General features: G+C 45.8%; 1 protein-coding gene across 2 annotated transcripts; it reads left to right on the plus strand.

Moving 5' to 3' along the window:
* Window positions 1–14,081: 14,081 nt before the first annotated feature.
* On the plus strand, window positions 14,082–119,460 carry LOC126532137 (cell adhesion molecule 3-like). 2 transcript variants are annotated; one of them, XM_072288430.1, is made up of 12 exons: window positions 14,084–14,684; window positions 73,961–74,044; window positions 85,464–85,588; window positions 89,422–89,695; window positions 106,783–107,118; window positions 108,444–108,713; window positions 111,354–111,629; window positions 113,321–113,499; window positions 114,360–114,537; window positions 114,939–115,037; window positions 116,475–116,565; window positions 119,242–119,460. In XM_072288430.1, the coding sequence occupies exons 2-10, from the start codon at window positions 74,038–74,040 to the stop codon at window positions 115,022–115,024; spliced, it is 1,731 nt and encodes a 576-aa protein (XP_072144531.1). In that variant the 5' UTR covers window positions 14,084–14,684; window positions 73,961–74,037; the 3' UTR covers window positions 115,025–115,037; window positions 116,475–116,565; window positions 119,242–119,460. The 2 variants fall into 2 exon arrangements, with proteins under 2 accessions (XP_050035776.3, XP_072144531.1); XM_050179819.3 differs by lacking the exon at window positions 73,961–74,044 and having other exon boundaries at window positions 14,082–14,684.
* The last annotated feature ends 24,719 nt before the right edge of the window (window positions 119,461–144,179 follow it).

The raw sequence follows: 144,179 nt of genomic DNA on the forward strand, positions 1-144,179 counted from the left end.
CTGATGCCTTATGTCTTAGCTCCCTACGCTCGGTGCACAATCTCCATATCAAAGGCTTCACCATACGTTTCCAATGGGTGCCCTCGCACACAGGTATCATAGGCAACGAGATGGCGGACAGCCTCGCCCATAGAGCGCTGTCTGGGAATCCATTGAGAAGAGTGCCTCAAGAGGACAACAGACTCTTCACAGAAGCGGTGTTGTGCCACTTCAGTTCTTTGTGGAGCTCACCTCACAAGCCATGTGTGATCAAGGGCCTCAAAAGAGACCAAGCCACCTTACTGCTCCGCATTCGCATGGGCTCTGCTCGAACCCCTGCGTGGCTGTATAAGACTGGCCTGGCGTTATCACCATTATGTTCAACGTGTGGTGTGTGCGGTGACATAGAACATTACCTAATGTGCTGTACTGTGTATAACGCGGAAAGGAGGGTGTTATTCGGGTCCCTCAAGAAGACAGGAGTTCCTGACAGTTCTCTTCAGGACATTGTTTTCCCGCGCGGGAACCGGTTGTGTAGGAAGGAGGTCTCTCGCCTTCTTTTAAATTACATACAGGACACGGATTTGGCCTCCACATGGTGAACTGAGGAGTGACCATTTGTAATTGTGAGGTCTGTGTCTGATTATGTGATTTATTTATTTTAAGTGTCGCTATGGTGGAGCAATTGCCGGCAGCAACTGCAAGGCTAATCCCACCAGTAGCCTACAACAATTCAACTCAACTCAACTCATCCCGTGAAGGGAGCCGCGACGTTAGTTTTGACCTCTCAGGTGTTCTTACGGTGAAACAAATATGTTTTTTTTTTTCATGAAATAAGTGTTGTCGGAATAACAGAGTAAATAGGGTGCATGCGTGAGAGAGGGAGAAATAAAGAGAGAGCGTGTGTAATGAAAGCTGGAGGTGTCAGCCCCGCTAGATGTATGATCTGCTAATTCAGATACAGTCATACGCCTGTGTGAAAGTATTCATGTGTACTTGAGCGTCTAGAAGAGTGTACACGTGAGATACAGAGTATCTCGTACATATATTTATTTATTTATTTATTTATTTATTTCTTCATTTATTTATTTATTTATTTATTTATTTATTGTTTCTTTGTTTGTTTGTTTGTTTTTCAAAATATTTTTTTTTTCAGCAGATTGAGTCTCAACCTAAGCCATTCAACACTCAGCGGAGCAATAGCTTGTATGAAACTAAAGCGATGGCCAAACGTCAGTGCCTCCATTTGAGACGGCGCTGCACCCATCGGTACGTCAAACACGAAATCCACACTTTCGGAGAGCCCATCACTGTATCTTTCGTTTGTACACTGTAGTACTGTGGCTGTGGTGGTGGTGGTAAACTTTATTCAAATGGGGGAGGGGCAAGGGTGAGGCGGCTGAGGGATCGGGCTGAAGTAAGGCCCTGGGCCTGCTTGGCCTTCTCCGCCCAGTCCACCAGTTCAAGCTGTCGGTCGACGTGCCCGGACCTGAGCCAGGCGGTCCAGTCAGTCTCGCTACTGACCGGGGGATGTGCATTCCCACATTACGTGTGCGAGTGTCCCTGTTCGTGTACTACTGTTATCTATCGATACCTCTGCTCTCGACAGAAAATGCGCGGAATGCAACAAAAGGAAGGAAAAAGTAATGACAAGGTGCGGTACCGCCAGGAGACGATAAGAAAGAGTGTGAACAGGCCTTGACATTGCACGCAGCGAAAGTCAGCAGGATTTTTGTCAACCTATCAGCAGAGCCGTTGAACGGTGTTAAGTCGGTGTCGACCTTTAGAAGCCTTTAAGCGCCTGCCTTGCGTGACGGCTCCGATTTAATTTCTCTTCTCGCGGAGGAAACTTCTCGTGCCTTGAGGTGTCTTGGACAATCGAATATGTTGCGTTCTTAATAACCCTACCTCGAATGATTAGATTCACACGGCTGTCTCTCTTCGTAGCGCGCAACAAATCCAACTTAAGCAACGCGACCAGCTTCACTCCAATTTAAACTTTTTGAAGATGGAAATGCAAAAAAGGCGGGCCTTCGCGAAAGTACTACTCCTCATTAGTTTTACTTTCAGTGTCCCGTACTTCTTCAGCGAACTGTTTTGATTGCGATGGCTGTGAAACTTTTGCTGAAACGTTTATTTTCGCCTGTGTCTTTCCGTGGCACTAATTTGTCACTTTAATGAGCACGACTGGTCCTAAAAAAAAAAAATAAAAGCGGAGCTCTCTTCTTTTTCGTATACGAAACTGGAAAACTGTATAAGCTGATTCACGAAGAAAGCTTAAGCTGCTTAAATGCTATTGCGATAGCCTATAATGAAAACCTCGTGATAGACTTCCACACGATGTACTTCCTACCTCGTACACACTAGGTGTAAGAGCACAAAGGAATACAATATTTCGCTAATGTCTCAAAGAAATAGCATGACCGCCTCGCATTTTTCAGTGAATTCGAAAATAAGGTTGAAACATTTAGCGTCGACGCACTTTGACGTGTCCGTGCGCGAGCTACCACGCGATCATCGCGCAGCAGCGTCGTGAGCAATGTAAACTTACTTTCAACCTTGTCACATTTCAGGCCCAAAGAACGATTTAAATAGTAAGATAAAGTGGTCTATTTGACAGCAGGCCTTGTGGTTTACGTATACTTGATTTCGAGGCGAGAGAGAGAGAAACATCCTTTAATGATATGCTGGAGATGTTAGCCTGGATTTTCGTCTGACATGCTACTCCAGGTGTTGGGTGATGATCACGATTTTGAGGCGCTAAGTGAATGTCGACAGCGTAGTATACTAGTACTCGCGCTTCTGCCCTACCGAATAACGCACCCTATCACAGCCGATTTTGTACATGTTGAATTTGCCGCGCTGGCGCGTCTGGCTTTTCACGTGAGTACAAACATGACATCACACGCATGACAACAAGCGCCGTCTCTGAATCGAAACTAAGATAGCTTACACAAGGGCGGAATCTTGAGCATAGGTGCGAACATAATCTTCGAACAAGTCTTTCTCGGCGCTACGTCCCTCCGTGGCAAAGCTGACGCCCCTTTATTTCACGGTGGATATAAGCCCGTGCTGCCTTTATTTTGTTTTTAGATGCTTGTGCTCCACGTTTCCTTGTGGAAGTGTACGTTGGTCCCGACCAAGCGTGTCGAGGGGACAGTCAAACAACGGCGAACCAGAGACCACCAAAACTATTTTGTTATTCAAATTCCGGACCGCCTTCTATTTTGCAAGTGAATGAAGTGAGAAAAAGATCTGTGAAAGAAGAAGAATATGAGCAAGAAAGAAACTGGAATCAATATCAACATCAACAAAGAAAGCTATGGGAGTCACTTTCTGTTCTCTTTCCTGTGAGCTTCTTTGTTCGGACGCCCTCACGTCTGCTAGCCCTCCCGTCGCACCTTTTCATTTCGACCTGCTTTGGCGTTTACTTCTTGAGGCTCCACTCAAAGTGTCTCCTGGCTTGGTAGTGTTACTTTAGACCACTACGGGCCCGCTGTCACCTGCGTGTTCACATGTCAGCACATCGTCCGCGAGGTCCGACAACCATTCCGAGTTTGCTTGTGAACGAGAACAGTTTCCTCCGGGAAAATAGCGCCACCCTGGGGTCATCACAGGCAGAAGTTCAGGGAAAAAGGAAGGGAGGAGAAGTACGAAACTTCGGCAGGCTGCAGATTGCGTCAGCCTTTCTAAAGGACCCTCGAGGGAACGACAACGCATTTTCCTGTTATACATCGCTGTTCGGTCTCGATCATTTTTGCGGGGCTGCTGTATTGCTCTTTCACTACTTGTGCGAAGTCCTTGTGATTGCTGAAATCAACTTTCCGTTCTGGCGTGAGCCACGTCACTCGCAGCTATAGAAAAACGTTTCGGCAGTTGTGACGAGTCCGGACTCCATGTTCGATTATGTTCCAAGGCACGGCAAGGAATGGAATGGCTGCTGTCCTACAGGCTGAGAAAGCGCTTTGTGAAGGCTATAACGTTGTGCTGACGACGAGAAAGGAGAGCATTGATGACTTCGCTGTAATACTGTCACGCATCCTGCAGGTTAGATGACCGAAGATGCAGAAGACCGCCTGAAAGTGCGGGTTAGACTGTCGTAAAAGTGCACTGTAATGCTTATTCTTTCTTTCTTTCTTTCTTTCTTTCTTTCTTTCTTTTCGGGGGGATGTGGGAGGGGGGGTGCAGTGCTGAAGCCATTAATCCAGGCACGTACCCAGGATTTCTTTTCGGGGGGAGGGCCCAACCCAAGGTAACTTTTCTATGCAAATGTGTGTGTGTGTTTATGGGGGGGTACCGTTACTGGCGCCCACCAGCCGCCATAGAGGCGCGTAAACCTGCAAAAGAGAAATGAAATAAGGTGTATCTCACAGATACACCTGTGCGATACACCTCTCCTTTGCTTGGAAAACAAAGAACCACGTCAAATGGACTCGCGCAGGAAAGAAGCGCAGGAAGAACACTGCCAAGAACAAGTAAACAAGCGAAAGAGTAAAATGAAGATTACTGTAGTAGAATACAACTTAAGAAAAAGAGCAGTTGGCAACCAAGGCACACGGACTGCGCGGAGTTGTGTTACTCCGCCAGCCACTCAGAGAAGCATACAAAATCGTCGTCATGCGGCCTTCTCAAAATTGTGTCGTACTTCATACCTCCGGAGCGTCTGCAGTTCGTGAAGAGTATTTTCATCGGCGGAAGCAGTGAGGTGTGCAACAGACATGGACAAAGTGTATGGAGTCTGAGCATTTCACTTTTATTCAAAAGTATGCGGTACAGTTCATTTCACTGCTGAACCTTTTTTACTCATGAAACTTTAGTGCCAACTGAAGTGAAACTTGACAATAAACAGTTGCACAGAAGCAAGAATCTTATTTCTGTTCAATAATGAATTGGGCTTTCGCTATACCATTATAATTGGCGAGGGAAAACGTACAAAATTACGCGCTAATAATTTTATTTTTGTGGTTGCCGCCTTACTTGGGTAACAGAAAAAGTTTGGAGTACGAATTAGTTAAAGCTTCGTGGAGGCACGGTGGGCGTGGGCGGGACTTCACTGCAGATTTAAGTTTTATCCGACTATAGTAGCGTTTTTTTAATTAGCTCTAGATGAATTGTAAATACATATTTGCGGAACAATCACAGTTCTTTTGGATCCCTCGTTTACTGCTCTACCAAGTGCCAAAACCGACTCGTGTTGTTATTTGGAAAGTTGCGTAACGATGCATGTCCGCCAGTCCCGTACAACGGCGTAGAGCGCAGGACGCTGCGGTTCTAGACGTACTGCGCCCACCGTGGAAAGTTATAAAAACACCTACATAAGCACGGTAGAGAAGTGGATACGTCAGGCGGCTTGGACTGATAACTGTAGAAGCGCCATTCAATACACACGGAATTATTCTCCACTTCCGGCTGTGCTTTCTCTTCTTCCTTTTTAAATAAAAAGATGTTGATCCATAAATATTTTGATGAACAACAGTTAAATTTGTTAATTTTCACTTTTCTTTCCTGTTTGGCTGTTGCCTTGGCTCTCTCCCTTATTAGATCGCTTAATTTCTCAACTCCTACGACTCTTGTTTCCAGTTGCCAATTTTGTACAAAAGTGCTGTACAATTAAGGAAAAACCAGACGCGGTAGCAGGTGACAGTCACATTGCTTATGAGTTGCTTATGAGGTTTAAAGGTTATTGCCGGGTTTTATGATGGACGCTGTCTAGCATTATTTTGTCTTCCACCTTATCTAACCCATATCGCGGGTATATGGTTCCGGGGATCTGCCAGCGCCGTGGCGGGCCGTCACTCGAGGAAATAATGAAACAAAAGGAAACGTTAAACGCAAATGACGTTTTCTCCGGCCGCAACTCCCTCCAAGAGCATGCATACCTGCTGATCACGAACCGAATCCCTTTCCTGGTTCCTGGATCAGTCTAGACGAAGAATGTTGAACTAACGAATCAACAACGATGCGCATGACCGTTTAATAGATGTTGAAAACTGAATCCATCTCGAGTTAATCGCGCGGGCACCGAATAGATGAGAAAACTGGCCTTCACGACCCAGTAGACGCCGATAAATAACTACCGCCATCCAAAAGCAGTGAAAAAGGCAGCAAATCATTGACCGCCGAATAGCTGTCAAGTCTCAACATTGATTTGGCGGCGCTTTAGGAATGTGTGTGAGGAGTAGTGGCGCGGGCGGGGAGGGGGCGTCATGCCGCTTAAATTCCCCCCCCCCCCCCCCTGGGTACGTGCCTGCATTAATCCTCAAGCTCGAAAGTGTTTATCATTATACATGGCTAAATGACAAAGGATAGATGTCTGACTTTAGTTAGGAAATATACGTGGTGCTAGATTGCAGCGTTCGTAGATGTATAAGTCTATGTCAAAGGCGCGATAGAAGAGTGAAGAGTGAGAGGCAAGAGGCACTGCTAGTTTTAGTAAGCACAGCTCGCCTCCAGCTAGAACGAGTGCCCTCTGCTGGAAAGAGCGATTCGGCTGTGCTTTGTTGGAAGAAAGGAAGAAAGGTTGTTTGTGGGTACAGAGGTTTCATCGTTTTGCAAGATGGCGCGCGTTTCGCAACCGAAGTTCATTATCCATACAACATCTTGAACCAGAATGAGACACTCATATTGAAAGATACTTTCAATTGTGTGTCCCATTTGAAGTAGGTCGTAAGCGTCAATTATTTCTTCAAGGCAGTCATGACGTCATACAGCATTGTAGTTGTTTTCTTCATGCCCGCGGTATATCTTATTGCGTCATTTGTCGTCCTTAAGTAAATTGAAGCACGTTTATTTCCCCTTTCTTCTTTCTTATTAAGGCAGTACAATTTCCCATTAATGTTCCTTTTTTTTTCAAATAGGACTAGGTTACAAATGCATGTTACAATAAAAATCTATTTACTTCAACGGTGTCCAAGTATGTTCGGTAATCCTGGCTATGACGGAATATATGGGTAATGGGGAGCAGGCAGCCTGTATTGCAAAATGTGCTTTGAAATGACGCAGTAATCTGTCCCATTCTCTCTCTCTTTTTTTAATTTGGACGTTGGTAGCTTCAGAGCAATGTTTGTGTGTACTGAGGAGCAGCGCATAGACCTGATGCTGTTTAAGGACACCCTTTATAGAATGAAAAAAAAAAGTGTGTAGATATGGATAAAGAAAGCGTGAGAGCGTTTTGGAAAAGAACGTTCTGTTTGGTAACAAGAAAAGAAAAGAAAAGAATGTGGCAGGAAAGGGCGGATATCTTGGACAGTCCAGATACTGTCTGTCCACTGTGACTACACCATTGTTGAAATTTCAGCAAATGTAAGAGTGGTCGTCACCCTTCTGTGGTAACGACCACTTTCTTTCGCTTAAGAATTTGAAAAAAGAAATATTACTACAGGGCCCGGTAGAAGAAGCTTGCACAGGTCTCACGGCGAGAAGATGCAGCAGCGACATTCTGTTATAACTTCGTCAAAAAGGTGTCGTACAGTACGTGCATCCGGCCAGCAGCATCGTATTGGTTAGGGTACTTGGGCAACTAAGCGAGCTGTTGCTATTCTCGCGAACAGTTTTCGGTATCAATGACGCCAAAGTTAAGGAGGCGAAGCGCACGTGTGAGAGCGCTGCACAAAATAGTCGCAAAACCAATTCGTGTTTATTTCAGCTGGCAAACAGAAAGCATAAACGTTTTATTTATTGCATCATCATCATCAGCCTGGTTACGCCCACTGCAGGGCAAAGGCCTCTCCCATAGTTATCCAACAACCCCGGTCATGTACTAATTGTAGCCATGTCGTCCCTGCAAACTTCTTAATCTCATCCGCCCACCTAACTTTCGGCCGCCCCCTGCTGCGCTTCCCTTCCCTTGGAATCCAGTCCGTAACCCTTAATGACCACCGGTTATCTTCCCTCCTCATTACATGTCCTGCCCATGCCTTTTTCTTGATTTGAACAAAGATGTCATTAACTCGCGTTTGTTCCCTCACCCAATCTGCTCTTTTCTTATCCCTTAACGTTACACCCATCATTCTTCTTTCCCTAGCTCGTTGCGTCGTCCTCAATTTGAGTAGAGCCCTTTTCGTAAGCCTCCAGGTACTTGCCCTGTAGGTGAGTACTACTGGTAAGACACAGCTATTATACACTTTTCTCTTGAGGGATAATGGCAACCTGCTGTTCATGATGATTGTTGTGTTCATATAGGAGGTTGTGGCCAAGTACTGCACCAGGGTGGCCAATCCTGCTCTGGTGAGGGAGTGCGTTACCGGTTCTGGTCACCGGGATCAGGCCACACTCCAGGCCTGTTTATGCAATTTTATCAACACGCGTTTTTTTTTTAATCCGGTGGAAAATTGCCGGCACCGGGATTCGAACCACGGACCTCTTGCACGCGAGGCGGGTGTTCTACCTCTACACCACCGCTGCACCTTATTGCAGCACTTATATCAAAATAAGACCTGACGTACCACGCTCAGCGTTAAATCTGAATTTTATTTTTCGCTTTGCTCTTTCGTGTTCTGGCAAATGTGAAACCGTCGCTAGTAGCAAGCTGTGCTAATTCAGCATCTGCTCCTATAAAAAAAAAAAAAAATGTATAACCGGAAGGCGCTGTCTGTCTATGTCTCACTATTTGATGGAGCAACAGATCTGAAGAAGCTTCACCCGTGAAGCTTCCGCTTCACTGCCACTGACAGTCGTCCGCGAGAATATCAGGTACAGGAAAAAACGCGCGGCATAAGAAGCACTACTTGTAGGGCGCCTATCGCAAACAAAGGACGCGGATGCCACTTCTGTGCCCGTTCAAGAGAGTCGGATGTCCTCCACAGTGAATGCTGCCTAGAGTAGGTGGTTTAAACGTGGGAAACAAATAGCACTTCCTTCAAATACTCATATTTTGCCACATAGTCTGGGCATTTACAGAAAGTCCAGAGAGAGTATATAATTAGGCTGTAGCGCGCAAGAGTAGGTCTCCGTATATCCTTATTCCGTGTGCTATCTGTAATGGCGCTATTTTCTCATTCATTGTACAAGAGCTCTTCGTGGAAGCGGCTCTATGCCAGAGGGTTCTCGCCGCCTAGGAGACGTTAATTCGACTGCGCATTCGACCGTGTCAGCTGTACAGGCGACGAGGACTGACCCCGGCACATTGTTTTAGCTTGGATATTCCTGCGGCGGCAATGTCTCCCTTTCGAGAAATCCTCCGCACTATGACAGGTTCCCACTTTCCAAAAAATGACAGCAGGGGCGCGAGTGCTTCAGTAGCAAGCAGCGTAATCCTCTGACGCAACCAAACGAGAACCTCCCCCCCCCCCCCCCCCCGATCTGGGACAACCCTACTATAACATATGCTATTTACTGTGCGTGGGCTGAAAGCGGGCACAGGCGCGCAGTTTCAGCACACGTGGACTAAAGGCACCGACAGCGACGACGGAGGCATTTTCTATATTGCAGTCGGTGCAATAAAGGCGCCCTATTGCGACGTGAGTGGCGCCTGTTTTTCTGGCGTTTCGCGCATGGCTCAACTGTGTTCATTCTGCTGCTGCTACTTTTCGTCTCAAGAAATAACAGCACAAGCTCTAGGATGATCGCAGAGCTCGCTGAAAAAGAAACTTGAAGGAAAAACTAATAGCAGTGGACCACGTAATGTTACTCATAAGCATTTTGAAAAAAAGTTCGAACACATGCACATGGTCAGTACTTCTAGGCTAGGTTGCACAAAACTAGTCATTTCCACACAGAACTCAAGGCCCTCTTAGCAATCTCAGGAGGATTCCCAGCTCCAAGAACAGCCATTAAAGAAATCGCGTTATTCCTCATTGCTTTAAACTTGATGCACCATTCTCGGTTCTCCTGGAAATAAAGCGAACACGATAATAGCACTTGGGAGATGTCCTCATCTGGTTCATGACAAGCACATCCTGATGGTCCGGCGCGTCCTATTTTACGCAAGTAGTGGTTAGCGAAGCCCGAACCTAAGTAAGGTGCCGCGTTTCTCAGTTAGCTAACAAAGTCTAAATTTCAGTTCAGAGTCCACGGCGCACAGCACAGATATTTTCGCTGCATCATCAAACCTTGTTGCGAAAGACCATTATGTGGGAAAGAGAGAGAGAGAGAGAAGGGAAGAAAGAAAGGCAGGGAGGTTAACTAGACTGAGTCCAGTTTGCTACCCTACACGTGGGGAGGGGAACGGTGAGTCAAAGAGGGAGAGAGAGAACTTAGGTATAGGATGTCTACAGTCTGGCAGTCAAGTCTGTTTCCCTCAGGTAGCGAAAAAGCGCTCGAACTGCTTTCTGGGCCAATGAACTATGAGGCCAGGCCCCCAAGATCTTCGCTTCCGTAAATGGCCTGTCATCCAGTCTATTTAAGGCACACTGGAGAGTCTCGCGTTGATTATCGAAGCGAGAACAGTGGCACAGAAGGTGACTGATGGTCTCTTCACACTTGCACTTCGCGCACATTGGTGAATCCGCCATTCCAATACGATAGCTGTAGGAGTTGGTGAATGCTACTCCTACCCACAATAGACACAGCAGTGTTGCGTCACGTCGTGGAAGGTTCGCTGGTAATGTAAGTTTCAGTGATGGGTCGAGGCTGTGTAAACGACACTTAGAGTTCTGAGGTGTATGCCAGCAACCTAACGTGATTGTACGAGCGAGACTGCGAAGCTCTCTTGCAGCGTCGACTCTGGATAAAGGTATAAGGAGTGTCGGTGAGCCAGCCTGGGCACGTCGGGCAGCGTCATCGGCGAGGTGATTACCAACGATGCCACAATGTCCCGGCAGCCACTGAAATATGATATTATGTCCTCTTTCAGAAGCGCAATGGCAGGTTTCGTGGATTTGTGACACCAGCTGTTCATAATTGCCACGTCGTAAACTTCTCAAGCTCTGGAGGGCTGCTTTCGAGTCACAAAATATTGCCCATTTGTTGGGCGGTTCTTTTTCAATGTATTCGACAGCAGCGCGAAGAGCGGCCAGTTCAGAGCCTGTAGATGTCGTTGCGTGTGATGTCTTAAACTTGATGACGACCGATTGAGATGGTAGAACAACGGCGCCCGTAGAATTTTCCGAGACGGAACCATCCGTGTAAACATGAATGCGGTTAGAGTATGAACAATGAAGAAGTTCCAATGTGATCTGCTTGAGAGCCGCGGTGGTCAGGCTAGCTTTCTTCACTATTCCTGGAACAGCAAGGTACACAGGAGGCTTCTTCAAGCACCACATAGGGGATGGCGTTCTTGTTGCGGGTGAGTGCCTCAAAGACAAAGAGTGCCGGTTAGCCGCAATTGATCTGGAGAACGCGGCCCTGGGTCTTTTCTCAGGCAATCGAGCGAGATGGTGGTCAGGGACTCTGGATATATGGCGAACATGCACCCGGAGCGCGTCGATATCTATATAGGTCCTTATTGGGTGGTCTCTCGCGGTGGCAATTGTTGCCACGGTTGAAGCATTTCGAGGTAGCCCCAGACATGTTCGAAGGGCTTGGCCTTGAATGCTCTGTAGGACATGGATGCTAGTTTTGTTAGCATTGGACAGCACTGGTGTGCTGTATCGCAAGTATCCTAGGAAGAGCGTCCTGTATAGTTGAAGCATAGATGCCACGGATGTGCCCCACGTTTTACCGGCGAGAAACCTTAGTATATGGGAGATGGAAGTAAGCCTCTTCTTCAAATATGTGATGTGGGGGCTCCATGAAAGGTCTCTGTCTATAATAACGCCTAGGAATCGGTGAGTTTTTGCGTAGGAAATTGGTTGGTGGTCAATAGAAATGGGGTACCAGGTCATGGGCTTGTGGGTAAAGGCGAAAGTTTTATCACGATGCGTCCTATGTCGTGGTTCAAAGAGAAATAATGCAAATGTCGCCGTGTTTCAAAACGTGCTCACCAGCCCGTTTTGTCATTTTGTCTGTGTGGTCGATTCCGGATAGTACAATAGTACAATGGGCCTGGGCATCCATTGAAATGCAGCATCATGTTGAGAAGACGCTGTACTGTGCACATATTTGACAATTCAGGCAATGATTTCACTGTGTCATGATGCCTAGGCGTGGATGCTACGTAGAAGCTTCGTCTTCGAGCCCGAGTCGACAGGCCAGCTCCAAGGCGCATCACTACCGGCAATAAACTTCAGTGCTTCCAGTTTGGCACATAGCTGTACTGTAGTGGATGATATCGAGAGAGAAATATTAGGTATACGCTGTTCCCTCGAGGTTGGAATGACAATGATTTATGAGTAGCTATTCGTATAGCAAGACCCACATGTATGTATGTATGTATGTATGTATGCATGTATGTATGTATGTATGTATGCATGTATGCATGTATGTATGTATGTATGTATGTATGTATATATATATATATATATATATATATATATATATATATATGGGTTCGGTTCCCACCTGCCGCAAGTTGTTTTTTCATCCACTTTTTTTCCAATAATTTATCGTTTCCTTATTTCATTTATTAAGCCCAAGTAATTGCCCCTATGTTGTCCTTGGTGTCAGTGATTGTTGGCTTCTCATGATATGACTAATAAAATCGGGCCCCCCGGTTAACCCCCTTCTTCTCGTTCATATATATATAAAGCAGAAAAACGCTGGGTTGAACTTCGCATTTCTTCTATCTGTCTTCCACCTTCATCCATATTGCTGACTGCATGTGACTGGACGTACATATTTAGGTACTTTATTCTTAAGGCTCATACTTAACGCTTATAACAGGCTCATGCAGGCAAATTGCATTTTGTGTTGAATACAAGTGTGCGCATATTGTGTGCATATAGTGTGTGCAAGTACATAATGTCATCTACTACCCTTATTTTGACAATATAAGACATATATTGTGGATCACTCATACCCGGGAAGATGACAGAGTGTTGACAAAAGAAAAGCTGCTCGTTTTTCTTTTTCTTCTTTTCTACCCGCTTTCCTCTCTCTCAGTGAAGGGCAGCAAACAAGGTGGAACTTCGGTAACCTCCCTGCCTTTCCAAAGCAAGACGCATTAATACGACTTTTGCATTCTACGGGCCTAAGAAAACAGACCGTCAAGAAGCTGATCACATGCTGAAAGACGTGATCGATTGGTCACAGTCCGTATACCTCGTACAATTCCAGTTCTACATCACACTGAATGGAAAATAGCGGCAGTACTAACAATAAATAACCAAAATCAGACAAGTATGCCCCAGGAATCAGCTCATCTGTGTGTCTCCGTCTTACATAAATAGGGCAAACCTGTAGCCGCTCTTCAAATGTGCGTGAGGGCATGGACAGCGTCGGCTCCGTCGAAAGCTCTCGCGCTTCGTGCCAGGCGTGCGAGCGGAGTCCTCTGCAGACTGCTTCGCAGGCGTTCTCACTCAGCTGTTGGCGGTGCCTTCCCCCTCCATGAGGCGGCGCGCAGGGTTCAGTAATTTACAAGAACAGAATTTTTGAGCAGAGCATCCTAGGCGAGCTCTTAGCTATGCAAGTCAGCTGTGGTTCCTTTTATAACCTATTCTTATTTTTCTGCTCATTTTTCGCGCCCCTTTAAAGGGGTTCGCAAAGCATGACAAACCAATACACGAGGGCCTCTCCTCCTGTAGAGTCAGTGAAATGCGGTGTGCACGACGCTCGAAGCAGAACCCGTCGCTGCTTCAGGCCTTCCGCCGCGCCAAAACGCACGAGAGCTCTTTGGGTCTTGAGGGAGGACAGGAGGCGAGAGAGAGAGAGAGAGAGAGAGAGAGGCGAGTGGCCAGACGCTTTCTCTATGGTTTAGACACGCGAGTCTTGACTGGCCCGCTTGCGCCGACGCGGGGAGTCGGAAACGGAGGAAACGATGGGGAGAAAACGGAGGGGCACCGGAGGTGACGTCACACGGCAGGAAAGGAGAGGCGAAAGCTCCCGGAGAGCGTGCCGCTAGAGGAGGAAACGAGGGCGACACAGGAAGAAAAATGTCAAAGAGAAATTGTGAGGGACACGTCGGTGGTGAGAGAGGAGGCGCCTAGGAAGGGAACACGGGACAGGGTGACGGAAGAGATTAAGACAAAAGAGAATATATTAAACGACTACATAAATACAGACAGTCCCGAAGCAGGGAATGCGATCAGTCTGAGGGACCCACCGCAAGCCGTCGTTGGTGGGGAAGGAGGAGTGCCCAGACGAAGGGCTCCACGGTGCGGCTCGGACGCCGGCTTTCCGCGCGCCCGGGGCATTGGCACACGCGCTGCCACTCGGCGCAGACGCGCGCACCGCACCGACGACGCGCTCCAGCACCCGTGCCGACGACGTGTGGAGGAGAAGCGCTGTGTGCTGCTGCTGCTGCTGCTGCTTGCCTGCTAGGACGGAGTGAAAGTGCGCTGTGTACGGAGGGCTGAGAGGCAAGGAGGGTTCGGCGCTAATCTCTTTGACCGGTCCCCGAGGCAACGAGGGCGCGCGTTCTGCCCATCGAACACCGTTCGCTCCGCTTGTTTGATCGGTGAATTAGCGGACCGCTCGCTACACTCCGCCGGTTTTTGTCTCCGAAGCTTGGGACTCGTTAACGTGCTCGCCAGCACCAGTTCGACATGGGTTAGGCTGCGAGGATAGCAATTTCCGTCAGCGCAAGAATTCTTGAACTGACCACCGCTAGCGTTTGGGCTGTTTGTGTCGTCGCCGTCGCCGTTCTGCTGACCACCACTGCTTCGGCCACGAGAAATTTCGGATGACTCTAACGAAGTGGTCCCGTGTCAATGCGCTCTTTTCAACTTGCGGTAAGCACCTGCAGTTTTTGTTCGTGCTGTCGTACCTTTAGAATACGCAGATATATAAGTGGCTGTCATGATAAATCGGTGTTACTTAAAAGCGACAAATCTAGGATAATATACATCTCAGGAATAAACGTATTTCTCTTCCATAGTCATCCCGTTGATCATTTCATTACGCAGTTTGCATACGCCATAACAAAATACAAGCGGCTAAGGAACTGTGTCCTTCAAGAAAGAATACCCTATTTGTCAGAAAAGAATATTACCGGAACTCGTACAAGAGTCTCCGCACGAAGCTCCACGATACGTCATATTTAATTACGTCGCAAGCACTATAGCAAGAACATGAATAGGTACTTTGAAACTCGTATTCTCGTAAGAAAAAAAAAATGCAGAAAGCGAGTGGGTGGAGCCCCTAGTCCAGGGCCCCACTGGCTTGAGCGGTCCGCCGTGCTTGGTCGAGGAGCGCTAGTTGCATCTCCCGATCCTCGCTGGCGAGCCAAATGAATGCTAATTCCAGGTGAGTAGACACAAGGCTTCCACTCTGCCGATTACACGTTTGTTTTACATTTATTTGTAGGCGGGTCTCTTACAATAAAGCGGTCCTTATCAAGTATGTTGACACCTCTTACGAGATCGGCAACCTATGCTGTTCGTGGGCGTTGAATACCTTAAGCGGCGAAAGGAGTGAAATCCGCGTTCATTAGCCCTCATACATTATAGGTGTCTCTCAGACGCCTACCCGACGTTAGAGGTTCAACAATATGCTGAACACTTTCGAAAGCTTATGCCTGCTTTATTCATGCTAGGTTTTCAGCATTAAGTGTCTATAAGTAATGAACATGAACCGCCAAATTGCTTTCTGAGACTTTTGCTGGCCACAGGCTGCTCGTATACATACGTCATTCGGCTGGAATATATTAAGGTGAAAATGTGACCTGTGATTGTGAAGAAAATGGACAAGTAGCCCAGAGTGACTTTTACTTAGGGTTTAAAAAGAACAGCTCATTCTTAAAATTTATATGTATAAAAAAGTAATTGCACTGTAGAGACGCTGGCAACTCGTTCGCGCTGGCATGCGACAAAAAAGAAAAAAAAAAACCACTTTGCTAAAAATAAAGCTTCGGCAACATATATAAGCACTCAAGGAAGAGTTCTTGTGAAAGTTCTCAAGTCGGGTAGAAAAGAAGGGTAGGCAAAAATGGCTTCGCTTAAAAAAACTGTGCACGGTAATATTCTGAAAGGTGCGATCGTTATTCCATGCGCATTACAAGAGCCATGTTGAAATGAAGTTAGTCTCCCCTCACGAACAAGTGGAAATGACAAGAGCATGAATTCAATAGAGCTTCGCCGAACGGCCCGCACATGTCTAAAAGCGGAAGGCCAGTGATCGATCTTGTCGAGCATCATTAGGAGGCCAAGCGGACACCCATGCATAACGATGTTACGTGAAGATCAATAAACAGTTGGAAAGATAGAGCAGAAAAAGGACGATTTCTTCTCTTTCTAAAAAACAAATCGACAACTTAATTTTTGCTTCGCGTGGTTTCGCAGACTATCAAGCTCGAGCCAGTGACGTAGCCAGAACCTTTTCTCGGGAGGGAGGGGGAGGGTTGGCTCCCACTTGACCTCCGATGGGACGGAGAAAAGGGGGAGGGGCTGGGAAGGCTGCATACTAACACGGAAATTACGGGTAGGGGAGGGGGGAGAGGGGGCATGTGGCCGGTGTTCCACCCACTGGCTATTCCACTGACTCGAAAAAGATTAGAAAGAGTGCGTCATTGTTTTTTCACTGTATCTGAATAGTTGCAGAATCGTCTACTCCAGCTGAGAAATCCGCATCACTGTTTCAGGTTGAGAGAGATAAGAGAGATAAAGCAGAAATGTCAGCGAGAAAGTGTCTGGTAGCCAGCCCTACGCTAAAGGGGGGGGGGGGGGGGAGAAAATAGAAAGACGAGAGAAAGGGAGAGGGGGGAAAGGTGCGCTAAATGCGTGCATTCGTTTTTTTGTTTTTGTTTTTTCGCTATGAGCAACAACACACTTGGGCACTTGCCGTTGGAATGCCCAACTTTACACAGTTGTCACTCTTTGTTACTCAGCAAGTTATAGCAACCTACTTTTGCTCAAACTGCGCTCAACAATATCTTGTTTTCGAAAGGTCGAGCTTCAACTCGGTATGAGGCTCGCAAAGCTGTCCAGGGATACTTGTCGACAACGCGACTATAGATTCACGTCTGTAAAACTCCTGCGTGTGATGCGACGTGTTGTATTGCGCCTTAATTCCTCTTCATTTTATTTTCTTTATCTCCTTCTTCTTTTTCTCTTTATCTGTCTATCTCCTCTTCAAGCGGGTGGGTGTGATGCCCCTTTTAGGAGACAATTGCTGGTCCACTTCTCTTCCTTTTTGGTGCTTATATATGTTTACATCATTAATAATAACGACGATGCTATACACAATGCACACACATGGGTACAAAATAAACATCGGCCAAGAAGCATAGAGCTTCCTGTAACAATTACTAGAGGGAACTCCGCGTTAGTGTCTACGTGAGCTGCAAGTACGGCAGTTTATCAGGCATGGGAAAGAGCATTATGTATAGCTTGGTCTAAACTTCGTTCTTCTTGCTTCAAACGACCTTGCACCTTTGTGAACAGACTGCTTTCAGCAATATGTTGCGTCATAAACGCAACAATTTGCAATGACTATGGATGTGCGCCGAGACATTGCCTTGCCGTGTACAGGAAACTGCGGTTGCTTAGAAATTTAGCATAATAAAACACAAGAAATAACGTCACGAGAGCGAAGCACGAAGATTAGACAACTCTAGGTAATGCACGTCGTTCTCACTGTAGCTGAACGATCGCAGAATTACAGCTCATCGAAGTAATTTTTGTTGTAAATTACAAAAGGTACAGAAGAAAGGAAAATACAAACTGACAGAAGAAGCGCTTCTTCGTGTCAGTTTGTGCATTCCTTCTCTGTCGGTGATCTCGTCCCCTCTTGCGCGGGCTGTACACATAGCAAAGAGCAATGAAAGTACACTGAACCCAGTTCGTCACCCTATCAGACGTGTGCACACGGTCAGGCAGCGCAACACAGTCAAAGGTGTTGGCACAGAACAGTCGTCCTCGATATAAGGACAGCGGGCATGACTCTGCAAGTGCCAAGCTCTAGTAATGAATATCGCCCAGTAGGGATTCATCGAAGTCGTGTTTTTCTTCTTGTTGCTTTATTTTCCAACATGAAAATTACCGAGTTAGAAAGACAAAACCTATCGAGAGCCGACGAAGATATGGAATCGTCCATAACAACACAATGCTCGAGGCTAAGGAAATAAAGAGAACGATGAAGGAAGTTGAATCTTCTTGAATTATCAAAGTTTTTGACACCGTGAAGAATTGGTTCCGACAGTCTGCAGAACGCTTATAACTACCTATTCAGTTTGCCAATGCCATACTTGTTTTGTCGATTATACTGTATAACGACTTCTTGCACACAATTCATTTGACAGCGCTTGAAAAATAATGGGCCAAGGGATCTGAACTTGCTAACGGCTTCCGCAGACTGTCTGTGCACCTTGCATAGAAAAAACCTCAAGTGAACAGCCATAGTTTAGTTGAACTCCAATGACATTTCTCAAGCTTTTAAACTCGTTTTCATAAAGGACGACGAAACTTCCGCTACGAATAAAGAACCGGATAGCGCTGGGATTGGGAGACATCAGCAATAGAACACTTCCTTGTTGGAAGCCTTGCCATTCGCCGCTGCATAAATTTAGTGCGTTTTGCTGTTTGTGACCATTCACAAACAGCATATATCACTCCTTCGCAGCAAATGTCAAGTATATTCGCGTTTGTTTTTATTTGGACTGCATGAGTCATAAAAACACATTTGTAGAATGACACGACAGGAATTTAATTGTGCAGCTATAGCGAAAGAGACTGCAGCTACGCAACATTTTCACAAACAAAGAAGAAAAAAAACGAAGAAGCAAACAACACTAATATTGCTGCAATGTGCTTATCATTATTCACGTTCCCATGTTAGCTTACCGATGACCTTCGACTATTTTAACGCTTTTCTCACGGCAATATACACTTAAGTAGACTATCGCAAAAAACATAACTTCGACATCAAGGAGTTATCCACCTCACCAGACAACCCTTAAACAAGTGTTTGTTAAAACAATGCTGGATGAATAAGCAATCCAGCAATGATCCCCATATTTGTCGCCAAACACTGGCTTTTTATAAAGTGGCATCACTGCTTCGTTTGTCTTGCAGCTAGCACCAGTCGTCGCGCGTATGCAGCAAAAATACCTTGCACGCTACAGACGTAGTGCGCAAAAAAAACATGAAAAGAGTTGTTTCAGGTTTAAAGCTTATTTCACCGGCCTCTGTGACTGCTTATAGTCCTGCGCAACGTCCTACAAGCGCAGTGCTCACTCTCTCCTCGTTTTTCTCTTTCCATCCCCCTTTCTCTTACATTCAGTGAAGGGAAGCAAACCAGTCGCTCCCTACCTTTTCTCTGCTTGCTTTCTCGCTCGCTCTCTCAACATGAAGAAGGTGCAGACATGCTTACAATGCTCCTTGCATTAAGTGTAAATGAAAACATTTCCTTCCACAAGAGTATGAAATCATGATATCATTATGCTGCATTTTCGCACCTAGAGTACACGTCCAAAGGTTTCACAATGTGGCATAATCAGCACCGTAAATGGTCATGCGCGACGCCTACTACGCGTACCCTGCTCTTTCTTCTTCATGTCAGAAATTACTGACAGTTGAGTGACGTAATTATGACCAAAGGGCCGTCGTTGGATTGCTCCGGACAGTACCCCCCTTGAAATTTTCAGCACAGTATACTGTATTGTAGTGGCATGCGTCTATGGAAATTTCTCAGAGCAGCAAATGAACGCATTGGTGGTAGCCGTTTCAAAACAGACTATAGACTTTACAAACAAAATGTTACCACTTCACAAAGCTTTGGCAAAACTCGCTGTTGCTTCACAAATTGTTATCGTAAGCACAGTCTACATTTCACTTACCGATATGCAATACTTGTACCTACGCCTCCTTCTTTTTTATTCACCTAAAGACAAACTCTTGTGTGAAAGCTCCGCGCAAGAGTGATCATGCAATTTCTAATGAGTTCAGAGCTTTGCTTCGTTGATGCGAGCGTTGGTGGAGGGAAAATCTCCTTAGCGGGGTGAACACCGCATTGCGCTGTTAGGCCTTTCAGCATAAAGGTGGGGTCTGGGGATAACGAGCTAGCAGAGAAGCAGCATTCGCCGCGCGCCATCAACGCTCCCGTCGCCGGGGTGATCGTTCAGCGTTCGCACGCATGTCTGGCTCATCGGCCTGGCTCGATCGGCTTAATGAGCACTTCGCGCTGGATTGCAGATCAGGAAAAGTGGCTCTGACGCACCGTCACTTCCATTTCCGCTCCGCAACCGCTGCCACCGCGCGTACTGATGCGCTTCCAGATCACTTTGAACTGAAGTGAAAGGTTAGAAGTGCATCAGGGAAGTGCAAAGTAAAAAAGTTATAGCACGGAAGAGCTCACCTCCCGCCTCCTTTATAATTGGAAGTCTGCGTGCGCTACTGTTGCTTAACTTTGAGAAAAGCAGGACCTGAGATAGCGTATGTCAGCGCTTGCAAAGCTGTGTACAGTACGTGGGCTGTGGCGATAAAGAAAAGCATTGTAGTGGGATCAAGTTTGGATGTCGGCTTACCGTATAAGATAAGGTGTGGATGTCGGCTTACCGTATAAGATAAGGTATGTGCGCTTCTGAAGTTCCGCCTGCACTGCAATTTATTATGCAGCCTGCTAACACTATTGTGCGTTAAGTGCTGCTTTTAGAGCGGCGCAAAGTGTTCGTAATTCGTCCCAAGGATCAGCTGACGGCAGCCGTCACAGTGAGCTCTTGTTCTTTGCTACGGCGGTGTAAAGCTGAAGGTTTCAGATTTTCTTCCCCTGTGGAATGTATTCTCAAAAGAAGTTTAAAAGACTGTTTAACAGATGTGTCGCCTCCCTGCCAGCACGCTATCGGAAGCTCAACGCGCTCGTTAAAAGGAAAGCGAGCAAGTGCGCTACGTTCGGTCGTGATAAATGACTTCCAATTAGTTCCCCAATGTAGGTGCCGTGCACTTTTCGCCGGCCGTGTACGTTTTAGAGACTTGCTCAGACTTCGAAAAGCAAAGTGTGAAAAATAAATGGTGATGGGGGTCGGCTTCTCTCATCCACTTGTATTTATGCATTTTTTTTTGTCTTCCTTTTTTCTTCCTTTTACTTATACGCCACAGTGTTCTTCTTAACATGCTCGGGACCTTGCATAGCATTTGGTGTGCATAGTAAAGGCATCAGCGGCAATCATCAGGAAACAGTGAAGGAAGAATAAACACGCGGCTTGTAAATAGAGCTTCGTTCCTAAATGAATAGGATGCGCCACCTATTTCCTAGTTTCTACGTTTCTTTGTGATTGCCAAGCCGAAGTCCGCATGTTTTATATCTTGACGGGTGTCTTAAGACGTCCAGTGAAATAAGAACCTTATTGTCCAAAAAATATGATAAACGCTTTAGCAGCATAGTTTCCCACACATAATACAAGTTTCTGAGGATTGTAAAGCGTCTAAATGCTTCTGAAAAAAAAAAGAATTATTTCGTTTGGCTGCGCATTAAGTCATGCACCACCTGGTGTACCGTACCTCATTCATCTGATTGAGCTTCTTTCCTCCAGTGCCTGCTTGAGTGGTTAAAAGATTCGATAACCACTCGACGCAACATCCGTAGACAATGAAATGGCAGGTCTTAAATGGCCGCATCTATTGCACAGGTAGCGTGAGGACAAGCAGTATCATGATCAGATGCTGCAACTCGATGTGCTTGACCCAGGCGATGGGCATCTTTCACAGGTTTCACACCAGTCGTGAAATTTCTGATCCATTCATACGCCTTGCTGCTGTGACACACGTGCATTACCATACTTGACTTTCACTCTTCAATGACTTTCAATAGGTTTCCCGTGTCGAAAATTTGATCACAGAAATTATGTCGTCCATGTCGCAAGTGGGACAGCCGTGTTCGCAATCGGAGTGTGATGATGTTTTTGACGCGAAAGCATCAAATGGTTCATTGAGCAAGAAAGCCGGCGTCTATTGTCAGGAGCAGCGACACGACACCTGAATTCCCATTGGCTACGACCCCACGCCTCGAGCGCGCCTCGACGGAGCAGAGAGGGCAAAATGAAACGCCTACTTCCGCGATAGCGCGATAGGTGTTGCGGGAGGGAAGAGTCTCTGCTTGCTAAGTATGGACAGCGGGTCTAGTTGGTTGTGATTGGCATTATGAAACACCGGCGTTCGTGTTGTCCTTCTCTCCTCGTCCATGTTCAATTGTGCGCTCGAACGATGTTTCATAATGCCAGTCTCTGTTTGAATGCATAATGTTGCGTGAGGGGAGAGTCTCTCGTTGCGCAGGACGGCGGTGGCATGCGGCGTTGGCACCGCAGGCTGCTGCTGCTTGCTGGCTCGGGCAGCACGCAGCGCTATGGTACATTACTCGCAGCGCAAATCTCGAAGGACTGCTTAGCGGCGTTCAATTCGACATTAATGCTTTCACATTCACAACTCATAAGAGGGGATAAGGTGCCCTCGGATTTCTTTAAGTGCGCGCTTCTGCCACTTATCAAATATTTTATGCACTAGTGGCAACGATTTTGCCATCTTACAGGTAAGTGGCATGCAAATTTGAAATTTTATAACAAATTTACGGTTTTCATTTACTGGCCCTCGTGAATAAAATTTATTTATTTATTTATTTATTTATAAACACTGCTATCTTATACCAGATCATAGCAACATTGTTCACATGTAAATACACACAACAGCAACGAAAATGGCAGAACTATATGCAGTATAGAACATGTTGTTATGAACTGAATGAGAGGCACCGCACTTGCTACAATTCCAAGTAGAAACAAAGTATAAGAATAAACAATAAGAAGAAAGAAGCTATAAAAGTAGATGAAAGCACGGATTAAAGAAAAGCCAGAATTGAAAAATAATCTCGGCCAAATCAACATTCTTTTCTTTCCATTCCCCACTGAAGATAATTTTTATTTATTAATTTTTGTTTATTTCATACTGCTAGCCAGGGTGCCAAGCCTTAGGCAAGAGTGGGGATTCATAAGTTTTGTCGCTGACAAACGTATTTCAGCATGTAACATCGCAAAGACATAGTGACATAATAGAAAAATAACTGAACACAGAAAAACAAACCGCATGCCCTACAACAAAATGCATCATTATACAATCAACACAATCAGACAGAAAAAAGAAATTACCAAGGTTTCCTCAATGCATTTAAAAATAAATCGCATTCTATAACATCCGCTGGTAGATAATTCTACTCACGGATTGTTCTCAGGAAAAATGAATTTTTGAACATATCAGTGCCACTTATAATAACTACAACGTTCTTAGAGTGTCAAAAGCGCACTGCACATTGAGATGGTGGCTTTATATACAATGCCTGATTAGTTCCAGATGTATTATGAAAAACAAAAGAAAAGAAATTTCAATTTTTCCGTACTTACTTGCACTCTTTCAAGTTGCGCTCTTGGTAAGAGGGGTAAGGGTCTGCCATCTATAACAGTTAAAAAGAAATCGAATAGATTTTTTTTTGAACCCTTGTTACCTTTTTAAATGTTCAACGCAGTAAAAGGATCCCACACTGCAGCTACGTATTCTAACTATAGTCTAATAAATGTCTTGTGCGCGAAAAGTTTAATGCTCGGCGTGGGGCATTTCCACGCCTACCTCTCAAATATGCCGAGATTCTGCATGGCCCTTCTTTCGAGGTACTCGACGTGGTCATACTATATTAGGTCACATGTTAGTATAGAGAGAGAGAGAGAGAGAGAGAGAGAGAGAGAGAGAGGAAAGGGGAAAGGCAGGGAGGTTAACCAGAGAAAAAGATCCGGTTGGCTACCCTACGCTGGGGAGAGAGGGGAGGGGGAGGTGAAGTGGTAACAAAGTAGAGATAAGGAAAGGAAGGAGCATAGACACACAATCACAATCGGTCACTGTCACCGAATACTGTCATCGCACAGCACAGTGACACCTGAAGCACTGTCAACATCTGTTCAGGCTACAGCCGCCTGTCCAATTCTGTCGCCCTCAAAAACCGCAACAGTGTACTCGTCGCCCTCTGCTGCGAAGGCTTATGATGGCGGTATTTTAAAATAAGTTCCTCTGTGAGAGGTTTTTGGTCAAAGCGCGCTATCGCGGTTGCGAGTGATTGTCTCTGTAAATTATATCGAGGACAGTCCCAAAGAAGGTGTTGAAAAGTCTCCTCGTCACCACAGTCCTCACACGAGGCGTCGTCGGCCCATCCAATTCGATGTTAGTATCATTCCTAAGTAATTATATGTAGAGACCTCTGACAGTGCATGACCATCGATGCGCTGAGGAAACAAAAAAGGTTGCTTTTTGCGTGTCACTCTCATTGCGAATGTCTTTTTTTTATTTAGTTATTATCCGCCAATTTGCACACCATATGTGTAGTGTGGCTAATGCTGTGTTTAAATATTCATGACTCATCGGACCGTGAATTTCTTGCTATAATTGCGATTGTCCGCAAAAAGCTTTGTTCTTAGAGATAATTTTTGTACGATGCCATTGATCAATAACAGGATAACCAACGGCTCTAAAATATAACCTTGTGAATCATCTGTTTTCACGCTAGCAGAGTCTGAGCTTACGCCATCGACTGTTACACAGTGGCTTCTGATGGAAAGGTATGCTGCTAACCACGCGAGCATTGCGTCATTTTTCAGAATTGATTTAAGTTTACGCAGTATTTTCTGGCGACTCACATGATCGAAGGTTTTTCCAAGTCTAATAATATAATATTTTACGTTTAATATTATAATATGTTTTCAAAGTTAACAACGAATTCTGGGCTACTGTTATGTCAGTCACCTCGTTACACTGAGCTTCAGTTCTGGGAAAATATGCACATTTAAAACGGTAAACACGTTAGTAAATGGAGTTGTAGGCAATAAGTGTGTGTGTCTGTTACATGGCTTAGCCTGTCGCAGAGGTGACAAGTAGCCATGTATCAATATTATAGTGGCCGTTTAGTAGTTGCCAAAATAATTTTAAACGACATATGCGGTTTCTATTAGTTACAAAAGCTAAGGCACTACGAGAAATAAAGTCGGTCATAGAAGTTTCGCCCATTGATATTGTAGATAAACCTAACTGTCTTTTATCAGATTTTCTAAATTCCTGACTCACTAAGACAAAACGGTTATTTTTGTACGCGGGGTATTAACAGAATTGTTGTTTTACAAACTCAATCTCAAACGGGACACAAGAACTTGTGAAGTCGCAACGGCCCTTTCGTTTTATGGACATGGAGAAAGCAACGGGTCGGAACAAATTCAGACTAACATTACCAACGTTAACGGATTTTATTGCGTTTAGCATTCTTAGGTAATTGACCGCGATGTCTTGCGACTGTCCAAACGTCCTCGTGATCCGTTTCCGCAGATAGCGCACTCTAACGCAGCGATAACAAATCGAACGGTGGAGCGTTACCGCTATGCGGTGGCATGGGCTATCATTCGGCACCGCACAGTGACGCGCCGTGGCAAGGAGAGCGCCTCTCGACAGCTTGCGCTTTGAAGCACTGTCGTTGCGACGTTGCGCCTCTGGTCGGAGTATCTGTGACTCGTAACATAAACGAAACACAGTGCCACTAATAACCGCCTTTTAAAGCGTGCTAAACGCCTTCTCGTGTCGCAACAGAGCTTGGCCCCAGGTAATTTCTTTTTTGTTTAGTTTCTGTTTAGGGGCACAGCCTATACTCCGTTTCGTACAAAGCAGTCAACGCTGTGGAAGCTAGAGAGATCTTGCGGTGGCTTCGATCGCACATGTATGTAGTGTAATGTCTTTTTTTTTATCCGCAATATTGCGCAACTGTATTTTATATAGGCTCGGTATTGAACGAAACAAGCTTTAATCCTTAGAAGCAAATACACTGTGGTATACGGCTGCTAATGCGTTGTTTTAGATCATTTTTTGTTGTTCTTTTCGCTTGCTTTTTTTATTTTGAGCCCGCGAGTGAACGCTGTTGGCGCCCAGCGAAGCATAGACGGAAACCCGCGGAGTGATGACTTTTCTTGATCGAACTTCTTGCGTAGCTTCCACAGCGTTGGCTGCTATGTATGGAGCGGAGTATAGTGAGCTTCGCTATGGTTGTTGCACTGTTAACAAACTGCAACTACGCCACGCACGCTGGCATATCCCTACGGACATATCATCGCGAACATATTCAACAAGTCAGGACAAGTACAGGGTCATCATAATCATCATCATCATCATCATCATCATCATCATCATCATCATCATCCTAGTTACGCCCACTGCATGGCATAGGCCTCTCCCATACTCCTCCAACTACCCCGGTCATGTACTAATTGTGGCCATGTTGCCCCTGCAAACTTCTTAATCTCATCCGCCCACCTAACTTTCTGCCGCCCCTTGCTACGCTTCCCTTCCCATGGAATCCAGTCCGCAACGCTTAATGACCATCGGTTATCTTCCCTCCTCATTACAAGCCCTGCCCATGCTCATTTCTTTTTCTTGATTTCAACTAAGATATCATTAACTCGCGTTTGTTCCCCCACCCAATCTGCTCTTTTCTTATCCCTTAACGTTACTCCCATCATTCTTCTTTCCATAGCTTGTTGTGTCGTCCTCAATTTAAGGAGAACCCTTTTCGTAAGCCTCCAGGTTTCTGCCCGTACGTGAGTACTGGTAAGGCTCAGCTGTTATACACTTTTCTCTTGAGGGATAATGGCAACCTGCTGTTCATGATCTAAGAATACCTGCCAAGCGCGCCCCAGCCCATTCTTGTTCTTCTGATTATTTCAGTCTCATGATCCGGATCCACGGTGACTACCTATCCGTAGTAGATGTATACCTTTACCACTTCCAGTGCCGCGCTACCTATCGTAAACTGCTGTTCTCTTCCTAGACTGTTAAACATTACGTTAGTTTTCTGCAGATTAATTTTTAGACCCACCCTTCTGCTTTGCCTCTCCAGGTCAGTGAGCATGCATTGCAATTGGTCCCCTGAGTTACTAAGCAAGGCAATATCATCAGCGAAACGCAAGTTACTAAGGTATTCTCCATTAACTCTTATCCCCAATTCTTCCCAATCCATGTTAGAATCGCACCGCTGGCACGAGTTGTTGGGGTCTCGGTGCTGACGCCCGTTATTGCCAATGGGTCGCAAGCCCCAAGGGTAGCGTTGGCCTGGCGGCCTGGGGCACTGGAAGCATCCGAAGGTCCCGGCAAAGCAAGAGAAGACTGGTAACAGAACAACTTGTTTATTCTAACATAGCAAAAGAGCGGCCGGTCAGGTCGACCGAAGTGGAGAGACGGGAGAGCACGTAACTCAACAGTACAAATCGGAGCCTCTCCTCTGGCGTCCGGGGGCAGCTGCTCTTATACTCTCGGCGTCGCGGTCCAAAAGGGAAGGTCACGGGATGAAGGTCACGGGATGAAGGTCACGGGACGGCGGAGCATGAGCCCACGACGGCGCGCACGGTCGAGCCGAGAGACCTGCTGAACCGAGTGCAGTGACGCATCGCCAACCCGCCCACACGACGGCGCGAACGGTTGAGCCGAGAGACCTCCAGGCTCCTCATTCGGGGAACTCCGCTCCCCGGCTGCCGCGCTTTGACAAGCGAGGGCACACACACACACACGCACACACGAAGACACGTGGCACTGAAACACGCCTGGACACGCTTGGCGGGGAAGCGTTGCGGCGGCGTCGCACGGGCCAAAATGTCCGCCGCTTTGAACAAAGCCCCGGCGTCCGTTGCATCCGCGCGTTGTAGGCGAAACGTAACAGACCGCCCCGCCGGGGGAAGGAGATCCCGATGGTCAGGGGACTGCATCCGCTGTCCGGAGGGATGTCGCTCGATGATGCTCATAACCGAAGTCGGGCGTCCTTTGGCGTTTCCTGAGCGCAGCGCACAGAGAAGGCCTCGTTCTCACGTTCAGGTGCACACAGGACACTGCAAAGTGACTTCGGGAGAGTTGACATTTTTGTTCTCGTTTCCGGCAAGCGTTAGAACTACGCCGAAAGTCAACCGCTCAGTCAGCAAGCACGGCACAACCCTCACTAAGTCCTGTCAGGCTCTTTCCCCTTTTATACTGCTGCCTAGTTCCTTACAGTAGTTTAGCAGCACTCAGAACGCGTCCACAAATCGGAAAATTGCACAAGAAAGCACATCATCACTTTGAAACACTACACAAAAGCAATAAGTTAAAAAAAATCCTGCCTCAGGAAGAAAAACATCAGTAACAAGCAATTTTGAGGCTGATTCCCACGTTAGGGGCTTCGACTTAAGCCATCGGCGTTACCGTTGAGACTCCCCTTTTTGTAACGCACCTCAAAGGAATATTGTTGCAAAGCGAGGCTCCAGCGCAGGAGGCGGCCATTTTTGGGAGAGATGGTCTGCAGCCATTGGAGAGGGCAGTGATCCGTCTCAATGATAAACCTCGAGCCAGCTAGGTAACATGACAATTTCTGAACGGCCCACACGATACACGCACACTCTTTCTCGGTGGCGCTATACGCCTGCTCACGACTCGTCAGCTTACGACTAGCATACAGGACGGGGTGTTCTACTTCTCCATTTTCCCGTTGGCACAGTACAACGCCCATGCCTCGCTCACTAGCATCACACTGAACAACGAACCCTTTTGTGTAGTCGGGCGATCGTAGCACAGGCTGGCTTGTTAGGGCGCTCTTTAGGGCGCTAAAAGCTCTTTCCTTCGTCTCATCCCAGACGACTGTGTGCGGCTCTGTCTTTCTTAGAGCATCCGTCAAGGGAGCCGCGATATCAGAGTACCTGGGGATGTACCTCTGATAGTAGCCGGCGACACCTAAGAACGACCGAATATCGGTCTTCGTGCGCGGTTGCGGGAAGTCTCGCACAGCGGCCACCTTTATTTCAGAGGGGCGGCGACGACCCCGACCAATCACGTGTCCGAGGTAGACAACCTCGGCCTGTGCTAACTGGCACTTGGGAGCCTTGACTGTCAAGCCCGCATCGCGCAGGCGGGTTAGCACTGCCCGCAAGTGCGCCATATGCTCAGGCCAGGATGCGGAGAATATCGCTGCGTCGTCTAGATACGGTAAAGCGAATTCTTGCTGTCCCCGCAACACTTTATCCATGAGGCTTGAAAAGCAGTATGGCGCGTTCTTCAAACCAAAACTCAAAACTTTAGGACGGAATGTCCCCATTGGTGAAATGAACGCCGCATACCTACTAGCCTCTTCTGTAAGTGGAACCTGCCAATAACCCCTGACAAGATCTAGGGTGGAAATAAACTGAGCGCTACTCACTCTCTCAAGGCGCTCCTCGATGTTAGGGATCGGATAAATTTGATCCTTAGTGATGGAATTAAGCCTGCGGTAGTCGACGCAAGGACAAGGTTCCTTGCCCGGTACCTCAACTAAAATCAAAGGGGAGGTATAATCACTCTCACCCGCTTCAATAACACCGAGCTGTAGCATTTTCTTTACCTCAGCCTCCATAATATCGCTCTGGCGGGGTGACACCCGGTACGCCTTGGATCGTACTGGCTCTGGGGAGGTAAGTTCTATGTCATGAGTAAGGACAGAAGTCCTACCAGGCGTCTCAGAGAACAGACCTTGAAACTCTTGTAAGAGCTGGTGTAGTTCGGTTTTCTGCTCAGGCGACAGCGATGCTTTTCTTATTAAGTCACTAATGACTTGATCGGTGTCTTTCCTGTTTGTCACTGAGCCTAGTCCCGGAAGCTCGACCGGAAGCTCTTCTAACTTTCCCGCATCGGGAATTTCCTCTCCAGTATCTGGTGCCTTTAACGCTACAGGCTCAATTTTATCCCGTTCGGGCGTGCTCTGAATACTAGCTTGCTGCGCCTCTGACCCTTTCTCATCGTTCAACAACGTCGGCCCCGCAACTACCGCCTTTGCAGCGAGTTCCCGAACCTTCGATCTGGTTGAGGCCTGAACGCTAGCCTCACCAAACAAAAGCCCCTTCTCGCGCAGGAGGTGATCGGACCTGTTCGAAAATAGGTACGGGTACTGGGGGGGCAGCATAGATGACACTGCGGCCTCCGTCTCAAGTGCTCCGAAAGGTCCTTCAATAAGCACTTTTGCTACCGGCAGACACACGCTATGAGCTTCCACTGCTTGCTTGATCCATGCGCACTCGCCCGTGAACATATCGGGTTCTACGTAAGAGGGGTGAACTACATCCATTGTAGCTGCGGAATCGCGAAGCACTCGGCACTCTTTCCCGTTCACGAGGAGGTCTCGCATGTAAGGCTCGAGAAGCTTCATGTTCTCGTCAGTGCTGCATAAAGACAAAAACACGACTTGTGTTTTTGTTTCTGGACACTGCGCCGAAAAGTGACCCGGCTTCTGGCACGTATAACAAACGCGCGCTTGCCTCGTCTCGAACCGCTTTCTGCGTTCGGCTTCGGTTGCCGCCGTCTCCTTACGTTCGGTCGGACTGCTTTCACTCGCATCCGCACTACGTGTATCCCCCTTTGCTCTCATGGGTGTGAACTTCGGCCTCTCAAACTTGGAGCCAAATTCACCCTTTTGACCGTCCTTAGCTCCGCGAGCCCGACGCGTCACAAACTCCTCGGCTAACTCAGCGGCTCTAGCCACCGTACTAACGTCTGGCCTATCCAAGACCCAGTACCGCACGTTCTCAGGTAACCGACTATAAAACTGTTCTAGCCCGAAACACTGCAGAACTTTCTCGTGGTCACCAAACGCTTTCTCTTCTTTGAGCCACTCCTGCATGTTTGACATAAGCCTGTAGGCAAACTCTGTATATGACTCACTTTTGCCTTTCTCATTTTCCCGAAACTTCCGACGGAACGCCTCCGCTGACAGCCGGTACTTTTTTAGCAGACTCGATTTCACTTTGTCGAAATCCTCTGCCTCCTCTCTCTCCAAGCGAGCGACTACGTCGGCCGCCTCGCCGGGTAACAAAGTGAGCAAGCGCTGTGGCCACGTTTCCCGAGAGAACCCCTGCTTCTCGCACGTTCGCTCAAAGTTAACCAGGAACAAACCAATGTCCTCTCCAAGCTTAAACGGCCGCATCAGGTCAGTCATTTTGAACAATACTCGTTCTCCTGCACCGTGTGCCTGACTTCCATTACGAGCGCGTTCCATCTCTAACTCGAGACGCTTCATTTCCAAAGCGTGTTGACGGTCGCGCTCTTCTTTTTCTTTCTCTTTTTGCTCTTTAAGTTCGCGCTCCTGTTTCTCTTTTTGTTCTTTAAGTTCGCGCTCCTGTCTTTTTGCCGTCTCCCTCTCCTCAATGGTCTCAAGGCATTCCGACAGCTCGTCATCCTCAGCTTCTAACTCAAGAATAGCCCTTAGCAGTTCTGGTTTTCTGAGTTTGTCTGAGACATCCAGACCCAACTCTCTCGCAAGCTCCAGCAATTTCGGTTTGCGCAACGACTTCAAATCCATGGCTGCTCTGAATGCTGCTTTCTCTACTGCCTACTATTGTCTTGCCGCAAACTAACCCGGCAGCAACGACAACCACAATTACCAGCTCTGTTTCTAACACTAACAAAAGCCTGGCAAAACTCAGAAGAAGAAAGTCCCGCACTCACCAAACCTCGCAGCCAAGACTTCAGCGCAGTCGTTCCGCTGCAGGCAACCAGTCATCACACAGGGCTCGTTGCACTGCTCCCGGATGGTCGTTGTGCTGCTCAGCATACAGTCAACCGCATCTCTTCGCTGCTGGCCTCCGTTGTCGCGATCCCACCGCTGCCACCAGATGTTAGAATCGCACCGCTGGCACGAGTTGTTGGGGTCTCGGTGCTGACGCCCGTTATTGCCAATGGGTCGCAAGCCCCAAGGGTAGCGTTGGCCTGGCGGCCTGGGGCACTGGAAGCATCCGAAGGTCCCGGCAAAGCAAGAGAAGACTGGTAACAGAACAACTTGTTTATTCTAACATAGCAAAAGAGCGGCCGGTCAGGTCGACCGAAGTGGAGAGACGGGAGAGCACGTAACTCAACAGTACAAATCGGAGCCTCTCCTCTGGCGTCCGGGGGCAGCTGCTCTTATACTCTCGGCGTCGCGGTCCAAAAGGGAAGGTCACGGGATGAAGGTCACGGGATGAAGGTCACGGGACGGCGGAGCATGAGCCCACGACGGCGCGCACGGTCGAGCCGAGAGACCTGCTGAACCGAGTGCAGTGACGCATCGCCAACCCGCCCACACGACGGCGCGAACGGTTGAGCGAGAGACCTCCAGGCTCCTCATTCGGGGAACTCCGCTCCCCGGCTGCCGCGCTTTGACAAGCGAGGGCACACACACACACACGCACACACGAAGACACGTGGCACTGAAACACACCTGGACACGCTTGGCGGGGAAGCGTTGCGGCGGCGTCGCACGGGCCAAAATGTCCGCCGCTTTGAACAAAGCCCCGGCGTCCGTTGCATCCGCGCGTTGTAGGCGAAACGTAACATCCAGGTCTCTGAATACCTCCTCTAAACACGCTGTGAATAGCATTGGAGAGATCGTATCTCCCTGCCTGACGACTTTCTTTATCGAGATTTTGTTGCTTTCTTTATGGAGGACTACGGTGGCTGTGGAGCCGCTATATATATCTTTCAGTATTTTTACATACGGCTCGTCTACACCCTGATTCCGTAATGCCTCCATGACTGCTGAGGTTTCGATTGAATCAAACGCTTTCTTGTAATCAATGAAAGCTATATATAAGGGTTGGTTATATTCCGCACATTTCTCTATCATATGATTGATAGTGTGAATATGGTCTATTGTTGAGTAGCCTTTACGGAACCATGCCTGGACCTTTGGTTGACAGAAGTCTAAGGTGTTCCTGATTCTGTTTGCGATTACCTTAGTAAATACTTTGTAGGCAACGGACAGTAAGCTGATCGGTCTATAATTTTTCAAGTCTTTGACGTCCCCTTTCTGATGGATTAGGATTATGTTAGCGTTCTTCCAAGATTCTGGTACGCTCGAAGTCATGAGGCATTGCGTATGTAGGGTGGCCAGTTTCTCTAGAACAATCTGCCCACCATCCTTCAACAAATCTACTGTTACCTTATCCACCCCAGCTGCCTTCCCCCTTTGCATAGCTCCCAAGGCGTTCTTTACTTCTTCCGGCGTTACTTGCGACATTTTAAATTCCTCTAGACTATTCACTCTTCAATTATCGTCGTGGGTGCCACTGGTACTGTATAAATCTCTATAGATCTCCATAGCCACTTTAACTATCTCATCCATATTAGTAATGATATTGCCGGCTTTGTCTCTTAACGCCTACATCTGATTCTTGCCTATTCATAGTTTCTTCTTCACTGCTTTCACCGCTTCACTGCTTTAGTACAGGGTGCTTAGAATAACATCTCGTGAAGTGTGCTGTTCTCACAAACAAGCTCACGGGTTCTGAAAAATTGAAAAATGGCTGAGCGGCCGAGCAGCCATGCAGTCAGTAAAGCAGCAAAACTTACAGTGGCGAGCGAGCACACTAGTGATGGATGGAAGTCTAAATTACACGCTGTGTGCCAAAGACGTGGAAATATCCAATACTTTTCGCACATCCTGCGTACCGTGAATCTTTCAGTGTGACAGTACCCACTTTGCGTACAGGTAGGCACGCGCCCTCGCGCGTACCACATAACTACTGGGCTAATCCGGAACCCGAGCTCGGTCGAATAATAAAAAATGGCCAACGCCGATCCTGTATATAGCATAATTCGTGAGTTCAAGAATTTGCACGGGGCTGTAGGAAAGTTTCAGCCAGCGGCTTGTCATGTGCATATATTGTATAGTTATGCTGTATATATAGTGCTGTATGCTGTATTGTATAGTTAGTATTGTATGCTGAACGTGCTTTTATTTCGTTTCTTAAGAGATCTTCCAGGGATAGTATCTGTATTCAGATAGTTGGTTCTAATGTATCATAGCTTCCCATCAGTGTGCAGTTATTAAACAGTAAACAAGAGAAGAAAACGTTTACGATTTCGTAACAGAAAAGAAGAAAAAGAGGCTGCCGCTGGCGCACTAGGCCAGTATACAATATAACACAGCGCCCTATGTCAGATTTTTGAAGATGACTGGACTATACGAACACCTGTAATTGTTAGTGAACATTCCCTCTTCGAGTGTGTTCACAATGACTGCCTCTTCATTATCTTCAGTATTCTTTCCCCTGAGTAAGGTAGCAAATCGAGCGCACGTTTGGTTAACCCTCCTGGCTTTCATTCTATTTCTTCTCCCTCTTCGTATCTTTCCTTTCTCTTATCTATCTTTCCTCTTCCCCAAATGTGGAATAACCCGTAGAGCACGGCCTTGGTTAACCTCTCTGAGTTTTACTTCTCCTTTGCATAAGCTTCAGAAGTACTACGCTCTTAAGCAAAATTACACCCTTTGGGTCGTATCTTACCACACAGCAATAATCGCCGTCTGTCTTGTCCGCATTTCCTTTCCTTAACGCTGCGAGCCCGCTACTTCCAAGTCACCAACGGCATGCGCGTTATCAGCAAGGCAGAGCATTCTCGACAGGAAAGTAGCGAGCGCAGCGTTTTCAAGAAAGGAAACGCAAGCAAGACAGATGACGATTATCGTTGTGTGGCAAATATACACCCCAAAGGGTGTACATTTGTTTAAGTGCGTACGTTGTGGACTTGACTGGTTCATACTAGTTGGTCGATACTAAAGAAGTAATGCACTGCGCAAAATGCAACAACGGCGGACGGACGAACAGACAGACAGACAGAGAGACAGGTAGCATTTTCCTCTATATATTACATGTTCAAGACAGCGCTATTTGGAGTAAGGGCAAAAGGAAATAAAACTGACTTTAATACCGGCTCGGCGCGCCTTCAGTGTCAAGTTTTTAGCGTTCCAAAACTATCTTGTGTCAAGAATTGGTGCTACGTGCAACCAGAAACTATACAGTTATTGTGCGAGAAGGGAAGCCCCGCCATCAAGACTGCTGTAGCTCAGCTGCACTGGGACCCACACACACTTACCGCACGTGGCCCTGCCAGAGGCCCGAAGCGTACAATCAGGCCTCTCTTTCATCGCTGTGGGAAACGACCGGCCCATCAACCAGCTTCCTATTCAGCTTCCGACTGACACCCAGCACTCTTGCCCTGCCTGTTTCATCTCTATATAGTCGCGCGGGGACGGGATTGAACCACGCCCATCAGTGACCATCCTTACTTTTAATCAGTCACAATACCCAAGACCACGGGGTTTTTACCGCCAGGCCCGGCTCTCATCCTTGCCTCCCACGACCGCCGTGGTGTGCCGTTCTGTGTGGCGCAGTTCCTACTTGGTTGGGTGCATCTAAAGCGACGTGGGGAAACAAGAAGTGGAGCTCAGCGCAGGCTGTAGGCTAGCGGAATAGTCGCGTGTTGGTGGGGTAGAAAGTATCTAGAAACTTGCGCTATGGAGCGTGAGTCAGCAGAATTCAAAAGTGAGCGATGAAACGGGTTCATTACAAACTAAATGAGCATAAGAAAACAGAAATAAGCCTGGGCGTCCATACTTGTTGGTATGCCATACTAAGGAATAGTTAAGCGCATAGATGACGAGGTCGTGAAAGCACTTGTGTGTGTCTTCTTTCACGTTCTCGTAATCTACGCACTTAACATTTCTTAAATACGAAAAATAGTCATAAATGAGAAAATATGTTTGCACTTTGCTTCAGGGCATAGGTATTAAATGAATACGTAAAGTTGGCAGCTCCTTTTAAAACCAAGGAGCCTTGTGTAGACGGAGGAAAGAGTGCTTTGATTGATGATTGAAGTTTATTGGCGCAAGGGCATCTAAGGCCAAAGAGGGCCAATGGAAAGAGTGCTTTAAAAGAGACAGAAAAAGGAACGCGAGCGCAGAGAAGCTAAAATTACGTTCACGCTCTTCTCGATACGTCCAACGAAGCCGTCGAAGTTGCTAAGCTCACGTGACGCTACACTGTACAAGCCGGAATACGGGCTAGGCACAGGAGACGAAATAAGGAGACTGGTCTATACCAAAATTATTATTTTTGTGTATGCAAGGGCATATCACGAGACATGAAACTTAGTGCAGCGTCAGTCACACTTGGAGTTGCCGAAAGGTGATTTTCGGCAAGAATTACAAATCACTTGCATTGTTCTCTAAAATTGGGAACCTTCAAAAACCTCCAGAAGGTAAGCTTACAGCTGCGTAAGAGGCATCCGTGTTCTATGAACTGCACTTCCCCATGCGTCAAAGCCGGCGCACTTATACAGCATGTAACTTTACATCGCTGTATGTGTGATACAAATTTGTGAGCAACACAATTGCAATATTCGAGTCAATGAGGTGATAATAACCCAAATATTGTAATATACTACGCTCTCTTTCACTCGTTCTTCCTATCTTTCTTTTCCCCCTTTTCCACGTGTAGGCTGGTCAACCGGGCCATTCCTTGGTTAATCTTCCGGCCTTTCTTTCTTTTCGTCCCTTTCTTTCTCTTTCTCACCCGCCGTGGTTGCTCAGTGGCTATGGTGTTAGGCTGCTGAGCACGAGGTCGCGGGATCGAATCCCGGCCACGGCGGCCGCATTTCGATGGGGGCGAAATGCGAAAACACCCGTGTACTTAGATTTAGGTGCACGTTAAAGAACCCCAGGTGGTCAAAATTTCCGGAGTCCCCCACTACGGCGTGCCTCATAATCAGAAAGTGGTTTTGGCACGTAAAACCCCATATATTATTATTCTCTTTCTCTCTCAACATAAAGAGTTCAAAGAGGGTGAAACCCTCTTTCAACGCTTTATGTTGTGCCGTTTACATAACATTTACTCATCTTTTTGTGGAGAAGTAACAATCGGTAACTACCTTCTTCGAAATGTTGAAGTTTCGGCGCGTGTATGGCCTCTTTCGTAATAGTGTTGTGGGCCCAATTCAACCCTGTGCCTTTGACAGACCCCCAATCCTGTGTAATTCTTTACAGTCGCTTCAATCTTGGCCAAAAAACAGGTTCAGATATAGTTTGATGAATGAATTTCCTCATTGCGCACGTATCCCCATAGTGAAATCTGGGTCGCTATTTCGTAGTGGTGAATTTTGTCTCTCTTTTTCTCGGCTATTCCTTTTCACACTTTTCGCGCTATGCCAGTTATCAGACCGACACCCAACCCGCGTTAGCAATACAATCAGCCAGCCGTGAACGGGGAATGATGACAGTGGCATAAAATCGAGCTGTAGACATCGCCGCCCTGGTGTGCCCGCTGGCTAAAAACTTCTGTTCATTCTATAGCACCCAGGCTCCATATTTCCATACAGCCTTCTTATAACTTGCTTACAGGGCGCACTTTCCCACGTTCCCGGATGTAATTTCCTTCTGAGACAACTGCAAGCAAGAATAAACGTGTCGTGCGGAGGCGAATGCCCATAGTTTCGAAAGCGCTTACTTTGGCTAGCTTGCCTCCTCCGGGAACTACTCAACTTCGACGACTGACCTTGTTATATACAACGGGACTATTTTCGTATGTGGAGAAGAAAGCCACGTGCAAGCCGTCGCTGCTTAGCGACAGTAATTCGTCGGCACACTGAAGCATAAATTGCGCCGTTCGAAGCAGCACCTACAGACTCGCAGACATCGCCGCAAGAATTCTCCTCCTTCCACTTTCTCGGTTACCCGTTTCTACCAAAACTTAGTTTGTGCTGAGAAATAAACAAATGGCCGAGAAAAGCGAATGTTTGGCACCGGGATCCCTGCAGCCACGTCTGCGCAATTACCCGCGAGCGGGACCGGAATCCCGGCCGGTTATGTTAACTCAATACATTCCCGGTTGGGCTTTGTCGCTGTCAATGAAAGCGACGCCCTCGGGTATAATCGCGGCGACTGGATAGAATGCGAGTACAGAGAGACGGGTCCTATATAGTACGTGGGGCAGCGCCGACTGACGCTGGCACATATATAGAGACCGCGCTGCGCTATCGGTAGAACTGACGCGAAAAACACTTTGGATCGAATCACGAATGCACGTGTTCATCATCGGATGTATATTATTTGGATGTGCACGCGGACATAAGCTTAGCGGTAATTCACTATGTCCAACTGCACTATATGGTGGTTTTTTTTCTATGTGTGGTGTATATAGGCAAAGGAAGCTCGGTTGGTTGATTGTACTGAAAATTCCTTATTATCCACATCGAAACGTAAAGTGCAAATAACTGAAAGAAGACTGCACATAGGGCAAATTTATCTAGTAACATGTAAAAGCAAGAAGGTCAGTTAACTGCATTACACGGAAAGAAAACATACGGCTTAATCGCACTGGAATTGCCCTTGTGTAGATGATGACGACAACCGACATACGAAACAAGCGATCACTGACGTTTCTTCTCGAAAGCTTCGTCTACTGCAGTATCAAGACTTAGTTGCGTGCCGTGGCCGTTAGAAAGAGGGAATTCTCGAAGGGAACTAGATGTAAAGAAAGAACGATTGAGTTTTTGAAGTGATCTGTAAAATATGTGCCCCTAGGTTTCGTGTCTCCACACTCCGCCAGTGCTGCGTGTCTGCGTGTCTATTTTGCCTGTGGCCCGAACAGGACCATCACAATTTAAGGAATGCTCACACGGCAACGTTAATGAGCAGCTGAGGCCGTGTGCTTCGATTCTGGCTCTTGCGCAGCCTTCGTCACACAAGTTTTCCACAGCGAACTATCCTCCGGTAATTGTAGTAATATTACAACTGCTATGCCTAGATATTGCCCAACATTTACCCTGGAGAATTTCGTCCCCTTGCGCAGCTGATGGAGTCGGATTTTTCTCACACTTCAGAGCTACGTCGCGGATTGCGACAGTATGGAATGCCTCGCTATTCTACGTTTCACCTGTTTCCCAATTTATTTCGGACAGTATATGCATATGCGAGTCGGATTCTTCTAGTTAAAGCTTACGTCATGCTATATATTCTAACTAAACGGTACCAAAGAAAGATATACGCGGTTGAAATGCTCCGTTTGCGCACAAACTTCCAAAGTAATTGCTGTCGTGCACGCAACGCATGGTTAAACATGGTGCAGAGGAGATCGTTAATGGAGATGAAGGAATTATTAAGAAAAAGAAAGTATATATATATATATATATATACACTGAATGCTCGCAATGCAATGCATATTGCAGCAGCCGGAGAATTACAAATAGCCATCTCATCTTTATTGTGCAATGCACAAAGCATTATTATTCGGATTATTAGATTTGGAGACATAGTAATATATAGAATAGAGAAAATGGGAAGCAGTAGACTGGCAACGACATCTGGAAGGCACGCACTATATGCTTCCTCATCATGAATAAGGGGATGGAAAGATGGAAAAGGAAGAAAAGGAAAAAGAAAGTCTAGAAGGGAACAAAGAAAAACGTGCCACGCCACAAAGACTAAAGCAAAAAATAAAATGAAAAATACAGAACGGCAGCAGAAGCAAGGAAAAAAATAACCACATACGGTCGCATCAAATGAACAATGTTAAAAACAATTGTGGAGAAACCATCCGCAATGATTGCCAATGTAAGTGAATAGCAGAACGCTTCTTGAAAGCTACTAGCTTTATTCAAGGAATACTGCACTTGGAGGCGTACATTCATTGCAGCGAGGCAGCCTTTGTCGCTTCAAAGCGCAGCTCCGTAGAGAACAGAACCGTTAACCAAGACATCGGCGGCGGCAGAATTGTTGGCTACAACGTGTGAGCCAATTCGTCGCGTGCACGTTTTCTCCAGCGGTGCGAGCGCCGGCATTAAAGGCGACCGCCGTCCTCCTCTCCCCCCGTTGGAGCCCTTGCCCACAGCTCCCGATGAGGAAGAGCGCGTTGTGAGGAGTGCGCTGTCCTTCTCGGGAATTCCAGCGCCGCGCCTACGACGCCCCAAAGCCCTGGCGCTACAGCATGTGCATCTGCGTAGCTGTAACGCATAACCCCAATTCGTGGTTGCGTGAGGGCACGCGCCGTTTGCATCGGCTCCTTCGCATTGTTGGCTGTGAAAGTCGAAACATCGACAAGCAACCACGACAACGGCCGAAAGAGCCAAAGGCCGCTATCTCTTTGAAAGGAGCATTCAAAGGGATCTTAAAACGTTCTCACTCATTTGCACAAGTACTTCAAGCTGAAAAACAACTTGCAATATATCTTGTCCCAGCACTTCCTCTGTCGCTCGCCTAAGTGCACTTCGCCTGCTGGCTATTGTATTGCCATTAAAACGAGTTTTCAAGAGCATGGTGCGAATATTCTTTGCTTAGGCAGGTGCACCAAGTAACAAAAATTATGGTATGCTCATATGAAGTGCGTTGGGTACAGAAACATAGTATGCTAAGGGACGTCTGCTGCTACGGGATAGTGAATGGTAATTGGACGTAGCGTTGTGATGAAGATTTGCTGCACACATTAGTTGGCAGTGAATCTTCAGCAAATATTCGTGCGCCAGGTGACAAGCCGATAATAATTCTGAGAAATTGAGGTTTGAGAAGCTTTGCTCGGAGCTGTAAAAGCAAGTGTCGCTCACCACGAAGAGAGCGAGAAATTAATAATAAAGAAGAGAGAACTAGGCGCAGAAACACAAAACTAACCTTAAAGCCCGAAAGCAAAACATGACATTCACGGAGACACTCGCAGTACTTGTATAGGGGCTACAAACAATTACTTCATTTTTTTTTCATACACAGGAAACAAGCGTTCAAGTGCGAAACATCCGCGGTCGACATACCAGAAAGGTATAGGACGATTGCTCCGCGAGTGGTCCGGACAGCATAGCTTCTACGCGAGCGTCTACACTTTTCCAGGCCGCTGTTATGCACAATTGACGACCGCCGGGGGTAGTGTTCACCCCGCTCTCGTTCTGCATTTCACAATAAGAGCTGGGCGTGTGCAACCGGCTATTTCTCATGTCGTGACGGCTGACTCTTCGAAAGGCCGGAATACCAACGTCGAAGCGAGAGAGACGGAATGAAAATAATAAAGAAAAAAGCAAAGGAGCAGCATCGATTCGAGACCGGCTTTGTTAGCGCGGGAAATGAATAGCGCTGCCGGCAGGGACACGGGGCCGGTTCGGGACTGCTCCCGAGCGTCGATTTACAGCTCCCCTGGGTGCACTCGATGCTACAACGCACAGTTCACACGCGCGTGCCACGGGCCCCAGCTCCGTCCGCAGACCGCTGACGCTCTATCCGGCTGAGCGATGGCGCGTGTCGAGGACCTGCGGGGCCGCAGGCGACGTGGATTCACCGCACTTTCAGCGACGGGAACAAAGCGACCACCCACTTTGGGATACGGCAGGCCGATCCGCCCGCAATACGTGTTCATTTTCAGAGTCGATTATCGAACTCGGGTACTACACTACAGGGAGTTAGAAAAATATTGCTGACCTTGTTTTTGAGATTTTTCTTTATTCTTGTAAAAAGACGAATGCGTGTTCAATTTGCGCTTTGATTATCGAACTCGGGTGTCCTACACGCGTAAGTGAAATAGTGCTCGTTGAGTTTGCCTTTTATGGTCACTTTTTACGGGCAGTAGTCCAGACGATTGCAACAGGCTAGCGACAATTATGAATCGTGCAAACGTAGCCTCTGCGCACCTAAATGTCTCTCTTACAAATATATAGAGCCATTCGCTATGTTTCACTTAAATCCGTGCCAGAGTATCAAGAAAATAGGGGAAAGTGAAAGTTCATTCCTTTTCAACGATAGGACGGTAATTACGTGCCTTGCATTATGGCCGGGACGTGCAGTATTGCCTTTGTGTGACGTCCATTCGATTCTCCCTGCGCTTTTTGAAGTGTAGTTCCCGTCAGTTCAGTGCCAGTTCTTGCTTCTATGGAACCGGCAGGGCACCTCCTGCACAAACGCTGCACTACATCTCTAGCGAGTGCAGGGGAACACTCTGCAGTCGTCCTGCACGAAGCCTGCAACGCGTGAAACTATTAGCGACGTGCATAAGCCGCTATGTTGAACTGGTGAAACAAATAGCCCCACTTAGTAAACTAGTTGAGAAAGTCTATGCGAATCGAATAGACATATGGCTTCACAAGGGGTCGCATTGTGCAGGATGCCGGAACACACAGGGATTTTCTTCTTTTGCTATATTCTCATTTATTTGCTATCCTACTGCGCACTCTTGTAAGCATGGAATTTGTATTCGGCCGAACAGCAACAGCCCATTTACCGCGTAATTCGGAAATATCTCTCGATAGTGCCATACTCGTTTCGAAATTTCTTATTGTATTACGAATTCGATAGTGCGACTTATAGTGAACCGAAAACGAATTCATTAAATTCAATTACGCTCTCTTAGTTCGTCTTTCTCGCTCACACGCCCTGTACGCTAGCGTCTGCACTTGGTTGGTTCGTTCTATTCATTTCAAACCCTGCTCGTACGCACGCTCGCACACAAAGTCGTATTTTGGGAGTCGCATCAGGCTTCTCGGCACCTGCATCGAAGAGGGAACTAATTAGAAGGCATTAGACTTCCCTCTAACCAGCACACAAAGAAGCGAAAACAAATCAATGCCGCGTTGTCGAACATCAGCTCCCACAACAATGCTTGTGTTTTTCGGCCACGCAGAAACAGGAAGCGCCTTTCTGGCTGCATGCGTTGACTGAAAGGAAACATAGAACATAGCGAAATGAACTAAAGCAAAGGTGAAAGGTTTGCTACCTACGTTGCGGAGGGAGGGAGGAAAAGGAGGAGGTGCAAGGTCTAGGCAGAAAGATAAGGAAATAGAGAAAGAGCAAAGCGTAGCACATGACATGCAATTACGGCAGTTAACAGCACAAGATAGGAGTCAACTCTTGTCAGTGATAAAGTTACAAAAAAAAGCGAAGTTGTGACACAAGGACTGAATAAAACATATTTTCAGAATGCAGTGCTGCTAAAGTTGCGTCTCTTCTGACTAGTGTATGCGGCCTTCTTTTTTATAAGGAGTCAAAGCTCAAGTGCCCCACGTGTTTCGCGTTGCGTAGCTTCGCTCGGGGCAAAGAAGAATGTTCCCGTGACATGTTCTGTGAAGAAAAGGCGCAATTGTAATATTCTGTAACTTCTGCAATTGATCTTGCTTTTCTTTTTCAAGGAAAGGCCTGAACAGAAACGGTTCAGTGTCTATGCAAAGCAGCAACGTGGAACTTCTGGCCAGCAAAAATGCCTACAAGAAATGAACGAGTGAATGAAAGGATACAGCCAGTGGAAACTCGTCCACAACTTTGTTTACATGTTGTTCTGGGCATGCAAACTAAGGCAAACCTGCAGGTGTACGCAAGAACATGCTTTCCCCCTCGCTTTTTACGCTCTCATACTTCTGTTTGGTTTGACTATCAGGCGAATAGAAAACAAACGTAATCGAGAGAAACAAAACTGTAGAAGCAAAAAACCAATTGCACCGTCTCCCTGGGACCATGTCTTGCTAGGAAACGGAAAATGGAGCATTGAGTGTGAAGCTTGTTTTGCCCTTGCTTGAAGGATACTGCAAGAGCAAGGCTACGAAGAGCAAACAACAAGGAAAGAATGAAAAAAACAAAGAAACAAAAATAAACAAACAAAGCAAGCTAACGCACGTATACAGAGAAGACCAAGAAAAAAAAAAGAAAGGAAGAGAGAACGACCGGGACCCAGAAGAAAGGAATTGTAGCAAAAGTTGCGTGCGACGAGAACAAATGGACGAGTGCATTTCGCATGTCGCGAGGACCTTGGAACTTGGGCGAAGAAATACGGAGCAGTAAGGAAAAAAAGAAATGATCCCTAACTAGTCGGAGAAAAATAACGACAAAGGGAGGGAAGGACGAAGAAAAGGCGCAAATAAAGGGAATGTAGCAAAGCGCGAAGGAGAAGGCGCTTCGGGCTGTCTTATCTCTTGCACTGCGGACGACTATATTTCATTGCTTCCCAGAAAGGATATTCGCGGCTTGCGCGCGCGTACAGGAGCTGTGGCGCATTGAAGACGCTTCTTTTGATTCCTCCCACGCCGTACATGAAGCCGCTGACATTTTTTTTCTTCAGTACGCCATCGTCACATAGTTCCTCTTTATTTTGTTCTTGAGTGCACCCGCAGTAGCAAGAGTGTCATAAATTCACGCCCCTGTGGTCTGTCATTTATAGCGGCTTGCTGGGTTGTTTTTCGCCCAGAAATCCTGTCGACCTCCTTGTGGACAAACAACTACACTCCCAGTTTTCACTCAGTGCCCTCGTGTTTGTCTACTTCTTGAGGCTCAGTTTAGCGTTTCTACTTTTATTTTTTTTTCTTTGTGTGTGTGTGTTCTGCTGAAGTTTCCTGACAGTTATGCGTTGTCGTGACAGCTTAGAAGTCGACGCTGCAAAAAGACTTTCTACAGGGCGGCTCATCGGTTTCGGTAGTCATGGATCAGCAGAACTTAGGCTATAACTCACCGTCGGCCGCTCTTTAACAGCCTTCACCTAGGTGTCTTCCTTCTGTTGAATATATGACCGAGATATATGTATCTGACTTTCTCTTTCTTCTTTTTTCTACATGTGTAATGTCAGAAAAGCGCGTGTCCGCTAGATCGCTACATGCGATTTTGTCGACGCCATGAATGTACTATATTCTACGTGTCACCTAAATAAAACTTTACCAATTAAGTCGGCTTACCGACAGCTATAGGCAGTGTGCGAGTTTAAGCCGTATCCTTGCTGCTTTCCGCGTCTCGTTGACACTGCGCTACATGCCTAAGGCACTTTACCATTGCGGGCATGAAAAATGTCGCAGTTTCACGCGAAAGGCCAAGCATCTATTGCGATAGCAAATTAGCAGACAGCTATACGAAGTAAGGACAGTAATTTTCTCAGCCGTGTAAACTCGTAAACATTACATAACTAACTGAATTATCAAAGAATGGTGTGACGCGCGCGCAGGCAAACATAAACAGATCTCACTCTACGAGCGTGGTCACTCGCTGTCAAAACGCTGGCGTGAAAAGGAGCGGCAGCAGCAGCGAGCGAATGGACTTTTGTGCTGCCTCTCGCTGCAACGCGAACTAAACGGCGATCACACAGCGCACACGAAGCCATCAGCCTTCGGCGTACCTAGAGTCTATAGTCATCGCAGGTCGCTTTCAAGATATGGCCCAAGCATCTTTCAAAATATGGCCCAAGTGTCCACGCTTAGACGCACTATACATAGCCTCCGCCGGAGTAGGACGCCCCCGGACGCCTTGCGCACATTGGAAGATAGCACGTTCCCCCCCCCCCCCCTACCGCCTTTCGCCCTTGCGCGCGCGAGATCAAGCGACTACCCTCGGCTCCCCCTTGTACGTTTTCGCTCACCCTTACAGCATGCAGCGCGCGGCCACGGTGTTATCGCACTTGGACTTTATATGCAACATCACGGGGACGCTAACGCCTGCGTAAATGCGCTAGGAGTGTCCATAAAAATTGCTATTGCAATAAATTAAACCGCCAATCATCACAAAAATGGGCGAAATGATTTCTTTCACAGAAAGTCCATCAGGGCCATCGGCATGTTTAAACCAATGAATTGGTTACTCGTTCTATTGAAGCTGCTGCAGTGGCCCTCTAGGCTAAGTTTATCGTGATTACATTCAAACTATAGAATATGACGCCACTGACACCCTCAGGCACTGTAGGTCAACGTGCGGCACTCTCTTTGTTCCGACAGATGACTTTCTCCTGTCTGCGGCTTCAAGACAGCTTTTCAAAGGTCACTGCAGTGTGTGCACTACGCCACAGGTCTCGTCTTAAGTTATGGGGTTTAACGTGCCAAAACCACTTTCTGATTATGAGGCACGCCGTAGTGGAGGACTCCGGAAAATTTGGACCACCTGTGGTTCTTTAACGTGCACCTAAATCTAAGTACACGGGTGTTTTCGTATTTCGACCCCATCGAAATGCGGCCGCGGTGGCCGATATATGGGCCTCATCTACAAATCGTTGCGGGTGTAAGGAAAATTCACTACTGGGCAGTATAAAAAGGAAGCAACATCGTCTTTCAGTGACTATCAAGTCACTGCGCTGTATATGTACGAGCACATGCGTCCGCCCGATCTGCCTATGGCATAGCGTCAACTGTCCACTACGTTTTTGACACTTTTCCAGCACGCAGGCTGCGGTCGTCGCGCTTGGGCGCAGGGTTGTGTTAGCTGAATCAAATCGCATTGATTCAGTGAACCAGAGCTCTTGTCCTCTGGATTTCTGCTTACCGCTTCGTCTTACATCCATGCCTTTAGACGGCGTAACCTAAATTTTTTTTTTTTTCATGCCAGGTTTGGATAGAAGTCACATATACAAAGGCATACTCCCTCTCACCCGGATGACCGATAGTCCCGAATGGGAAGCTTGTCCAGGCGAAAAACCCGATTGCACGCATTTCATACGTGCGTTCGCGTTTCACTGCGCTAAGAACAGCGCTCTCCCTCGTCTTTGACGTACTCTGGAAAGTCTCCTAAAGTAAAGCACGCCGCTCGGACCCTCGTCTCAACCGATATCGGCTCGAACGGCTTTAGAAACTCTGCTGCGTTTTTTCTTTTTCTTTTTTTTAAATTCATCTTTTCTAAGCAGCGCCACTGCGTAACTCACTGCGTTTTCAAGCGCCTCACGTAGTTTGTGAAAACAGTTCCGCTTTTTCTTCATTTCTTTTCTTTTTTTCCACAAATGCGTTTCGTTTCTTGTATTGTCTGCCATTTCCCCTTCCTACGGTGAACGGAGCAAACTGGACATTTATTCTGCGCAAACCGCTTTGTCTATGCTCTCCTATTTCTCTCTCTGTCCGTTCCAACTGGAAGATTTATTTAAAGCATGGCATTTTTACGCCTTGTGTGACAAAATGCGCTGGCAAGCAACAAGCGTTGCTTTTGTAACGCTGCCGAGGACGCGAGAAAACGCAACGCAGTGGACAGGGTGCTTAGCTCAGGCTGTTGGATCGCAGGAACAAAAACTAAAAGGCAGCAGTGCGTGCCAGCCAAGGTGCCTGTGTGCAGCGTCGGGGATTTTTCGGCTTGTGATGCACATCTGACTGTTTTGGGATTTTCTTCGCTTTGGCCCGCGATGAGCCTTTGGCCCGAGAACGCGTGGGTTCTCTTAAATCTTCGAAGGAGACTTGACGCAGCTTTCGATATATGTTTACGTTTCGGAGTTTCGTTCAAGGAGGTTTAAAACAAATAGAATCCGTTCCCTTCAACACGAAAGAAGTGTGAAGGGAGCATGAAACGCCAAGTACAATATGTTAGAAAATCAAAATTTTTAAAAAGTGTGTGACATGTTCCTCGCTCTTTCCTTACAGTGATGCTTTCAAATATGCTTGCGAAGCACAGCTACTTTAATTAAATGTTGGCACTAAGGTTCTGAGGGCTCTAACATTTCCGCTTGCTTTGTTGTGATCAAACATTTGAGTTTGTAAACTTGCTAAAGAACGTTTACTGCGACGAAAAACATCTTCGCGGAAATGTGCTCGAAGTATTAATCTGGATACGGCATTCATTCATTCATTCATTCATTCATTCATTCATTCGTTCATTCATTCATTCATTCATTCATTCATTCATTCATTCATTCATTCATTATTTAAAAAAATTAAATTATGGGGTTTTACGTGCCAAAACCACTTTCTGATTATGAGGCACGCCGTAGTGGGGGACTCCGGAAATTTCGACCACCTGGGGTTCTTTAACGTGCACCTAAATCTAAGCACACGGGTGTTTTCGCATTTCGCCCCCATCGAAATGCGGCCGCCGTGGCCGGGATTCGATCCCGCGACCTCGCGCTCAGCAGCCTAACACCATAGCCACTGAGCAACCACGGCGGGTATTCATTCATTATTTATTTATTTATTTATTTATTTATTTTCCGGGAAAGTGAAACTGAATCGTTGCAAGCGTGTTTTTTTTCCAACCTCTACATATAGCACGCCCAGTTAAAGTACCTATACTTAACGACAAAGACGAGAGCATACGTGTGCAGAACTGCATTATAAGTGAATTCTATATTTATTAATGGTATATTGCCATGCGTGTCATCATACATATAACCATGGCTACACACACGCGCGAGACCCGTCAAGTCGCCTTCATGTATTACATCATTAAAGAGAGAGCAGCGGGAACTCAAAGTCGTTTTTGGTACACAAAGCGACAGTACTGGAATGTGGTAAGCGCCGAGCAGTTGCTGAACTGTGTGTAATCGATGCCACTAGTACTGCTCATGTGGAAAATAAGAAACTGCTTACTAAGGTGACGAAGCATACCACTAGGAACGCGGTACCAAAACGCACAGTACACTCATAGAAATCAGTACATAAAACAAACAAAAAAGATATTTTTACGCAGGAAAAAAGTTTATTAACAAATCAGCTATGTATTCCCACAAGTGAGTGCTGGTGCTAAATTATTCTTCAAGTTAAAATCACCATGATTTTTGTACACCATATGCGTTCTCGTATAAAAGAGGCACAAATAGCGGCTTGGAAGGCAGGGGGTATAAAAGTAGCCTACTGTGTCAAGGATGATATCGTCTGAGTCACTTCAGTTCATTTTATCTGTGTTTAAATGTGGTGGAGAATACACTAACCAGCATCGAGACCACTTACGGATGAATTACCGGACATAAACGTGCTCTATAAAAATGTAGTGCCGCAGTTGACTAATATTTTACGTAGTTGGCGGTGCATGCGTTGTGCACAGATCGGAACAGCTGCCATAATTGAAAGACTAAAAATGGTTTCACACTTTCGGTTATTAGATTTGCACAACAAACCGCATAAAGTGCTCCTTGCGGGCCAGGTTCTTGCGGGCCAGACTGTGCATTACGCAGCTGCAAATAGTACAGATCGGAAGTTTATGCTCTCAGAAGGATTTTATGAGCCACAATTAAGAGTGCAAATGAGTGCGTACAGAAACATGTGGGGCATATTAAACACTTATAAAGATATCCATGCCATTATATAGCAAATATGTATTTGTGTTGTTCTTTTATGTTCTTATGAGGTGCGCAGGAATAGTGTAACCACGCCGTATCAATAAAACGATGCATTGACAGGGCGTTAAATCTTTTCGTCTTAATAGGAGCGGCGGGTGACAGCAGCATTGGATAGAAATGGTCCTTACGCGCCACACACACTTTCATGTTGCTTTTCTTTCCTTATCCTGAGCGGTCGCATGTCGCTATAGGCTACTGTTCGATCTTGACACGTTGTTGCGTACGAGCGTTGTTTGAGATGTTATGTTTACATGTCTATTGGCTACTGTGCCAGTCTATATGTACTCCGGAGAAGAGATGGGACGGGAAGGGGAGGCGTAATCTTTCCTTGTTTCTCAAAGTTCATAAAGTTCTACTTTAATGTATCCGTACGGGCTCAAACTAGTGTTCCACGAACTTGCGCCGAGAAGCATAAAAAGCAGTAAAAAGTGCTGGCATAGGCTTAAAGCCTGAATCATTGCCTTACTCAGGTGAGTACGGGTGGCGCAAATGCTATGCATTATCAATGAACTTTCTTCTTTACGGCAGCGTTAGGGGCAACAGCGTCTTAGCTGGCGCGACATCAGCCGATGACCCTCCTTATGGAGTTACTCATTTTAGGTGCGGTTCTTTCCCGTACAAGGTGCCACCCCCCCCCCCCCCCCCCGCCCCCTGATCGCGTGAGACAGTGCATTCTGTTTCCCTCCCCGAATTTATCGCAAAAGCGGCAGCAAGTACGCGCAAGCGAATACACAAAAGCACGCTCACGGGTTCTTTTCTTTCGCCTCCACTGTCTCCCCTTCTCGCTCTCTCTCGTTTGCTGTCGACACCAAGCCTCGCAGGGAATGGGCGCTTACAGCACGCGAGATCTGATCCAGCAGCGTCCGCGGGCAGAGAAGCACGTCCGACGTGTAACCTTAGACGTGCTTCGTTAGCCCTGGTCATGGGCGCGCGTGTCCCGGCAGCCCCGGCCGTGGTCGTATACGTGCTCCAACAAATGTGCGCCCCGGGACGCGGCCATCAGCGAGCGTTCTCGTACCCATTGATAAAACATGCGGCTCTGCGCAAACGCGATGGGCGGGGGCAAAAGAACAGAAAAAAAAATGCAGCGAAAGCGGAGATCTCCCGCTACACTTTCTTAACCTCCCTTTCCTCCCCCTCACCCTCTGTGACTGGCCAGCCAAACAATGGCGGAGGCGCACCGTAAGAGCGAGGTGATGTTATATAGGGAAAGAAATGAAGTTGAGTAAGGTAGAATAGTTCCTAAAAAATCGGAATAGAAAATGGGGACCGATAGATACGTTCGCGGTAGTGGGGTAACGCCTCGAGCTTCCATAAGTAAATCTTTAGGGGACCCACAAAGAAAGGAAGATTGGTGAACGAGATGAACGAAACAAATCGAAAGGGGAGTTGCGAAGACGGTGGAACGAGGGACAGCACGGGGTGAGTAGTGATACCGCCAGTGGCTAAGCGAAGGGACATAGGAAAGGGGGTGTGGCGGTTCTTTCTGGGCGCAGAAAAACAAAAATGTTACGCACACAAAAAGATTAATGAAAGCGGGCGGGGTTTCTCGGCTCGCTCACTATGCTCGGTCATTTGCCACGAGATAACGCCGCCGACCAGACACGACTGACGTGCCTAAAGAAGATAAAGAGAGCGGGCCGGGTCACTCGCTTCAATTTTTGCATCTCGGTGCTTCGTTGCATGTGTATACCTTGCGTATGCTACCTCCATGCCTACCTCATTTCACTTTTCTTTTCTGCTCGCGAACTTCCCGGCGCAATGACTTATATATATATTTTTTCCTGCGCTGGCCGTGGTTACGCGAAACATTTTTCTTTCGCCTATGTACGGGGGGTGGGGGGGGGGGGGGGGGGGGGGTACGTAGGCGAGCTTGTCGTGATCACTGGAGCAAGAACACAATCGCTTGATGGCTGCCCTGCTGCTACGCGTGCGAGAACATCTGTTAGCTGTACGCTCCGCTTACCTGTTAGCTAGCTTTGCCTACAGTGACTACGTTGTCGCCTGCAGGAAAAACCGGTAGATAAAGCACCCGTTGGTCCAGCGGCTCTTTCTACATCAATGACGGAAAACGGCAAGCAAGTGAACAACTGCAACGTTCGTTCTCGAATGTAAAATATACGTCCTTGTCACATTTTCTCAAGAACGTTGCAGCGCAGTAGTGGAAACAGGAGAAGCCCGTGTCCTCTATCACGCCTGAACGTTATTGTGCATGTTCTACCAACGTGGCCGAAATTGTAAGCTTGTCGGGAAATTTGTCTGTGCAAATCGTGTTATTTCTCTTGATAAAGCTAATGAGTAATGCTTACGAAAAACGCTGTACAGTGTCACACTTCACGATTAACGAATGCCTAAATACGACGAATATATATGTAATGTTTTGCAGCATTACTGAAAAATTTGGCAAAATATGTCTCCCCGCTTTTACATTAAGCAGCCATTCATTGTAAAATATATATATATATATATATATATATATATATATATATATATATATATATATATATATATATATATATATACATCCCTTTGGGTATATATGATGCTATGCGCGTAGTTTATTACTACGGTAATAATCATGGTAGTAATTTTCTGTGGGACTGTGCCAAAACAGGTAGTTTATCAAGGAAACAACATTGTAACTACTGCAATTTCATGGTCATATGAATTATTCATTCAATTTTCATACGATTAGCATTGCTGTTGAGGGAGGGAGGATAGACTAGGACGGAGGAAACTATTTACATAATGTACAATGTGGCAATAAATAAATAAATAAACGAATAAATGCATAAATACATAAATAAATAAATAAATAAATAAATAAATAAATAAATAAATAAATAAATAAATAAATAAATAAATAGATAAATAAATAAATAAATAAATAAATAGCAACTTCTCCAGCTTGAAAAATACGGTTGTAGCACAGGCGTCTGGCCAAACTACAGTGTTCTCTGTGTCTGAAAATGCAAAAAATCTTGTTCCAAACCGGCACACATTTGCGACACGGAAGGAAAACAACCTTGGGGACGAGTGATGAGAGATAGAGAGTGGTCGTTACCTGCGGTAACTACAACATTCTTCAAACACTTGAATCAGGAAAAGTATTTAACTTCACTGATACCTTCTAACACGAACATATTGAGACGATGATCAGGTTCAACATCCATAAAATCGCCCACAATTCATGCGCTCACTCTCCGCAATCCGTCGGACTCGTACAGTACTGCGAGCACTCATTGTGCAACTAAGAAGCGACACAGCTGGAAGCAGATAAGCCACCAGCCCGGTCGTTTTCATCTAGCGATAACGCCTCCCACCGTGGGGCTCACAATGCACTGCTCTTTAGCCATTGGTAAGTGTTCGTGGCGAATGTGGCCAGTCTCCCCGTCGTAATAAGCCCAGCTGGTTCAGAGCGTTGCATCGATTTCCGCTTCTCGGCTCGTGCGGTGCGCTCACTTGCACCCACTTCCAACCCAACCCCATCTGCACCAACTCTACAATGAATGGAATCGATAATTTATCACCCGCCGTGGTTGCTTAGTGGCTATGGCATTGCGCTGCTAAGCACGAGGTCGGGGGATCGAATCCCGGCCATGGTGGGGCCGCATTTCGAAGGGGGTGAAATGCAAAAACGCCCGTACACTTAGATTTAGGTGCACGTTAAAAAGCCCCAATTCGTCAAAATTGATCGGGAGTCCCGCACTACAGCGTGTCTCATAATAATTAATAATAATTTATCGCTAGAATTAAACGACACACATGAAAGAAATTGTTCGGGTGTATAAGTATAAGGCGAGGTCGACCGGAGGTCTATTATTGACGGTTATTGCGCAAACACTGGCGGGCGTTGCAAGGAGCATACATGTACTCCAGCGTACACGAATAAAACTAGAAGAAAGCGGGTTGACCGAGGGGCCCGATTTTTATTTATCATATCATGAGAAGGCAACAAAAAAAGACACCAAGGACAACATAGGGCAAATCACTTGTACTTACTAATCGAATTAAAGAAATTATAAATTAATGGCAATGAAAGTGGATGAAAAAACAACTTGCCGCAGCTGGGGAACGATCCCACGTCTTCGCATTACGCGTACGGTGCCCCAACCAATTGAACTACTGCGGCGCCGTTTCACCATCCACTTTCTTGGGTATTTATGTGTTACTACTAGAACTAATCTTTGGAGCGTTAAGCAAGCACCACCGCTCACAAACCTTGGCAAACCACTTTCATTGCCATTAATTTACCATTTCTTTAATTCAGTTAGTAAGTACAAGTAATTTCGCCTATGTTGTCCGTGGTGTCTTTGTTTGTTAGTGTCTCATGATATGAAGAATAAAACTAGTAGTTTTTACGTTTCCGCCTGATAACTTGGCCATAACGCTGTGTCTTACGTTCTTTTGTGTTTTCTTATTATTGGGGCATCTCATCTTACGCGCAGCGATAACTATTTACGGTCCCCCAGAACAATACTATAAGATGTCCATTCGATGCAAGTTATGACAATTTCAGAACGGAACTATAATACCCGTGTCACACGAGCACGCACGAACTCCTCTAAGGGAGCGCGAGAGTTTATAAGGGAGTTCAACCTCAATGAAGTTGCGGCCGTGTCACGCGGCCAATGACGAGTTATTAATAGAAGCCGCCAGAGGCGCGCTCTGCGGTGTTTGGCTTTTGTAGAAGTGCATTAAATGTGACTTCTACGTTCGTAGCTATTATAATTAACGCCCCTTCCGTGAAACATATTACAGCGAAGCTGTTTATGGCTAGGGCATTTCCGTCGTCCGTCTGAACAACCCCCGATGAAGAACCCCCGAACTAGCTCTTTGGCGCTCGTTCCACTGTTCACGCGTTCGTCGTCGTCGTCTCGTGTGTCCGTTGCCGCTCGTTGCTTAAGGGGGTATGAGCTCTCCATTGGAAAGAGGAAACTATTGTCATCATCATCATCAGCAACAGCAGCAGCAGCCACAGCAATTTCTTCGTTCAAGTCGACGGCTACAGCGGCGCGCCCGTCGTGTCGACTCGTGACGTGAGCTGGCGGAGGTGCCACACACGTGAGGAACGACGTAGCCGCCGCTGTCGGGCCGTACGACGTTTCGTCCACCACCGATTAACTATAGTGCTGTATTTGTCATGCGCCTTGTCTGCCAATACTCGGGGGTGCAGACCTTGTCAAGCCTGATAGATGGCTTTTTGTCTGTACCCACCAAGGGTGCGATCTTGTACGCGTTCCAAAATAGAACGGAGGCGGTCCGTTCTTTACGTCGCGAAATAGGCGGTCCGTTCCATTGCCTTCTTCCGACAGCCGACGACACTGAGTGATTGACAGCAGATATCACGTCACAATTGACGTCATGGCATTCGTCACGGTTCAAATCGACCAATCGTGTGCGGCTCGGTGGGACGAACCGCCTCCGTTCTATTTTGGAACGCGTACAAGATCGCACCTCAAGTGTCATTGATACTGAAATAGATAAAAAAAAAATAATAAAAGCACGCCGTCTTGTGCCGCCGTGTTTGCCGTGAAGACCGTCGACGCTGCCACCGAATACGTTCGATCTGCCTCTTCCAAGCGCGACGTAGGGGACTTTATGAACGACCACATTGGATGGCTACTCGATCCAGCCAATCACGATCAAAGTCCAGTCCACGTTAAAAAAAATTAAATTATGGGGCTTCACGTGCCAAAACCACTTTCTGATTATGAGGCACGCCGTAGTGGAGGACTCCGGAAATTTCGACCTCCTGGGGTCCTTTAACGTGCACCTAAATCTAAGTACACGGGTGTTTTCGCATTTCGCCCCCATCGAAATGCGGCCGCCGTGGCCGGGATTCGATCCCGCGACCTCGTGCTCAGCAGCCTAACACCATAGCCACTTAGCAACCGCGGCGGGTCCAGTCCTCGTTCTTGGCGACTTCAACCTGCAAGTGTCGCGCCCAGATGGCAATTCGCTGCCCTCGTTCATGCTCGTACGGTTTCGGGTATACAGTGCTACACCGATCCAAAGGTGCCAACGACCATCCGGCGCTCGTGTTTAGACAACCTTCGCCAAGAACATGTCCACTGTCGTCACCGAACCATTGGTCGTCTACCATTGCGACCACATAGCTATAGTAACTTGCGTGAAATAATAAACAACACCAAAATATTTATGTATCTCTGTGTTGTACGTTATACATCTACGTATAGATTCGCTGGTCATCACCTTCACAGAGTGGAATAGCTCCTCAGTTTTATTATTGAATATATATTTGACGCAAAAAACAATCAAAGTGCGCTCGCTAAACAGAGCAGTGCTGACAGTGACGTCAGCCATCATGTGACAGCGACACTGGCCACACTTATCTGTGTGTTTCTTGGGGAGAGTAGCCTCTGCGTTTTATGATCCGAACTGCCGCAAACTATACTCAAAACGCAACATTTCGTGCACGGTGACCTCGCGAGCTTTCCTTTTATTTTATGCACTGTGCCGGTGTCAGTCATGAGTGACCACACCGACCACTGAATGACTAGCACGACAAAGGCCACGTTAACATGAACCCGACGCGAGCCGGTCGAGTCAAACATCTGGGTCAGCGAGCCCGACGTGACCGCGCTTACATGAACTCGCTTCTGACGAGTCCGGACAATGACGGTACACAGCCTCGAGCAAAGACGTAAACGCGTTCGAACTGGGCTCCCGGTTCCCGCTGCCGTCTTCCTGGGTCTTATTACTACGATGAGGTTGCACTGCACAGTGCTTGTCTTGGCCTTGTCCCGATACTATTCCCGCTGCTGGCGCCTAAATTGTGACGTCACAGTGGTCCCACGCAAGTCTCGGCGCTGGTGGGACCGATACGTCCGCGTTTACGTGCCAGCTGCAAACGGGTCCGGCTGACTGAGCTCGACGCGACACTTATTCAGCCCAACTGGCTAGCGTTTACATGAACTCGGCAGGCATATTCCAGCCCGACAAGCCGACTCGACCCGCTTCTGTCGGGTTCATGTACATGCCCTCAAAGACAAGAAAAGACAAGCAGCCTAGGTCGAGAGTATTGTGCAGCAGCAAGCATAACTACTGCTGCATTGTGCTGGAAATTTTATTTATTTCAATCAAAAGTGTTCCAAACATACGCAACATTACACGCGTAACAAACGCAACACACGCACCATTAGTTTTAATGCAGATGATAATTAAACTCGCAGCTTTACAACAACCAGTATGAGCACGTGAGTACGCCCTTCAGCCGCTGAGGGAGACCGCCAATCTCCCTTGACCAAAAGCTTCGTGAAAGTGCCTTTGCGGAAGGTGGACCGTGCCACACCAAGTGCATAACCCTCGAGATAAAGGACGACAAAGTTAAAAGAAGTTTTCGGGTGCCCTTGTGACAGGGGTATAAGTTGCTACAATTGGGTATGATAAAGGGCGTTCTATAAATCTAAAAAACTACAAAGGGCATGGAGAACAAAAGCAACACTGCTTTCACAGGCCATTTCTTAGTTCTGTCGGTTGATTTAGAAGTTGATATCACCCATCACAATTTATCGCTTAGCCTGATATTCAGCTTTAGCAAAGTTTAACCTTTGCGCATAGAGTAAATTGTCGTAAACTGCATGCGTGGCTGTCATTAAAAACTGGTCTCACGTGGTAGGCACCTTAATCTGCCCACATTTAAGTTAGTTACCCCCTCCTCCTTCACTCTTTTTTTTTCTTTTGTTGCTTGTGTAATCGTAGTGTATATACGTCTCCGACACCTCACTTAAATATGTAGGCTAACTTCAGTGCACGAAAATAGCAAAAGGGGGAGCAGTACGGAAATAAATGCAATGGCATTACCTACTCCAATAAACGTCCATCTTGTAATAAGGTGATTATTGTACTATAAAGACACAGAGAACAGAAGTAGAAGTGGACCGGACGTGCGAAGAGTCCCAACTGAATTCACAACTGAAATTCAGTTGTGAGACTGTGCCCCCCATCGTGTTCACTTCTACTTCTGCTGCCCGTGTCTTACTAGCGCATTAACTCCCTTATTACAAGATGAACTTCCACCAACTAGCCCAACTTGCTGCTCAACTGCAAGTGAATATCAGCATGCGAAAGAATCGCCGTGTTGATAAAGGTTGCTGCACATGTAGAAAAGCTGTTTTGCCACTGGTTCATCGGATATAAGTAATGTAGCAAGGCTAATTGCTTAGTACAGATAAAATTAAACCGAGTATTTGTTCTGTTTCATTCCGGTTACAGTGATCAATCTTCTAGTGGTGTTGTAGTGGTGTTGCCCGGACAACGAAAAACAAAAACAATAAAGCTCTGGTTTCGTTTTCTGGTTTGCTTTGTACCCATGCAGAACGCAGAAGCTCTGCAATGAAAGTCACTTCATTACCGAGTTCTGCAAGAAGTAACGAAGCTAGGTCAACCCAGATATACGCTTCGCATAGATTGCAGAAAAGCGGACTGCGAAACGACGAAAGTGATCTGGTGGGCAGTGCCATAATTTATGTGGACGCTGACATCCACGTCACCTCCGCTTCCATTTGTCATGGCTGCGATTTCACTGGAGCGGATCGTGTGCGCCACGCTCTACATCCAAACATGATGAATGCGGGAAGGCGACTTATTGATTCCGCTGTTCAGAAAGCACCAGTCTTCAAAACCCGTTCTTGATGCTTTTTCTGTTGTTCCCAGCTCGGCAGAGACCTCTACTGAGTAACATTGCTTAATGCTGTTAACTTTGCAAGTGCAGAAACTGAAAAAAGAAGATGTCATCAATGGAGGAGGCACGGATACATTAACAGTAAGCTCCCTTTTTCTGAAATCAAGACTCAGATGTTTCGAGAACCGATGTATTCACAGAAATGAAAGTGATTAATGATTTTGAATATTGAAAACCCGACAGCTGCATGACATAGCACGGAAGAAAAAGTTAAACTAATGAGGGTGCGAGCAGTTTAATATGAAGCACATAACAATAACAGCAGTCCGTGGCGCCTACATTTCACGTACAGAAATACAGATTACGAAGGCTCTGCTGCTTTTTTCAGTACAAATGCAGGCAGTTTCGAGAGGTGATTGGCAGGATTATTTGAAGGAAACGGAGATGGAGCAGGGTAGGGTAGTGCAGGCGTAAAAAAGGTATCCAACGGTTACGATACTCCGTAATGCGAAATTTTAGCGCAGCTCTACTAGTGGAAGAAGTATGCGAGTTACTATTTTGTATTATGATTATCTAGGTACACAGTGTATCTTAAGAAGAGAACGCTGTGAGTAGCGCGGCTGGCGTGGACAATGTCTCGTGCGGCCCATTGCAAACGGAACGAAGTGTGGCGCGACTGCCTCGCTAATCGGGAGATCGCGAGAGGCAGCGCGTGGGTGACGTGTGGGCGCGATTCACGGCAGCCGCCGCAGACAGACGTCCGCTCATGTAGCACTTTGTTTACATATATCGTATCGGTGGACGCGCTAGCCACATGCCTTATCGATGGCGTCATCTGTGAACAGACGAAGGCGCGCTACTCCGGCGCCATCTCGTAGCGGTCGTCGCCACACAGCCAGTTTTGCGCGGCACTACGCTTTTCCTCTCATGCTTTCGCCTACCTCCCTCCTCCGCTTTCCTGCTCGCTCTCTCTTTGCTATCGCCATCTTTCATCCCCAGCTGCGCTCCGCGTTCGCTCATTCATCCTTCGCTGTGCTCGTTCGCTTGGTTACGCCGAGGACGCCGAGAGACGCCGACGCTCAACACAAGAACGGGCGCCTAAGAGCTGCGCTGTAAATGATTCGGTTCAAAATGTAAATTTAAATAAGACAAGAAAATCGGCTCCAATCCACACTGTAAAGGTCGTTGGCCAACGAAGCTGTGGTATCACCTCATCCGACGGACCACTGTGACGTAACCTTGAACAGGGTACTGCCCAGCCTGAGCACGACGCCGTTGTGCATATTGACATTGCTGTTCCTTTCGTCGCTGATCGTATTTGCGCTGCTCTACAGGCGAGCTAATTGTGCGTGGCTTGCTTCGGACAGGAATCGCTACGTTCTGCCTAGCCTGAGCACGACGCCGTTGTGCATATTGGCGTTGCTGTTCTCGTACCCGCTCATCGTGTTCCCGCTGCTTTTCGGGAATCTTATCTATGCGTGACCTTTCCATAGCGCTATAACTACACAAGTGAAATTAGTTGCTAGGTGGGTTCTTTTTTTACATATGAAACTGTACTGACGTCGCTCCCTACCTGGTAGACTATAGCAGTCGCCTCCCTGCAACTGCAGCATATGCAAACGAAACCTTTAACCGGGAAACGTCTGCGGCGAAGGCTATGTCCGAATGAAATATTTAAGGTTCTTGTTTTTCTTTCTCCCGCACGGCTGGCGCCGCCGCAAGGAACACAGTGGCGCACGCGGCGCATGCCTGCCACTGTGATTGGTTGAGTTTTTGACTACGGAGGCGAAGAAACCCCGGGATCTTAGTCATGTAAAATTTCGCTGTATAAATCTGAGGACACCTAAGCACTTATGAGTTGTGAATGCAAAATGGTTAATGTCCAATTGAACGCCGCTGAGCGGTCTTTCGAGCCATGAACTCCTTGGGAGTAAGCAAGCGCGTGGAGACACTCGGCGTATTTTGATTTGGCCTTACCGAGGCGCAGATAAAACGCAGGCGAGAGCTTGCGCAGGCAAGGAAAGCGCCGATAAGACAGGCATTCGAGAGCGAAAGCGAGGCTGAGGTAGCGTTGCGGCGATGTCCTTTCCAGTCATGCAACACGGGGCGCGCTAGTGTTCCGTTTCGCCCGCTCTGCTCCGTCCAGGGGCGCTCGCGCCATGGCGTCGCAGTCGATGGGAACTGCGTCGAAGCGCGTCGTAGCTACTGACGCTGCTACTGAGGCCGGCTTTTTGCCTCAATGAGCCGTTTGACGCTTTCGCATTATAAGGCTAACCAGGAGAACCGCCCCGTATGCGCCCACGTTAAATACATACTCGCTCGACAATACGTCTTTCCTGAATCGTTCAGGTCAAGAATCCCTTTGTTGGGAGCGAGCGCATGCATGGACTTATGTTTCAAAGTGCGCTCCATACGGGAGTAGATTGATTTTTTTAAAAAAAGCAAAAGCAATTTTGCCTATCGCACAACGGTTTCGCGGGCGTGCGTCCATCCGTCTGTCATTCGCTCACTCGGTCTGTGTCTGGATGAACATATTTATGAATGTATACAAGCCAGCTTATAATTTTTTTCGCTTGGGTTGTCATGCGGCATAGCGCCGTAATGGAGCTAAATATAAGCATACAGGCCCATTTCATAGCTCTATTATAATTATAACACTGCGTGCTGATGAGTACTACCGGTGATAGCGTCTCTGCAATGCGTAACCTTCAAGAAATTTATTCTATTTATTTATTTCACCATAACCCTAAAGGCTCTCAAGGGAGGGTATTATATAGGGTAAAGGTTACATCGATGAGAAAAAGAACAGTGCGTAAATTTATATACAATGCAAAAACAAAACTGGGACAAAATTAATTACAGTGCATCAACGTATAAACACAGAAAGAACCAAAAAATAAAAAAATAAAGATAGTTATCAGTACAGCAACTCTAAATGATTCGCACAAAATAGGACAACGTCGCGGAGGCTTTTGTTATCGGCGCATGAAAGAAAAAAAAATCAGTTTACAAATCAGAGAGTGAAACGTTATATATTAGGTGTGCAAGGTACTGCGTAGAGCATCCGTGAATTTCGAGGCATTTGTTTCCGTGACAATGTGCGATGGCAGATTATTCCACTCTATCGCGGTGCGAAGTATAAATGACTGACCAAATGCGAGGGAACGACACATGATGCATTTGACTTTGCAAGAATGATACCGACGCGGAAAAATGGCTGAGGGTTCACACATGAACTCGTTATGAAGAGAAACGTGATAGTAAAGCTTGTGGAATAGTGTTAAACGAGATATATTACGACGAAGGGACAAGGCTTCAAGTTCGGCGCGATTTTTTAATGCTGTTGCACTAGTTTCTCGTGAATAATGTGAAAAGATTAAGCGTACAGCACGGTTCTGCAGAGCTTTTAAGTCAGGCATTAGGTATGTCTTATGGATATACGGTATCGGCCTACGCGTACTCTATTTTAGGGCGTATTAGTGTCGTGTATGCAAATTTGCCTAAGTGTACGGGAGCATGTTTGAGGTTATGTTTAAGAAAACCAAGCGAACAGTTTGCAGATGCGAGGATGTGGTTAATGTGATTATTCCACGTCAAGTTAGGGGTTAGGTGTACGCCAAGATATTTGTAGCTGAAAACTTGTTCAACAAGGCTGTCGTTTAAGACGTAAGATGTTGAAGTTCGGGGTGCCTGATTAGTAAAAGACCTGAATTTAGCAAGATTTAAAGACATTAGCCAGGTTGAACAACATACGTTTATTGCGTTTAGGTCAGATTGAAGAATGTCATGATCACGGTTAGTGAATATTACGATATATGACGCAGTCATCTGCAAATAGTCTGATATTGGATTCGATGCCGTCTGGTAGATCATTAATATAAATTAGAAAGAGTAGGGGCCCAAAGACATTTCCATGTGGTACACCAGTAAATTGCATCCTGTTAGAAAGAAAGTCCTTTATCCATGTGACAACAGTAGAGTCGGTGTTCAGCTGTGTAAGCTTGTGAATAAGTCGACGATGAGGGACACGGTTGAATGCTTTTGAATTATCGAGGAATAAGACATCTACTTGAATTCCGGTGTCTATTGATGAATGTATCTCGTGAATAAAGCCAGCGAGCTTAGTGTCACACGAATAGCCTCTGCGAAAATCGCGCTGTTGCTTAAATCACTGCATAAACGGGCAAAAAATGTTGGAGTCGTAGGGCACACACGGTCATAGGGAGCACACACACCTCTCGAATTAATGGCACCCAATATTTAATTGACTTATTATCTTTATATTTGACTTGTACACCATGCTTTGGTGCAAAAGATATGCGCGCTATCTTGGACAATCCTGTAGAATTAGTATGTGACACAGTGACGCTACAGGTACAGACGCCTTCAAAGTATTTAGACACGTGCGGTACTCCTCTGTGCCCCCGTACACCTCTCATCACCATTCTTCCCTATGACAAGCCCCATATATCGACAGCGACCTTGTGACCTCGTTGCGTCGACGTTTCATTGTGTGCGTGCGCCTAATTTGGTGTTTTCATTTCCCTATATACAGCTTGTAAATACTGCAGTGCATAAACATGCAATTTACATGAGACAATACGTCGAAAATGATGAAAATAAAGCCAATTTTATGCATATACTTTAGTTCTATAGCACTTCATTAGGCTTTCCTCTGAAGCTTTGCTTTATGTAGCTCCTAACGTGTGCATCGCATCTGCATTTGTATCTTTTATATTTATTTAGCTATATTAAACCTGTTTCTCCCCAAATAACAGATAACCATTCGACCTCTGAAGGCCGCAGTGTTATCTCGATCGGCTCCATTGGTCTATTTGGTTTTCCTCACCCGTCACCGCTCTTAGTCGTATTTACAACCCCTCTATACCCTACCCCAGTGCAGGGTAGCCAAGCGGAAACTCGGCTGTGGCTAACCTCTCTGCCCTCTCTCTCTCTCTCTCTCCCTCTTCACCCGGCAACCGAGGGCCGCTTGCTCACCACGTCCCTGTTGAACTAAATGTAAAGGAGCCAACCACTTTTGATGCTGTCCAACACGGAAAGCGTTTTGTCGTGTGTGGCCCAGCGTCCAAGTCTTGCAATAGGGTGGGTGATTCCTTTCTAATGGCGTTGAAGGCGGCGTAGGCTGCATTTCAGCTAATGGACGAAAGACGAAAGTGCACTTTGTCATTAGTACTGCGTGCACGACGGGAGTATCTCAGATGAAATTGAGAAAATTGCTCGGCTGGCCTTGATACAGTGGCCAGAGTCACGCAACTGTACATTCTATGAAGACAAAAAAGAACGACATTATTACATCACATGTCATCAAGCCCCGACTGCAGACGGCCTACGCAGCTAGAATGGCAGCAGTGGCAACACCATGCCACTACCGCTTGCAGACGCCGAATTTCCCCATAGCTCAGAAGTCGGCACTATTGCCGCTTTTGGCCTATTTTCAAGCTCAGCAAATTTTAGGAGCTTGGGCAACGTTGTAACAGCTGTTTTCTGTACTACGGTACTATACACGCTCCACTTGTGTTTTCTGTAATGCTTCTACGTAAACAGCTGTCTAATTGCATTGTATTTGATGCGCGGTAAATAAAATAATATGAGTGTCTTTAATTTAAGATGTGGCTTCTCTTTTACGTAATCTAGCATTACGGGCCTTAAATAGATAACAATTACGATGATGATAAGGACTTCTAAGAGATGTATTGATCGATTTCTTAAAACGTATACCGAGAGTAGTGAAAGGCGCTTGAATACCGCAAAGGAACACGTTAGTACTAAAACACCGCAATGTTTTTCAAATCTTTTTCAAATAAGCGAGAAAGTCAGAAAACTAAGGGCAAGAATTCACGTGATTTTGCACAAATTGTCGTTGGACACAACGCCACTCAAACTTTGGTTGACATGAAGTGTGTGTTGGTGTCTCGGTCTAGTTTCATACATCAGGTGCAATGCTGTGAAAGCTACGCAAGAAGTTCTGTCACCAAAATGTATCACTCCGTGCGTTCTGCCTATGCTTCACTGCGCGCCAGCAGCGTATGCTCGCGCGAGCACGCACGTGAGGCTGCCGTGACGGGCTGCAAATAAAAAACAATGAACGGCAAACTGATTTAAAACAACATGTTAGCAGCCATAATAGTACATGGTTTGTTTGTTTCTAAGGGTAAATTATTTTTTTTTTCATTCAGAACTGAGCTTATATATAGAACATTTTCGCAAAAGTCGGTCAAAATGCACAGAACTATTTTTAAGTGCGAACGCAGTCACTGCAAAAGTTATCTCTAGCCTTCACAGCATTGCACCAGATGTACGAAGCGGTGTATATATAGGTGTCGGGAAGCACGTTGCCCGGGTGTGGATACGTGGACGAGGCGGGCACACTCCTTACGTGGTTACGGAGCCGAGGTTTCAACGCACAGTGTCGGAAATTCCTAAACATATTTCCGTAACCCTAAAAATATATTTAAGTCGCTATCACTATACATTACCATTTGTTTACCTCCTTTTAACTGCTTTTTATTGACCAACGTGCGCATGTTTCACAGTTGCAATTGCTTCTTTTCATCAGCTGCTGCGTAGCGTAGCGAATATATAATTGAAGCTGGCTATGGAATGTAGGGCCATACAGGCTCACAAACCTGAACATATAACGGATGCGAAGTACTATGTAATTGCTCGCGATAATAGACCTATCGCAGCTAATTTTTTGTATCACTCTTAGTTCTTCCTTTCAGTGTTTTTATCACCCAAGGCCGATTACTCTAAATGAAAACGACCAAACGTTCGTGTTGTTACTTTTTTTTAAATGTGAAAGCGCATGTGGGCTGCAATAACTTCTCAGTTATGAATACAGTTCCGACTGGCGGAAGTCCAGACTAGTACAACGCGCGTGAACTTATGGACGGTTGCTTCCTTCCGTAGGAGAAAACAAAAAGAAATAAAAAAGCATTCGCAGAAAACGATATTTACGTCCCTCTTATTTTTCGATCTATTTATAATAAATGTAGCAAAAGAAGATTGAAAAGAAGACCTAGAGAGAAGCTGATATCATTTTTGCCACTAAGCTTCTATTTCATCCCCTTCTTTCCATCATTGACAGGCCCTGTTTCTTCAAATTTTTTTAATACTTATTTCATGACTCGAGTCGTGCGTGTGGTGAAATACGCTGTTTTCGCGCTTTCTCTTAGAAATTAATAATAATACTATATTTTATACATATATAGACTCTGACCTTTCTTCGAGTACCGAGGGTTATGACTGTGTAACTGTGTTCATTTTTTGCACCGGTTGGTTCCTTTACATCAAATAGTCGGGTACCACAAGGCTCCGTTCTGACACCGTTATTATATATTGCCTTCACACCTCTAGTGTCGAAACTACAGGACGTTGGTAATATAAGATTTCCCATTTTTCGCGACAAGGTCACACTGTGGTTCACTCACAGAGACCATGAGATACAATGCCAACAACTACGCAAAATTTCTTGATGTGTCACACGAACACGTATATCGACACAGAAATTTCGCTACATACACGTTACCAAGAAACCAAGCAGACAGTCAGTTTTCGATAGCGACTTCTATCTCAAGGTTGGCTCATCACTGATTTCTGAGACTGAAGACCTGCATGCTCTTGGCCTGGAAGTTCACCAGTCGGGGCCTAGCGTGAAGTGAATCAAAAAGATAAGCAAAATATCAGCAGAAACAGTTCGCCTGATTCGCTGAATTACGCTACGAAGTGATGGGGCTCGAAGTGACGTGGCTCGATATCTCGTGCGCTCCGTGTTGCAGTCTCGCACTGTATATCAAGCGTAGTTCGTACGACTGCCGGCTCAACGGTGGGACAAACTTGAGGTTATCAACAGAAGTGCCATGAAAGCAATTACGGCCCTCCCTCCCTCGCGTAACACATATACCAAAGCTACATGGGCACGCACAGCTTAACATCATTTCTGAGCTTGTTGAGCAGCGACAGCAAGCAAGGAAGCTTAAAGTATACCAAATGCAGGAAAAGGCCAAGCAGGCCCAGGGCCTTAGTTGAGCCCAAACCCTCAGCCACGTCCCTCTTTACCCTTCCCCCTTTCAATAAAGTTTATCACCACCACCACCACCAGACAGTCGCGGCGCTGCATTCCTACTTCTATTTTGATTGTACCATGACTACGAACTTGGACAGTCTTCCACCGTAGAAATTACATCAATAACCACTAACAAGACGACAAAGCTCTGCCGGCGCGTTCAACCGACTGCAACAAGTGAAACCAACGTACCCAGGGGACAATATAGCCACAATATATGGTCCATGCTCTCCTCACAGCCGCAGACATCGCGTGTAGGACTGTCAGCCATCCCAATTAGTTCTGAATAAGTTGTCATTAAAGCAATTCTCTACCGCAACCGACAAAGAAATGTCTCGCGTCGGGGCAGTACGAGAAAAGCTCCGAGTTGCAGAAAAGGGTTCAGTCTGCGCCGTTTGGTGCGTTTAAATAAGCGACATTGCGCCCAGCAAACGAGAGTGTTCGGGACAAAAGGCCAAGCAGCCTCGCAGAATCTGTCCTATAGAGAGTGGAAACGGGTCGTAGTGGTCTTCTTCGTGCGGCATCCCAGAGGCTTTGTCTGCATCATCATTTCTAGTGAAGAAGGATAATGCAAGGTTGATGAAGAGTACTAGCGAAGAGTCGAACCTTACTATCGGGGTCTGTCTATTAGTACCGGGCCCACCGTGGTCAAAAGTGGTGGGCGTGGATGAACATCCCTATTTTTTGCCGCCTGAATCTCTTCACGTCACTTCTGGACCCTGCGTGTCGAATGCGGGGCACCATAGCCTAGCAACCGTCAAATGTATGCCAAAAATTGCACACTTGTAAGCCATTTATTTCATAAGGACCACAGGTTGGAGTATGATCAATTGTACCTACCGTGGCAGAGTGAGCTCTCTGAAACGCGAACATTCCCGCTCGAAACGACAAACGTACTGACGAGCACGCCACTGTAAAGCGCGCTTTCGATGGAGTCTCTCCCGAGTACTTTTCATTGTGCCCCTACTACCGTGTGTCAAAGTTAATGTTAGCCTAGCTGTTCAACGAGAAAAAAGAAGATTTAGAAGGCGCTTTCTAAGATACAAGGCTACAGCTGTTCGGTCATCTAAGGTCTGACAACCGAGTACCGTAGATCATAAAATTGTACCTTACGCCATCCTTTCTGATATTTTTTTTTTTCCTTGAACAGCTTGGCTAACGTTAGCTGGGACACCCTCTACCTCGTCGCAGGTTGCCAGCGCAACTGTGGCTGTTTATTCCAGCATGTTTGCTTTAATAGCGCAAGTAAAATAGACAAGTAAAAACTACAGGACAAGAATCATTGCTGCGTTCCTTGCGCTATTATGACAGGCATGCTTTCGTAGAAACTCGCCCGAGTTTCAGTTCTTGTCTCTTGCAGGACCCGGGGAAGTGTTCTCGTGTTACAACGCACGCTTTCCACAAGCTTGCAAACGAGTGGAGATCTCTGTTGTTTTGGGACGCGTTACGCTGAAATGGGGCAATGGTGTTCACTTTTTCCGGTCAGTGAGATGGCAGAGAGGGGTGGATGTCGTTAACACGTCACGTTTAACACGTCACGGTTAACACGTCACGGTTAGCACGGCCCCGTGCTCTGACACGCTCCCTTTTGGCACTTCCAGTGCTGCTGTATACGGGAACAGGGCTGTGCACAGCTTATCACCGGGGCCACAGTGCACGGTCGTCGAGCCCCGGATAATAAAACCATTAGCTTTCGATATTCCTCTCCTAGTCCCCACCGCTCTAAGACCGTCTATAGGAGAGCTTCCTACTCGCCGCGCACTCGCCGGCTGTGGTAGCGACAGCAGTCGTTATTTCGGCAACGACCGCCCTACCTTCCTCCCTGTTCGCTACACGACTAGCACACGGGTCTCGTTCGTTACCGCAGAGTGGTGTCCGAGGCAGCGGCCTTTTCTCGTCGAGAGCCCTCCACGGCGCATCTGCGCTGGGCGGCCGTCGTGAGCAGATCTCGAGATATTTGCATCCCCTTCTTCGCCGCGGATCACAAAAGCGTTTCCGCGCACACATAGCCAGCTGTGCATTATCATTTCTTGTTCTTGCGCTTACCCCCGATTCCTGACCGCTTCCTCCTCCCTTGTATATTTCTCCATCTTCTCTTTGCCCTCCACGCTGTTCTAGCTCTGTGCGGTACAACGCCTGCGCATAAGACGGCGCTCCGAGCGAGAACACAACAAAGTGCGTGCGGCGATGAGGGCATATGTATAGGCGAGCACGCGCTATATTTGCGATGCTGATCAGCTGGTGCGTACGATATCGGGACGCACGTCGTTCGTGCTGCTGTGTCTTTTTGTTGTTGCCAGAACTATCTTCGAAGAAATGAGAGCACAGGCGAGTTTCTTAATAATGAAGGAACTTCTGTCTTATGCTTTTCGTTTTCTCTTTCTCACGTCGCTGTCGCTTTCACTCGCACTGCTGTTTCAGCTGCACTTAATGACAAAATCTGCCCAATTCCGTTCCAAGTTTCTTCGTGCGACTGCTGCTGATTAACCTGCGTACAGTATCAACTTGTTTCGTGTTGCGACATGTGCGAGTCGAGGAAACGCAGACAAACTACTTATTTGGTGCTGCGTTCAAGATTTGAAAAAAAAAAAAGGCAACTAGTTTGCCGCCTAAGTGACCCCACCCCGTAGTAAGCAAGCGCACTAGGGCTTCACTTTTTTTTTCTTTTTTTCATCATGCCACTGGTACATCAAACAAAGTGCACATATACCTCTCATAAATATGCTTATTTCGTTGAATAGTATGCTCCAAATATGGGGCCGGCGCACGTGGCAATGAACCACAATGCAGTAAAAAGAGCGCTGTTGGCTAGAAAATTGTGCAAGCGTGCTTTGGCCAAAGAGTGATACTTGGTTCGAAGTACAGGTGCGGAATAGTCAAGAGGCATTGTAGAGCTCTTGCAAGGAATTCGCTAATAGCCGGTTGGTCTGCCTACTTATCTGCACAGTACCGTGTCGCTGCCATTCCTAACTTTCTCTCTATCTCGATGAAATGTCACAATTACGATGAGTAGGAGTGAGGGGCGCTTTTGGGTGGCGTAGAACAGTTGACTGGCCTTGTTATAGCAGCTTCAAGAAAACAACCTTCAGCACGCAACTTTCCTCCAAGTCGGTCTCCTCACTTGCTCTTACAGTCACCGGAAATATACGCGTGACATTGACAAGTATCTAAACGCATGACATGAGAACTATCTAAACTGCACGTGGTCCCGCGGTTCACCTCAGGAAGCGCGAATTTAGCAGTACTCCACAAAGTCACTCGTAGGATAAGTGTGCTTTTCCGCTGAGTTCTCGCTCGTCCAAAGACTACTGCATTCCACATAATGGAATCTCTTTCTTCCGTCAATCTTCTCCACAACGAGCACCAATGTCCTCTTGCTTTTCCCGGATGTAACGCTCACACCACCCTTTAACTAATTTGTCTCGCTCCGTGCTCTGCATTGGCAAACCGTGCATAATATAACGCAACAAAATCTCTGCATAAGATAACGCCAAAAGTAAAGCAGCACCACCCAGCGGAGACGTATTCGCGCCCTAATTCGAGTTTAATAGGCAGTCAGCTTGATTCCTCCGCCGTGCTTTATTCCCCGGAGAGGTGACTGCGCTTTCAAAAGTATCACGCAGCGCGCCTAACCCGCTCTCCTACCCCCCAACCTTATCCTGCACTCGGATGGAGCCCCCGAACTTCCCTATAACGCAGCTCTTCTGGCGCGTCACAGAGAAGCGGGAAAGAGCAAAGAGGAGAGGACCCGAAATGCACTCACTTCGAGCCAATTTGTTAATGCGCGCTCTGCTTAGCGACACGGCAAAGGGCTCGCTCAGCTTCGCCCTCCGAGTCGCGGCAACTCCGTGCTGGCAGCGGGGTCCGCGGCACCGCAGAGCGTCACACACATGCCGACGCTCGAGGCGACGCAGATCCTCGAGCGTATTACAGCCATCGCCTGCATAATTTCCTATAAGCCGCCCCTACTCCCCGCTACCCCGCATGTTCGTTAGTGTCTCCTGTAATGTATTATGCAGAGCACGAGATTCTGTGCAAGCCTCACGCGTGCTGTTCCACGCAGTCAGCGGCGCCGGCAGCTGTCGCCCGTCAGCTCCGACCGGTGCGAGGAGCCACCCCGTGGGCGCTGGCCTTTGTGCCTATTAAATTGCCGCTGTCACGCTGTTTCCTTCCTAATCCAGCCCAGTCTTTCCGCAGCTTCCGTCCCTCTCAAACCTCCTCTCGGTCACTCGCTGCGGTCAGGCGTCCCCTGGTTGCTGTCCCTCGGTGGAAGCACTGCGGCGAGCGAGGAAGGATCGCTGGTGGCGCCAAGCGGAGGCATGCCACAAAATTCTTACAGCATCAGTTGCAATACATAGACAATCGGGTAACTTCTGCGATGTTTATCTCTGGACGTGCGCGAAGTAGGCATTTCTATTTCGTCAAGTCAGACACTACAACAAAAGACAGAAAAAGAACGTTTTGGCATGATGGAGGCGTGGAGCGGCATAGTAGCGCCTGAAACCCAACCATGAACCGCGACATAGATGGTGGTGGCTACACTTATGCCTTGTATGAGTATTACTCTAGGGGCGGATGCTTCATTTTAACAAAGATATGAGCACAATAGATATTATAAGACGCAAAGCTAACGTCCTTTTCTTTAAAGGTAGCGGGAAAGGATGATCATCCGTCAAGTTGTCTTATGCAGAGTACCTGGCATAGAGTTAATCAGCCAACCCATTGTCGATCAAAATAATGAACTTTCAGCACTTTCGCATAGCCTTAGTTGATGCGTTCCTTGTACGAAATGGACTTCTCGTTACGATTGATTAAGGATGAACAAACGCATTCGTCTAACCTGCGGGACATTTCCAGAAACTACGAAAGCAACGCTTTGATCATATTTGTTCACGTTGAATCTGCCGAGATAAATCTTTTATAAATATAGAAAAACGTGGCAAACATATAAGACAAAAAAAAAAGAAAAGGGTTGTTCGCCGAGCGTGGTCGAGAATGGGTGGATTGATAGCATCGGAAAGTAATCACGAACTCGTTAGTGCGGCCGCGCTGTCTGTCGTCTGAGAATTTCGATTTGGTGATGACTATTGCTGAGGTTTTATTTACCCGCCGAAGTTTGGAACTGCGAGTGCTAAGCTCCGAAGCAAACAAACACGCACGCACAAATATACGCCCGTGCTCATCATACACACAATCATCGCGATGGGCATCCGCCCACTTTGTAATGTCGAAATGCATGTTACCGTAATTACACTTGTATGTAATGTACAGATTGGACGTTTTGCGTGCATTTGCGGCGCTACTTCTTGTTGCTTGTGAAATCCTGTATGTGGAAAACTCGTGAAGTCGCATCAGCTTGTTTCAAACTCACTGTATAAGTACGAACAAAAAAATTTTGCGTTATCTTTTTTCTATAAAATAGAGCAATGTCAAGCACGTGCGACAGAACACTAATAAAACGTGATGAACACAAAATCAAAGCGAGACCAAACCCCTTCTGGCATTTTTCACCTGTTCTCTAAGTTCGTGGACTGACATATGATACGAAATAAAAGACGTTGCAAAACAGTGCCGCTAGAACTGGTCTTTTTATATATATACGAGACGAAGAACGTGTTGCTACGCGGTCGCCATTATTCTGCATTAATAACAAATAAAAGCCTGCCATCAAAAAAGAGAAAAAAAAAACGCGAAGAAGAAAGAAAAGAAACAAGGTCAAAGCGAAGTGGTGCATTGTTTCATTTGCCTTTTACTGCTCTTTTATTTGCCGGAATACCTTTATTTTTAGAACGCTCAGCCCATCTATTGACTAATTTGCTTGCACACATGTTCTATTTGTTTATGACTTTCTGTCCGGGAGCTACATTGTGCAATGTAATGGAGCAGATCCCGTGCTACTCGCCGCGGTCACCCAGTGCGTATGGCGTTTTGCTGCTGAGCTTGATGTCATGGTTTCAATCCCGGCCTAGGCGGTCGCATATTGAAGGTGGTGGAATGCAAAAAACTCTCGTGTACTTCGATTTAGATGCTCAAGACGTAGAAGCATAGTCGAGTACTGGGCTAACATTGTATTGTAAAGGGCAAGTCTTTATCGCAATAAAAAAAAAAAAAAAAACGTAAAGCTTCTTTTGTTCACATTTTCGTAGGCCTCATGAAAATACGTCTTATGAATTAAATGTCACGTCAAATGTGGAAACGTAGGCCCCTAGATATTTGTAATATCGAACCCGTTCAAGAAGAAGTCCGTTTAAGTTATAAACTGTTCTCACCGGGACACGTTTACGGATAAATGATACGATTTGGTAATTAGCAGTGTTCAAAGACATGTGTCAATTTGGGCGACAACCATGAATTGTGTTCAAATGACTCTGTAGGCTCATCATGACCATGACCATCATGACAATCATGACATCATGACTATTCGCTTTCTCTAGCTCACTGGATCTTCTCATTCTTGCAAGACACCGCTACAATATCCATGTAACGTTTCGGAGCATTGAATTCATAATAGCTGCACTAACAGCTTCGCTGTAAGAATAAATAAATAAATAAATAAATAAATAAATAAATAAATAAATAAATACGAAGTGTATAGTGACCACGAAGTTGTCGGGTCAGTAAGATGCAACGTCCTTCGTCCAATGTTGCCAACGCTTCACTACGAGCAGCGCTGTGATGTTTGTTGTTGTTGTTGTTGTTGTTGTTTTCTATTCCACTGGCTTGGCGTGACACTACGTGTGTGGCTCTGCGGGAGTTCGCAAGCTTGACGTGCATTTCGGCGAGACGCCTGACGCTGACGTCTCGTTCTGTTCCCGACTCGTCTTCGTCCCTATGCTCCGTGGAGTGCGTTCTGGGTTTGCCTTTATTCTCGCTTGTCAACCCCCCTGTGGGACCCAAGCCTCTAGGGCAAGAAAGAAGAGAGATGACAAAGAAAACGCGGTACCTTATTGTACGCGGGAAATTGACTCTTGCAGTGAATGCGCGGTGTTTCCGAAGCCTTGTGTACAGGAACGGAAGTAAGATGTTTGCTTCTCTCTAACATTGTGGCATAGAGCCGCAAACCTGAGTTTGGAATTTGTGCACTCTCTTGCGGCTTTCATCCTTCTGAATGCGCTTGTTTTGTGACAGTTGCCGCGGCAAAAATGTAGACCATCAGTTGGAAGCAACATTTGCGGTCGCTTTCTGCCTCGTCAATATAAGAAAGAGATCTCCTGACGAAAACGATCTCGCAGGAAAAGTTCTCCTTTTTCTTTTACGAGTAGTAGAAGAGCCAGACATGTCGGAATATTATCTTTATTCTACAAAAGCGTCACCATGGCACGGGTCTCATAAATGCAACAATTCTGGGAGGTTTAACGCAAGTAACATTTAGGCAGGGTTAAATTTTTTTAAACAATCTTAAAATCAGAGTGGCTGTATAGTTAGCTTTAAGGTAGGCATTATTGCTAGCACATGAACGTATGATATTTCATAATTAAAAGAAAGAAAGGCTTGGTTTTTATCGTCGCTTAGAAATACTGCTGTAAGGTCAATATGAGCGAGAAAGGCCGACTAGGGGATTCAATATCACAAGACACGGGGTCGCTCAGGCCTTCTTGCAGGCTACCGACAAAGCTGTGTCGAAAGAAAGCTAAGCATGCAAGGAGACAATAGTTCCTTTTAGTAACACATTAAGAACAGAAAACAGTGTCCCGGGCGCGTGCACATTTAAATTCATGTAGTATCGATATTATTGTACCTTTCACTTATCCGGCTATAGTGCAGGTCCTCGTTATGTGACAAGTGAAGAGTAAAAAATACTTCATGAAACGTGTCACTGGGATAGTTTGTTCCCACTTGCAGGTCTGACAAGCGCACACTTTAAGACACAGGACAGGTGTTTTTCTTTTGTAAGCCTTCCCTTTTCCCGTCTTAAAGTCAGCGTCTGTTAAACCTGCAAGAAATTTTTTTTTCCTTTTTCTCCAGTGTAGGACGGCAAACCGAACTACGTTTTGATTAACCTGCCTACCCTTCTTTTGGTTCACTCCCTCTCTCTGCACGAAATAATGAATTGCGAAGGAATGGGAGGACAATATCTACACGCAACGGCATATAAATTCCGTCTTCAATTTGCAGAGGCAGACATGAGATTAATACTATTGTGCTGAAGACTGGATAGCGTATAAAATACTGGTCTTTTTGTTTTGGGATGAGCACTGTACGCCCAGTCATCATACTGCTACAAGAATATTTACAATGCGCGCCGCATAAAGTTGCAGAACATAGACTCACTGAGAATTGTCAGGCAAATATTTTATTTCAAGAAAATGGGAGAGAGCGAAATAAAACAAAAGACAGGGATCTTACCCGCTGAGAGTCCGGTTAGATGCCCTACGCTGTGGAACGATAAATGTGAATATAAAGAAGCGAGAAAGAGAGAGAGTTCGAATGCGATGAATGTCAAGTGTTGATACTAATCTCCTCCTCCGTATCAGTATGGACGACTAAAACAATTTTTATCCGTTTGTTTCAGGAAATGTGTGAAGCCTGCTGCTCCCCTGCTACGTCGGCAGTAATAACTTGAACGCCTGCAACTTTGATTGGGAGGACATGAAAAGTGAGTTTAAATATAGTTGCTGTGTTTGTTTTTACAACGATACTGAATGCAGTACACTTTTTTTCATTCGCATCAAGGAATCTGGATACCTTGCGCATTGTACACTGTGAGCCGCTCTTAGTTACCGCTCTCAGTATCGCCTGCATTAGTCGTTGCAACGAGGATATCTGGTTAGAGTGTAACCAGGTTCCCGTTAGGTATGTAAAGGAATTCCTAGTTTTCTTTGTACAAATAATGATGTGATAAACGGGGAACAAGTACTTTCTTATGCATATGTTGTCAGTTTAAAGCTTGAGTAAGCTAGTTCTGTATGCAGGCCTAATTACGTTCTCGCAGTCCCGTTATAATGTTTAACTCCGTTCAAATTCCCATCGCGGGTGTAATTTTTTCCGATGCCTTAAAAACAAACTGCAGGTAATCTTTAAAACGAGTTCTTTCATCATCTCGTAGCGAACTTTCGAATTTAGCTTTAGTTATAAAGTTTATCGCTATTTCGTTTCTTCCTTCGCAGCCACATATACAAGTGCAAGTTCGAAAACAGCAGCCCGCCTCTATTGTAACTATGGCTTAGCTACCACAGAGAGACAAGGTGCTTAGGCTGAGTTGCTGCAATGGAATGCGCGCAGTTGGTTCAAGTTGATGACAGGCATTCAATTAGCCGTTCTTCCGCGAAAGTACACCGTTCCGTCGACGAAAACTTTCCGAGCATCTCAACTTACTGCAGTGTAATGTTGCGAAAGCTAAGCAGATTGGGGAAATGCAAGTTCGAGAGTGGTGAGTGCGGGAAGTGGCCGAATTGTCGAGAAGCACAAGCACAGTGGGTGGCTTTTAGTCGAGGTGAGTAGCCTTTGTTCGACAACCATTACCAGAGAGGTTCTGAGAACATGGGCTTACCAAGCGTATTTGCGCATTTACGTTAGTTCTTTCGTTGTAGCGTCGCATATTAAAATGTATCCCTGTCTTTCAAGGTGGATTAATGAACACCTTCGTTCATGCTATTGGACCTCCCACAATAGTGTGCGCGCACCGTTTTACAATAGCACGCCACTGTACACGAGCCTTTGTATTAGTTTGCGTACTTCTCGTCAATTATATTAGGTTTCCTGATTTCTTGACATCTGCTAGTCGCCGTGTAATCAAAGAACCACAGATGCATTTGTCGGGCTAGTATCTGGAGGAGCATTTTTTCAATAAGCCCAAGCAGAGACAACACCTACGATCCCTTGCTACGGCACTGTCGAAGGCAGTAGTACACAGTATCTATTTTTGGGTCGTATCAGTGTAGTCAGAAATATGACAAACAAGGAACATCATTGAACAATCTGGAAGACAGAGAATGAGATAAATCATAAGGTAAAGGTAGGGAGGTTAACCAAGCTGAGCCCGGTAGGCTACCCTGCACTGGGGAAGCGGGAAAGGGGACTGAAAGAGGAGGAGAAAATAAATACACTCCGTATGTCTTTCTTCTGCTTGTTTGTTTGTTCTTAGTTTTTTTTTCTAACGGAGGGGTGGGGGAGGCGGGGTATAGCCGATGTTTATAAGCTGAGCAAAATCTTTGAAACGTATACTTTTCATGGCTGCAGTTGTTTTTTCCGCTATGTCGTACTTCTGAGACGAAGCACGTAAGGAATGCACAAGATCGACGCCCTTGTTATGGTGTAAGGGGACCCGAAATGACATTAGGTAACGACAAAACAGGAAACCAACGTAGCCAGCAACACGCGGGGATACGAGGCATCGATTGATATTTCTGTCGAGCACTAATATTGCGGCATTTGGAGACGGTGTGTACCCTTGCCGGAAAAAGCTTTCTAAGGGCCGCACCACCTAGCCGGTGCCGCACTACTACTCCTAGTGTGCCTCAAGGGGGCAGTGCTTGACAGGAAGCCCTTTCACTTCCCTGATGGATAGCGCTCTCACAACAGCGAGTGTCTTAGAGTGCGCATGATATAGCCAGTAACAACCGGCAACAGCAGCAGAAGCAACAATAAAATCATGTGGCTCTCTGCCATTGTCGGAGAGTGCCTGAAGACGAAAGTTTCTCCTGTCTTGAGGCACTCTCGGTCGCGTACTATAGCAATGCTACGCCAAACCAGGAAAGCGCGGAAAGACACCTGTTTCTCTTAGAAAAAGGAGACTGGAGCTTCGCTTCTGTCTTTCTTTTCTGTAGCGGACAAGACGGAGAGGCCTCTAATTGACATCTGTTACTTCTCTCCATCTAACGCGCCTACCACAAGGGACATAAAGGCAGGGCTGGACAGCCACCTCATACTGTTCTCTTTGTGCTCGACACGTCGGCTATCTTCCGAGAACTGTTCTACTCAGGTGGGAAGGCTTCTGGCACGGCACGTGTCGTTGTGGACTTTTGTCAGAAGTTGTCGCTGCGCGTTCCATTGGCACTCACTGTGGTGCACCTCGTGTACTCTGTAGTGTTGGAAGTACCTGACTCTACAATCGTTTGTACAAAGGAAATTGCGAGGTCTGAGTCAAAGGGCGTGTTCTTGCGCTCTCCCAACAAGGTTGGCTCCAAGCTCGCGGAATAACTGGTGATGAGGCATAACTTCATTGCTATCTGAGCTTTTCCGTTTGCTTGGGGGACAGGTCCCGGTGCATGCCCGGTGCATGCATGCACCGGGCATGTTCCTACCACCGGGCATGCACCGGGCATGCACCGGGCAGGAACAGTGTAACAACCCGCTAGTGATTCCTGAACAATGAAATGCCGAAGTATTGTGCATGCACATTCTAACTGTCAGAAAGAGTTGGTATGGGAGTACTTCTTATGAATGCTCTTATACGAATGCTGGACTTGCAGCTAAGTTCGTGACCTTCGATACTCTCTCGGTAAGGAGAGCCTTATAAATGAGAAAGAACGAAAAGAGAAGTCACGTTATTAAGAAACAAGCTACTGAAATCAGCTGCCCGTAAATGCACTGCATTGACACGTTCACGTGACAGAAATTCCGCTGACACACTTAACCAACATGATGCAACTATAGGGGGAACACGTTGTAACTGTGATTTGAGGAAACTTGGCTGGCTTAACCCACCTGATGCTTACGGGTGCCGGATCAGACATATTTCAGAAATATCGCAGGCTCACAAAAATATTGCTTTCCGAATCAAACTTTCGGTTGAAGGATTTATTCGCAAATGAGATATATTTACGCTAGCAGCACAACTAGGATTATACTGGCCCTTCAAGAATGTCTAGAAACGAGCAATTTTCTCGGTAACTATTGAGTAGTGTGTTTATATGTGATAAGCTCGTGCTATGGGATTTTTCTTAACCTGACTCTGGCCAATTCAATGCCTGTATTAATGTACCTTCACTTGAATGTAATCCGTGCTTTCTAATGTGCCTTGATTTTAGTGAAGTTATGTGACCGGAGTTTGTGTTGCTGCGTTTCTGAGTTGACTTTTAGTTTTAATGCTTCAAGTTAATTATTTTTTTAATCTCTATGTGAAAAGGTGTAGTCGGCGCCAACTAAAGGCGACAACATCTCCTAAGTACTATATAATAAAAAAAAATGTTGCTTTCCGGTTGTTGTGGGCTCGCAGGGTTCCCTCAGCAAACAGGCGTTTCCTGTTTCTGAGAAAATGTCTTGCAGCCCTTGTACGCTCTCTACAACCGTCATCGCGTGCCACGCCAAACCGCAGTTGTTAATTGCGCTGGCTAAAATGTCGTTGAGGGCACGACTGCTCACAATTAGCGCTTCTAATTCTAGGAAGATATACTTTCATTAGCATATTTAGACATACACTTACATATTTCCTTCTCCCTACGCTTCTTTCTTTTTTAAGAGAAGGTTCCGTCTTGACACACCATGTAGTTAGCAAACGAAAGCGCTCCTAGAGCAGAGAGAAATTCCAATTATCACAATTTTGATTTGTTTTGTCCCTCGTCCCAAGAAGCTTTTATTTGAGAAATTACACCATCCTGCTTCGCATCCACTTCATCACTGCCGACTTGAAGCCAAAATACCCAATTATTCTGAAAAGAGCCATTGTTGAATACCCTACATAGTAGAGTTCCCAGCCGCGATTAGCATGGGCACGGGAATCTTCCTCAGCACGCCTAATATTCGCAGATAGTCAAGTTCGCCCGTATATCACCCATGACATGCTCAACATTTTCGTTAAACCTGACGTCGGTAGCGTGAATGGTTCTCCATGTGAATTATTGACGGCTGTTGGAGCGGATGTTTAGAGCTCAGCAGGAGGCGCTCCATTTATGCATACAGTCGCAATTACAGCTCAGCAAAAATTTCTTTTTTGGAGGGATAACTGCAACTCTCATGCACTCGAATGCTATTTCACATAAAATCGGTGAGAAGAGATGCGCACTCCAATAGACTGCCACCGTCTTTTAAAAGTTATATTATATGCTATTTTCTTATTTACCTCTTAAACACAATTTTTTTCCCTCGTTCAAGAAATGGAACATGAATGAACGCAGCATTGGTTCTGTCGTATGCAAGTTTTCACTAAAATGGGATGAACTAACACGTAGAGCTGGTGCAATTAAAATCTTATGTTTCCTAAGCCAAGTGCGTTTTTATCATAAGAAGAACATACTACCGCAATGTAAAACAAAAGTTATCTCTGCCAGTCCAAAGTGGAGCACAGATTACTATTCTCGAAGATTCGGTGTGAAAACACACGAAGCATATTTTAAGCACCTCAGTGCTCCAGGCCTAATTAGGGCCAGAATCCTAGGTCCACAGTAAAGGCCGCCACAACAGCAAGCATCGTGCCAACACAAACGTGTAATTTCTGGGGCACTCGTAATGGGCGGAAATGGTGTTTTGCCAGTCAGAGATTCGAAGGCAAAAGCCTAATATAAACGCGCTAAAACCGGCGGTGCGCTGCGATTGCATTTGTTTTGTTCAGAATACTTTAGCCGCAGGCGTTGTTCTACCGCAATATAGTCGAGAGAACTCATTATGCAGTTACCTTAGCTTCTGCACCGCTTCCCCTGAGCAGTGCTTTCCGCGAGGCGCACATGGGTAGCTTTTAACAATAGCGACTGCTTCATGCTTCGGTTGCATTGCATTTATTACAACACGTAAACGTGTTTATCCTACGTTTTTTGCGATTAGAAACATGCGGGTGGCGGCCAAATTGTGTTCCGGAGCGCCCTGGTTCCGATGTTGTGGGCCACTCTGCTACACCAACCATTCTCCAACAAGCGGCCCAGCTTTGATAGCCGAGTTCCTAATATAACAGTGGCTATATCCTCTAAATTATTATTAAGATGCTTACGCGAACGAAGTCTCCAGATAGACGCGCGCCAACTGCAGATGCTGAGCGAAATTGCTGTTTGCAGCGGGCCTTGTTTTTCTGTCAAGATCAGTGCTAAGTTCCAGCACCATCTAAAAATACTGCAAAAACAACGACAGTCACTTGTGACGAGCCACCGGAAAATAAATCGTGTTTAATGATATCTCTTTCTGCAGGATTCATCATTTATGCCGCAACAAAAGTGAAGCTCCCGTCCGCGTTCCTCAGAGTAGTCGTCGGTATCACTTTACAACTTGCATCCTGCTGTCCCAAAATATAAAAAATAAGAGTAATAAACAGCCGAAAGTCGATAGTTTAATGGACCTATTGACACAACAGAGGTTTCAGTGCTCTGTCCTTGGTTAACCTCCCTAATTTTCCCTATTCATTTCTCTCTCTATGTCTCGGTGGTTTTACTTGACGCTTTCTGGTATTTCTTTGTGTGTAAGGGAAATATTGTGTTAATTTCACCGCAACGGTCATTTCTTATCAGCGTCAGTCTTTAACGGTTGAAATTCAAGCTTACTTTGGCGGGCGTTCGACCTATGCTCTCTTTGTCGGTAGGTGCGCGTACTTCGTCACAAAGAATTACTCTTTGCGTGCTGCCACAAGGTTGCTAATTATAGCTGCCTAGCAATCAGTCTGGGCGAATAGTCCTTTCGGGAGCAGACAGCCAGCTGAGCGATTCTGCTCTTCGCCGAAGGTTTTGTAGCTGCTGCCGCCACTGGTTCAAAGAGCGATTTTGCTTCCCATTCCCCATGTCACCCCACTCCCCCCCCCCCCCCCCCCGCCCACTTTCGCCCGAACGAATGTATATACTCTCCGTTCCGATTTCTCCTCTACGTGTTCGCCTCAAATGAAAGACTGTCTAGCTCTCAAGAAAATTTTAAACGGTGGCAGTCGCCTTTCTCCAGGGGTGTCGCCATTTCTTCAGACAGCATAGGTACACTTCGCTCTTGCTTTATCGACAAACGTCATATTTCGACAAGAATTGCGATATTTTGTTTAAATGTAATTGCGGAGCTATCTATGTTCAATTCCAGTTTCCATTCGCCAAATGCTGCGGTACTCGCTTTCATCCCACATCCTCTCTTTCTTTGTTTTTTTTTTTCTTTCTTTTTTTCACTTCGTGTCCACGTTCGACAATGTCTCCGAATACACTACCAGGCTGATGGATGTCCCGCACTGCGCTATAGCCGGTGGCAAGCTAAAAATTTAGTGCAGAACTCATCTCACGATGATTGTCGACACTCATGCGAATAGTATTCGAGCAATGTAGCGATAGACCTTAGTCTTGAAGCCGCGTTTATTTAACACGCGTAGTGGCAATTCTGAGACATTCGTTGCTTAGGCTACATGCCATATACTTTGCTCTGGCAGTCACTTGCCAAAGTCCCCCATAAGCATGGAGGCATGATGACGACTGTACGAGGCCAACGCATTGACGATGAGTTGAGGAAGGAGGAACGATATGGATCGAACAACAAATGCAGTATAACGACGACGGGAAGATGACAATGAGATGTCAATTATGAAATTATGATTTGGTGTAGCGACAATAGCGACGACTACGACATGACAATGAGCTGACGATGACTGTATGGCGACGGTAACACGACAACCGGACGACGAAATGACAACTATGACTTGGCAATGGATGCACGACAGCATCTGTCTGAATGCGCTGTTTGATTTTGAAGTAATTTAATTTTAAAAAAATCGCAAGCGGAAATGCCGGGCGGATGCTGCTAACTGGGCCATTGAGCAAACTTGAGACATCGAACGCAAGCGACAGCGGAGGACTGCAGGCATACCGTCACTGACGTCGTTCTCTCCGTCACAGCCGAACGTTTGTGTAACCTCATTAGGAACACAAAGACGTCAATCGTCTAACCAATCCACCCAATTGTCAGAACGATGGCAGAGCCCGCATCTCCAGTGGTTGACCTTGCGCCCAATATAGGAAGCTTTGGATTAGTAGTTCCGCACATTCCATCCCAGCTACAACTATGCGAAGACCACGAGTCGCGTACTCCTCAACCAGAAGCTGCCTACCGCGAGCGTGAGCGAGGGTTGACTCATGAACGGGCTCGTCGTCGTAGGGTCTGTCTCACGAGAAAAAAAGGAAAAAACCACTGGGAGAACCGAAAAAAGAAACACTCTTAAAGCACGCTAACCACGCGAAGCACGCAAAAGCGAAAATGACGTGAAAGAGTGGTGAAAAAAAGGACTTGCAATATAGACTGCTTGCGAAGTTTGGCTTGCGCGGTGTACCACATGGTGCAACTAACACAGCTTCGTTCTCCGACCATCTTCACGGACAGGAAGGGGTGGTGATTTGTTTCAATTATTTATTTGTGGATTACGCGCGGCAGGAGCACTGAACGAAACAATAAAATTCGCACGCTGACTGTCGCTGACACTGTGGTTAAGGTTGTGTTGACACCGTCTGGTGATTTGCCCCAATTTTCCTTTCTACCGTGAAAATGGCTGTTTATTTGGAAAATAGGGAAAGATCGACGCCGCTGTCACAATGCCGTGTTGCGAGATACTGATCCGGGCACCAAGGCGGCGCGTGAACACATTGTCCGCTTTTCAAGCCGGAATATCGTCCATGTATTCGAACAAGCAGCTTTCTTTTTTTCATATACGCAGGAACTAATGACTTATCGTTTGTGAACAATGGGAGCCCCTGCGTTCTCAATCTGACTGCATCGAAACAACGCCCGAGCGTGAGAGAAGTGATGGTGGCCTTAATGCATTGGAAGGCACAATTCAGCTTCAATTATTCCCGTATCACCGAGAAATGCAAGAAACCCTCACTCAGCACGAACATGCCCGCCCCAACAAGATTCGTTCAATGTAATAGAAAGTTTGCTGCTTGTTCTTGCCTGCTGAACCAGAGTCTTACTTCGGCACCGAGAACTTTGCGAGCGTAAGGGACAGGGAAATACGTTTTTATTTTCTGTCTTTCTTAGCGCCAAATGCCAAAAGCAGACTCAATTGACTATTTTTGCACCTGAAAATTGTCATTCAAACACGGGAAATTTAACACATACTTTATAGTAGCGCATCTTCATACGCTGCACGGAGGTTTCAGTTGTGCATAGTTCAGCAAATCAATTAAAAATAATTAATTCACGTGTTAAATAAATTGAAACTCGAATAGCCTTTTGCTGCAGAAAGAGCAGCCCTTCAAGACAGGACACAAAGGAGGAACCACAGACACTGCGCTGGCTGTCCCGTCTTGAAGCGCTGGCCTTTCTCTGATAATGAACCAAGTAGCCCGTCAGTCAATGCTTGCAAATGTTTTACTGTTTTTATTTATACAAATTTATCGTCCATGGGAAAACGTAAAGTTGTACAAGTTGTTCAAGCTCTCCTTTATGGGGAATACTGTTTGGGGATCATCAGCGTTATAAGACTGCTATTCTAAAATTGTCACAGCAACAAACACGAGGCAAAGGGCAATGCATCTGTAACGATGCAGGTGTGCGACACATGTCATTACCTGCGCGCAACTGCGAAAACACGCTTTCAGACCCAACGCTGAAGATAAAGATAGCAGCCGGAGCTTCGCGTCAATACAAGTCGGGCACAGCGCACGGCAGAGATATGCAAATCCCGTCGTTAGGGTCACATCACCAGCCACGTTTCCTCCGTCGCCCCCTTTATCCTTTCTTTCTTTGTTCCGCAGCGACGAGACGGCAAGCGTGACTTTCGATCGCGTGCGCGCGCTCTTATCCAGTGCGACACGCTTATCCGATGAGCCCTCGTACGCCGCAAACTGGCGCCACTGCGTGATGATCGTTTGTCCGGCGCAGGAAGGTGGAATATTGATTCGCTTCGCCTTTGCAGGTATGGATCAGACGTGCACCTGGCACGGCAGCAGATGAAGCAAAAGAAAACGAGCCTCCGTTGCACGATAACCACGGTTTCTGCATGCATGCGCATGCCGTCTCTTGCTTTTAAAAGTACATAATATCCGTGGTGACCTCGTTGTCATGCAGTCGACTTCGCAGGGGAGTGCGACAACAAATACTCTCTCTTCATTTTTAGTGGCGCGAGCATCGAGTGGCACTCTTTTTTCTTGCGCAGCACTTTCCGTTCACCTTCCGAGGCGACCGGAGATGAAGTTCAAAATCAATCAGAAAGAAACATAGAAAAAAATAGCACAGTACGAAATTAATAGGTTTCACTATATATATATATATATATATATATATATTTATGATGTCAGAGCACAACTTGAGCTACTGAAGTGTCTGGAATAATTAGAATTAATTAGAAATCACTGATTACCGCGAACCAGAGCACATAATTGTAGACTTTACATATACCCGCCATGTGAGCACGACTTTCGCGAAATTCCTGGAAACACTTAAGTAGAAAGCAGAAGTAATGACGTCACGCACAAGAAGGTGGCGTGATACTTAACCGGCTAATTAATGGAAAACAGTTGCTCGGCATAGACTGAACATGTGTCTAGCAGAGTGGATGTGACGCCACTCCCTCCTCTCTCACTTATTCTCTCCTGGCGCTCCCTGCTCGCTTGCACGCAGCGGCTGCGCGCACGCGCGCGCCCTTTACAGGCACTGACGTCAGCACCAGGGAGGGCGCGTAATGCGCGCTTCGTGAACCGCTCGCTAGGGGACTACGCCCCGCCAGGTGGTGCGCGCTGAGCTTCCTCCTCGCCTTCCCTCTCTCCTCTCCCGTATATCGCTCCATGGGAAAGACGTTCACTCGCTTAACCGAAAGAACACAAACGCCTACGTGCGAGTGCCACTAAGAGACACCTAAGTGAAAGATTAGGGTCGCCTACCATATGTTTTACTGTTATCGGCATTCTGTCGGGATCTCATGGTGGTTTGTGCGCTAGTACATTCAGAAAATTTATAGTAAGGCCCTATCTCGACGGAATCCTCAAACTCCTAAAGAATCCAAAATATTCGCTTAAACAGGCGAATACATTGACGGACACGAATCGATGCACGTAGGCGTGCTCCGACAAAGAGCTGCTGTCTGGACTGCGAGGAAGCGTTTTTCAAGCACAGGGATGGCTGAGAACGTATAAATATTGAATATCAATATAGCTGCGTGCTTTTCTTCACTGGACCATATCTTTATGAGGAAGGAGAAAAATTTTAGAGAGGCAGTTATCGATTACTTTTATTAAGCGCTTGGGCTTAGCTTTAGGAAGGTCAAAGCCGAGCTCACTAATCTGTCCCGTCCTGAAGCCAAGTCTTTGTTTTGTTTTTGTACTTTTACCTCTGGCCCACGTTTTTTTCAGCTGAGCTTTGTAGAAGTAGTAGCCTGTTCTTCCCATACCAAGCGCTGACATACCATTCCCGTGTTATCGTACCTGACTCCCGGCTATGTAGTGCATGTTCTATTGCATATCCAATCCTATGAAGGTATAAGAAGGTGTAGACAAGAGTGCTTTTTCTTCTCCAAGATTTATGGAACTGGATGCAACTGGATGTGCCACGTGGTTGGATGTTAACCTTGGTAGTACGGCCAGCAAGATGCAAAGTTTTGACAACGGGCGTACTTCTCGATTCCTCAAGGTTTTCTAGCACGAGCATGATTATTATACGGGCTAAGGACAACCAACTTGCTCAAAGAAATCTTTAGTGCTTCCTGCAAATTTCGCTCGTTGGTAAGGCAACGATCGCGAGCATGCGTGCGCTGCATTCATGGTGCAAACATTCTTACCTGCTACCACGTGTCTAGCAGCCAAGTAGAAATCAGTCACATGTAGCACGTAAAAGAAAAGTAAACATATATATGCATGAAGCTGGGCAGTCAAGCGGACCATAAATTTAGTCAAAACTAACACGGCACCACAGGCAGGCAAGCGTGGCAGAGACACGGCGGAGACCTGTAGGGGCACCACGTGTTCGCCAAGCCGCTGCGTATATACTCCAGCTATTCTGTTAGCCATTGCCAGGGAAATAAAATTGCATCTCCTGCATGGCTGAGCATTTCTTATACGTAGCAGTAGGGCGCAAGCTTCCTTTCTTCTTCTGATTTCTGTTTGTAATATGCGTTTGACCGAGGCATTATGTCACCCTGCGTTATCAATAGGCAGATTTACGGTTATATTAACATGCTTTTTTATTATTCTTGCTTTCAGCATCAGAACTAGGAGCTACACAAACCCTGCTGAGAGCTGTAATCTGCACCATCCTCTCGGTAGCGGCTGCAGCCGCGCCTGGCTCAGGAGGATCGGCTGCAAACAATGGGGAGCCGCCAGAAAAGGTAGGCGCTTTCGTCTTCGAAAAAAAAAAAATTATGGGGTTTTACGTGCGAAAACCACTTTCTGATTATGAGGCATGCCGTAGTGGAGGACTCCGGAAATTTCGACCGCCTGGGGTTTTTTAACGTGCCCCTAAAGTACACGGGTGTTTTCGCATTTCTCCCCCATCGACATGCGGCCGCCGTGGCCGGGATTCGATCCTGCGACCTCATGCTCAGCAGCCCAACACCATAGCCATTGAGCAACCACCACGGGTGCTTTGAAAAAAGAAGCGAATAAAAGTAAACTGTGCGTGCAGACATTAAAATGTATTATTTACAGATGATAATTATATTTTAACGAATGGGCGCCGCTCATGTGCGTGAAAATTTCTCGCGGGTGTCTACAGGTATTTCAAGATTTCATAACATATTAGAAAAGAACAAAGCGAAGAACAAAGATACAAAATGTTATGCCATAAAAATACATTATGCTTAACATTTTGATAAGGTTTCAACAAAATACACAAGTTGATTTACTACAACGAAGCTGTATTTGGCTAGCCGATTCGTCCGTCTGTCTGTCGCTTGTACGCCGAAAACTCCTCCGGTGCAATCTCATGCATGCGCATGCGCAAAAAATAGAGAAAGACAGGCGCGCGATTGGCTGCGCCAGTAGTGGCGTCGTTGCTCTCCGTAGCAGCCGATCGCGCGAACAGCAGTTCTTCTCCGGCTCCGAAATGGGAGCGCCACGCGTCCGACGTACTCCTGTGGAGCAGGCAGCTTTCGATCAGCAACGCCGCGAGCACAACCGGGAACGAGTTCGTCTACGCCGTCCCGATGCTGCAGCCCGGGCACAAGAACAGGCTCGTGCAGCCGAGCGCAAGCAGCAACTGCGTACCGAGGATCCGGCAGCCTGCCAAGCTGTTGTTTAATGAAATGTCGGGATTCACCCGGTGATAAACACGAGGGCCACACTTTTGAGCTTCGCTTGTTAACCATCTGTACGGAGTGCTTGGGCGGTGATTTCTTTTAATTCAGCTGCCCCAATTTCAAGTATGCTGTGCGAAATAACGGCAAATCCGCATGTGGCTGTGTTATTACACTTGTGAAACATGTAAGATATTTCTCATGTATTACTTGAATGACACGCAGTGAGAACGTTCGATTAGTTGGTTTACAAATCAACGAAACACCACAGGTTAAAAATGCATTATTAAAGCAGCTGAGTGTTCAAAACAAGTCAACTTGCTATTAGTCCTGGTTTTAGCACGAGTTTTGGGATGTTCGCCCACAAAATGTGCTGCGAGATACGCTCGCACCCCGCTGTATCCTCTTTCCTTAAGATCTTTCTCATGTCCTTAGAATCAAGAATATATCAACCGTTAATGTCACTAAAACAACTTCTTATGAAATAGAAGAACACGCATTATTTAGGAAATCTGCAGCTTAGTTACGCAGTGATTACCACCTAAAACATTTAACTCTGAGATAGATAGATAGATAGATAGATAGATAGATAGATAGATAGATAGATAGATAGATAGATAGATAGATAGATAGATAGATAGATAGATAGATAGATAGATAGATAGATAGATAGATAGATAGATAGATAGATAGATAGATAGATAGATAGATAGATAGATAGATAGATAGATAGATAGATAGATAGATAGATAGATAGATAGATAGATAGATAGATAGATAGATAGATAGATAGATAGATAGATAGATAGATAGATAGATAGATAGATAGATAGATAGATAGATAGATAGATAGATAGATAGATAGATAGATAGATAGATAGATAGATAGATAGATAGATAGATAGATAGATAGATAGATAGATAGATAGATAGATAGATAGATAGATAGATAGATAGATAGATAGATAGATAGATAGATAGATAGATAGATAGATAGATAGATAGATAGATAGATAGATAGATAGATAGATAGATAGATAGATAGATAGATAGATAGATAGATAGATAGATAGATAGATAGATAGATAGATAGATAGATAGATAGATAGATAGATAGATAGATAGATAGATAGATAGATAGATAGATAGATAGATAGATAGATAGATAGATAGATAGATAGATAGATAGATAGATAGATAGATAGATAGATAGATAGATAGATAGATAGATAGATAGATAGATAGATAGATAGATAGATAGATAGATAGATAGATAGATAGATAGAGAGAGAGAGAGAGGAAAGGCAGGGAGGTTAACCCGAGGAGAGTTTCCGGTTTGCTACCCTGCACTGGGGGGGGATAGGGGTTGTAAAGAGAACAAAACTGAACCCTGAAATTTCTCATGCATAGTATTGCAATCAAAGGTTGCAGGCGCAGTATTAGATTTATTACGCCTTGCTGCATCCGTATAAGCAAAGTGACTGAAGACTTTTAAGCGTGGTCGAACATTAACGTATACCATACAAGCCTGCTGACAAGAGCCACGCTTCTCAGCGTGCAGTCACAGATAGAGCGTGTCCATAGCAGGGCTTTGTATTTACTAAAGCTTGGAAAGACTGCCAGGCAGAGGTTCCTCGCGACAACATTACACGTTGCATGACCGTTGGGAGTCACATTCAGACCCCGTCTTGAACCTTTGTTTTGAATGGCATTCAAGACATAGTAGTAATCATGCCTAAGAGCCTCTAATACATGATTTTCATTACTCAATTAAGTGATAGTGTGGGTTCGCACTGCAAGCATGTTCTTCAAGGAGTCAGTGATTGAAACTGAATGCGTGTTCGTCTGTTTTAGATAGTTTGTAACCCCACTTGTCAGATAAATGTGATGGTAAATGTATAAAAAAAATTAAAATGAGCACATTTCACTTTTCTTTACGAGATACAGAAGAAAGATATAAAGGAAAGGCACAGAAGTTAACTACGCTTATCCCAGGTGTGTGCCGCGTAGTAGGGAATGGCGAAAGTGTGCTAAACGGTGAGAAAAGGAGAGAAGGGGTTAAACGGGAGGAGATGCACACTGTGACGCACGAGACATCCTAAGACGCTAGCAGAAGTCAGAAACGAAGTCAGAAACTCAGAAGATCCGCTCGGGACGCTTAACCAGAGGAAGAAGGAGGAGGAGGAAACAAAGCGATAAGACCGGGGAGTTAGCCAGAAGAGCTATCCTACGCTGTTGGCTACTTTACGCTGGAGTACGAGAAAAGGGCAGCAGAAAGGTTGCCCAGTGGGAATAGGATATTGGCGCAGTGCGCTATACTTGTACGCAATGCATCTAAAGAACAAGTTACTTGCTGTAACCTTGCTAAATCATCTGCTTGATTTCATTTATTTAATTTCTGACCACACTAATGCATTAGGCAAGTTCAATTTACTCACATCCGTAGCTTTGAGCAACCACCGATCAAGTTACACATTCACTGCGACAAACTGATGCTTGTCACAGCCTATCACTCTGACAGCAATAAGAAAATAGCGCAGTTGTATCAAAACAATGTAGCCGACCGCATAAGCACCAGGAATCACGAAGTAAGAACAAACACTTTTCGGCTCCGGTACGGGAACATAAGTGTCTTTTGGCTATAAATTTCTTATTTGACGTTGTCAACTTGCACTTCCTCCGTGATCAATACCGCCTCCGCACGTTAAAGAACCCCAGGTGGTCCAAATTTCCGGAGTCCCCCACTATGGCGTGCCTCATAATCAGAAAGGGGTCTTGGCACGTAAAAACCCCATAAATTAAAGCCTCCGTAATTCTAATTATGGCAACTGCACTACGTACTAGCAAAATAGTAAATATAATGGCGCAAGGATACGTAAATACGTTGATGTCCAACGTGCACTCTTTTTGCCTTGCGGTGGCTGCAGGTGGTGAACCCCGGCGAGAGTCTTAGCATCCCGTGCTTCCTCGAGACTCCCGGTGGAAGCGTTCAGTGGATGCGCAATGGGCACCCCGTGGTTCTCGATCTGGGCTCGGGCGCTGCCGGCAGCCGTCGCCAGTGGAACATCTCTCGCGACGGCACCGCCGCGCTCACCATCACGCAGGTGACGCGAGCCGACGACGGCCTGTGGGAGTGCCGAGAGTTTGCCGACGACGACTCCGTCAGGAGGGTGACCAAGGTGCTCAAGCTGGTCGTCACCGGTAAGAAACAGGTCGTCACTGAGCGAGTGTGCGCTGACTAGATAAAGAGCCTCCAACTGCTTGCGTCTATAGGCAGAGTGCCATAATGGACCCTCTAGACAACTGATGCGAACGTAGGACCATAGTAGCACGTGGCGCCGTAAAGGTGACAAAATTGCTCTCGGTGAAAGGCATCTGCGGGATCGTCTTGCTATTTTTTACAACTCATTAACTCATATATGCATTAGACAGACTGTCACCGAATTCTGCGATATTATCGGAAACAAGTACCTCGAGTGGAAGTTGTTTATACCTACGCACTTAAAAAAATTGCCTCCTTCGGGGGGTATTTTATCTTAAAACAGCACTCGCCGTATATCTTGGGTGAAGTTACATTCTTTAACAACCTGCGCTCAGCTCAGTGCTTATGGTGTTGCGCAGCTGAGCTCGAGGTCGCGGGTGCGATACCAGCCGCGGCGGCCGCATTCCGAAGGGGGCGGATGCAAAACCACTCGTGTACTGTGCATTAGGTGCCCAATAGGCAGCTCCTGGTGGTCAAAATTATACCGGAGCCTCCAACTATAGCTTGCCTCATAATCAGATCATGGTCATGGCACTTGAAACCCCAAAGTTTAAGTTACATTCTAACACCTTGCGTTCGCAACGCTTCTGTAAAACTACTGCTTGGTTTCATACCCAACATTGCGCTCATGGCGGACGTGTAATACACGTCCTACCTTATGTCTTAAGGCAAGCATTACTCGCAATGAAATAGAAAAAAATGTGTCAAGCTGATATGCACATGCCATTCGTGACCTGGAAGTACCCAGCACACAACGTTAGAGAATTGAAAAGTTCGTAAATAGATAGCGATTATTTCATGGGTCTAAGATAGGTTCGAAATTGTGCAAGCCGCCGTGGTTGCTTAATGGCTATGGTACTGGGCTGCTAAGTACGAGGTCGCGGGATTGAATCACGGCTACGGTGGCCGCATTTTGATGAGGGCGAAATGCGAAAACACTCGTGTATTTAGATTTAGGTGCAAGTTAAGGAACCCCAGGTGGTCGAAATTTTCCAGAATCGCCCACTACGGCGTGCCTCATTATTAAATCGTGGTTCTAGCACGTAAAACCTCAATATTTCATTTTTTTAAGTTGTGCAAGCTTTTCTAAGAATGTACATCTACATGTAGTTCGCCGTTGTGTTTCAAATTCAAATTCTTTATTTCTGCCTTGTACAAATACAGACAGCGGAGGCGCAGAAAGAGCTGTCAGAAACAGCTTGACAAAGCCGCAGCCCCCTTTCGCTTGGCAGAGGCTTCACAGCAAGGCTTTTAAAACAAAGGAAATTGCAGTCTAATAACACTTATACATAATGAACAAATACAAAAGAAAACATAACAAAATTATACAATATTTAGACAATATTCACCACGAAGAAGAACAGAACCTACATGGTAACATACATAGTACGCAAAGCACCGTTTGACGCACTGAAAAGATCAAAATTATTATGTACATAAGCATTTAAGAGGGAAGGAAGAGCGAATTGTAGGCGTTCTCTACCGGAATTTATTCGAGGGGTTGGCACTACCCAATTTTCCGTATGTCTTGTCGTGTAGGTCGCTTCTCGGGTACGTAAATCAGCAAGGTAACGTATGTGGTTTACGTTTCTCCGTGTTTCCAGTTTAAACCGAACACTTAGGCGGTATTTGTACAAGTTGTGGATCTTCAGCACACTACTTTGCAGAAAGAGATCCGCGCTTGGTGAGCCCCAGGGGACATTGTGAACATGACCAAGGAACTTCTTCTGCAAAATGTAGATGCGCTGAAGACAGCTAATTGTGGCTGTGCCCCATACTAAATGGCAATAGTTTAAATAGGAGTAAAAAAGTGAATTGTAGAGGAGTAATTTTACTTGCCTTGGAAGAACGTATCTGAGCCGGCCTACGATCCCAGTTATTTGAGCCAGTTTTGTTGTGATATGGTCCACGTGATTTTCCCAAGACATACAGGAGGAGAAAACTACTCCGAGACATTTAAATTGCTCAACCACATCTATACGTCGTGAATTCAGCTTAATCTCGAGGGGCGAGGGAACTGGCTTATTTTTAGGGCGGAATATGACAGCTTGTGTCTTCTTTTCATTTATACGCATGCACTTGGATTCAGACCATTTTTGTAATTCGTTCATAGTGTCATTGCATTCTCGAACAAGAAGATCTAAATCATTTCCAGCAAGAAAGACGCTAGTGTCGTCAGCGTAGATAACAAATTTAGCAGTGGAGTTAATGTTGGAGATATCATTAAGGTACATATTAAATAGTAACGGTCCCAATATACTGCCCTGTGGGACGCCTGAAGTAACAGATTTTAGTTCAGATTTCATATTGTCTATGCAGACAGCCTGTTTTCTATGGGATAAATATGATTTAAGAAGCGTTTGAGCCTGTCCCCGAAAACCATAGCACTCTAAGTTATTTAGCAGTATGGTGTGGTTCACTAAGTCGAATGCCTTCGAGAAGTCCACGAAGACACCAATAACGAAGGCTTTCTTTTCAAACTGTGTTAGTATGTACTCCTTTTGTTCAAGTAGCGCTAATTCGGCAGATTTATTTTTACAAAACCCAAATTGATTCGATGACAGAAGGTCATGCCTACTTATAAAATTCGACAACCTAGTATATAGAACTTTCTCAAAAGCTTTTGAGAAGATTGGGAGTATAGATACTGGTCTATAATTTCCTAAATCATTGCGGTCTCCTTTCTTATACAGAACCGTTACTTTGGCTATTTGCATTTTATCAGGAAATGTGCTGGTAGCTAAGCATAAGTTAAATATATCTGCAATAACAGGTGCAATGACTCCTACAACATGCTTCACAGGCCTTACTTGAATCCCGTCAATGTCATAGCTACGGCTGTTATTAAGGTTTTGTATTACTGATATAACTTCTGTTGTAACCGGGTTCAGAAATATCGTTTCATTATTGTAAGAAATAATGTATTTATTGGAATCACGTGGCGGGTTGCTAGGAGCTAGGGTTGTAAAAAAGTTGTTAAAGGCATGTGCTAGCTCTTCTCCAGATATATCTTTATTATCTAGTTTTAGCGTACTTGGGGCAGCTTGTCGTTGTTCACGTCTCAGCAGAACATTTAATCTTGACCACAGTAAATCGTGTCGACCATTGCTAACTTCAAGTAATTTAGCGTAGTATTCCGCGCGTGCCTGGCGTAGTTTTTTTGTTAACCTATTCCTGTATTTCCTAAATATCCGCAGGCCATCTGTTGAACGAGAACTTAGAAAGATATTGTAAAGCTTGTTTTTCATTTTAATTTCTTGGCCCAACTCAGAAGTTACCCAAGGTTTGCGAGTTTTACGTTTTGATGCACGATCTTTTAATGGGAAGCAGGAATGATAGAGCTTTTTGAATACTTCGAGAAACTTATTGTAAGCCTCGTTTGCGTCACTAGCAATGCCAATGTTATCCCAATGAACTTGTGCCAGTGAGTTGCGAAAGGAATTCAGGGCATCATTAGTTATACACTGGTACTTTGCTTTTTGCTGTCGATACTTTACTGCTGCAGTCTTATTTATGCTCATGAATACTGGAAGGTGGTCGCTGATTGCGCATGATATTACGCCTGTTTCAGCTATTGGTTGGGAGGAGTTCGTAATCAGCAGATCGAGAAGAGACGCACTTTCTGGTGTGACCCTTGTTGGTACTGTAACAAGGTTAACATAACCGTTCGAAGACAAAACCGTGTTAAAGTCTCTAGTAGTAACACTATCCTTCAACAAGTCAATATTAAAATCCCCTCCAGCTATTAGTGTGTATTTGCCATCTGTTATAAATGAAAGAAAATCATCATAAAATTCCAGAAACCTAACCATATTTCCCTTGGGAGGACGATAGCAAACCGAAAACACGAATCTGCCAGTACAGACTGATACGATTTCAAAATCATCAGTAATTAGGCAGTACGAGTCCAACTTGTCGCACTCAATGCCATTAGACACCAGTAAAGCAACGCCTCCCCCGCGGTGGCTGGAGCGGTTCAAGTAATAAGTTTTATAGTTAGTCATCGTAAAAATATCTGAATCATTGGTGCTCCATGTTTCACTGAGCATTATCAAAGAAAAAGTAAATGAAAATTCGCCAAAAAACTCTTCTAAACACATTGTCTTGTTCTTTACAGAGCGTGCATTTAGGTGAATAGCGTTAAGCAATGTCGGCGCGATACATGAAGTAGTGTGGTTCAGGTCATTCGGCAGATAATAACACATCTGCGGCATTTTGATTATTTTTCAAGAGGAACACAAAAGACAATATCAAACAATGCTACAATCGATTCAAGTCGCTCTTTCCCTTCACATGGATGGCGCTCACGCCCTCACTTTTACGAACGAAAACTTTTCCATTGATATACCAAGTAAACTTGTATCCTTTATCTTTGGCGCGTTCTTTCGTTGCCTGGAGCAATTCTCTATTGCGGCGTGTTAGGTTTTCTTGCACGAAAATGGCTGGCTCGCTCTCCTTAAGGTTCTTTCTATTCTTGATCCATTTATCTCTTATTGCTTGCTTCGTAAAACGAACAATGATGCCTGGCACCTTATCACGTTTAGCGGGTATGCGATGAACAGTTGCAATGTCTGATTCCATCAAGTGAGGCACCCGAAGTTTATCAGCCACGTTATTTAATATAACTAAGATCCTCGTTGGCTACTTCTTTAATCCCGTGCAGTTCCAAGTTCAGCTGCCTGCTTCTAAATTCAAGGTCATGTATTTCGTTTTCAAGCTGAGCTTGGGCGACCTGATTTAGGTCCTCTTTCTTCTCAAGCTCTGATATTTTCTTTTTCATGTCCTTTATATCGGCCTCTTGATGGCAAAACTTTCGCTCAATTTCATCGAACTTCGTTGATATGAAGTTAAGAGACTCTTCGATGCTCTCAATTTTTCCTGTCAGGGGCATCAGCTGTTCTAGTTTTTGGTTAATTGACAGGAGCGCAAGTTTAATATCTGTTTCAGAGCCATTACTCTCTTTACTGCACATGTTGCTACTTCCAGCACTTCTGCATGATGGGCATTGCCACGTTTTCTTTGCAGCCTCGTTCTTTGATTTGAAGGATTTTTCAGTTAAACCAGCACATTTTCCAAAGTGATAGGCGTACTCGCACTTGGAACATTTGACAAGTGGCTCGTCATCGAGGATGAGCAGGCTACATGTTTTACAGGAATCAGACATTGTTCCAAATGTACAAAGGTAATCGCACGATGCAGTTCAACAATACTAACGCAAAACAAATGGCAAAACAAATGGCAGCAGCAGCAGCGATAGTACTATTAAAATAGTATGGAAACACAGTGCCACTAACCTGCAAAAAGAGCAGTTTTTTTTTAGACGTTGTTCACGGCTTGCTGCCGCTGCTGCCAAGTGACCGGCCGCTGCATGTGCTCCGCTTTTCTTTGGTCGAGCTGCCTGGTTGCGCATGTGCAGACAAGACTGGCAGGCAATCCCTCGTCACAAGTCCAGATAAAGGTGGAATTCGCAGCCACGGGCAGGTCCTCGCTAGGGCATTTCCACGTGAAATTTCGCAGCCAGTAGTCGACGCAACACTTCCTTTGCTCCGTCGGTGGGGCCTCGAGGCGAACGGCACTGCAAAAAGAGCAGTTTTTTTTAGACGTTGTTCACGGCTTGCTGCCGCTGCTGCCAAGTGACCGGCCGCTGCATGTGCTCCGCTTTTCTTTGGTCGAGCTGCCTGGTTGCGCATGTGCAGACAAGACTGGCAGGCAATCCCTCGTCACAAGTCCAGATAAAGGTGGAATTCGCAGCCACGGGCAGGTCCTCGCTAGGGCAGATCCACGTGAAATTTCGCAGCCAGTAGTCGACGCAACACTTCCTTTGCTCCGTCGGTGGGGCCTCGAGGCGAACGGCACTGCAAAAAGAGCAGTTTTTTTTTAGACGTTGTTCACGGCTTGCTGCCGCTGCTGCCAAGTGACCGGCCGCTGCATGTGCTCCGCTTTTCTTTGGTCGAGCTGCCTGGTTGCGCATGTGCAGACAAGACTGGCAGGCAATCCCTCGTCACAAGTCCAGATAAAGGTGGAATTCGCAGCCACGGGCAGGTCCTCGCTAGGGCAGATCCACGTGAAATTTCGCAGCCAGTAGTCGACGCAACACTTCCTTTGCTCCGTCGGTGGGGCCTCGAGGCGAACGGCACTGCAAAAAGCGCAGGTTTTTTTTTTTTTTTTTTGTATGCGTAACACCATCCCACAACGTTAGACGAATCTCTCACTCGTGTAAATTTAGTGGACGTGTCTGCGGAGCGGTCTTCAAATTTGCTGAGATTCTGCAGTGATGTTATTTCATCAGATAATATCGGAGAAGGCATCAACGAAATAGCCAGGGAACTAAACTAAATTTCCTGAATTTTTTTCTCTATGTAACTTAATTCAGGCGTGATATAACTAAGGAATCCGGGAAAACTTTGTCCTAGAGTGGACTGTGATTATGGTGCCAGTCAAAGCCTTCGAATAGGTGAGCAAGTATTCCTAATTCGCCAGGGCTATCTCGATACTCCGCGAGCATCTACCCTGTAAGGAAGAGGGGAATCCAAAACGCGCACAAGTCAAGTCATTACGCAAGAAGGTAATATCGGATATTCGCCGTCCGATAAACGCTCAAGGCGAAGAAGTTTCCACATCCCCCGGGACACGTGCATACGAACTTCGACTTCTCCGTGTCACCGCTGTCTCGCGTGCTTGTTTGTACTTCTTCGTATTTCCTGTACTCTTCGGCGCCGGCTCCAATGCAGAACTAAAGTGTACGGGAAGCCTTTTACGTCATCTCCGAGACATCCAGGCAGTGGAGACGGGATGGCACATCGACTTAATTGGATAAAGATAATAAGAAGTATATTTGGCAGAGCTTGGAAGCAAGAAAGACGAGAGTGTGTTTACCTTGTCGGTAATTGAATGGCGCAAATGCGCAGTGTGGCTCAGATTCCAGCCTCGCTGGCGGGGCTGTCCTTAGTTATATTTTTCCGCGCATTTTTTCTTGACTGGCGCATGTGAAGAGACATCGAGCTGCGAAAGTTGCGAGTGTTCGTAAAAATAAAAGGGAAAAAAAACTTTTCCCACTCATATCATTAGGAAGAAGCCTTCCATTGCTTTCCGAAAAGAAACCCTGGAAGTACCGAGCACTCGCTTGAAAGGAGAAATCCAGACGCACACTCCATGTTTTGCGAGAGCAGGAGGGGTATTCTGTAAGTGACCACCTAGTGGACATGTCCATTTCGTCTGCTGCTGATGTTGCGATTGGCTGGCCTGAGTTGCGCGTCAGAAGGAGACAGGCGCCCCCAACCAATGAGCACTTTAGTAGCAGACGAAATGGACATGTCCACTAGGTGGAGACTTAGAGAATATCTCCCAGCAGTGACAGCTGTCTTTTGCCAGACGCAAGGCCACAACTGTGCAGTAGCGCCAAGCTGCCAAAATTGCGGATGTCGATGTCTATGAGGAGCCTGGAGTATTCACTACCAGTTGCTAGATGTAATATTTTGCGGACAGCAGCTGTCACGACTATGAGCCGTCCTCTAGCGCGTGGGAAGATAGGCCAAATTATTGGGATTTCTGGATGCAGGGGCAGGCGCATTCGAGGCTGACTGTCGGGGAGCATTACTTTATTCCAGTTTAAATAGGATACCCGCAACAGCAACCATAATAGAGCTATATTTGCGCTGAAATACTACTACGTTCAAATTTAGTAGTAACGAAAAGCACAACACGACCATCCTTGTCATTTTCGTTCCTGCTCGTGTCTGTGTTACATGACTGCATTCCACTAACGTGACTCGCTACCAACTTGTTCAATTTTCGATCATTATAAATTTCTGTCTTTTTCTTTTAGCCGACTTCGTGCTTTACTCGCTGGTACGGCTGCGTTCTGAATGGCAGAACGCAAGCAAAAATCCAACGTTACACTGCGAGCGATATGTCACTCTTTACATTGGCTCTAACGAGTAGTGAAAGACGGCTGCAGGAATATACAGCGTAAATGCTATGAGCAAAGGGTCCGCCACAGTGTGAGGAGCAGAGCCTTCCAGCTTCGACAAGATAACGTCTACTTTCAACCACAGCAGACGTTTTGAAATATGCGCGGTGGCTGTGCTCTAGTTAGCGTCCACCATTCAGAAGTAATATTAGCCTCCGTTCACTAATGAACTTCAGCGCATTTTACGAGGTTCAGGAGGCACAAAACTACGCCGCTAGTGAATGAGCTCTGTGCACAGTCCCTTAATTAGCAGAACGGAAACAGAATGAGCATGCCCCGAAACTATGCGGCATGCCGACCCCTCCCCCCCTCCCCCTCCCGCGCCACCACTCATACACATTCCTAAAGCGCCGCCAACTCATTCTTGAGACTTGACAGCTATTCGGCGGTCCACATTTTGCTGCCTTTTTCACTCCTTTTGGATGGCGGTAGTTGTCGGCATCTCCTGGGGTGTTAAGGCCATGCAGTTTTCTCATCGATTCGGTGGCCGCGTGATTAACTCGAGATGCATTCAGTTGTGACCATCTATTGCAATAGTCACGCGCATCGCTGTTGCTTCTTTAGTTCAACCTTCTTTGTTTAGACTAATCCAGTTACCAGGAAAGGGATTCAGTCCGTAGTCAGCTGGTCCGTCTGCTCGTGGAACGAGTTGCGTCCTGAGACAATAGACAGTTTTAGTTTATCGTTTGCAACCAAATGTAAACGCATGGCGTACGTAAAGAAATATCGTTGTCATCACTGCGCATGCTCTGAACGTCATTGGATTTCTGCTGTTTACATGCGCTATGATGACGTACGTTACTTGGCGAGTTTAATGTTCGAATGTTTACGTACGCTAAGAAATAGTCTTGTCGAACATGGCTGCACCCATGGCTCCCGCTTCAGCGTGAATTCTCGTGATGGCTGCGCTCTGACTAGCGTTGATCGCCAGTAACTATTGAAATGAGCTTTCGCTTTCTCTAGACTCACCTGAAACGTTAGTGATGAGCGCACAGCGTGTCCAATTTCTGAGATTCTAAGCGATTCCGGCGCCCGTACGCCTAACGACGCGCGTCGACATAGCAACAGCAGGATGATTGGTAATGGATTGTCTTGGCTTGGATACGTTTGGCACGAGACACCAGATGGTGCCCTGTTTTATAACGTATTCCTTACGTTTGCGTTCCCGTACGGTAAACTAAAAGTCTTTAAAGGACGCGCACCACGACGTCCCGCAAAGGTGATTACGTTTAACGTACAAGGCGACAAACGCTATTCTAAGACTGTCTAATGCCAGTTGCGTTTAACTTTTCATTTTGCTTCATTATTTTCTCGAGTGACAGCTCGCCGCGACGCTGGCATATCCTCGGAACCACATACCTGTGATATAGGTTAGATAAGGTGGAAAATAAAATCATACCAAACAGCGTGCATGATAAAACCCTGGAATAATCGTGAAACCGATAAGTAATACGAATGTCCCCCGTTAGTTCGTCTTGGTTTCCCCTGATTGTACAGCACTTTTCATGCTAAATTGGCAACTGGAAAGAAGAGTCGCAAGGAGTTGAGAAATTAAGCGATTTACTAAAGGAGGGAGCCGAGGCAACAGCCAAACAGGAATGAAAAACAAAATTAACAAGTTTAACCATTGTGCGTGGAAATATTTGTGCATCAACACCTTTTTATTTAAAAAGGAAGTAGAGAAAACGCAGCCGGAAATGGAGAAAGATTCTGTGTGTTTTGAATGACGCTTCTACTGTTATCAGATAAAACCGCCTGACGCAGCCACTTCTCTGCTATGCTTATGTGGATGTTTTTCTAACATTCCGTGGTGGGCGGAGTGCGTTTAGAACCGCAGCGTCCTGCGCCCTGCGCGGTTTTACGGGACAGGCAGACACGCATCGTTATGCAACTTCCCAAATAACAATACGAGTCTGGTTTGGCACTTGGTAGAGCAGTAAACGATGGATCCAAAGGAACTGTGATTGTTCCACAAATATATATGTATCTGTATTTCTTCCAGGGCTAATTAGATAAACGCTACTAGAAATCGTTGTTTTACACTTTCGCTTGTTTACTTGTTCTTGGCAGTGTTCTTACTGCTTTTCTTTCTTGCATGAGTCCATTTTCTGTGGTTCCTTGTTTGTCAAGCAAAGGAGAGGTCCCTCTCACAGGCGTATACTTGTGAAATACACCTTACTTCATTTTTCTTTTGCGGCATTACGCGTTTTAATGGCGAATGGTAGGCATTATTCACATTTACACTAGTAAAAGTACCCCCCCTCATTTGCACAGAAAGGTTACCTTGGGTTGCCCTCCCCCCCCTCCCGAAAAAAGAATCCTGGGTCCATGCCTAATATATATACCAGGCGTTTCAGCAAGCACTCTTAAAAATTTTTTAAGGTTGCCTGTGGCAGGATAGCACAACTTTAGTGTTATAATTCATGAGCTGGTCTACTCCAAGAGGCGGACATTACTCGCAAAAAGAATTGAAATTAATAATCGACTAACTAACAAATTTGCACTAATTAACATTTTAACTAATTACGTTATGACCCCCATTGCAATATACAAATTCAAGCCGTGGAGTTCACAAGGCAGATCCACTTGGTACAAATTCTTAGGATGACACCAGTTTCGAGATATTAATTCCCGAACTTTGGGGAGAAATGCATTGGCGTTCCGGTTATTTAAGTGCTTCACTGCATAAAACAACGTTTTCTTACTAAAGTAACGGAACGCCAATGAATTTCTTTGCAAAGTTCGGAAATTAATATCGTGAAACTGGTGTCATCCTGAGAATTTATTCCGAGTGTATTCGCCTTACGAACTAAACGGCTGGAATAGGGAAAGTAATTAGCTAAAAGCTTAATTAGTCATTCTTGTTAATTAGTATATTATGCATTAAATTTTTTTGCAATTAATGTCCATCTCTTCGAGTAGACACTGCAGCTCATGAACAAGAATTGGGCTATCTGCCACAGGCAACCTTTAAAAATTTGGAAAGTGTTCGCTGGAACACTCGGTGTATACAAGGTGTTCCAGCTAACTTCAGCCAGAATTTTAGAATATGCAAATGCCAGTAGCTGGACAGAACAAAGGTAGTTTTGTTTGCCGTCACTCGGACATACTCATACTGTTTCTTTTTCCTTTCGCCTAATTATATAACTAGTCTTAATTAATTATTCAACTTCTCAAATATTATAATTATTTGAAAAGTGCTAATCAGACAATTGTAAAGCGTCATGAAAAACTCCTGATACTGCTTCCTGTTGCTCAATATGTGCTACGTAAGAGGTTTTCCGAGCGTGAAAGAAACCCGCAATTAAACGCAAAGTGCCTCGAGCGAGCAATCACGCGGCAATATTGCGTGCATTTGCGGGCTTCTTTCACGCTGGGAAAAACACTTTTATGTAGCACGTATTGAGCAACACGAAGCTTTATCGGGAGTTTTTCATGTCGCTCTATGATTATCTCATTGACACTTTTCATGTAATTATAATATTTGAGAAGTTGAATTATTAATATTATTTATCTAATTAGGCGGAATGAAAAAGGTAGTTTGAGTATCTCCAAGCGATGGCAAAGAACATTACCTTAGTTATCTCCAGCTACGTGGCCATTCGCATATTTTTAAACTCTAGCTAACGTTAAATGGCCTTACCCTACGGCCTTCACACTGCGCTGTAGGATTATCATTTTCATTATTCATTAAAACACTTCGTCCGATGTCATTCACGGCATATTTACCTCTTCACGATAATTGCCATCTAGTACGGCCTCATGACAGTAATCAGTATGTCAGCTTGACTGTGAAGAAAACACAAACTTGTGTTTACTCTAGCGGGCGCTTACCTTTCTCCATCAAGTAGTTTCACCAGACAGAGACTGAAGGACATTTTAGATACGACTCCTGGTCCATGTATTGTTGTTTGGGACTTTAATGTACATCATTCACTTTCGGGAAGCATCAAGGTGAATTCTAAAGAAAGGAACCTCGTTTCCTTTGCGTGTGACCACGAGCTTTGCTGCCTAAATGATGGCAGTCCCACATTTATGGGCGGCCGAACGCATAGCAGTTGTTTAGACAGCTTTTCTGTCGCATGTCTCACAGCGCCCATTGGTTCGCAGATATAGAAACCTATGGAAGCGACCACATTCCTGCCTATCTGACGATAAAGGACCTAGTAAAAGTGGCTTCATCAAGCCTTCAACAAACAGTAGATTGGTCAATGTTTAAACCACTTACGAAAGAAGCATGCCACGAAGGCTTTTTGTCCACGCTGGAAATTGAGATCACCAAAGCCATGTATGCTATGGTTCACTTCGGCCATTGGAGAAATGCGCGGATATTGAAGCGGAAATACAGATCTTCTGTGCAATCCGCCGGCGAGCAGAGCGATGGTACAAACGGGCTAAAACTGTTTACGACCTTAGACAGGCCAGACGTATTCAAAAGAAAATTCAGAGTCGCATTGCTGTAGTGCAAAATCAATGCTGGAAATATTTTTTGTGGGTCTCTCGATCCGCGTAAAACTATTTCGGTTGTCCGGAGAACAGTCCGTGAACTTCGAACAGCTTCTCAACAGCGCCATTAATTTAAATTTCTAACCCTCCATCAAGGACGCCCACAAGTCGACGTATCAGAAGATGACTGCGCAATAAAGGATCGCGGGCCCAGCGTTCTGAAATTGCCCACATATTCCTAATGTCACCCCTGACTCCCGAGAACCTCGTATGGACCCTCCTTTCTCCATCGAAGAACTGGAGGCCGCACTTGCTGGGTGCAGGCGATCTTCGTCACTGGGATCCGATGGCATCACATACTCTGCGATTAAAAAGCTTGGCCAAGAGGCCAGAGATGCACTTTTTGGCCTATACAGCGCATCATCAGCGCCTGGTCCCTACCACGTGGAAATCCAGTCGCCTTATCCCACTCCTCAAGGCTGGCAAATCTCCATTGGAATTGTCATCTTACAGTCCAACAGCAATGTCCAGCTGCGTCGGCAAGGTAATAGAGAGAAGGATCCTTAAATGGTTATTATGGTATTTAGAATTTTGCAATGTCTATCCAGAGGTAATGGCAAACTTTCGACGCGGACGCCCGTCAATAGATAGCGTTATTGACCTTGTAATATATGTACAGCACCAGAAACATTTTAAACGGATCACTGCGGCCTTATTCCTTGATGTTACAGGTGCGTACGACAACATATATCATCATGAAATCCTGGACGCCTTAGAAGCTGTAGGGATTGGTAGACACGTCTTTCGCTGGATAAGCAGCTAGTTGAATGGAATATCTTTCTTTATTTTGACTGAAGAGGGACTAACGACGTCTAGCTATGCCAGTCGGAGTGTACCGCAAAGCGGAGTACTTAGCCCGACCCTGTTCAACCTGGTGCTCATTGGTCTCACCGATTCGTTACCAGAAACCGTACAGCTCTCCGTATATGCAGACGACATTTGCGTATGGGCTTCAGCAGTGACCCGTGTACAAGTCCGCACATGATTCCAAAAGGCTTCAACGGCCAGGTCAATGTATTTAAGAAGGCAACACCTGGAACTTTCACCTGAGAAGCTTGCACTCGTTGCTCTTACTCGCAATGCTATGACCGCGTATGCTTTGCGGATTAATGACCAAACTATACGACATAGACGAACGCACCGATTTCTTGGCGTCATCATTGATAGAGAATTGTCTTGGAGCCCTCACGTCTCGTACGCGACAAAGCGTTTGGGCGCCATTGTGGATCTCCTCACGTTTCCCGGCGGGAAGTCCTCGGGTGCTCAAGTACCATCAATGTTGCAATTATACAGGGTGCTTCAGCGAACACTTTCGAAAATCTTTAAAAGTTGCCTGTGGCAGATATCACAATTCTACTTCGTCAGCTGCTCTACTCGAAGCGGCGGACAATACATGCACAAAAAATTGAGTTCCAAAATTGTCTAATTCATAAAAATTCATTAATTAAGCTTTAAACTTATTACATTATGGCCCATATTGCAATTTACAAATTCTAGCCGTGAAGTTCGCAAGGCGGATCCACTTGGAACTAATTTTCAAGATGACACCAGCTTCGAGATATAAATTCCCGATCATTGCCGAGAAATGCATTAGCGTTCCAGTTAACTTGTTAACAAAACGTTGTTTTATGCTCGTAAGCACGCAAGTAAATGGAACGCCAATGCATTTCTCCGCAAAGTTCGGGAATTTGTATCTAGAAACTGGTGTCGTCCTGAGAATTCGCCCCAAGTGGGTCCGCCTTGCGAAGACCACTGCTACAATTTGTAAATTGCAATATGGGTCATAAGATAATTAGCTAAGAAGTTAATTAGTGAATTCTTGTTAATTACCCCATTTTGCATTTCAATTTTTTTGCAAATAGTGTCCGCCGCTTCGAGTAGACCGGCTCATAAACTAGAATTGAGCTATCTGCCACAGGCAACCTTTAAAAAATTTCATAGTGTTCGCTGAAACACGTTGTATAAAGCCCTATTTTGGGCTTCCTGCGGTACACCTTACCAGTACTGGGAAATACTCGCACTACAAATATCAGCAGACTTCCGAGTGTGCAAGCCCAAGCACTCAGAACTTGTCTTGGTCTCCCAAAAGCTACGTCATCGAGTGCGACAGGGGCCATTGCCAGATATTCTCCTTTGACAGTCTAGATTGCTACAGATGTCCTGAGAACAGACATCCGACACCTGACCAGGATTCCCTCACGCCATCTTGCTTGCTTGTCATCAATGAGCCCATATTCAACTTTTGCCAAAATTATTGTAAAACATCAGTCCTATATTTGTCAACACACTTCATGCCTGCTACACGATTATCAGCCCCATTGTGGTGTCTGCACCACTCGGAAGTACAAGGGACAATTCCACGCATCAAAAAGAAAGCTAGACTGCCTTTGCAACCTTTGAAGCAAGCAACTTTGAAGTGCGTTGACGACGTCCGCAGATTCAGCCAACATGTCTACACAAATAATTCGGTAAAACTCAACAGCTCTGCTGCTGCAGAGCAGAAATCTGCAGAAATCAAGTTGAAGATTTCATTGCTTACCAGCTCGACTGGCGCAGAACTTGCGGCACTCCGTGCTGCACTTGATTTCATCAATAAGGAACCACCGCAACAATGGACAGCTTTTAGTGATTCGAAGGCAGCCCTTCAGTGCACACAAAGCCCAATGGGCCATGTACCGAATGAACAACTGGCCTCAGAAACTACAGGTATATCGTCGCATTCATGACAAGGGGTACAACATGATATTTCAACGGCTTTCTTTTAGCGTTTTCCTCTCTGTCATCTTTCTAACCCCTATCCCCCATCCCCAGTGTAGGGTAGCAAACCGGAGACTCATATCTGGTTAACCTCCCTGCCTTTCCTCTTCATTCTCTCTCTCTCTTCAACGGCTTCCAGGACATTGCAACATCAGGGGGAACGGACACGCCGACGAAGCCGCTCAATCTGCACATGAAATTGGTCAAAGCGTCTTGATTCCGCTTTCGCGAGCAGACGCTCCGGCTGGGCTGCGATTGATATCACGGAAATATTTTTGTCCCTTTGAGACTCGAACGCTTTCACCATGTGTTGTTCGCCTTCGTTGTCTCCGGACATCCAGATGCATCCATCGCCTGGGTTACCACGAGATGAACGAACCATGCTGTACCGTTGTTGGCTAGGCATTACATTCGCCAACATTTAAGCCATCCTTATTGGAATGGCCAACAGCCCCACGTGCGACACATGCAGCTGTGAAGAGATGTTCACACCTATTATCGGTGTCTACCCGCGCTATATTGCCGAGAGGCAAGTGATGCGCAGAGTAATGGACAAATTGGACAATCGTCCTCTATCAGAACTAAAAGCTCTGGGCCGGTGCTCCCAGAGAACGTCCACCAGAAGGCCTTATTCGCAGTACTGAGATTCCTGTGGTCTACAGGCCTTCACGAGAGACTTTAAGGGTTTTTTCGTGCTCGTCCCTCTTTCTCTCTCTCACCTCCTTTCTCTCTCGTTCTTTTTTTATCCGGGTCCGGGTCACCAATTGTAGAGCACATGACAGAGTGAGAACTAGACGTTGCTCCAGCCTCGGAGATCAAACTCAAGTGATCTCTTTTTTTGTCGGTTCTCAGCCAACTATGCTCCCACGCCGCTCGTGGCATCTCCTGACCTCGTTTTCTTTCCTAGGGCGATCGCGTCGGTTTCGCTGGCGCTATACTCCATACTCCTTCCCCGCGCAGGATAGGCAAGATTTGGTTAACCTCCCTGTCTTTCTATACAACATTTTCCTCTCTTTTGGTTAGATTGGATAGGGAGATTTGGTTAACCTCCCTGTCTTTCTATACAACAGTTTTCTCTCTATTGGTTAGATTGGATAGGGAGATTTGGTTAACCTCCCTGTCTTTCTATACAACAGTTTTCTCTCTTTTGCCAGCTTTGCGAGCAAGGTGTTAAAGTAGGCTGAATATATTGGAGAACCAACAAAAGGAGCAAGTAAAAGAATGCGTCCTTTGAGATAGCTAAACAAAAAAAGTCAAGCCATGCTCATAAAATTTCGTTTACCGATGATTCTGGATGAAATGTATCAACGTTCGTGCCGATCTGCATGTCATTGCCACTGGCGGAAGAGTGAACGCCTCACAAAGGCGCTAAGTGTAGCAGAGACCCAGTGACTTGAATACTGTGCTTCATTCCTTACTTACGCTGAAAGAAAAGGAAAGGTGCATGAGGAATGTTTCGCGTAAGTGCACGAATTCGCACCACTGCTAATCTTTCTGTGGCTGGGTTAGACATACTTTCATGAAACTGCTTTCAAAAGAAACCTGAGGGGTTATTCCTTTATACAAAGCTATATCAGCAAATATTCATTCACAAAAAAATTATATCGGTTATTATATCGTGAGGCTTATAGCGCGTGAAAAGAGCAGGACGAAAGGAAGACGTCACACACAGAGCGCCTGTGTGTGTCACGTCTTCCTTTCGTCCTGCTCTTTTCCCGCGCTATAAGCCTCACGATGTCATACCAACAAGCCCAAATCCGTGCATTACATCAAGGAGGTAATCCCTCTGCGCAGGTGCTCCAGAAGAGCCGTTCCTGACACTGAGTGGCGAGCGGCTGCAAGAAGGCTCCCGCGTCACCGTCCAAGAGCGCGAGGAGGTGGAAGTGGGCTGCGTGGCGCGTCGTGCCGTTCCCGCCGTCCGAAACATGCACTGGATGTTGGGCGAGACAAACATGACGGCAGCCAGTCAGCTGTTCGTGGAGTTCTCTCCCCAAGAGGACTCGTACACCACGCGCAGTGTGCTCAGCCTCAACGCTTCGCGGGACCTGCACGGCCTGCAGCTTTCCTGCCACGTGTACCACGTGTCGTGGCCCACATCCACGGCCGTCGCCGCCTCGCTTGATGTCCTCTGTGAGTTGTCACTGTTATCGCCTTGCCTCGTCGGTTTTTATGAACGTGGAGAAAATATAACCAGCTGTCCGACGAACGCAAGCGCAAAAGTATAGCGCAGCTTGTTGATTAATGGGCATCAAGGATAGCCACTAGTTGTTCTACATGGACTAACACCATGTTCATTCGCTGTCTTGTTACTAGCACGATGACTATACGTGATGTGATGCTTGCGTTTTTGCTGTAGTTTATTTATTACGTTAGAATAAAAAGAAAAGCCTTCAATACTAGTCTTCACTTTAGTAAAGTAATGCTTTCAGCCGGTGTGGTATGCTAAAGCTTTATTGAGGCCCTGTAGATCGTGAGTCATGTGTCTCTGAATAATTACTGCCATAGCACTGGGCAATCATCAGCTCTCTTAAGGGGTTAATCCCAGACTGGGGCTTTCTCGAGCTATTGTCTTGTGCAGAATGTATTTGGTTCGTGCAACCAAGCCTCAAAGCACCGACAATATGCAGGCGTTTGAACTTCTTTTTTAATCGTCGCGCTTAAGTATGGCCCTCCAGCTAAATCTTCCGTCAAAGCTCTCGAATGTAACTGATGTCACTGCTGTCGCACATACGACATGTAGTCCCGCTGGACTTCATGCACACACAAAAATTAGTCCTTGAAAAATGCACGTTTCAGCAAGGTTTACAGTGCAGCCAGTTAATGCGTGAATGGAGCAAGGACGGAAATTCAGAATGACAGCCGCGATGCAAAGTGTCCAGTTTCCTAGGTTAATTCTAAGCACAAAAAATTCGTACGTGTTTCTTGTGCAGGCAAGTGCCTTGTGCACTGCCTGTTTTATTTCTGCTAATTAGAGAACTGGCAAGGCCATGGACAATTCTCCATACCAGCGCGTCGACAGTAAAGAGATATCATTCGTCCTACTTGCCGGTCACTGTGTTAATGGCTAAGTAATATTACTTTCCTGTGTTTTACTGCAAAACCTAATACCACTCAGTCCAACTGCTGCAAAAGTCTTCACCGTTAAATACATCTCTTTAGACCGAAAAAGCACTGTAACACCAATGAAATGAGTGATTAACTGCTCATCGTTAAATAAGGCGCAGTGCGTGACCGAAAAAAATTCTGAGGAAGACGACAACAATACAAGCCCTCCATAGAGGCACGGCTCTTTATCACGCAATATCAATCACTCTAAAACTTCTGATTTCGGCAGTGGGAGGCGCGTGGGCTAATCTGAGTCACGTATCGTGAGGCTAGATCCATGTGCGCGTATCGTGTTAGATAACACGTTCCCACAGCTGAGTGAGCAGGACGTTTTTCTCTATTTTCCGAAGACGTGCCGTCCTTCTCGATCTCCCGGGAGCCGGGTTTCGGTTTCCCAATCCTGGAGAAGATGCCGGTGTCCCTGCACTGCGCGGTGGACGCCAACCCGCAAAGCGCGCCGCGATGGCTCAAGGACGACGGGCCACCCCCGGTACCTCAGAGCCCCGACGGATACCTAAATTTCTCAGCCATCGAGCGCCATCATGCTGGCTGGTATCGCTGCGCTGCCGTCCATCGTCTCGGGACGTTCGCCTCCTTCGGATACTACCTCAACGTGCGATGTGAGTACAATCAGTGTAGTGTGCATGCTTGTAATCAAGCCCTCAAACATCGCACTTATGCTTGAGGCAGATATGACCGTTGGCAAGACGTTTTTTTGGAGAGCAGGTTGAGGAACAAAGAGCAGAAACACGCTTACGGTTTCTTGGTATCAAGAAAAACTGCAGGTGTCTTAGCTAAATGAAGATTAACGCGTCGAACAGACGGTAGTGATTGGAGATCACTGGTGAAGGCCTTCGTCCGGCATTGGCCATACAAAGATAAGGATGATAATGAATATTTTAACATGTCTCGCTCATGCCTTGAATGCGTTTATTGCGAGAGTTGAACAATTACCATTCCGATCAGAAACGTTAAACATCGTATAAAATGATGGACGTAGTGTCCGATGCTGGCACCAAATTGGCTCACTTTTCGAATGATCGGTTTACTGTCTGACCCGAATTGGTCGTCTCAGTCTCATATAGCAGGGCCCATAGAAGTGTGCTCTAATTAACGTTAGCTGCTGTAGTAACTGCACCACAAGTAATATATAACATCGATGTTTTGTAAGATGAGCACAGTGAACTCGAATCGATTTATTACCGTGTCCGAGCTTCGTAGTAACTGTGCCGAGAGAATGCTTCAGTTCAACAGCGCCTCAATGCACCGATAAGTTCGCTCTCCGTAAAGCGTCGCTTGTCATGGCTAAACTGAACGTTCCTTGTGTGATGAGACTTAAGTTTACAACAATCTCACAAATCTCTCGACCAAATATGCGCGTGTTACCGTGTTCGGATGAGCAGTTACCTTCTTGAGCACTTAATGAACTAAAATCATGGACCGTTTTTATATATATATATATAATCGGCAATCTGGTTACTCAACTAGGAAAGTTTTTATTGCTTATTGTCTCTGATGCACTTGACAACAGCATATTAAAGCGCTGCAGTCCTTCAAGATTTGAGTACAGCTGAAATCTCTTTGGGGAGAAAATTACAGAATGCGGGGTCGGGTATAGTACGATAATTCCGACCCGTTCGGTATACAACTTCAGGAGCGCTCATTAAATGCTTCCCGCATTTGAACTTTTCTTTTTCTGTAATTTTTTTGCGTTTCATTAGGCTTTTTTATAGCTTTGTCACTAGGTTTGTGCCTCTCGCTTCACCAAAGCTGTCTCCTCTAGACAAGAACAATATGTGCTGCTGAGTCCGGGAACGCTAACACCCGCTATTCACACTGTATAAACTTCCGTACCGTTTGAAAATAAAGCAAAGCACAAAAGAACAATCTCTCGAAGAACAAAGGATTTTAAAAAGATGTCAGCCATCTGACGAAGTTTGCTAGGAAAGGAGAGGAAATGGCACGCCGTGACAAGATTTTAATTAGCCAGTCAACTGCTGTCACTCCTATTTTGTTCTTCTTATCCCGCTAACGTAGCTCGCTAGGGTGTGATATTGTTATTACAGTGACCACTGGCTTCAAACAAATTTCGACAAACAAGGGAGAAGTTAACAACTCATCTGCTACATATAGAAAGAAAAGTCCGTCTTTCCCACTCCTTCTTGGAAGCAGCAAATAATTTAAAAAAATCATTTCAGAGTGGAGGCGACGCCTTTCTTTGCCTTTATAGTCTAGAAAGCGTGTTCTTTGCGGGTCGTGAAGCAGATGCTGCATTCTTGCTTAGAAGGCTTAACGACAGCATATGTTGCGCACTCTTTACACGCGTTCCCCTTTTCCTGTTCAGTTGAAACTTCTTTGCTTTGACTGTCCCAGATGTTACGAGAGCGTCCGGGCGCTAATAAACAAAAACGAAGGCCGAAAATTGGACCCTGAAAAAGCGTTCAATCATCGCGTGTGCCTGCTTTTTGACGTTAACGCGGGACAGGAAAAACAAGTCTGTTTTTTTTTCTCGTAGGCAGGCATTATTTACATGTACATTTTTCCTTTTTCTTTCTCCTGAGTGAAGCGACAGCTAAGCTTCGCCACCACGGCTATTGTACGTACTTTTTAGCATAGAGTTTCCTACAATATTTTAGGAAGCTCCGGATTTTTCAGCTACATTTGTGGTACTACTTTAGCGTTGCCTTGGTAATTATCATCATCCTGTCATGCCTACTACAAACAAAGAAATGCGATGTATATAACGTAACAGCTGCCACATTCACTCTTGAAACGTGTAACTTCGACCTGAAGGCTACAGCTTCAACAAGCAGCTCCAACAAGCAGCACCATCTGTACAAAGGTGTAATGTAAGTGCTAAGGACGCAGCCCTTGCGCTACGTCCTATGGTTCTCGGGAGAGACGTAAACAAACCGAAATCAGTCGTGCTTAGTAAAAGTTGGACAAGTTCTTTCTTGCATACGCCTGAATGATTCCTGAAAGAAGTTAAGAAACCCAGCATGGAAAAGAGAAAAATAAATGAGTGTTATCTACAAGTTCAGAGAGCACGACGTTTTTTTTTTTCTTTCCTTTTTTTTTTCAAAAAACCGGTGTGCGTGAGAGAGAGAGAGCAACAAGCTAGGCTGATAGAGAGCGCGAATTGACATCTTGCAACGCGCCCACATTCCCTTCTATAGAAATGCGTGAGGCGACGTGCCAGAGGCGTGCTGATTAATTTGTACGCCTTGTTCTAACGTTGCTCATGGAAAATTTTGATGCAGACGGGCCTGAGATTGTGGAGCAGCCACCATCGCAGGTGTCGGCCGACTTTGGCGAACCAGTGCAACTCGACTGCAAGGCGGACGGAAAGCCGCCGCCGTCCTACTGTTGGACGCGCGTGCGTTCTGGCCGTCTAGAAAGCATGACCTCCGAGAGCTCCCTCATGCTGGACCCGGTGCTGTACTCGGACGCCGGTAGCTACCAGTGCACGGCCACGAATCACCTTGGATGGAAGGAGGAACGGGCCCGCACCAGAAACATCCTGCTGACCATATCGGGTTAGCTCTTTATTCGCTTGCCAGTAATTTGGCGATGGGCCTAATGCGTACATAACACCGATTGATATTGTTTAGCATTTTGCTGTGCGCAACTACATTTTTGGCGAACAACTTCATGTGGCAACGAAGGGAATGCTACACAGGCAGTGCGCGCACGCGTGATAGTTCTCCTGAATGCGTTATTACATTCTTAATCAGGTTAGCTGAGGAAACTGAAAATATAAGTTGTCACATTTACTGCAGCGTTCAAGTAAAATAAGTAATAAAATACGCCGCTCAATGTTAAAACGTCTATGCGCGGAAACAATGCAAGAGACAGAGTTGAAACGACATGCACAAGCGCTTAACTTTGAACTCAAGCTTAGAGTATGTATCTCCGGCCGACCTGTCTACATTTTGCATCATTAAACGTTTCTCTCTCAGTCTTTTTTTCTGATGACACGATATTTATGCATAAACGCTCATGCGCAAGAGGCATAATGCAATCGAATGAATGACAACATAAACCAACAAGTTGCAATCGCATGCTATATATGAGGGGGCAAAATGCTAAAGTTCAATTCAGTTCTTTATTTGCAGACATAGAACATGCAGAAATATCAAAAATGGTTGGACCTATAGCCACGGGCTTGCTGAGGGTCCAATGAAATATGCATAAATATTGCAAGTACAAAGCAAGTAAGATACATCACGTGCATACATGTTCAACTAACGTGCCAGGATCTCTTCATCTGACATAACTTACACATGTGGCAGCTAGATAGCATAATTACTTGCTTGACAAAGAAATATATGGCACACTCACGCATGGAAGGTGCCCCCTTGCCACTTCTGCAGCTTCCATTATTTCTCTCCTCCACTGGTCAACATGCTCGTACAGAACGTCGCCCTCTTCAAACTCTGCTTCACAACCACAGCTCCCCGGGATGCCGTAGCTGTGTTCATCACGAAGGTGGTTGACGAAGGCGGTCATTGATTGCTGTCGTAATCAACACTGCTACAACATCCGTGGGAGATTGCAAGAACGCGTGGCGGTGCATATCAGAAGCTCTAAATGTAAAGCAGAGTTCGATAACGGTGCCGTCCTAGAAGCTAGGAATTGCACTATCTTTACTTGAATTTTAGTATTTTCTTCCCTACATTTTAGCGTACGTTTACCACTTGTTAGTTTGTCTTGTTCGTTTTTCTTTGGTTTTTCGTCCTATATGGGGACTGTAATAGGGCTCCTGCACATGGTTTTTTATGTATAAATTTCATGTTATCAGAAATAGTGCTATAGGTAAAAATTAGTGCCCGTGTATTTTGTATCCCCTCTGTCTCGTTCGTTTTTAACGCTCTAAGAAGTTTGATCATGGAATACCAGTTAGCCAAACGTTTAAGGAGACGGTCGCGTATATGACAGTTATCATGTTATCTTCCACAGTGCCTGGGCTCGGGATGCCCTAAAATCCTTGAAATGCAACGAAATAAACTTTGATCACCTAAAGCGGTTGGTTTAAGGAACCCACATTTAGAAACTATGCATTTGTCCAGAATTGTCTTCCTTAAAGACATTACCTCATTTAAACGAGTCTAACACTGCGCGTGTTTCCGGCACATCACTGCAATTGGCTAAGATCTAGTCACTTGAAGCCGCGTTGTCAAATATCAATATGTTTCATTGCGCCGCCACTTTATCGCTTTCCTTGCAGGCCGACCCGACGTCAGAGCGTTAAATAGAACCCTGACGGCAATCGTGGGGAAGCCTGTCAGGATCTCGGTGCTGGTCTGTGCCAATCCGCCTCCGACACGAGCTTACTGGATCGTGAGGCGCGTGCTTCTGAGTCCGGGAGACGCGTCCCACGCCCATTACGTCGCCAACAACTACAGTGTGAGTCATTCTGTGAGGATGGGGGGGGGGGGGGGCACTATCTTCGCCGCATTAGAGTAAAAGTGCTAGCGTGCGCCTTTCTGCATATGCTGAAGGCCTGCGCAAAGTGCGAACAAAGCTCGTTCTAAACGCTGAAGTCGCCGTTGTAGCCCTGCTACGCGGCGTTCGAGATTTACACAGGCTATTGAGGTGTCTGTCGCAGTGGAGCTGGAGACTTGGCGATGTAATAGGACATTCACAACCTTCGCTCTACTCCTCATGTTATACGTACAAAATGCGGCACAAAGTGCTAAAAGAATGAATACGAATTTATATCTTTAGTATGTTTTTATTATTGTGTTGAGTAGAATTAACTATCGGACACGTTTAAATCGGATCGGAATTGTTGGACCGAAAAAAAAAACGTTCTCGATCCAGCAAAGTACTTCTCGGAGTTCCAAGGAACTTAATGCATTGAAAAGAAGTTGTGGTGCGCATTATGCGAAGAACACCTAATCAGCTGCTGGTAGATCAGTAAGCAGGCAAATGCAGTAGAACGGGGCAGAGGTGAGTTAATGCCTCCGTTCAACCATGATTCGCTTGTTCCAGAGAACTTTTCTTTCTGCGTCCCTCAATACTAAAATTAACTACGGACTCGGCAGTATGCTTTCGGGAAAGAGTTTCGATAATAACAAGCGCTCTTCAAGTATACTGAAAGATCTTTGCGCATAATATAAGGCTCTTTAACATCATTCGAAAATTAGGCTAATGACAAGAAAATTGTTATTAATTATTTCACCTTGTGGTTTAGCTGTGATAGTGTTCATTTTTGTCCTTGAACGCATGCTGCAACTTTCGTTTCTCTCTTGTTTTTTTTTCAGAGTGCCGATACACCCTTTTGTAGAACCACGTCTCTAGATATCAGGTCAGTTCACCCCGACGACGGCGGAGAAATACTGTTCGTTGCTAGAAATCCCAAGGGCATCGACGATGCCGCTGTGCTTCTCAACGTCACACACCAGGCAAGCTTATTCTTCACTGAGGAGAGCTCCTTTGCAGGTAAGAGTCAGTTGCGTGTCTGTGACTGCCAGAGAAATAAGTTCAGTCTACACACTGTCGAAGTCGCAGCAGTTTAATATATATTATTGTCATCCTCAAGAAGTCCTCATTCAAAGCATTTGTTTCACTCCTTCTTTGCAAATCTCATCAAAAGGCTCGACTAATAATTGAGATGTTTTCTCATTTATTCACGAGCTACCCCTAAATTAGTGCCTCCGTTTAAGGTGACCGCTTGTTGGGCGAGTATATCGCACTGTGCGGATTCATGCGGTTCATGTGTCTGGTGAAGCTGACATGAATGTTTAGTTTTAGTAGTTAAACAAAGCGGCTCTGACAGCATTTAATTGAAATTGCCTATACATCCTATGTCCATTTCTTTAAGTTGCTCTCTGCCATTTCAGAAAAACCAAAACTCAGCTGGCTACTTCCAGCATGGATAAGCTTATTTTTGGCCTTTTCCGACCCACTGAGAAGTGGTGGAAGCTGACAGGGGTTTTAGGGTGAGTCCTTATACTTCAGACTGGTTATTGCGACGTCGATTGGACTACAAGGGTTTCACACACGACCTGAATTTCCCTCATGCAGGCATAGTTAACGAAAAAAAATATCTGCGTGCAGAATGCCCATGCGTAATTAAAGGAAGATACCCGCGATAAGAAGACGTTTCTCAAAGACGTCAGCTTTTATTGCCGACTACGAGTGAACTTAAGCTGTAGACAAAATATGCCAGAGTAACGTTACAGTGAGCTGAAAGAGATTTAAAGTTTATTGAAAACATCGTGATCGTTGGCACTTTACCGCTCATCTGCCATGTGTCTCCATTTGTCTAACGACTTCCCGTTTCCGTGTCGCACGCTGTCACGAATCATCAAGGCTAACGTAAATGCCTGTAGCCTTTGTGCACAAACTTTCAAAACGTATGACAAGACCTTGCGACAATGGAACACGTCCATAATAACTGTCAAGCCCTCAAGTCAGTTGACAAGACACTTCACGTATAGCAAGGCCGTCAAGCAGTAAGTGAAGAGGGAGAGGCCGCACTTCCTGGCGTGTTGAACTTTCTTTTTTTTTTATTCACGCAGCATGGCTCAGGTAACGGTGGACTTCCAATAGCATGTCATGTGAGGACATAATGATCTAGAAGACTAAAGGCAAGAGAAAAACTTGGATGCGTTCACTTCCTCGCTTGAGACGCGCCAGGCCCGCTGAACCCTGTTGTAAACATAGACTACTTTAGAGTGCCAGCTCATGTGCTCCTCACCCGCCTTGATGTTTACACTGTAGCACAGCCACTGAAACTTGTTTATTCATGTTTTCTCATGCGATGATGTTTGCACTGCCTAACAATAACGAAATTAATTATTTATCTTATTAACTTGGCACCGACGGCACTTAAGCCGTTGAGTACGGGTTCACATGTAAGCTCATCGTCTATATATGGTACGTTCGCTCGCTAGAAATGAAACAGGTCCACGTTTAATTTTATAGACAGAAGGTAGAGTAAGCAGTTCTTTACATAATATTGCGCTGTAGCTACTATACACGTTTCTAAGAAAATATTTTTGCAACTTTTTCTATAAATTCATATTTTAGTTCATTGTTTGCTTGTGTAGTACCTGCTCCATGAAGGCTAATTGTCACAGATGAAAGTAACAGTAGAGCTTCATACAACACACCTAATTCACATGCTGTATGAGGCTCCACTGTTGTTGTTTTTTTGCTTCCTTTTCTGTCTGAGGTGATTAACACAGATTGACCTGTCCTTGCATTTTATGAAAGTGAATTTCTGGGATGATTTGATTCTCATATGCTTTGTAAAAGCATGAAGATGTCAAGAAGTTTTTATGGTAGCAATATTTTCAGTCATTGCTTTGTCATTAGGTCTGTTTCACTTTTGGCCGAGTTGGCCTAAATCTCTCCATCTTATTCTTCTGTAGAGGTCATAGGAACTCCTAAGCAAGAAAATGCTGTACCACTTCAAAGGGGGACACCCTGCCAAAAGGACGCTATTGAAAGGCCAAGACCAAGGTAAGCGAAGCTATCAGAATTCTTAAGAAGTTTGGAACTTCAACCTCTAGTTGAAGTCATTCGAAGAGAATCTCTTGCTGAGAGAGTTGAGAGCTATAATGGGGGCGGAGTCACTGCGCACGGCATTCTATCGCGTCATCCCTCGCGTGAAGGGGGTAAGCGTCGTACTGCGTAGACTGTTTTACTACACATATCTTACAGATCGGCCCACATTTTTAAAGAGTGCACATACACACGGGAACGGACTACATTTTGTCCTCGCAAGCTTCGGGATCAGACCACACTTGTAGGTGGCACAACCTTCGGAATTGGCTCATACATTTAGACCGCACTACCTCCGGGATCGGCCCATAAAAGAGGCGTTAAATACACATACCCTATATGGAGCAGTGGTAAGGGGGGAGGGGCAGCGGTGAGGAAGACATTGTCTTTAATACCATCCGAGCGTTCGCAAGACTTCTTGACTGTGAGCTGTGCAATGGGGACCCAACGTTGTTGATTAGTTGCTATAGGGTTGGGCTGGTAAGCACGAGGTCGCGGAATCAAACCCCAGCGACGGCGAGTGCCTTTAATTGGGGGCGAAATAGAAGAACACTTGTGTACTGAGATTTAGGTGCACGTTGAAGAACCCCAGGTGATCCAAATTAATCCATAGTCCGCCACTACGGTGTGCCTCATAATGAGATAGTGGTTTTTGCACGTAAAACCCCATAATATAATTTTTTTTTTGTGCAATAAGGCTCGTCACTGTAAAACCTCGTTACTTTCTACCAAAAGGGTGTGTGTAGTCAACTGTCATATTCAATCTCCATAGTTTTATTAGGCCAGGAGCGCGAGAAACGCACGACCACACAACCCAGAAATGGTTTAATGCGAGAGCATTACTTGGCTCATTGTGCGGCGCCATCGTCATCTGAAAGCCAGGGCTGAAATGCGGCAAAACGCGTAATCTTCATCTAAGTAAAAAGAACAGTGGTCACAGTGAAGATTTTATCCTCTACCCCACTGTCACTCCTACTGCTCCATAGCCGAGCACGCTAACCAGTGGGCCACCATTGCAGCAGGCGACAGTGATGAATACCTACTAGGCTGCGCACGTGGTTGGCCTCTGCCTGGCGAGCGATTCACTAGATGGCGCACGATAGGAGTGGTGCCACTGTCGGCACTGTGGAGTCTTCATATTCTGAAGTTGTATCGCTCGCGTCTGCGTCATCACGTGAGACAGCAAAGCGTGGCCGGAGGTGCCCGGTTCACTGCCGAAGAAGTACCAGACCATCGCAACGCGGCGAAACGTGCGAAGCGAGCTGCTGCAGCGAAAGAGCGTTCACCACCGAAGCCCCCGACAACGCGAAAGGACCGAGATACCGCTTCGATCGCAAAGCCATGCTACTGTCGATCAACTTGGACCAGCAGATGCCGTCGCCGGAGCCGATGGTAGAGGACGACGACGACGAGTAAGATGCAACGCGTTTCAGGTACCCGTTCGGGCGACGACTACGGCATACCCCCCTAATATTTGAGGTGGAGTTCTCCTACGAACCCGATGAAGAAATGTAGTGTCAACACCAAGGTGCCGCTCAGAAAAGTGCTGTCATCGTTCGGCGAAATGGTGTCATCGCGCTGAAACGTGGTGTGATCGAGAACGAGCACTCAACGCAATGTGCGTGAAACACTACTTCAGTGAGAACTCCGCAAAAATTCAGCTGAGAGATCATAATATGGCCGATTTGTGGCCTTGCGTTGTTGCGATCTCATAAGCAGCAATAACACTCGGAAATATAACGCGAATAGCACTAAACTGAGCAACATTTCGCTGCAACACTAAACTCAACGCATAACTAAGCGACAAGTAACGCCCTCGCATTTACACATCATAAGACTTGCTTAGGTGCCTTATAAGTCCTTTTATCTGGATGCCTCTGCCTGCAAAAAGATGGGAGCAGTTCCATAGCAGAAATCTTTCAGAATGCAGGAATCTGAAAAAAGAGCCTAAGTACTTTGTGGTCTCAGCATGGAGTCCAAAACAGATGTGTATTAGACGATCCATTATAGCGTTTTGACTTCAAACCTCACGCTGAGACCTCTAAGCATTTCAGTATTTTTTCCATTTGATGCTGTACAGGAACTTTTCTCGGCAGATGTGCCTCTACTAATGACGGACCACCCCAACCCGAAACACTCAGCAACGCCTACAGCAGAAATAAAAAGGCGCTTAAGGCGTGTTAGGTTTAAGTATGATAGAGACTGTACATCGTCCGCAATGGCGTGTGATGATCAAGTAACTTTTCTGAACTCCAGGCAGTACGCCCGAGAGTCCTGACAATCTGATTGCTATGTGGCTCTCACTGTCTGTCGTCGGTTGCGTGTTTGTAGATCTATTTCATTCGCTTCAAGCGCTTAAATTATTTAAATGGCCATCTCTACATTAGCCAGCGAACGCTGATTAACACACGTAGCATTCATGTTGATCAACCTGCTTGTTTATCAGAGTGCCTGGTAAAAATTACCCTCCTTGCAATTTATTTTTCATTGGTCTTGTTACCGAGAAAAAAACCTTCCACCGTGCTACTAATATAGTGCTCTAATTTCTGGCTTCAATTAGGCAGGAAGCGTTAAGCCAAAAAAGCTAAATGCTGTGAAAGTCATGTGACTGACTATATTTCTGTTTCTTTACAGTCTTCAACTTCTAGAAATTTAAAGTGCGGAAATATTGACTGGCGACTATCTGCAGGACTGATTCCACCAGTGCATTTTGTTCTGAAGATCTCTCAGCGATCGGGGATTGAGCTGAATCGACATAGCTGATAATCTGTGAAAGCTACAAATGGACCTGCAGTGTTTTTGTCGGGCAACCTGTAATAAAGAAAATGAATGTATGGTATCTTGTAAAGGTTACCATGTGCGTGCTATTTATTCCTTCTTTTAATTGCAGTGGAATGGCGGACCAATTCCAAGTACGCTTCCAAAGTTATTCTTCAAGTTATCATTCGTTACGATGACGCATTCTGCTGGGTGCATAAGACCCCTAGAAGTACTCCTTGAATGCACACGCTGCACAGGCACTACAAAATGCACGACAGACATTACACCATATGATCAAAGCTCCTCTCAGGGATATAATAATGCAAGTAATTCGTCAAATGATTACTTATCTCACTCAAAGTTAGACTGAGGGGTTGACCTCCCAAAACAGCACAGTTGGTTATAAGGGGCGTCGACCTGAACGGCTGTTCAATACGACTGTTCAAATGTGGAATGTTGACATCGGAAATCGAACCTACGACATCATGTTGAGCAGCACAACAAGATACCCACTGAGCCACAGCGGCAGGTTACATTTTGTCAGTAATAAAACGCAGCACTAGATCAGTTCTACACCTTTATATTATTGCGAAGCCGCTAATACAAAAACGAAAAGCTTGGAAAAGGCGTAAGTGCAATCATATATTTAACAAGGAGCTAGTTCAATGCTTCTTTTTACGAATACAAAGATACCTTCCCAACAATATACACACTCACTTAACAGGGAATTCCGAACTTCGATGCAAAATTCCCCGACGCTTTCTGTGTTGTTGTTGTCGTCGTCGTCGTCGTTCTTTTTTTCTTTTCTTGCTTTTTTTAATGGCGTACTAAACAGAATTTATTATTATATTTTTTTTTGTTTCAACAGGAGAAACCGTGACACTGAGAAAAAAAGAAAGGACCCATCGCTAACTTATTTACACTACACAAGAACTGCTCCCTCACCAAAGTTTATCGCCCGACTGCGCATTCTGCTGGTGTCCCGCTAGACGGCACACAGACACTTTCACACAACGCGCTGAACGCTTGTCAACGTAGAAACAGCATAAGTGTTTGTTATCGCATCCCCCCTTCTTTACCCTCTCCCCCCTTAAAAAGCCTCACCCCCTCAGGTAATGTAAAGACATTTCAATTCTGTTTTCAAGCCCAATCGCGTTTGTACGGCAGAGCGCACAGCTATCGCATGCGACCATATCAGCTTGTCCAATACCTGAGAAGATGCTCGGCCCCAGTGACATCTCGAAATAAAGGAACCTATTGTCTGCGTTCATATATAACCGTGGGACGAAGAAAATAAAAATTTGAGAAAGAAAGCTCTTTTCAAAATGCTTATTTCTGCGGCCGCAAGTTTCTCGTGTCCTCTTTTTTTTTTTTTCCCTCAATCTGCCTTAAATCGCAGAGCATTTCTGTTCCAGTTGCAAGCGTTTTCTTTTCACTCGAAGGACCTGCCCATTTGTGCCATTCGAGCTCGGCATTGCGCACGGGAGGCGCCCGTGTCCCAGGCAACGACACGCAGCTTGAAGGAAAGGAACAGGTGCCGTGATCCCTATTTATTGCGGGCGCAAGGCTTTTCGCCACAGGAGACAGCGTCGTGTTATTCCGCCGCCCTTCGAGACGTCAGCGAACGAAAAAAAAAAGAAAGCTTTTGCAGCGGTAGCCCAAGCGTAGAAACAAAACCAGGAAAGTAACGGATAAGATTACAAGAAATAAGGGCGGAATAGCGAGTCTTACGAAAGTTTGAAAAAACAAAGAATATGCTATGCAGTGTCGGGCCACGATAAATGTACCACCTGAACAATACTTGGGCGACGCCGTGACAGAGGATGCTAGAAAAGAAAAAAACAAAACAAAAGCGAGGAGTGGTAGATGCCACATTTGTTTATGAATATAGTTCTAGAAAAAAAATACACACACCAAGCTTGGGAAAACGAGAGCTTTTCGTTAAGACGCCGTCTACATTTTGCGTATCCGCTCGATAATTTTAGTTCAAGCAAAACCACATACGCTCAGCGGCGAAGTGTAAGGAAGGATTCACTTCACCCACCTGATTCCCGTGTTTTCTAAGGCGTTTTGCAAACCGGGCAACAAAAGGAATCGCATCTTGGTGTACCTGGTGAATATAAAGAACCGGGGGAAGTGGAGCTGATCTGGAGGCGCTCGGAACAGTTTGGAAAATATTACATGAAATAGGAAGACGGGGTTGTGTGCGAGGGCTTCACATGGTTTGTCTTGTCTCCGAGTATTTATGACATCTGTCCTTTGCGGTTGTAAAGGAATTTATACTCATGTCAAGCGGCCAAGTTAAGTGCACTTCGGAATATTGAGTGACACTTCAGGCTACGCGGAGCTAAACTGAAGAAGAGCTTGCTCGCAGTAAACAAAAATTGCCAACAGACTAAGAGCGCGCTTTTAAAAACTGTAGACTAAAAATAAAGAAACCTATAAAATGTGATTGTTTCACGTGGTATTAAATAAAAACAAACTTAATCTATATTTCCTCAACAAAAAACGAAAAGATCTTTACTATAAGACTGTTGCAAGTCAATGCCAGCCAAGACGAATGCCTATCCAATCCAGAACGACATGGTGGCGTGCGACCAGGCCGCATTTGATCCTGCTAGAACAGAGTATGAGCGAGTTCTGTTCTGATTATTTTGTTAAAAGCTGTTCAACAACTAAATAGAACTAATCCGTCGTTTTTATTTTATACATTGCATTTTGTACCATCTAAACCGCTGGCAGCAGGCTACGCACTCGGCCAGCAAAGTGCGTTCCGTGAAAGCGTTCCGACCGGAGTGCACTCTTCTGCAAGTGACACTCCACTAGCGACGTTTAGATTTGACAACGTGCATTTAAGCCGAGTTTAGACCATGTGACACTTTCCTTATGTGCACCTAACTTGGCCGCTTGACAGGGGCATTAGTTTGTACACACAAGCCTTACTCATCGCTGTCTGGCACGGACAGTCTGGCTGATAAGCGTTACAGTGATGTTTTATCATTCGCCGTCACGACGCCTAGCCCATTCAAATATAAACCTGAAGAGCAGAACTACGTCATTATCAACCTCAAATCTTATCTGAAGACATAAAAAAAAGATCGATAAAGCATTCGCATTAGTATCAGTCTGTGTTTTCACTTGCAAACGTGTGTTAGTTTTTCTGGGTTCGTTCTGGGCCGTTCTTAATTTCTTTTCTGTACAATATTACCTTAACAAACGTTCCAATTTCCTCGGTAAGTGAACGTGAGTAACCGCAAGCAAGCAACTTACAACCCCTCCAGTAGGGACCCGGTGAATCCTTCTCGTCCATACCTGCCCTTGGCCGGCTGAATAAAGGGGACTGGTGGGAACTGCAGCACATGTGCTTGATTAAAATTGAATATTACTACTTTCATGAAAAATAACTAAGACGACGGCTGTTCTGAGTGAAATAATTGCATCTCCAGGAATGGAGTCTTTCCTGCTCCTTTACGTTCTCTGTCTCATCCTACGAGGTTGAAAAACGTCCATTTTTTTTTAAACCTGGAACACGACCCCCCTTGTAGTCTACGTAAAGCCGTCGCGAAGGGTCAAGTGAACATGGCCAGAACGCGGGGTGACCGTTTCGAAACGACTGTGGTTCAGATCAGAAAAAAAACCCACAAAAATAATCAGAAAACAGATAAGAAACGGCGAACAAAACCAATACTTCCTTTCAGTTTTCGCCCCACTAGATATCAAAGGGTACAAAAAGTGAAGGGCAGCGAGAAAAGCAATCAATCGAGCTGGACGAATCGTACCTCTTTAGGTCAGACGCGCACGCAGTCATTGCGATGGACAGTGCATCGGAGCAGAACACCGTCTAGACGACCGAACTACTGCCGCCAAGCTTTCTTGGAGCTCTACTATGTGCACATCAGTGGTTGGGCCAGGAAGAGTTCAGGCCAAGAGAGAGCCATCCCTCCCTCTTACCTCCCCAAGCATCGGCGGTGAAGCGTGTGGACGGGAGCCCGAAAGGGAGACATGCGTAAAGCTCGGGAAATGAAAAGACCCTCGAGAGAAAGACGTTCCCGTTGCCGGCACGGACCCATTGACGGGTTAATAGGCCTGCCAATGCGCATCACGCTTGCTTTCAAGCCAGGGTTCTCTAGGCAACAAGAGCCTCTCTTATCTGGTAGTAATGAGGTCTACGGACATTTCGTGTTAGGTCCCTGTCCATGCGCAAAGCCCTTTACACGAGGACCGTGTTATTGGATTTTGTGCTCCAATGCCCGTGGTACCTTCTTCCGACACGACAGAGCGCATGATCGAAGCCTTGCCTCCCCGATCTGCCTTTCTCTTGCTAAAAATCTTCCGCTATACGCAGCACGTCCGCTCAGTACTTTCAGTTTCCGCAGGATGGACCATCCGAATAAACCGTGCAAGAACCAGACCGTCGGCAATCGACTTGCACGAAGTCTGAATACGCTGCCAACAGCGGAGACAGCTGATACGTTCCGTCCAGATGCACTAATCGAGCACTGTGCTGTAAGTTCTTTCCAGTGCTTAAGAACATTCTTAGTCGATCGGAGCCTATTTTGAGCTAGTAGTTTGGTGCCACCATTGTCCACTTCCGACAAATTATACGAGAGCACGAAGCGCGCTTTCCAACGAGCATCTGGCAAAATTACGACACAGCGCTGTAAGAATGGCTGGCCGAGCATCATAAACGCTCATGAACTCTACTATACAGTTCACGAGAGTTCACGATGCTCGACCAGCAATTCTCTACAAAAGCAAGAAAAGTGTAGGGATCTTGCCATTATAAACAGCAAATATGTACGGTAAGTACACGCGTGTACGGTAAGTATGCGCGGACGACTTTCAGTCAGAGACGATGTGACTAATATTCTAGTAGGCTTGAATATTACATAATGGTTCACTTGCCGTCTTTCTTTCGCACGTCCCACAAAAACCTATCGACGCCAAGTTGCAATTCAAAATAACATATTTAACTAAGGTAAAAGTGTCTTTGAAGGAGCGTTCGTCAGCATGCTGTTAAAAGATGAAGTGCGTTTAAATCTCTCAGACGTCTGTCGCAGCAGGACGACAAAAAACGTTCTCTTTTAGCACTAATAACCGCATTTCACTTCGACTTTATGTTTAATTTTAGTGCTCGGGCAAAAAAAAAAAAAAAAGAAATGCGTAGCCGCTCGAGAAAAGAGAGAAATCTGCCATTCCTGAGTTTATGTATGAAGTTTATGTAAAAGAAAGCGCGGGAAAAAAACTCACTTCAGCACACAGCTTCTTATGGATCTAAATGTTCAGGCTTCATTTGGTAGGGGAAGGAAATCGATGGTGCAAAGATTTCAATCCTAGGCTTGCTGTTACTCTCTTGGTCTCTTTTCACCTTCGCTTGAATACTCACCTACGCTTGAATACTAGTTTTGCTATTTCAATACTTTCTCTCGTGCATTTTGAGCATTTTTGTTCTTTCTTAAACAAACCTAGAAGACAACTCTAACATATATCTATAAGATAAAGCCTCTTTTTTTTTTTTTTACTGAAGCCATTATGACAGAATTTCCGGGCCTGTCAGACTAAAACAAAATGTTTAAGACCATAATCTGAATGAACGGCGATAGGCCCGGAAATAAGAGGTGAAGCACATTCTATTGTAGAAAAAAATATCAAAATGAGAAGAGAGAAATAAGAGAAATAAAGTAAGCAGGCAAAGCATATTTCGATTCTCGAAAGACAGTTTAACGTACGTTTTTCTTAAGACAGGAAATGAAGGCGTAAATCTTAATTCGCAGCAAGAATTTGACTGTAGGAGCGAGAGCCATATCTGAAGGATGAGGTCCTAATGCAGTATATTCCTCTTGAAGTACAGTGGCCTTTATAAAAGTACTTGCAATTTCCGCAATCTCTGACTTTTGAGCACATTATTGTAGCTTTCTGTACAACATCTTCTGTTTTTGATGGTTAAAGGTTGAAACAAGAAAAATAGATTATGTATTGCTATATTATTGGGAAGGGCTGTATCTTTTAGGGTGTGCTTCAGAGGACTACCAAGAAAAACATTCCATTAGATTCAGATGGTCCGTGTAGTACATATGATTTTTCGTTAGATCTATATATTCGATGCTTGGTAACATATAACGAAGATGTATTGCCGATTGACCTTAGTATGCTAACTGGCCTCCAGTCCTTGCGGTGCTCCCGTGTGGCGGGGGTTCACGTTTCATTACGATCCGGATGCATTGCCCGCACGATTGATTTTGTTTTCGAGATGCTTAAAAATTTAGAGAAACAAAAGTGTCCCAGGTCTGTCCAAAAAGTTAATGCAGTCAGTCAGCGAAAAGAGCGGGACGGAGCATGGTGGTGTGCCTCTCTCGCTCTTTTCGCTGGACGGAACACGGTCGACCTACAGTACAAGCCACACTGCTCTACGAAAAGGCAGATATTTATGCGTGCACTTCTTGTGCACTTGTGCAATAAGATTTTAGACTTTGTCGAAATGGAGATCGACGGACGGACGTAAAAAAAGATCAATATCAAATTTATTGTAAAAGTCGACAAGAATTACGCTAAATCTCACCGATATTGCAATAGGCCTGTGGAAGAGGTGCTCTAAAGGAAGGAAACTGTGTTCGAGTGGTTCCAGCGTTTTCGGGAAGCCACGGATGATGCAAGATCTGTACGTCCCTCCACATTGGGAGAAAATGAAAACATCGATGGTGTATACGTCATCTTGTGCTCAATAACGGCAGAATTACAATAACAGCAGACGCACTTGGTTTGGGAAACGAGAAGAAAGTGGGTTAACCAAGGGGCCTGATTTTTATTGGTCATATCATAAGAACCAAACACTGACACCAAGTACAACATAGGGGAAATGGCTTGTGCTAAATAAATGAAATAAAGAAACGATAATATAATGGAAATGAAAGTGGATGAAAAAACAACTTGCCGCAGGTGAGGAACGATCCCACAACCTTCGCAGATCCTGGGAAAGTCATTCGTTCAGCGGATCTTACTGAACATTTGGAAATGAAAAAGGTTTGTGCCAAGATGGCGCCGAAACTGATGACCCTTGAGCAAAAGTTGCGACGTATAGAATGTTGCATAGACTAGAAAAATTAAGACGACAGCGGTAAATTCTTGCAAAGAATCGACACGGGTGATGAACGTTTCAGAGATGGATCTACGCATCGAGATGAGGTCAACGAGCAACGAGCGGAAAAAGAAAGACGAGCCAAGGCAAAAACAACGCAGAAGAACACAGCAAAAGCAGTCATGTTGATCTTGTTTTTTGAATGCTATTAAATTGTGCACAATTAATTTCTATCTAATACAGCTTTCTACGTGGAGTTTCTGAACTGTCCGGAAGATGGGGTGAGCCGCGCGTGACCAAATTTCCAGAAAAAGGGGCACTGGATTCTCCACCACTATTATACAACTGTGCGCATGTGCAGTGATAGTGAATGGTTTCTGGGCGCGCAATTCCATCACTGCGCTGGAATACCCTCTCATCGAATTTCAGGCCCCTGTGACGTTTTGTTGTTCCCAAAATGCCAACAGGGGATCCAAGGGCGGCCTTTCGGAGATGCGACGACAGTTGAAAAGGAAGCGACATCGATGCTCAAGGGCTTCGCAAAAGAAGACTTCCATGGGTACTTCCAGCAATGGAAGAACTGGAACCGGTGCATTCTGTCTGATACGGAGTAGTTTGAAAGTGGTCACATTTATGTATATGAAATTTGGTGAAATATTTTTTTCTATAACGAACGGCGCGAGTTTTGGGGAGATAACTATTGCCTGCATGGCTGTGGACAGTTGAACGCTTGACAATGCTCAAGGAATTTCAAAGTAATGTCAGTTCAGTGGGGCTCACAGCTTTGGTTGTAAACACACTGCTTTATCTTGTTATTCTCAATGATGGGTTCCTGTTTGATGCAATATGTAGAAGACAAGCAATAAAGATAAAAAAAGACAGTAGTACTCTGCTAACCAAAGAAGCACACTGTGCTTAAGCGGACCACCATAACTGAATATGTATGCATCCAAACGAACAAAATTGTGTTGAATTGTATAGTACTGTCGTTTTGTCGTGGCTAGCAGCCATTATGAACAGCAACAACAAAAAATATCTAGAACATGACACAGGTAGACAGGACGTGCCCACATCTACAGCTGAAATTTCCTGAGTGCTAACCTCATACATTGTTGTCCGCATAGGGCGACAACGCAATCACACCACATTGACAGGCGCTTGTCAAGTTGAGCAATGCACATATCTCAAAATACATCAGAAATAAAGCCGTTTTTTGTTAGTTTAGATGCCTGGACGCCACGCTCACACACAGTTTATTAGTTGCCAGTTGCTAAATAATAAAACATTATGATGAGTAGATACTAAGAAAACAGCGTGTGCGAAGATTCGTAATATCGCCTTGGTTTCTTTTAGCGAGACAAATAAAAGTCACCTTACTATGTTAGTGAAGCTTGTATACCTTCCCTCGAAGAATATTTTACCGTGCTGTTATGCGCGAACAGCTTCTCTTTGTAGCGGGTCGCTCGCAGGATGTGCCACTGAACTAAGCTTTGTGTTTGATCACATCGGATGACCGCTGTTTCTACTATACCAGGAGACTAGAGGAACGTCTCAAATACCTGCAAGCGTACGTGCAGAATAGAAGTGCACGCATACGTGCACTTATATTCTGCAGCCGTCTCATCAAACGCTGATTCGCCCACAATGAACTCTGAGGCACTTATATCTACAAATTATAACATTACAGAGCACAACAAGAGATGAATTCAAAAGAGACTCCACTTCGGTTTCAGGGCGCTGACATAATAGGATGGAAAAAAATGCCAAAGGAAAGAAATCAGGCAAGCATTTGAGCATGCCTGCCATGTGGCAGGACGCCATGGAGTCTACACATTGATTTCACGCACCCATTCCGTAATATCGTGTACGCGACCACGCACGCTCAGCGGTATTGCCTTGATTGCCCTGCAGTGTTCTTCTTGGCTCCACTCTTCAAAGCCCGATGCAATGCACCGATCTCTTTGGAAATACGAAGCGAGTCCCATGCATGTGCAGGGCGCTTGAAGTTAACCATGAAAGTACTGTGAAGCAGCTTACTATTCATATTCCTACCACATATTTTTTTTTATATATATTTCGCTATTTCTGCTTTGAGAAAACGAGTAGCCGTCACCATTATAGGGTGACTACATCTGCTTCTTTGATTTTCATTTCAATTAAAAAGGAAACGCCATCACTTTCATTGATCGGACACCGAGGGACCAAAGAAAAAAATATGAAGCGTGATGAGTGAATACTGTAAGACCCCACGGTGACTTTGCTCTTTTTCCTTACAGACCGATGACCACCAAACCGGCTATGATTTGAAAAAATTGTGGAGAACTAGGGTCATGGTTGGGATGGTTATCCGGCTGTACACCATCTGGCAAGGGTTTGAAAAGTAAAACAAAATAATAATTTGATCATTTCCTTTCAATGAAATAAACTACAAATAGCACCAGCGGCTCACTATAGGAATAGCCCATGGTGACCAAATATTGTTTGAAGACCTCCGTCCCTGCAGTGCCGTTCAAAGAGGTTGTGTTGCTTTGGGATACTGAACCAAATAAATAAATAAATAAATAAATAAATAAATAAATAAATAAATAAATAAATAAATAAATAAATAAACAGACAGACAGACAGACAGACAGACAGACAGACAGACAGACAGACAGACAGACAGACAGACAGACAGACAGACAGACAGACAGACAGACAGACAGACAGACAGACAGACAGACAGACAGACAGACAGACAGACAGACAGACAGACAGACAGACAGACAGACAGACAGACAGACAGACAGACAGACAGACAGACAGACAGACAGACAGACAGACAGACAGACAGACAGACAGACAGACAGACAGACAGACAGACAGACAGACAGACAGACAGACAGACAGACAGACAGACAGACAGACAGACAGACAGACAGACAGACAGACAGACAGACAGACAGACAGACAGACAGACAGACAGACAGACAGACAGACAGACAGACAGACAGACAGACAGACAGACAGACAGACAGACAGACAGACAGACAGACAGACAGACAGACAGACAGACAGACAGACAGACAGACAGACAGACAGACAGACAGACAGACAGACAGACAGACAGACAGACAGACAGACAGACAGACAGACAGACAGACAGACAGACAGACAGACAGACAGACAGACAGACAGACAGACAGACAGACAGACAGACAGACAGACAGACAGACAGACAGACAGACAGACAGACAGACAGACAGACAGACAGACAGACAGACAGACAGACAGACAGACAGACAGACAGACAGACAGACAGACAGACAGACAGACAGACAGACAGACAGACAGACAGACAGACAGACAGACAGACAGACAGACAGACAGACAGACAGACAGACAGACAGACAGACAGACAGACAGACAGACAGACAGACAGACAGACAGACAGACAGACAGACAGACAGACAGACAGACAGACAGACAGACAGACAGACAGACAGACCATTGCCGGTAATCATGAGAGCACGAAATGGGACGCGCAGAGGAATTGCGCACTCCATCGAAGACGCTAGAAAGCTGTGCGTGTGCTTGTGAAAGTGTGTATATGCCCGTGCGTGCTTCCAAGTGCTTGTGCTGCCATCGTTCCTTGATCGCCAAAAGACGATCGACATACGTGAAACGTGATGTGACTGAAAGAAGCGGTGGAGACAGAGAAAGGGCCGAAAGAAGGAAGGCCTGGGGTTTAACCAGAACGGAAAATCCGGTTTCCCACCCTTCACTGCGGAACGGGGAGGGGGAGCAGAAAGAAGAGGAAAGTAGTGAGAGAGAGAGAGAGAGAGAGCACAGACACACGATCACCGCAAGTTACCCAATGCCTTTAGCTGCTGCAGGCTTTGAACGAGCAGCCAAATAATGAACTCAAAACACTTTAAGCCTGCTACAACCAAGCGTATCAATGGTCAAAGTGTCTAGTCACCTGATCCCTTCAAGGTCAGATCATATTGCTACATATTAACGTATTATGTAAAATTGTTACTACATTCACCATAAAATATGCAAATAGAATAACAAGACGGCATCTTCCAAGAACAATATATTTCCCTGCTCTGGGTAAATCGGTGTGCCAAGCGGACACCACTGCTTTATTTCGTGAGCCAGCAATAGATATGCTGGCATTGCAGGAAGATACCTGTAAAGAAAGGGGTCAGACAGGGAGACACAATCTCTGCAATGCTATTCACTGCGTGCTTGGAAGAAGTATTCAAGCTATTAAACTGGGAAAGCTTAGGAGTAAGGATCGACGGCGAATAGCTCGACAACCATCTGTTTGCCGACGACATTGTTCTATTCAGCAACAATGCAGACGAGATACAATAAATGAATGAGGGCCTTAATAGAGAGAGTGTAAGAGTGGGGTTGAAGTTTAATATGCAGAAGACAAAGATAATGATGAAGAGCCGGGCAAAGGAACAAGAGTTTAGAATCGCCAGTAAGCCTCTAGAATCTGTGAAAGAGTGCGTTTACCTAGGTCAATTAATCACAGCGAACCCTGATCATGAGAAGGAAATTCACAGAAGAATAAAAATGGATTGGATCGCATACGGCAGACATTGTCAGCTCCTGACTGGAAGCTTGTCATTATCATTGAAATGGAAGGTGTACAATCAGTGCGTTTTACCAGTGCTGAAGCATGGGGCAGAGACTTGGAGACTGACAAACAAGCTTGACAACAAGTTAAGGACCACGCAAAGAGCGGTGGAACAAAGATTGCTAGGCATAACGTTAAGCGACAGAAAGGGAGCGGTTTGGATCAGAGAGCGAGCCGGTATAGATGATATTGTAATTGACATCAACAGAAAAAAATCGAGCTGGGCAGGTCATGGAATGCGCCGGTTAGATAACATTTGGACCATCAAAGCTACAGAATGGATACAAAGAGCAGGGAAACGCAGTCGAGGATGGCAGAAGGCTAGGTGTAGCGATGAAATTAGGAAACTTGCGGGCGCTTGTTGGAATTAGTTGGCGCAGGACAGGGGTAATTGGAGATTGCAGGGGGAGGCCTTCGTCCTGCAGTGGACATAAAACAGGCTGATTATTATTATTATTATTATTATTATTATTATTATTATTATTATTATTATTATTATTATTATTATTATCAATAGATTTGTAGGTGCGGCGTAGCCTATGTGTGTTAACAAAATTGTATATCTTTCATGACCAGTCCCTGCTATCAGGACCACTAGAGATGGCATTTGCTAAATTTTCTATAATTGACCCCTGAATGTTATAGAAGAAAATAAATGTTATCGTATATAAAACAAAGGGTTGACTTTTAGAAAGTTTTGCAGGCGCCACATACATATTCAAGTTACACATACATATTCAATTTAATAGCAGAACTTTTGTGGAACAGCCTTTCTGTAGTGCTCCGTTCCTAACTAGGCAATATACACACGAGGTTTTTGACACGGCTATGCTAGGCAATGCACCAATTTGCTGTTTTGTAATACTATAACCACTATACCCGCCTCAAGGCCTGCTTTTTCGATTGCATAGTCCGGCGGTTGGCCTCAGGTTTACTGGAACCTTTGAAACGGCAAAGCAGAAAGTTAGATTTGTGCGTCATGTCTTCATTTGTATTTTGAAGCAGCGATGACACTACAAGTATTTACAAGCGCACTTAGTCTTGAAAGCGTACCTAGTTTTGAAATTTATTGAAAACAATCCCACATCATGATGGGACGTCCGCTGTGTGCAAGTAGTTATGTGCAGCATTGCCGAATAGTGGTTTTATGCACTGCTGGGCCGTGTTGAGGCAAGTGTCAATACCTTATCTCCCCAATGCCTTTATTCTTTTCTGTTATTTTGAGCACTATGTTATGCAAAATGTATTGTGTTTGCGTGATGCCTCGCTTGATGCAGTCTAAATTAAATTGAAATTTGATCCGTGTCCTTTGTTGCGACAACAATCGACTCGGGGTATCGTTTACATGTCATTCTCGATATTTGCAATCCCTCTTCTCGGCGCGCTTCACTGGCGTGGCTTGTTCAGGCCTTTAAGCCTCCAGATCGGGTGGTCGAAGGAGCTCCAGAGAAAAAATAACGCACTAGATTGACGCTGGTGGAAAGAAGGCAGCGTCGCACGCAGCAACAGGGAAAACTGTGGCAGCTAGCAGCAGCAGGTAATGTGATTCCTCGAGGTAGTCGATGAGGGATTCGCTCGCTTCACTTCTGAACTGGCCTTCAGCTTGGATTGTTGCTTCAGCTCACTGCGAAGCCATGTGTATCCAGTCTCAGCTACAGTGAGTTAGGGCCAAACAATGATACGTTCCTTTCCTTAGACCGCTTCCTAACCTTACTTGAGGCTTCCTTACAGCGAAACACCGATGGAGGAAGCAAGCGTACTCTGTGCTAGCTCCTACGACGACGTTTGCTTTATTGCAGCAGGCACAATAAAGGGCATGGGTAAAATGCTGCGCAAGCCTACTTGTCTAGTAGCTCCGCGGAATAGTACACCTCGTGTTCCTGCTGCTTTGCTACTTGAACCAATGAGACTGGGTACTTGGAGATTGTGGTAATTCGTTGGTATTGCCGAAGGCCCATTCTTTATTTTTGAGAGCCTCTATATCTTCTACCGCTATGCCTCTCTCTTTCTCTCCATTCTGTCCTGTTTCCTATACCTTCGTAGCCCGAATCTTTGCTTGGCTATTTGTGCAACGTTCAGCCAACGTCTTGCACCCAATTCGCATTCTCTCGTTAAGGAACGTCGATGAAGAAATAGCTGTTACCCGTGGCTGGTTTGACGGACCATTATCAAAAAACTTGGTAAAGCCGTTAATCCTCTTCGTGGTATTTTTTAATATCTAGGATCGGCCATCTGTAAGATAGGTTAAAAGACAAGAACAGAGTGGTGTGTATTAGAGAACGAACAGGGGTTGCCGATATTTTAGTTAACATTAAGAGAAAAAAATGGAGCTGGGAAGGCCATGTAATGCGTACAGCAGATAACCGGTGGATCATTATAGTAAACTAATCTGTGCCAAGCGAAGGAAAGTGCAGCCGAAGAAGGCAGGAAATTAGCTGGCGTGATTAAATTAGGAAATTTACAGCCGCAAGTTACAATCAGCTAATGCAAGAAAGGGGTAATTGGAGATTGCTGGGAAAGGCCTTGTTGCCTTCAGTGGACATAAAAATAGTCTGATGATGATGAGAAGGACATTGAAGCAATGAGACTGGGTACTTGCCGATAGCACTCCGTACATTCATGTCCATTACACTGTGGTAATTCATTGGTATTGCAGCATAAACGAAAGAGGAGCACTTAACTGATGAGGTTCACACCCGGCACCCTGAATGATGTGTCTTACGCGACTTGTTTTTTGCCGTTCTCTCCAACGGCGTAAGAAAAACAAAGGGGGGGGGGGCAATTATTTGAATATTCCTTTAGATACTGCTGCGTATTTCTATAGAAGCTACTGAGTATTGCTATACATACGACTATTGGATGAAGGCCCTTTCACATTTGACCGCATGTTCGACGTGCCGCGTTCCATTAGAAACGGCGATATAATAGTTTTTCCTCTGTCGTAATATCTGCAGCCAATAACTATGCCTTACGTATGCTTCGAGCCAGTAATAATATCTATATTTATTAAGAAGCGCTACATGTCTGACTGTACTGTATAATTATTTATTTATTGTGCCTCATGAAAGTCAATATAAAATGCGGCAAACATCATTCTACTACCTTTGTGTGCTTTCAACGGTGTTTGCGGCGCTTTGGAATAGCAATATGCAGCTGTGACATCTTTATCCACAATTCATGATAATGCTCGACTGAAAGAACTAAGACAAAACGGTTGGGGCCAACCATATATTCATTGGTGAAAAATTTAGAGATTACAGACATCGGCGAATATCACCACCAATGGCCTTTCGTCACCGGCATATCTGCAAAAGCACATTTCTATTAGAAGTGCTAGCCTATCCTTGTCGAATTCTCACTTCCATAGAGTGTATACAAGCACTGTGTTCCTATATAGGGATCAGGCCGAAATCTGGCTGATAAATAATTTCCAATGAATATGCAACACGCATCGGTAAGCGCCAAACAGCACCGTACATAATACGAGATGCAGCACCTAAGATGACGCGACCGTGAACTCCAACGCGGAGAAACGCTCAAAGAGAAAGTTATTTCGAGTTTCAGCCTTTAAAATTCAACTCACGTGAAAAAAATGTCTGAGGCAGCAATCAAAATGACATCAACTTGAACAAGGTAAGGACAAAAAGCAAGCTGTATAAAACAGCCGAGCATTGTCATAATGATGTCTCAGAATACAGCGGCACAACAGTGAATTGTGCATCGCACTCGGCCGATGGGAAATGCTCGTCATTAGCTCGCAATGTTTTTTATATATTTATTCTCGTTTATCTAACGCATGTGGTTCTTTCATAGAGGGTAGGCACGCAGTCTATCATTACGAATTTTGAGTGGGACTCTGTGCGTTTTGCAACGAGGAACATCGGCGCGCGCAAGATTGCGCGTGCGAGAAAGAATTGGTCGCGTCGCTTGCTCGTAGGCACAAAATGAAACGAGCATATTTCAAGTAAAAACAGAAAAATACGTTTCTTTGTAATCCGTAATGAGGAAAAGCAAGGTGAAATAATTATTGCATTTGTTTTGTTAGGGCCTTCACTTGCATTCATGAATATCGTCCATTTTTACGAGCTTAATTCTTGGATGTTCTGGCTGATGCTGTATAACATGTGATAAGCCCACAATGATCACGAGACCCGCCATGGGACGAAAAATTACAGGCGTAACGTTAACGGGGGTGGATTAGAGCCCAAACGGTGGGGGCATGCCGATGTGCTACTTTATTCTAGTCTAATTCTAGAATATTTAGTTTTTTAATATCTATAATTAGATATTAAGTTTAGTTTTAGTCATATTTTACGCTGCGTGCTGCAGCATGTAATTCAGTGCTCCAGTTCGGGCGCTGGCAATCATGGACCTTGGGACGGAGTAGTACAAGCGCTGACGGTGCATGTACTGAGCGTAAAAAGGGATGTCCGCGCCGCGCAGACTCGATTTGTCCGACTATTGCCCGAACATTTCGAGATCAAGGCCGCGAAGGCGCTCTGTCACATCGTTCACGCAACGATGAGAAAAGGAAACCTCGATGCCCTCGGTGACAGATGACAGGTATAGTGACGGCTGATTTCGTTCTTCATCCGGTCTTTTCCCCGTCGGACCGGGGACTTTGCAGAGCTCGAACTGCGCTGCGCCGCTGGGCCTTGACTTCTCGTGTGCGCACCGATCGTTCATCACAGCAGCTGTCACCGTCGAAGTGAAGAGCAAGGTACGACATGGAGTGTTGCCCGGGATCGCTTAGTTGCTTGCTTTATCAAACCTAGCAGGGCTACACACTTGCCTTCCCGTGACCCTTTCCTGTGCGCGGTTCGTCTATCAATATCGGGTTTTTTTAATATTTTTTATGCATTAAGTTGCTCATGGCTTTATGAGCGGTGTCGTATAGAGTGAACCTGTGTTATAGCTCAAAAGGACTTGTTGCTGGGCGAGTTGTTACGGTTCTTTCTAGCGGCGAGAAAACAGAGAGAAAAAGGCAAAGGAAAGAGAGGGAGGTTAGCCAGAGATTGTCTCCAGTTGGCTACTCTGTACCGGGGAAGGGGAAAGGGAAGCGATACATGAGAGAAAAAGAATACGAAAAACACACACGCACGCACACACGCACACAAAATACGGAATTGTTTCTGTGGGCGCTGTCACGCAGTCTGCGAAGGTGTTCCTAGTGTTACACAGTGTGATCGTCCAATCCTATGTCCCATAGTGTGTAGTCACAATTTGTCACAAAGTCCCGTGTCTTTAAGTAACGTAGATGCGCCTTCATACCGGATATCGCTGAGGTTCTTGTAGGCCAGTTTCCAAGGATGTTGTTTTCCATTATTGGGCGCTTTTCCAGTTCTAGCGTGGCTGATAGGGCTGTTCTTTGCTAATTGAAACGAGAGCACTCTCTAAGAAGGTGCGTAATTGTTTCATTGCACCCGCCGAAGTCACAAAGTAGGCTGTTAGCCATTCCGATAGGAAAGGAGTACGCATTTGAAAATGCTACTCCAAGCCATAGAAGGACTAGAAGGGTGCAGTTACGTCGAGGAATGTTGGACGGAATACGGAGCTGTACATTAGGGTCCAGGGTATGAAGGCATGCACTTGTGAACTAGGATGAATTCCCCTGAACCAACGCTAGGTCGCGCACAAGCGCGGAATTTTTTTTCGCTCCGTCGGCTCTGAAAAGAGGAATCAAACGCCACAAAGATAACACGACACATCATACCAGCGCCCCTATACCAACTGTACAATGAAAGCAAGGCGTCAGAAGAACCAACATTGTGCTATAGGGAATGCAGGATACACGCGAATTCAATACAATTCAGCTCGAAAGTGCACAATTCAGTGCAGGTGAGTGCAAATGCCGCGAAAGGTAATGTGACTCCGCACATAATTCAACGGAGTCAAAAAGAAGTTAGTGTGACTGAGAGAAAGTTATTGCTGGTTTAGATTAAATCGATAAGGGATTTATGAAATCGTATAGAATTAATGTTTGAATTTCGTGTTCCTGCCTCCAGGCTTAGTTATGTAGCACTGAGCGTTAACTGTGCTTTCAGTCTCGGCTTCTTACGCCGTTTCTGAAAGTGAAGAAACGAATATAAATGAAAAACGGTATCGGGAATGAACAGCTCTATGGCTGCAACGATATCTGTGCATGCACATTTGTTGCAAACATACAAAAATAAAATAAATACCTGTATATTTTATGACGAAAGTTTACTGAAGGCTACAAAAACTCAGTAGAAAGTCTAGGAATGTCAAAGCGTGTTTTTGTGAGGACGCAAAACCAATATAATCGCGATGTTTTTTATCATGAATAATAATAAGTTTAACAGGTGTGCAAAATTTCAAAACGGGTGACCTCTCGCTCGAAACGGCGGTAGTCGCTTAGCGGCTGTCACGTGTTACTCTTGAGTACTCTTTGGTGCCCTGCCACAGAAGTATAACTTTGATAAGTTAGGATCCAACACAACCTGTGTACAGACGCACTTGCACGGCTGAAATTTGCCATTATATATTGTCGAAAATTATATGGCCTCCTGACTACGGCGTCACTCGCGCCCAATGCGAAGGCTTCGTTGTGGCAAGAAAGCTCTCAAAAAGCTGATCGCTTCTATCAACACGCGTAATACAATGCTATTCATCGGGGGTTGGGGATTCATCGAGGATTGAAGATTGAGACATAGCTAGCCCAGTAGTTAGCTGTTCTTGTGCTGCAAAGCAACAACTGCTATTACTACGATCGAAACAAGGATGGAAAGCTTCAAAAGCACTTTACACACGCCTGATATAAGAAAACTGCTTTGTCCAGACGCCTGGAATCGATGACAAAGCACGTGTGTCTTCAGTATACCCAGACTGCTCTCGCAGACGGCCGCCTCCAAGAGCATTGATTGAAAAATACTAAAACCATTTCAAAAAAAAAAATAGAGGAGGAAGTAAAGAAACAAAGGAACCTCAGAAACAAAATGCACATTCGCTCCCCCTCCGTGAATTACGTTTCCTCCTTATATTCAACTGTCCATAAAATCTCTCATCGGGGCAAACAATGCGCGCTCTTTTAGCCATTGGTGGCGCGTACTGGCAAATATGGCAAGCTCAGCATCACCGCTAATAGGATCACTAATTCGGACCATTAGGCTAAGTTGATTTTCGATTCACTTCTGGCGTGGTTCGTTCCCCGGTACCGACTTCCGCAGGTCCCTCCATCCTGGCCCCGGTCTCTGCTTTCATGCCCCCGCGAGGCTCATAAAAGGCAACGTATAATTTTTCGCTAATCTTTACAGCGCACCTAAAAGCGATACTGCCAGCAGTAGCGAAGGAAACATGAGCGACAGTGCAGAGGAGCACTTGAGCGCAATGGCTTGCCATATCCAGACGGAAGCGGCTGCATGCGCCGAAAAAGAAAATTAACGACGGGGTTGGGGACGGTGGGAGGTTTCAGAACCTGTGTTTTAAAGCGAAGCTCTTATTTCTGCTTGCCTCTTCCCTACGGTTTGGCATAGGTCGTCTGCTTCTCGTTCTGTATATATATATATATATGCTTTCATAATGCGAACGCCAGCGCATGGGTTTGTATAAAGCCTGTATGACTGACCGTCAAACCAGCACGAGTGAGCACAACTTTGTTCTGCGTAATGCAAAATTGATTCCTACATAATACCTCTACATCTAATGTCGGTTCAAAGGCATCTGTAAAGCACACCGGCCTTAGGAGAAGATTATATAGGAGGGTATTATATTCAGCGGCTTCATTGCTTTGCTTTATTTTTCATTATTTAGCCATTAAGTATGCACCTCTCAGTATCTGCCCATTATTGGATAATCCTCCATAATGGTTATGTGCGACTGCAGAATGGGAATGTGCGAATGTGACACAAGGGATATAGTAAGAAGCCAACAAACAGTGACACCAAGGACTACATAGGGGAAACTGTTTGTACTTCCTACTAATTGCATTAAAGAAATGATAAATTAATGGAAATGGAAGTAAATGAAAAAACAACTTGCCGCAGGTGGCGAACGATCCCACATCTTCGCCTTACGCGCGTGATGCTCTACCACTTGAGCTACCGCGGCGCCGTTTCCCGATACACTTTCTCGGGTATTTATGTGTTGCTACTAGCACTAACCCAACTTGCCGCAGGTGGGCTAGTACTCCGAGGGTTAGTGCCTGTGGTGTCTTCTCGTCTTGTGTCCCGTCTACGTTTTGCGCTGTTAACACCAGGATGGAAAACTAACAAGCTGAAGCTGCTATTCAAGCGAAATACGTCTTCTTTCGCCGACCCGTAGACCTAGTAGTATACCAGCTTGGGCTACTATATATGTGTGTGCTTATGGCTCCGGTGCCGTCGTGCCGGTCACTCCATCGTCGTCATTTCAGCTTCGTGATCTGACTCTCGTCATAGGGTCGTCGTCACGCCTTCCACACCAAGCCAGGGACAGAAGCTGTCTTAAGCTTTGGGCCACTAGAGAGCGAGATGCAAATGAGAGAAAGGCAGGGAGGTTAACCCGAGTTAAAACCTCTGGTTTGCTACCCTGCACTATGGGAAGGGGAAGTAAAGACGGAAAGAAGAGTGGTGACAAAAATAAAAGCGTTAAAAAATTGAAGAGGGACGTAATGGGATCATTATAGTCTCTCTAATAAGCCTCGGCCACGTAAAAACGTCAACAAAGCCTTACCGACTTTCGGTGCGGCGACAGTTCATGTCGGCATTCCAAGACTGACTGTTCCGAAAGTGGCCTGTCGTCAAGGCATGCCAATGTGGTTGCTAATGACAGCCGGTGCGCGTTGTATCGAGGACAGTGTCAAAGTACATGTTCTATAGTCTCCTCGCCGCCGCAGTGACTGCAAGCCGCGCTGTCATCCGTACCGACTCGGAGGGCGAAAGATCTTGTGCCACAGTCGGCAAAGTATCACTGTCTCGAGTCGAGAGAGCCCAGATGGGGGTCGAAGTCGAAGCGATGGGTTCAGTCGGTGTAGACGTCTGTACTTCAAGCTTGGTGTGACATAAAGTTTCGATGGCTTCATTTGCAAGCGCACGAATTTTCATTGCAGCGTCTATTCTTGAGAATGGAATGGAGTCTCGCAAGCCGTCTTCGTGTGCAGATCGTGCTGCTGCGTCGGCATGTTCATTGCTCATTATGCCACAGTGGCTTGGAGTCCATTGTAACGTAATGTCGTGTCCTTGCTCGACGAGGGGTTGAAGCAGCAGTCTGATTTCTAGAACGAGTTGTTCGTGGGGTTCGCGGCGCAAGGCAGAAACCAAACAATGAAGAGCAGCCTTGGAGTCACTGAACATGCTCCATTTCTTGGGTAGTTCATCACAAATTAAACTAAGTGCACAACGAATAGCAGCGAGCTCTGCGGCAGTGGATGTAGTCTAGTGGAATAGTCGAATCTTTATGGTGGAAGTTTTTGCAGGAAAGATCACCGATCCTGCAGACCCATTCACCGTGTTTGAAGCGTCAGTATATACATGATGATGCTCGTTGTATGTCTCGTACAGCAAGAGCAGTGAAAGCTGCTTGAGAGCTGGAGACGAGAGTTGCGCTTTTTTTCGTATTCCTGGTACCATTAGCCAAACTTTTGCTTGAGCCAAGCACCATGGGGGAAACGGAACTCTCGCTGAAGCTGTATAATCTGATGGAAGGTATGCACGATAGCGCAGGACTGTTTCACAAAAGGAGGCGCGTGGTCGGTCCTCTGGCAGTGAGGCTAGATGATGGGCAGGGGCTGGTGCAAGGTGTCTTACGTGTGCTCTGCGCGCTTCCATGACTATATGGGTCTTGGCTTTGAAACGTGTGCAATGGTAATTGTTTCCGCCGTTGAAGAGCACCGCGGCAATCCAAGACACACTCTAAGTCCCTGGGCCTGGACGCTTTCGAGTGTACGCATATTACTTCTGCAGGTGTTGGTCAGCACAGGCAAGCTGTATCGCAAATACCCAAGGAAGAGCGTCCAGTACAGTTGCATCATTGCATGTACTGACGTACCACAGGCTTTTCCTCCGAGAAACTTGAAAACATTAGAAACATCCGTCAGGCGCTTCTTTAGGTAGGCCACATGAGGACTCCAGCAGAGGTCTCGATCAGTCATTATGCCTAAGAATCGGTGCGTCTTGACATAAGGTATGCTTTGACCGTCGATTGAGACATTGTATAATCTCATTGGCTTTCGGCTAAACGCGACTAATGCGCATTTTTCTGACGAGATCTTGAGGCCTTGTTATTTAGGTACGTCGATGTTGACGTCGCAGCTTTTTGAAGCCTTGCGCGTACCTGCGGCCGTGTCACACCAGATGCCCAGACGCAGATGTCATCGACATACATTGATATTTTAACTCTGCTCGGAAGTCTTTCCATGAGACCAATGAGTACAGGGTTGAAAAGCGTGGGACTCAAGACACCGCCTTGTGGAACGCCATGGTGCTTATAATATTGCGAGGTTGGGCCAGCTTCAGTGTTAACAAATAGAGTCCGCCTATGTAAATAACTGTAAATAACCACCTAGGCCTACTGTTTCCAACGCTTCAAGTATGGCGTCATGAAGAACGTTGTCATAGGCTCCCTTTATATCTAAGAACATTGGGACAGATAACCTCTTACACGTCTTTTGGTGTTAAACAGAGGTTATCAGATCGATAACGTTGTCGATAGAACATCGGTGGCGTCGAAAGCCAGCCATGGCGTCTGGGTAGATTTCGTAATGTTCGAGGTACCCCTCAAGTCTGGCAAGGATCATTCGCTCCACTGCCTGCCCAACGCAACTTGCCAGCGCAATTGGTCGGTACGAAGTAATCTCTAAGGGAGACTTGCCAGGCTAAGCGGTACCAGGCGGCTGATCTTCCAATATTGAGGAATTTCGCTGTCCTGCCATGACTCGTTATAGGTATTAAGGAGCGCACTTTGTACCCGTTCACCAAGGTGACATAGCGACAAGGTGGCATAGGGACAAGGGTCACTAGGTATGCGCCCGGGGTCATTACGCCGTCGTGATTGTTGCATCGCCGTCATTTCAGCTTTGTCTCGTCATGCCGTCGTTCTCACGCCATCTTCGTCGCATAGTCGTCAGGCATTCGGCGTCACACCGCCGCCGTGATACCAACGTAGGCGTTCGATCGTCGCCACTCCGACTTCATCATTCGAATTCTGTCATGCCATCGTCGTCACACAATCATCGTCCAAAAATTGTCGCCACGCCGTCTTCATCGCGCTGTCGTGTTACCATCGTCACCACTTCGGTAACGTCATACCATTTTTGTCGTGCCGTCGTCGTCGTCGTGCCGTCGTAGTGTCATAGCAAAGTTGGACAATACCGGAATAGGTCGCATATAGCCGAAGCAATGGAAGTCTCAGATCAACCTTACAAATGTAAAATAAACCTGAGTTCAGAAATACAGTGTGTCGCGAAACTGCTCGAGTGTTCATCGCATTACCATCGACAGTTATCGTGAGATGAGCTCTGGCATGGCATGGCAAGAACTTTATTTTAGTCCAGAGAAACTAGGGTCCGAGGGCACAAGCCCCCAGGCTAAGTCGGTGGCTCTGCCCACGTAGGCACCGGTAGGCCAAAGGCTTTCCCCATGTCGTGAGCTCTCCGGACGGCCAGGAGTTGATCTTGGAGGACTTCGCTGGATATGCGCCGACTCCAGTCCTCCTCACTGTTGAGATCCGAAGCCCTTTGGTTGGGGCACAGCCAGAACATATGATCAAATAGACACGAAGTGTGTCCACAACTTTTACATTCCGCGGGAAAATCCCGGTCAATTTTGTTAAGCACAAAAGGTGTGGGATAAGATTTAGTTTGAATCATTCTTAATGTGACTGCCTGAGCTCGGTTGAGCTTCTGATGGGGGGGAGGAAAAAACCTCCTGCCTTCCCTATAGTGTGAGGTGATCTCGTGAAAAGTAGTAAGTGGGTCTTTGTAGGAGCCGCAGTCATCCTGGAGCAGTTCCTGATCTGATGCGCGGCATGTGAGATCTCGCACAGCAGAGTGAGCTTGCTCGTTAGGATTGCAGCCACTGGGGCTGACCGAGTGGCCCTGATGAGCCGGAAACCAGACTAGGTGTGAGCTATCCCGTTGGTCGTAATTATGAGTAGTAATACTGTGTATAAGTAACTTGTGTGCTTCCACTGAGATGAAGCCGGCTGAGTAATTCCTAATAGCTGTACGGGAATCAGAGAAAATCGTGGAGCCTCTCCTCACTGTAATTGCAAGTGCTATGCTTGCTTCTTCGGCGGCATGAATGGAGGTCGTTCTTAGTGACGCCGCGTTTATTAATTTACCGCTCTCGTCGACCACGGCAATAGCGTAGCGGTCGCCCGATCCATAACTAGTTGCATCGACAAAAAGAGCTGAGCTGTGTTGTTGGTGCAGTTTACCCAGAATGCATTTAGCCCTGGCGTCCCTTCTGCCCTTGTTGTACACAGGATGAATATTTCTAGGTATGGGGTCTACACCTAATTGTGCCTCCACCTCCTTGGGTATTTTGAACTTAGAGACGTCTCCTCCTCGAGGCAGTATTCCGACTTCATCTAGAATTTTACACCCTGGCTTAGTGTTGGAGAGTCTTGCAATTTGTGACATCGAATGTGCCTCAATGAGCTCATCTATAGTGTTATGAAGTCCTAACTTGTTGAGGAGTTCGGTACTCGTTCCGTGCGGGAGTCCCAGAGCCCTTTTGAGTCCGGAGCGTATAAGTGCGTTTAGCTTAGCCTTCTCTCCCTTCCCCCAGTTCAGGTATGATGCAATGTACGTCACATGACTGATGAAAAATGCATGATATGCTCTGATGAGATTGTCCTCCTTGAGGCCTGCATTTCGGTTTGAGACCCTGCCCAGGAGCTTTAAAGTACTGTTGGCCTGACCTGTGAGACGGTTTAGGGCCGTAGCGTTACAGCTCCTTGCGTCAATGAGAAGACCCAGAATTTTTATTTGCTCTACTCTGGGTATGACCCGTCCTGTGTTGTCTGTGATTTTTATTGGCAGAATTTCTAAAGGCACAAGGTTTCTAACACCTTGTCTCCCCTGTCTGAAGAGCAGCAGCTCAGATTTACTAGGTGATAGCCTGAGTCCGGTGCCCTTAAGGAAGGATTCTGTGGTGTCTACCGCTG

The sequence above is a fragment of the Dermacentor andersoni genome, chromosome 5, assembly GCF_023375885.2.
Source record: "Dermacentor andersoni chromosome 5, qqDerAnde1_hic_scaffold, whole genome shotgun sequence".
Taxonomy (NCBI): domain Eukaryota; kingdom Metazoa; phylum Arthropoda; class Arachnida; order Ixodida; family Ixodidae; genus Dermacentor; species Dermacentor andersoni.

Excerpts from the sequence above, each read along its gene's own strand:
- LOC126532137 (XM_050179819.3), top strand. The coding sequence starts at position 14,636 with ATGACTCTAACGAAGTGGTCCCGTGTCAATGCGCTCTTTTCAACTTGC. Across the intron at positions 14,685-85,463 it reads TGCGCTCTTTTCAACTTGCG|CATCAGAACTAGGAGCTACA; the intron begins GTAAGCACCTGC and ends TCTTGCTTTCAG. Across the intron at positions 107,119-108,443 it reads CGCCTCGCTTGATGTCCTCT|ACGTGCCGTCCTTCTCGATC; the intron begins GTGAGTTGTCAC and ends TATTTTCCGAAG.